The 144,179-nt window shown below is 42.0% G+C and overlaps 8 protein-coding genes across 9 annotated transcripts in view; 6 read left to right on the top strand and 2 right to left on the bottom strand.

Annotated features, from left to right (window-relative positions):
* The window catches only part of LOC307242879 (leukemia inhibitory factor receptor-like), a 14,007-nt gene extending 10,402 nt beyond the window's left edge, over positions 1-3,605 (top strand). For both annotated transcript variants that reach the window (XM_080017493.1, XM_080017492.1), the window contains 7 exons: positions 230-400; positions 498-599; positions 691-870; positions 1,030-1,155; positions 2,568-2,658; positions 2,769-2,832; positions 3,042-3,605. In XM_080017493.1, the coding sequence (XP_079873619.1) occupies positions 230-400; positions 498-599; positions 691-870; positions 1,030-1,155; positions 2,568-2,658; positions 2,769-2,832; positions 3,042-3,500 (1,193 nt within the window). In that variant the 3' untranslated portion in view covers positions 3,501-3,605. The remainder of the gene's footprint in view (positions 1-229; positions 401-497; positions 600-690; positions 871-1,029; positions 1,156-2,567; positions 2,659-2,768; positions 2,833-3,041) is intronic.
* Positions 3,606-5,332: 1,727 nt separating this feature from the next.
* Positions 5,333-41,659, top strand: myo5b (myosin VB). Its single transcript, XM_080017450.1, has 39 exons — positions 5,333-5,461; positions 17,240-17,350; positions 19,238-19,409; positions 22,155-22,299; positions 23,043-23,199; positions 23,336-23,479; positions 23,586-23,667; positions 24,107-24,214; positions 24,385-24,494; positions 24,617-24,882; positions 25,250-25,331; positions 25,430-25,570; positions 26,093-26,215; positions 26,370-26,453; positions 27,251-27,388; positions 27,485-27,582; positions 28,185-28,271; positions 28,942-29,053; positions 30,425-30,636; positions 30,875-31,031; positions 31,164-31,403; positions 31,954-32,190; positions 32,494-32,587; positions 32,779-32,924; positions 33,082-33,201; positions 33,320-33,454; positions 33,590-33,655; positions 33,767-34,006; positions 35,105-35,199; positions 36,514-36,712; positions 36,801-36,894; positions 37,034-37,177; positions 37,270-37,421; positions 37,513-37,599; positions 37,730-37,880; positions 39,190-39,484; positions 39,603-39,777; positions 39,859-39,939; positions 40,032-41,659. Exons 1-39 carry the CDS (start codon positions 5,432-5,434, stop codon positions 40,182-40,184), a joined length of 5,463 nt encoding a protein of 1,820 aa, XP_079873576.1. The 5' UTR covers positions 5,333-5,431; the 3' UTR covers positions 40,185-41,659.
* An 18,229-nt stretch (positions 41,660-59,888) lies between these two features.
* On the bottom strand, positions 59,889-64,814 carry capslb (calcyphosine-like b; the record flags this gene model as incomplete). Its single annotated transcript, XM_080018400.1, has 4 exons — positions 59,889-59,990; positions 60,183-60,392; positions 63,256-63,433; positions 64,678-64,814. 4 exons carry the CDS (start codon positions 64,812-64,814, stop codon positions 59,889-59,891), a joined length of 627 nt encoding a protein of 208 aa, XP_079874526.1.
* Positions 64,815-70,031: 5,217 nt separating this feature from the next.
* Positions 70,032-89,379, bottom strand: lmbrd2b (LMBR1 domain containing 2b). The gene is made up of 18 exons (XM_080017320.1): positions 89,241-89,379; positions 86,295-86,497; positions 86,065-86,177; positions 84,569-84,667; positions 84,299-84,466; positions 83,926-84,136; positions 83,726-83,800; positions 83,487-83,600; positions 82,553-82,736; positions 76,881-77,062; positions 75,601-75,734; positions 75,381-75,486; positions 75,162-75,259; positions 72,450-72,553; positions 72,282-72,328; positions 71,785-71,902; positions 70,914-71,040; positions 70,032-70,819 (listed from the first exon to the last, which is right to left on the bottom strand). Exons 2-18 carry the CDS (start codon positions 86,466-86,468, stop codon positions 70,753-70,755), a joined length of 2,121 nt encoding a protein of 706 aa, XP_079873446.1. The 5' UTR covers positions 86,469-86,497; positions 89,241-89,379; the 3' UTR covers positions 70,032-70,752.
* A 3,148-nt stretch (positions 89,380-92,527) lies between these two features.
* On the top strand, positions 92,528-95,210 carry ppp1r3b (protein phosphatase 1, regulatory subunit 3B). The gene is made up of 2 exons (XM_080017844.1): positions 92,528-92,594; positions 94,323-95,210. Exons 1-2 carry the CDS (start codon positions 92,572-92,574, stop codon positions 95,179-95,181), a joined length of 882 nt encoding a protein of 293 aa, XP_079873970.1. The 5' UTR covers positions 92,528-92,571; the 3' UTR covers positions 95,182-95,210.
* A 3,185-nt stretch (positions 95,211-98,395) lies between these two features.
* Positions 98,396-117,057, top strand: mfhas1 (multifunctional ROCO family signaling regulator 1). The gene is made up of 2 exons (XM_080018271.1): positions 98,396-101,658; positions 115,612-117,057. The coding sequence occupies exons 1-2, from the start codon at positions 98,766-98,768 to the stop codon at positions 115,740-115,742; spliced, it is 3,024 nt and encodes a 1,007-aa protein (XP_079874397.1). The 5' UTR covers positions 98,396-98,765; the 3' UTR covers positions 115,743-117,057.
* A 571-nt stretch (positions 117,058-117,628) lies between these two features.
* Positions 117,629-120,885, top strand: rpl17 (ribosomal protein L17). Its single transcript, XM_080017363.1, has 7 exons — positions 117,629-117,788; positions 118,265-118,314; positions 118,527-118,567; positions 118,659-118,793; positions 119,036-119,134; positions 119,724-119,915; positions 120,212-120,885. The coding sequence occupies exons 2-7, from the start codon at positions 118,275-118,277 to the stop codon at positions 120,257-120,259; spliced, it is 555 nt and encodes a 184-aa protein (XP_079873489.1). The 5' UTR covers positions 117,629-117,788; positions 118,265-118,274; the 3' UTR covers positions 120,260-120,885.
* Positions 120,886-126,003: 5,118 nt separating this feature from the next.
* Positions 126,004-128,648, top strand: nkx6.1 (NK6 homeobox 1; the record flags this gene model as incomplete). Its single annotated transcript, XM_080018133.1, has 3 exons — positions 126,004-126,556; positions 126,992-127,164; positions 128,400-128,648. The coding sequence occupies 3 exons, from the start codon at positions 126,004-126,006 to the stop codon at positions 128,646-128,648; spliced, it is 975 nt and encodes a 324-aa protein (XP_079874259.1).
* Between the last annotated feature and the right edge of the window lie 15,531 nt (positions 128,649-144,179).

The following is a 144,179-nucleotide window of genomic DNA, read 5'->3' as shown; positions in this document are numbered from 1 at the left end:
AACTCAGACGCAGTTCATCTGATGGCCACTAGCGGGAGTATCCCTCTGTCAGATGCATTGTAGGATTCAGTGTGAAGCAAGCTCTCTGACTTTATATACCGTCCATGCATTCATTCATAAAGCCATTCATAAAAATGGAGAGGAGTTTGTGCACACTTAGAAATCAAACTGTCGGATGCGATTCCGGACTCTGGAGGTTAACACTACTTCTATCTTTTTTCGGATAAAGCCGTCAACTCCTCGAGGATCACCGGAAACCACGGTTGCTTTGACCTCTCCTGGTGCCCCCACCCCGAGGCCATCTGCGGCTACGTGTTGGACTGGCGTCCCGCTTTCGACCGGGGGAGTCTGGAGTGGGTGAAAGTGCCCCCAGGTGTAACGAGTGCCAGGATTTCCTCAGGTACATCTTTCGCGTAAAGCCCGCAAAAAAACAACAGTGACAACAACCTTATATCTGTCAGGTTTTGTTTGATAATTTGTACCCATCTGTGTCCCAGAAAACTTTCAAGACGGGAGAAGATACTCCCTCTCTATACACGCCTGCACCCAAGGAGCCCCCGTGCTGCTGGAGAAAAGAGAGGGCTACGTCAGAGAGACAAGTAAACGTCGAAGGGTTTGACTTTTGTATTTCGACGGCTCTGCCGACGCAGACGGGCTTTACCCACTGTCCTGTGTGTTTGACGTTACCAGGAATTCCCGTTAAACAGTTCAAAGTGTTGAACAAGGAACCGACGGGGTCAGATGTGCGCGTATCCTGGGCTCCTATTCCAGCGAGAAACCAGAGTGCTTTTATCCAAGGCTACATACTGTATTATACCAACGATGCACGTCAAAAGGATCCAAACAACCAAGTGTTCAATGTCAGCACCGGTATGTCAACAACACCCCCTTGTTTTTTGAGATTTATACGTTTTTAACTGTTTGAGATCATTTCCAGGCACTATTTTTTTTTTTTTATCTTTTTGGACAAACTTGATGGTGTTTGCCGCGGATTATAACGGATTCTCAATTGATCCCTTTTTCTCTAAGGCAACCCTGAAGCCAGCAGCCTGACAGCAAAAAACCTTCAAATCGGTTCCTACACTTTTACAGTGAAGGCGCTGACGTCCGTTGGAGAGGGGGGTGATACAACCTTTACCATAACCATAAATCCAAGTATGAACTCTGATAAAAACATAATAACTATATTATTATATACCTGCATCTTAAGCATATTTGCTTAGTTCCCTCTGACAAAATTAAAAATATGAAGGTTTTTTTTTTTTTTTAATCTTAGCAATTATCATTATTTAGTGTTAATATTATCATTAAAAAATCGTAAAAGATTGTATATCAATCAAAGAAAATATAAATATATAAATTAATTTCATGAGCCAGAAAATGCATCTGGATTGCTCAGTTACTACGTTCGGTCACGTTCTGCTTGGGACTGAAACTGAGTTACCGTTCAGTCAGTACAGCGCCCCCTAGTGACCAGGGGCCATTAGCTAGCTGGCTATGGCTGCAAGAAGCTTCAGAGGAAAACCGTGAATTAAATGATACTGGAAACACAATCATTTGTGTTCATTGCCATTGTTGCCATTATTATTCTTGGACGCTCTTTATTGTCCGTTTTCTATGCACTTGATATTGATGAAGTAGCCGACAAGTCATTAACAGTGACCAGCAGCGATATGAAGGGAAAACAGCCAGACAATGGACAAAGTGAAATTTAATGTTAAATTTGAAAAAATGCAAAGTTTTCATTCATTTCATATACTTTCATTAATGGAAGTTTTGCCCCTTAAAATTAATCTCTCACTTGTAAATCAGAAAGGAAAAAAAGGAAAAACATACGAAATACAATACTGGTGAAGCTGAAATAAATTCCTATATGTGTGTGTGTGTGTGTGTGTGTGTGTGTGTGTATATATATATATATATATATATAGGATATGATATCTATATATGTGTGTGTGTGTGTGTATATGTATTTAATGGCATTTTACAATAACCACATATGGTTTTATCACCATAAACAAGCCAATAGCTAAGAAAAACAAGCAGGTTTACATCAAATGCTATATTAAAACATCAACAATAACAAACATAAATGGATAAAATAAATAAGTAATAATAACTTTGGTGCGGATCTAGGAAACGTGTTATTGGCATAAAAAAATGTATTGCGTTAACTTTGACAGCTATATATATATATATATATACACATGCATACATACAAACAACTTTATGCACTACATTTTAAATACCTTTTCACCAACCTTTCTTTAAGGTCATATTTGAGTAAATAAATGCAATTAATCGCAAGAATATCAAGTAATTAAAAATTATTTATTTTTTGTCGTGTGTGTGTGTGTGTATATATATATATATATATATATATATATATATATATATATATATATATATATATATATATATATATGGCTGTCAAAGTTATGCAATATATATAAGTTAAAGTATATATACTGTATATATGTATGTATGTATCTGTGTGTGTGTGTGTGTGTGTGTGTGTATATGTGTGTGTGTGTGTCTAAGAGTTGCTTTGTTTTTATTTTCCATAGGTGACAAGTTGTACTTGGTCGTCACAATTGCCGTTGTCTATGTTTTCCTTCTAATTTTCCTCTTCATCCTTGGATACAAATACTGGACACGGTAACCAAATCTTTGCATTATTTCAGATCTATTACCAGTGACTATTTGAGTACAAATGAGTCTTTACTATTGTCCTGTTGTTTTCTCTCGATGTGTCTGTCCTTTGACAGTATTAAAGAGAAGGTCTACCCTCCAATCCCAAAGCCTGTTTTGCCAGGGGACTGGTTGACACTGGTAGGTCTCCTATGTCCCTGCAATGCATTATGTCCATTGTTGAAGAACAACCAATATGATTTTGCATTTGTGTGAAGGAAGCCTTAGAGAGCAAATAAGACATTGAAACCACATTTATTCTTGGGGGGGGTTTAGCCACAGTAACTTATATTGATGTCAGTTTCATTCATCTGTTTCTGTTTTTTTTTTTTTATATATATATATATCAGGGGGACCAGAGCCTGCCAATCCTCAGTGAAAAAGAAGAAGTGGTCATTCCGAGCCTGCATCGGATTCTAATACCAGTGCATACTGATACCCAGCCGAGGGAAGGCCCCTTCACCATGGCACCAGCTTGTCCTGCTTACGAAAACCACCCAGAGATAAACGACACAGCGACCACCCTCAATGCGTGTCGATCGGAGGTGCCACCTCATCCACCCAGAAGCTTATTTGTGAACCCTCTGTACATCCTGCCCATGCCGAGTGAAGGGGAGAGCATGCAATACCAGCCCCTTTCGGAACTTGAATTGGAGTCTGACTTGCGTTTATTGTCTTTCCAAAACGCTGCGACCCCGACTGTTGGGTCTCCGCCCTCAGAGAGGATCTCTCGTGACTATCAGCCTCAGCCTTTTTCTGAACCCCACGTCACATCCAGAGATCATCATCCAGAGCCGATTCTCCACTGACTTTCCCTCCCAGATTGATTTTTTTACTGCAACAAGTATATGTCACTGTCTTTACAGGAGGTCTCCCTGAATTTTATACACACTCACACATACACAAACACCAATTTAAACAGTCTTTTATATGAATTAAATAAGATGAACATCATCTTTAAATCAGTGACTGCGAGTTTTTCATGAGTCTTTTGTTACTCTTTTTATGATATAGGTCAGAACAAACTCTCATTATGTTGTAGTTCAATTGACAATACATAATCATTTCAAATAGAGATTTAACATCGGAAATAGATATTATATTATTATACATCTTCATTAATTAGGATGACGATGATTATGACTAAATGATGGACTGATAGGCTGCGCTCTGATTGGCAGGAAGTTGGTTTGATTGCGTTCAGGCTCAATTGCTTCTGTATGGCTTCCTTGGCAACCCCATAATTCCAGCAGACGTTATTTTCTTTGCAATGGTCTGCTATGTCTGCAATGTACTCTTGGATAAAATCACTCAGGAACCTGGTCCATTGGCATCACAAGTGGATGTATAAATAGGTAAATAAGGCATTATAAATATGTTATTATAGGCCAGGCTTAAAATGCAGCACAAAACCACCAGGGGGTCCTTTGGCTGAAAAATGATGAAAACCACTCCGGTCAAGTCAGAGTCTCAATTAAAATCCAAAACATTAACATACACTCTATTCTCACAATTTCCGATGATCTTTTTGGTACTTAATCCGATTAAAAATAATATTTAGAGAGGTCCCAACACGCACACAGCAAAGGCAGATTGGGCCGTCTATTTGGAATAACGTGGTGTTCAGGTTGTGTCACCAAGGGTGGAGACAGGAATTCACATTTGGCAAATTTAGTGGTTGAACTTTGCCCAATGTGAATCCCTGTCAATCTCGTCTCATTGTGTAAGAAAGAAAATCATCACGCCGGATCAGTTTGTCACAGAGGAATATGCTCGGAATTCGTTGTCGATGGAACACAGCTGATATCACGTTTATCGTGTTTACCGCTTAAGTTCCTCGGGTTAATACCGCTTAATCTTTTCTTTTTTTTGTATTTTATTGTGTAACAGTTACTCTTTCAGGTCTATACCACTTCACATTTTCAGGGTTTACGTCCCATTATCCTGCCATTTTTTATATTTTATGGTGTAACAGTAAATCTTTCCATGTTTACCGTATATTGTTGACAATTCAAGATGTTCAGGTTTATTTTCCATTATCCTGCCATATTTTATGCTCTACAGTTAACTGTGAGGTTTACCCACACTTTTCTTTCTATTTATTCAATTGTTTGTAAGTATTATTGCTTTTCTATCTCTCTCTATCTTTAGCTTCTTATACATTGAAGCCACTGATGAAATACTTGTTTTAATAACTTTCAAAACCTCTCTACAGCTCTATATTCGACTGCATGTGCACTCTGCACTCTGATCGTCTAAAAAATATTGATAGCCTCTATTGCATCAGCAATGTTGCAGCAATGAAGTTCTATCTATGTGTTTCTGTTGTTTTTATTTTTATTTTTTAATCATTCACCAACTCAACGCTGTGATTTTTCCTTAATATTTTGCAGTACTTGTAGGGATACGGTAGTAACTTGAAAAATCATTTGCAGGGTGTTGGCAATGACCCACTGTTTCTCCTTCATCTTTCCAGGGCATTGGCTTCCAACCAGGTGAAGCCAGTCAACGCCCAATACCAGCGGAGGGAGTGGTTTGGGTGTGGAGGTATTAACAGTATGCAAGGTTATTGTTTTGACAGGTTTGAGATGTTGCTCAAGACAAGTCTCGGGCTCCCAAACGCAGCCAGGAAGAAGGAAAATTCAATCCTAAATGGTTGAACAGCCAAGAGTTTTCGAGTGACTCAACCTTTGAAACCCGGCTATACCCAAAGGATCTACTACTGAAAAAGCCTCAGAGGATGACCACGGACTACAACCCTTATTGTAAGGTAACTACTGCATTCGAAGAACCCGAATGAATGGGATGTGTGAAAAAGCTGTATTCATTTTTTAAATATAAATTCTGCTCATGAAATCAGTACAAATTTTTGTATTCTTTTTTTTTGTATTATTATTATTTACCATTATCCTACAATATTTTCAGGCTAAATATATATATATATATAAATGTTTACAGTAGGTTGTTCAATTTGTCATGAAATGATTTAAAGATGATGTCATATTACTAGATAGGCAGTGGGGGGGAGTACCAAAAGTACAAGTGTGTCTTCACTGTACTTCAGTACATCTTTTCAAGTATCTGTAAGTATATTATAAGTAAGTACATGTTTCAAAGACTTTCAACTTTTAGTCCGCCGCATTTCAATCCGGATTTATATTTATATAAATAAACTATATCATATACTATTCTTTACTATTGTTTTTGGTTTTTTTTGTCATAAGGATGAGCAAAATGAACAGTAGGTATTTGGTAAAAGCATTATCTGTTATGTCAGTGTGTAACAAATACTATTCCATTAAGTGCATTCGAGATGGCCTTAAGTAAGAAAATAAAATAACATTTAAAAAAAAGGCTTAGGTTGCTGAGGTTTGGCCATACTTTGGGTGCAGTTCCTCATCCCGGTGGCTCGCCCGACACCTAGTGATGGCGATTCGGGCTCCTTTTAAGTGAGCCCGAATCAGCAATAAGCTCAGCAATAAGAGTCGCCTCTTGCGGCTCCCCGGGCGGCTCTGGATTCGGCGCCACTCCTGGCTTTTCCCAATTCAGGCCGATTTTAGCAGCGTTTCGACCCCCGGGGGGGACTGCACACGCGTCACTTAAACGATTCGATAATTATACTAAACCTTATCATCTCCGGAACGCCATCATTTTACATTGTGTAGGGTATGAAAACCGTCGATAATGCAAAACATCATTTTTACTTTTTCTTTGTCGCGTTGATGGTTCACGAATAACTACCCTGGTGTGGTTGTTTAACAAAAATAGCACAGTACTCATGAAATAGCACGGTTAATACATAAATACGCAGTTCCGTACTGTGTTCTCTGTATTTCTCTATATTTCTGCTCCATTCTAAATTGTTATTTGTCATTCGCCATGAATTTATTATTCCGCATTTATTGTTATACGTAAGTCCGGGGGGAGTGGGGCGCAACACACAAAAGTCTCACCGTGCTTGGCTCTTCGTGTTATTAAATAGGAGTGAGGCGTTTCTGGGTCGTATTCAACAAATACGTGAGAGGATTTGTATTAATTTACCAAAAAACAAAACAAAACAAAACAAAAGAAAACAAGACAAAACAAAACAGAGAAAGAAATCGTCTCTCCGACGGGGGCCGAGTCGTTCGCGACCGACACGTCACCACCCAACACAGTGAACGAACACCGCGGACAGGAAGTAGACGGAACCTTTTCTCTTTTTTTTTTTTTTTTTTTTTTTTTACTTTAAATTGAGCGCTCTACGTTGCAACGACGCGACGGAGGGCCGATCGTGTCTCGTTATTATTATTATTTTTTTTTACTTTTAATTTTTTTTTTTTTCCATTTTAAAACTAAACGTTTTCGGTTCGGCACGTGAGCGCCGGGTTACCTGCCAGGGCGACGCCACCGACGTCATCAGACCACCGCGCACCTTAAGCGGGAACACCTGTGGATGGGGAGGAGAAAACAAAAAGTGGAAGCATCGAAACTTCTGGGCGGCGGCGGCGGGGGGGGAAACAACAACAACAACAACAACCCAAAAAACACCTTTTTCAACTTATTAGAATTTTTTTTGGGGGGGGGGGGATTGAAACTTATTGAGAAGCCACAAACTGTTCAGTCCCCCCCCCCCCCCGCCCCCATGGCACGGCGCTAGTGCGTGTCACAGCGGACCAGCTGGATCATGTCCGTGGACGAGCTGTACACGGAGGTGAGTTGGTTCGGTGGCGGATGTGTCGTTCGGGTTAAAACTACACCTGGTTCAATTTCTGTTCGTGCTCGTGTTGGTGTTGGTGCTTCGAGTTGTTTTTCCGTGTCCGTGCCTATGGGAAACTCGCCGGGACGGAGCGGCGCTCGCCGGGGCGCGATGTGTCGCGGGCAACAGGTGCGACATCCGGGAGCTTCGCCTCCATTGTCTGGTGGCGTGTGAGCGGGGATATGGTGTCGATTAACCGCGATTGATCGCGTACTAAGTCTCCATCGGCTGTAAGTGGTTCGGTTCTCCTGGACCTTCATCGGCTGTTCTACGGTTGTATCCGCATTACTAATGATTGTTTCTCGATTATTGAACGTGTCTGCGGATAGTTGTGCGAGCACTGCCACTCGTCCCTAAATGTCGTCTAAAAGGGTTAGGATGGATAAATGGAAGGTATTCAGCAAAGAAATTATATTTATACAGTATTTATTTCATATTTGCCCTCAAAATATAACCTGTCTATATGCCATTGCTTTATGGCTGTGTTGTAGTAGTGGTAGTAATAATTATTATTGTTATTATTATTATAATATTGTGTATAATATATAATTTTATTCAATAATAATAATTGGAGGTTCTTCAATGTAGGTGCCAGACATTCTAAAAGGAGCCAAACAAACAAAGGGAAAATCAAAAGACCAAGGGTTCATGTTTCGAGGGGAACCGTTCGCCAGCCTTAGCTTCAGTCGATTGGCGCTTTTGTGAGAGGCCCAATTCATCCATTGATTTGTGTTCATATGGTTCAAGCCACATCGATCGCAAATCACAATGAGGATTTTGGCCACAGAGCTCTGGTCTCATTCGGGCTCTCCAGTCAACATGACATGGCCGCCCAGATCTTGGGCACACGAGTCAGTTTGCAAAACGAAACGATTGTAAACAGCTTTATTTCTTTTATAGTCAGTACTATAGATAGTAGTTGCGTTTTTTTTCTTGAAAGAAGTACATTTTTCTTGAATAGTTTTCCAAATATATCATAGTCTATGACCAGCTATCATATATGTAATTACTTATCTGACCCCAAATAGGACAGAGCTTCCCAGTCTCTGGGTTAGGCATAAGAAGGTTTGCATTCAAAAATTTGCATTACCGTACATATCAAACCTTCAATTGTAGTCCTTGATTTTCATTTCGAAAACCTTTTTATCTGGTACCAAAAATAGGTTGCTGAGATGCAGTGGCTTAATTGGGTAATGATTAATTAACTGTTTATAACTACTAAGGGTTACTCAGAGTAGGAATCGATTTACTTGTTATTTTCACCTGATTGTGATTCTGAATCTTTTGCCCCTTAGTTGATCAGTACTTTTTCGTTTTGTACGTTGGTTCTGGAGGTATTACTAATTTTTGTAGTATATTTTAAGCTTTGGATTGCATTTTGAAAGCAATTATTTGCTTATTTTCTGTTTAAATAGCCGTGCGCATTTGAACGGAATTGTAAGACCAGCCCCCCTACCAAAAGCTACGGATAAATAATCCGGCATTTGATTGGTAGCTAGCTTTTCATCCCTGTCATGTCTCAGTACAAAGGGGGAGCCGGGACATAAATGTAGCTTATAAGCTTAGCTTTTAAGTTGACTATCTGCCCGGTAGATTTTCAACATCCAACCTATTCTCTTGAAGCTGAACTGTTCAGCGATTTAGTAACCAATGTCCCAACAACTAATTGTGTTCAGGATTTTTCTTCTATTTTGATTGAGACATCGTCTGGTGGGAGGAACATGACATCATGGCAAAAGACTGAGAGGCACACCTTATTCAGAAAGCAACCTTTGGATTTGTTAGTTTATTGTGTGTCAAGTTCACATTGGTCAATTGTCAAGTCAAGTTTATTTATATAAACCTTAATCAAAGTACAGTCTCAAAGGGCTTCAAAATCCTCATTCTTGTTATTAAATGCCTTGTTGAAATGGACTGTTTCAGTCGTTCATGCTGCCCATGCCTTCCAAGGTTCCAAGGGCCTACTTGATATCCTTCCCTTACCCCCTATGAAGCCAAGTAATCTATAAAGGGGAAGCCAAATCCTCAACATCCATCTGCTTTGTGTTGCACAAGTGAAGTCATCCAATGAATTATCCTTACGTGATTAAATCCTGGATCTACACTATAAGGCACATTTTGAGCAGACGGCTGTTTCTACACATTCACATTATTTACCATGAACCAGCGTAAGCCTGAGATGTACTTCTTTCAACTAGTATATCATGCAGTTGCTACTACTATTCACGCATCCCCATTTTAATAAATCAATGTGACATGAATGCCAGATTTAATTAGTATTGGCGTTGTGGACAACATCTTTTTTTTTTTTTTTTTTTTTTTTTTTTAATCCTGTTAGTCTTTGTTCAGCAGTTGGAATGCCATTGTTGGGAACGGGCTGCAGTTCTTGTGGAGCAGGATTATCCTGAGTCGCCACTAACCTCCTTTGTTGTGGCTGAGGAGGACGGTGGGGTGGTGATCTATTGTCCTACTCAAAGTAACAGTGTCACAGACTGTTTTAATGGTGTGGACCTTGATTAATAAAAACAAAATTAAGAATACCATAGAAATTCCCAGGATTGTAAGAAAGAGAGGCAAATAAACAGCAGTGTTTAGGAAACTTGCTCTGACATATTATTAAGCATTAAGTAGTATTTTTACTAGTTTGCGATTATATAGAAAACCAAATGGTTACATGATCACAAATCCTAAAACTTTTATTATATTTACTTTTCATTCTGCTGGTGTGAAACACTGCTTCATCAGCCACCCACAATTATTATTATTTTAAGATTAGGGAATTTATGTTAAGTTCAGTGTTCAAATTCATGTAATCCAAATTTTGTCCATTGTTGTCCAATTTTTCCCCCCGGGTGGATTTTCTGGGAGCTTCCTTGTTGGGGTGGCAGTTAAGACTAGGGGATGCTGCTGACTTCTATGTGAAATGTGGGTGTGTGAAGCCCTTTGAGACTGTACTGTGATTAAAGGATATAGACTTAAAGGCATTGATCAATTTTGGGCTGTAATGTTATTGAATGCCCCACATAACTCAGCTTATTTTACCCATGCTGTGTTGTGCCATTATGACCAGACATTAGATGTTAAAATTCAGTTCATGTTAAATAAGCCTCTCCCTGCCCACAAATGTTTGTGGGCAAGTATTTGGAAAAAGAAAATACATGTTGACTGTTTAAACAATCTAATGTAGTAGGGTTTCAAGGTTAGACAAAGTAGTTGTCCCAGGTGTAAGTTAAAGTTGCTTATAATTGGTCCTTGATTTTACCGTCAATCATACCAAGAGAAATTGTGCAAATCATACTTATTTTGTAATGTGGATAAACTAAACCAATAAAGTAATCATAGCCTATAGGGTTACATACCCTTTATAACAGAGAGGCTATGTATTGTCCAATTATATTAACATTTCATCCAAAAATACGGTGGTCCATTACAGAACAATTTCTCCTGTTGGCTTATGGGTCTTGATCCTGGACACTGAGATGGAGCGGAAGTGCCAATGTGGTTTTAACACGGGACTCTCCCAGTGAGGCAGTCACACATTTCATGAGAGATGTGCAGAGCAAAGTTTTGAGATATTCACTGAGTTCTGCCGGACACACCTAGTCTTACCTCGGGCTGATGTCATTGTGCTGACACATTGGAGAACAGAACTATGCTTACTGATGTGAAAGGCTGCATTACATGAAGGTCTCTTCACACAGATTTAATACAGCTTTGACTAAACGGGCATTAAGGAGAATTAGAGATGTATAGTTCTCGACGGCCCTTACCCAATAAACTGCTCTCATGTCCAAGACTGAAGAAAAAAATCTTTCCAATATTTGGTAAACCTATCACAGGAAGCTTAGAGAAATTGTCTATTTGTTCTATAATGGGACTTTTAACCTGTGTGTGTGTGTGTGTGTGTGTGTGTGTGTGTGTACGTGCGCGCGCAGTGCTGCTTGAAAGTATGCGAACCCCTTGAGCAGTTTAGATGTTTCTGTTGTTTTACCATGATTTCCTTATTTTATCATCACCATTTTTTATGTATGAAATGTCAGATATGTTTATCAATTGCATGTACTTGTTTAGTGTGACTTGTTTAAGTAGCCCAAAAACTACATGAAACGTGGCATTAGTGTATGTGCAAAAGTAAGTGAACCCCTAGCTGCATTGGTTAAGTCAAGCAGGTAACAGACTCAGGTCAAACACATTTGGGTGCTAAATTAATAATTTAAGCAGACCAATGAAATAAGACATCCATGGGAAAGGATTTGGCCTGCACTTATTAAAAGGGAGAGGAAACCAACCAAACCACTGTGGTCCCATACAAATCAACAATGCCGAGAGGAAAGGAGATATCCAAGGACATAAAGAAGAGGGTAGTGACAGCCCATCAGTCTGGGCTATAAGGAGGGCTATAAGACCATCTCCAAAAGTAAGATGTAAGACAATTAATTTACAAATGGAGGGCCTTCAACATGACAGCAACTCTGCCTAGAAGTGGACGCCCATCAAAACTATCACCCAGAAGCACCAGAAGAATAATAAATCAGGTAGAGGCCAACCCACACATCCTCTAGAGTGTTTCAGACCTCTCAGGTAGCATCTGGGACAAATGTGCATGCGTCTACGATCATACGAAAATTGAATAGCCATGACATTCATGGGCGGGTTGCTAGAAGGCAGCCTCTGCTCTCAAAAAAGAACAAAGCTGCCCGTTTCAACTTTGCCAGAGAGCACTTGGACAAAGCGGAGGCCTTCTGGAAGTCCATTCCCTGGACAGACGAGTCCAAAATGGAATTATTTGGTCACAATCAAAACCACCGTGTTTGGAGAAAAGCCAGCACTGCATATGAAGAAAATAACCTCCTCCCATCAGTGAAGCATGGTGGTGGAAATGTGAAGGTCTGGGGCTGCTTTTCTGCTTCTGGACCTGGACGACTCCATATTATCCAAGGAACCATGTATTCTCAGGCGTGTCAACAAATTCTTGACCAGAATCTCCTGCCATCAGTCAGGGAGTTGAAGCTGGGATGAAAATGGATTATGCAACAAGACAACGACCCAAAGATTTCCAGCAAAACTACAAAGGAATGTCTTCAGAGAAAGAGGATTCGTACTCTGGATTGGCCCAGTCCAAGTCCGGACCTTAATCCAATTGAAATGTTGTGGCAAGACCTGAAGATGTTGGTACATACCAGAAGTCCCTCCAACCTCTCTCAACTGGCTGGGTTCTGCAAGGAGGAGTGGGAGAAAATCCCCATAAGCAGAAGCGAGAGACTGGTTAGCGGTTACAGAAGACGTTTGGTTGAAGTAATGGCTGCGAAAGGAGGAGCCACAAGCTTTTTTACATTACATTACATTTAGCAGACGCTTTTATCCAAAGCGACTTACAATTATTCAAACACCGACGGACGCAGCCATCAGGAGCAATTAGGGGTTAAGTGTCTTGCTCAAGGACACTACAGCATGCGAGCAGGAGGAGCCTGGGATCAAATCAGCAACCTTTAGATCACTAGACGACCAGCTCTACCTCCTGAGGTACCGTCCCCCCACAAGCTACTAATAAAAGGGTTCACATACTTTTGCACATGTCAAATTTTCAGTTTTTGTGAAATAAACCACCTTTTGTTGAATGAAATAATGAAAATATATCTCTTTGTGTGTGTCCATTGTTTGGAAGGTGTGCTTTACAAATTGGGACTTGGATGTATGTTTAATAAGGTTATTTCAATGTTTTTCACAAAAACTGTGACCATGTCTGGGGGGGTTCACAAACTTGTGTGTGTAGTGATTGTTTATTTATTTATTTATTATCTTCACAAATCACATACGGTGTTGTTGTTATGGCGTTGTTATGGCGTTGTACAATCATGCCAGAAAATATTTGGAACCCTTGCCTTTGGTGCATTTTTTAAAATAATTGCACCATTCCTTCTTAGAAATTGTTGAGACCTTAATGTGATCCTGGTGTTGCTTTTGCTGCCTCGGGCACTCTGGCACCCGGCTTGAATCTGTGCGCAGCGCCATGAAATCAGGAGATCGCCATGGCATTTTGGAGTTCAATATTGAACCCATTGTCAGAAAGCAGAGTCTCTGTCCATTCGGAGGACCCAGGAGCTTGGACAATGACCCAAGCCCCCAGGAATGGATTATAACATAACACTGGACTGTTCTGAAGTGGCCAGCCATGAGTCCAGGTCTAAATCCCACTGCGCGCCTGTGAAGAGATCCCAAAACAAGTTTGAGGAAGGCACCCTTCAAATTTGAGAGAACTGGGGCAGTTTTCAGAAGAAGAGTGGGACACATTGCAAAGTGTAGTAATCTAATTTATGGCTAGAGGAACTGTTTGGTTGCTGTTATTTTCTACAAACTCTGCTACCAATTATATAAATAAAGAATAAAATCAAGGGAGTTAATAATTTTGGCAATGTACTTTCGGTTTATTTTATGATTTTAAATTACATTTTTAGTTCTAAGTTTCTATTCTAATTACAATGAAATAAATAGATGATGAGACTAAATACTTATTTCAGAGCACACTGTTTTTTTCTTTCTTTTATGCAAGGGTGCTAATATATTTGGTCATAAGTTCACCAATAAATGTTTGGTCATACAGGTCACGTTTGCTTTGTGTGGTAATGTGTACTGAATGGAATTCCTTTAGTTGACATGGAAGTAAGGGAAGTTGACTTCCCTTCCCCTGCTGGGTGTTACAGTATGTAGCACCGTGACCCCATCTGCGATGAAAACCTGTTAAGCAACTTTCCTTTTACCTGACTCTCTAGCTGTTCAATTCTCTCTTCCCTATTTTTATTTCCCCTTGAACCTCACAGAGTACTGCTTGTCTTGCAGAGTTATTTTAGAATTTATTGGAAGTGTCATCAACATATATATTTTCTTTACTGGTTTTCAGTTCTATGTCATTTTGGTGAGGTTATTCGGTGTTGGAAACTTGTCAAATTTAAAAGTTTATTATAATGTTTGGCAAATCACTCCAGAGGATGTCAAAAACAAAGGAAAGCAGATTAATTCCAAGCTATAAACAAGTGACACTGGCATCGCTCCTTTTAGCCCAGTTTTCATGTAGGCTATTAATAAACAATGGTATGCCTCTGTACTTACAGGAATGTGTCCCCTTTGTGCAAAGCATGTCGCACTGCACAAACACGCAATACATTTGAGGAATATTTTGTGAATAAAGTAAATAAATTGTGGGAACCTGAGAATAGCTATCGAAATAATTATTATTATTATGTTTTTCTTCAAGCAAGCACATGATTAGATGTGTGTAAACAGCCTGATTAACCTTGATGACTCTCGTGAGAACATTTGACTGTCCAGAAAAGGTGGTTTTAGAATAATTACTTTTGTGTGTTTGCTAACCCTTTGATAAAATGGAACGGAGCTATGGCTAAAATGTTAAAGGGTTTTATCCTTACCAAGCATGTCATTGCCCTGTTTATCAACTGATGTCTTGCGTATCTCAAAGTGAACTTTATAGTTTGAACCTTGCGCTGCCATAAACTGCTCAACCAAACGCAATATACAAGTAATCTGTTGCGATTGTAATTGCTTGCGACAGGAGTAGAGCAATGCTATGTAGTGCATGTTGAGTTGCTATTACAATTATAATTATGATTTGTGCAGCAACACTCAAAGGCTTTAACCATTCTTGGTGTGTTGTGTTGCATTGCATATTGGAAGTTAAGCACATAAACATTTTCAAATCACCATGTGCTGTCTTGGCTTATAGAGACTGCAGCTCTCTGTCTGTACTCTGCTGATATATATAACATTAGATTGCCTTTCTGAAGAGTTGCAGCAGAAAAATTAGTTGGCATGATGATGAGGTACTTTTTGTATTTGTATTTTGTATTTTATTATTTTTTGTAAGTGAGCATATGTGCTTTAAGCTACCGATGCCTGTGCACAGCTTTTAAGAATGTGTTTCAACTATTTCAAGTCCCACAAAATAATCCATTAGAGTCAGTGTTTGGAGATTTACTATAGTTGAACATTGTGCTGTTTTTGTATTTACATTAGCAAGGGACCATTGAAGAGTGTAAAGGGAATGTGCTCGTTTGGCAAATGTGATGGAAATTTTGGTTTTGGGTTTGTTTATTTTCAACTCTTAGTAGTTTAATAACCCTAACCTTAAGAGATAATGCTGTGTTTTGTTATACAAATGACTTCCTGCTTTATACCAAACAGATATGCATTGGAGCAACACACTGACAGCATTCTCGCTTTCACTAATTAAATATGAAATATTTTTGGGATGGATGGATGTATCTTTTTTTTTTTTTACCAAGATAAAATTATGAGTTCTGTGTGTCAAATAACCTGTGTGTGCTGGATATTTTGAAACAGACCTGGCGATGTACTCTTCATGCCCCCCCCCCCCCCCCCAACAACGACGATAATTTCATGACGATATTTGAGCGGTACATCGCCCAAGCCTAACCAGCGGAGCCAGTTTGTAAATTAAACATTTATCAAATCCTGTCGCATGTGAGGCAATCTGGTTCCCAGGTTATACGTTTTGTATATGGCCTCAAAATAAATAGACCATATCTTGGACTTAATTTTCATTGTCATTTCTTTTTATGCTCCACCATAATTGTAAGTCCAATAGATTGGTTCTTTGAAAAGGGAAACCACACTTTGTGGCTCACACAGTTAATCAAGCTGTTGTCTTTTTATCTACAAGGATTGCAAATTGGTGGTGTCAGCTCATCTACCTTGGAGTTTAAACTGTGGCGCGTAGGGGCCAAAACACTGCTCAGACTTTACTGTACTGGTCTGAGCCGTAACAGCACAACCTATCTATAGCACACTTCTACATGGGTGTTGGCTAAGCACATGGATAACTATGACACAACACACGTTATCCCTGTAGCCTTTCAAAAAATGAATACACACTCTCTGGCTCACAAGGGGGAGCTTTATGTGGTGGTGCTCGGACATCCTGTCTCTTCAGTCCGTTGTTCTCTACGTCATAGAGGTGTAGAAAGTGATTGTGACAATTGAAATCCCTTGGACCGTAGTTTTACGAAGGTGACTTAAGGTTCTAGACAGAGGTTGATCCACTGCTGTACTGAGGCTTTGAAAGCTATATGCTCAGGCCGATAGCATTGCGTGGCTTTGCCGCTTTGAAAGAGAGTTAATTTATTCTTTCAACCAGTCAGCATCATTTTGACTGTCAAAACAAGTCCAACAACAATGCAAATAAAGAGTCTAAAAGTAAATTTGTGTCTGATTTGTTTTCTCAGCTGTCAATTTCTGTCGAGTAGAGTATAGCTTCACAGGCAATTTAGATTATGAACCTTTTAACTCCTCTGTGCTGAGTCTGCAGCCTAATTCAATCCAGCCCAGATTTCTTTTGTGCATACAATGCTGCTTAAGATGCGTTGAGATATATATATATATATATATATATATATATATATATATATATATATATATATATATATATATATATATATATATATATATATATATATATATTATCTACTTGGCGCGTTATTTGCCAACAGCTCCGAATTGAATGTTAAATATGTTAATTGATTGTTTATAGTGTATATTGGGACTGATCGCTTGAGTAAATTACAATTATGCTTTAATTCAGTCATATCAATTAGATGTGAATGCAACCATTGTTTTAGGCTCTTGTTAAACTTCAGTATAAATATATCCATTCCTTATCATTTCTAATAATTTTGTTCATTGGTGGCAAAGCAATAGTTTTCTGTTTAGTTTTAGACTGTGCAGAGACTGCAAAATAAGACATTGAGAATGAAGTTTTGTGTTATTTTCTTGTTGCAGCGGACCCGGGTGTGGATCCCAGACCCAGATGATGTGTGGAAGGCCGCAGAAATCACCAGAGATTACACAGAGGGACAATCGGTTCTGCACCTCAAACTAGAGGATGAATCGGTAATTTGCCATCCACCGTTATTCTACTAAAAGTCGCCCTTCAGATGCCTCATTATGTACAGAGCCTTGAGTTTTCTTCAGATTGCTTTTTATTCATAGAACTTGGTTTGGTAAACCTGTACGTCAATCATTTATTCATTTCATCCTGTATTCTGCACCTTTTGAAAAGTGTATACACTTATTAAAGCAAATATTATGAACAGGGCGGCACAATGGGAGGATAGATGGCGCTGTAGCCCCACCAAAAGCAAGAAACTACCAGATGTTTGCATACAAAATCCTTTCTGCTTTCTTTTATTTGGCTTCTGTTTCTCCATTTGATCCGGTACAAAAGCGTCCCTAATTGCCATAGCAACATTGGGGCACATGCAATTTTGTGTAAGAAATAGGAAGTGCATGAAAACAGGGTTTTTGATAGTAATGAAAGCTTTAAACTTTTTTTTTTCTTTTTTTTTGATTCGGTTGGTTAAATGCACATTGAGATAGTCAGAAGAGTGAGTCGGCTCTGAGTAGTGAAAGGAATTCTAACGGGGATCATTTAATTCTGTCAAAACGATTTGTTATTGAACTCATTCAGTTAGTTAAATTATAGATTAAATGCCTTGGCCTGTTGTGCCTTGGCCTTTAATTTAATCCTCAGGTAATATTTGTTTGAGCCTTGCATCAGTCGTTTTCAAGCCTGCTGTTTAAATGGGTAAACATGGAACCATTGTCTCATTGGTCACAAAACAAAGCTCTGTCAAAGCAGCTGCATTGCCACCATGAACAGCTTTAGATCCACACTATCCACTAGACAGCAAACTCCCTTTGCGGCGCTTCCATGTTCCTGTGACAGCGTTACCACAACATCACCAATCTGCTGGAATATTGTGAAAGCCAAGAAGGTGCTGCAGAAGGAGACTTTCTCAAAATCAAATGTATGGTTAAATGGTTAATGGTTAATGAAGCCCCCACCTAGCCCTAGATATGTCCCTGAATGTGAAATATCTGCTTATTACGTCCTCTTATATCTTTATAATGATATTGTTCCCTTTGTATTCACAGAACAAACCCAAAGTATATTGAAGAGCTTTTAAATACAGTATCACCCTGACTGGTATACACAGAAGGTTTACAGTAATCTTGCTTTACTCTTTACATGGAATTCTGGCATAGTCAGTATGTGATATTACCATTTGACTTTATTTAAATGTGTGAAGCATTTGAAAACACAAATTTAAGAGTCTTTCTATTACTGTAGAGGCGTTACGATTTGATTAAATTTGTTCTCGATTCAAACATATCTATTTTTTTTTTTTTCAGCACTGACTGCTATGCCATTGTTGTGTCACTTTCACACATAGTTCCCAGTAAATTACAGGAATAACCTGTACCACTAGTGAGTTTCACTATTAACACATGCAGCTACTTTCAGGAAAATTTATGTCTTGCACTTTTTTACACATGCTGTCATATATGCCCCCCCCCCCCAGAGATCCGCTGGTGGGCGGGTGCAGTTTGCATTGAGGGATGCAGCGCAGCGGGCCCCTCCATGGAGCCGACCGCAGCTCGCCCAACGCGAACATAGACCAAATGTCATGAAATTCAGAGCCGCGCGAGTTGCGGTCAACTCCGCGGAGGGGCCCTCTACCCCCAGCGCACACTGCATTTGTTTACCAGTGGATCTTGACCGCCCCAATATGACGACCATGTTGGACAATATTACTCACACAAATACGGGGAGAATCATGAACCTGCTTGTGATTTCGAAGTTGGAAATCAAACGCTCATTTCAATCAATTTTCGATTTCGAATCAGAGTCGTGAGACCCCTACTTTCTATTGAAAAATTACTTTCAGCTGTTTTGACTTATGGTGAATTTGTGTCGCTTCCGTCATACTGTCCTAGCTTCTGGAGTATCCGGTTGGCTTAAAAGACAATCCTCTACCTTTCCTGCGAAACCCGGATATCCTTGTGGGAGAAAATGACCTCACTGCTCTCAGTTACCTGCATGAACCTGCTGTTCTGCACAACCTCAAAGTACGCTTCCTCGAGCCCAACCACATCTACACGTACTGTGGTGAGTTTCTTCAGGTCTTAGTAAAACATATATGTGTTACTACAGCACTTTTGTTGTTGCAAAAGTGAAATTAAATTGTGACGCTGATGAAGATGCTAGATTTTTTTTTTTTTGCAAAAGGGTTAAACAAGAATTGAGTCTCAAGTGAAACAGAAATAAAGTATCTTCAACTATTTTTGGAATTTTTAAGTCTGTGTATTTAAAAATGTGTTCTAAAGAAGTAATGCTCACCAAGGCTCTGAAGATAACTAGAAATGAGGTGTATCAAAGATATAAAATTTATGCTTTTTGGCTGAATTTGTAGTACATTAAGCTTTTTAAGGAGAGATCTTTTATTTGGCCCGATAGCCAAATTTACTTGTCTAAAATGGAAAATGTAGACCTATGAAAAAATAAGAAGAATCTTTATTCGTCACATGACACACCACACTACAACAACACATGCATATATATATACACACACATGCTTTTTGGGTGGTGGCCAGTGAAATGTGGCCTCTGCATTTCTCCCATCCTGGCTTGTCCTTCAGGACCTTCTTGCTGTGAGGCAGCAGTGCCATGCACTGCGCCACCGTGCCACTATAATAAAAAAATAAAACCAACAGGCGATTTGGACAATTATTATAGTTGTACATACAAGCAATGCAGTTAAACTTACATGAATTGACATTTATAAATGTGTGAACATTTTATTAAAAATATTTAAACATTAAAATGATGAAAAAACAAACAAAAATCACACACATTAAGGGGGGTGTCTGGTGGTCCTCCCCTAAGAAATTGAATGTGTCAAACACTTTATTTCCTGCATTCTGGTAAATTTCTATGCACCAATTTGTGCCTTTCTGCATCGGTTTATGGTGGAAATATGTCTATTCATGTAGAGGGAAACACAAAGCTGTTTTTATTGGGGGGGACAAATGCAAATGTTCTAAATTAAGGGGGATGTATCACTTGCATCCCCCCAAAATCTACCTTGCTAAAAGCAATGTTGGCTAATAAACAATAACTATTCAGACGTAGATCTTTCCAGGGTACAAAGATGAATGAGAATTCTTACTGAACCATTCAAATGCTCTTCACTCCGTTAGGAGACAATGGAGCAAGAAAAGTATTGGGAATGTAACATTTCATTCAAAACAATAGGATAGTTTTTTTTCATTAAATGCCTTTCTTTCATTATAATTGTGTAATTTGTTTTAGAGGATGTTAATTGAGTCCAGTCACATGAAATCATTATAAATGTTATTTTTTTGTAGTGGAATAAATGTAAACAAAATATTTCATACAGTTTCATAGATAAAAGGAATGCTTGGGAGCTGAAAGAGCCAAACTTTTCAACTTTGCTACTGCAAATGCATCTCTCACCTCCGCCCACTGCGTCCCTGTCCACTCCGTACGTTCTTCTCTAATCTGACATTTTTCCTAATGCTACTCATCATGTTCCATATAACATTATCTTATTTTTGATATCATTATCCAAATCGTATCCAAAACGTTAACTACTCCTGTGGAACGCGTACCCGTGCCTACCAGCACTTCTCACAAGCTGCTGGTCTCTGTTCTACTCTCACAAGTAGACAAGTCAAGTGGACATATCGTAGAAGATATCATATTTTATTGAATCGGAGCACACTTTTTCCTTAAAATCAGAACGCACAAGCGTTGGAGCTCAGTCAGACTCGACAGTTAATGTGCCGGCCCTGAGTGATCGGATCACAAAATGCAAATTGAAACGACAAGTGTAACCGAGCCCTTGGTCCGACGAGAACAAAGCAGAACTTTTTGGCTTGAACACTAAGCTGTGGTAACACCATCCCCGCTGTATAGTATGGTGGTGGTAGGATCCTGGATCAAAACTGCTCCCCCAGAAAGCTTCAAAGGGAGCGAGGAAGTTTGTCTTTCAGCAGGACAATACCCCAAATAACACTGCCAGAACAATGCTGGAGGGGCCTAAATTATAGGAGACTAGATATCATCTGGGAGCTTGGTTATTGTAATAACAAGATATAGTTAAATGTTGTCTTTAAAGCTGCATTAGAGTCAAGTGTTTTCTGAACTTCATGGACTACTCTAGCTGTTCTAATATGTTGTTCTAAAATTCTCAAATCAATACCAATGGTTGTTTCTCAATTCTTTATTCTGTGTAAATATCTTATGAAAGCACCCATAGTTGTCAAAAAAGTATTGTCAATAGTAGTGTTATATAATAGTATATTTTGTCAATGTCACCCAGCCCACACTGAGGCCCTCAGCTGTCCTGACCTTAGCCCATCCAACATCTGTGGCAAGACCTCAAAACCACTGTCCACCGATGCTCACCAAAAAACCTGGCTCAATTTGAGCAATTTTACAAGGAGTGGTGGACAAACCTTGATCCATCAGGCTAAGGAAAATGAATAGAGAATTATCCAAAAAAAACACTGGCTGCAAGATGCACAAAACAGGCACAATTGTAGCCTCGGCACAAGTCTTTCATCTAGTAGAAGAATTTTACATTTTTCTCTCATCTGTTTGAGTGATCAATTCCCTTCCTCACCGTCTCATCTAATTGCATAGTCAATTGTTTATTTTTATTTTTATTTTTTATTTATTGTTGATGTCGCCCACAAACTTGATATTGTTTTTGGTTGTATGAACACCCTAGATAAAACTATTGATTTGGCTGGATAGCCCAATAAACTGAGAATGTAATATCTTGCAGAGGATGAATTATGTCAAATGAATTACCTTCTCTTCCTTTAGGGATTGTGCTGGTGGCTATCAACCCATATGAGCAGCTGCCAATCTATGGCGAGGAAGTCATCAATGCCTACAGTGGCCAAAACATGGGGGACATGGATCCTCATATATTTGCTGTGGCTGAGGAAGCGTACAAGCAAATGGCGAGGTGTGGTGATATGCCCAACAATGTATTTTTTGTTTCATAAACAGAACAATTGTATGTGAACCTGGGCCTATGGCAATGCAGTGCAAATTAGTCCATCCACATACTCGTGTAACAATTTGTAAAGCAACGAAATGTAAAAATAGGGTTAACAAATAAAAGATGAGGTCCGATAAATGAAGAATAACACGCAATTTAAATCCCATTGCCTTGTTTTATTATTTCTGATTCCTTTTTTTAAATGTAAATATTTAATCATGAATATTTAAAGGTAATTTCAAACTTATTTACCAAATTAAAAACGTATCTATTTATTTGTTTCTTTGTTTATTTTAAATTACCTCTCACGGCCCACCTACAGTACCTTCATAGCCCATCAGGGGGCCACAGCCCACACTTTGGGCAACACTGGCATATAGAATCGCACAAGAATTTGACTTTGTGTTATACTTTATCTTAGTAGTATTTGTTTGGGAAGTAACATGTTATATCTTTTATAAAAAGAATAGTGTTGTACTGTTTTAATTCTTGGACAGTGAAAGTGTGTGGGACCAGTGTCTCCCGTCAGCATGTTGAGTCAATTCTCATGAAATCCAGTGGAATGCTCAACAATTCCACAATGTGGCACATTAGGACAGAGCCCTGCTTTCAATGGGAAGGAGATGGGGTTTTTAAAACTCGTAGTTTGGTCTTTTAAATGCCTGGACATATATCAAAATACTCTTCTGCCCGTGTCTGCTATATAGAGATGAGAGAAACCAATCCATCATAGTGAGTGGTGAGTCGGGAGCCGGGAAGACAGTCTCGGCCAAGTATGCCATGCGCTTCTTTGCGACTGTCGGGGGCTCGGCAAGTAACACGAATGTTGAGGAGAAAGTGCTGGCCTCGAGTCCCGTCATGGAGGTGAGTGGAAACAAAAGTCTCTGATCCTGTAGACACTGGCTTTAGTGGGTTTTTTTCAGCACAAACAAATCCTCCGTTTTATAGCTGTATGCTTGCTTGCTGCATGACATTTTCCACTGTCCTCGTTGCTAAAAAGGCGATTGGAAATGCAAAAACAACTCGTAATGACAACAGCAGCCGTTTCGGGAAGTACATCCAGATTGGATTTGACAGGCGTTACCACATCATAGGTGCCAACATGCGCACATATCTGCTGGAGAAGTCCCGGGTTGTCTTCCAGGTATGTCTTGCGTTACCGCGCTTGTGGATTCTTCATAATTGAATAATTGTAAGTCACAAGGATTGGATTTACTCCACAGTATTTATGGTAACTATTTATTTCTCAGGCCGAGGATGAGAGGAATTACCACATATTCTACCAGCTCTGTGCCTGTGCAAGTTTACCAGAGTTCAAAGACCTGGCCCTAAGTAAGTATCTCTCCTGCTGGAATGTGTGTCCTGGTCACAAGGAGAGATGCTTGCTTTTGTTTAAAGATTTTCACAATGATTCCAAAAAGTTTGTTAACATCGGGAGGACAAGGCCGATGAAGCACTTTTCACGCTAATCACACTAACACAAGGAATCTTAAAACATAACATTTTTTTTCTACTCCTCTTTATAATACTAAATCATAGAATTCATTTAATTTTGAGGTTAATTTCACAAAATGCATTTTTAATATAGACCTCTGACAGAATGCTTGTTATCGTGCAATGTGAAAAGAGATCATCAAGCAGATCATCATGCTAAAAGTGGGTGTGTGTGTTGTGCAGAGTTTTCAGACTTAGATGTAATAATCTCACCAATTTATTATCTTCTAAGTTTTTCCAAGATATACATTACGTGGCCCTTTTTTATACATCCTAGACAGTGCAGAGGATTTCATCTATACATCCTTTGGGGAAAACATCTTTATTCCTGGAGTCAACGATGCAGAGGACCTTAAAAAGACATTAGAGGCCTTAACGCTGCTGGGTAAGATAATAACATTTTTAAAGGCCATATCTGTACATTCACGGTTGCATGAGAGGTTTATTTTAACATTGGTTTATTTTATGGAGATTCCCATTTTATTATACAGACGTATGTTTTGTTGTAAATGCGTCAATCTCGTTTGATACTTGATGCTTTGTTTGCGACGACAGGCGTAAAAGAGAGCAGCCAGAACAGCATTATCAAAGTCATCGCGTCCATCCTGCATCTCGGCAACGTGGAAATCTGCACCGAAAGAGATGGAGACTCCTGTCACATCTCCGTACGTCACAGTCGCCGATTCAACCCTGCTGTCGTGGGCTTACGGTTCAGATTGAACTCTGAGCATTTGTCCACCGTGCTTTCCAAATATTGTGACAGGAGATAATTCTGTTGTGCTTTTAGCCGGAAGACGCCCACCTAAATCACTTCTGCCGATTGCTCGGTGTGGAACTGGAGCAGATGGAGCACTGGTTGTGTCACAGGAAGCTGGTCACCACGTCGGAGACCTACATCAAGAACATGTCCTGTAAACAGGCGAACAACGCCCGCGACGCTCTTGCCAAACACATTTACGCCCGCATGTTCGACTGGATCGTCCAGCACGTGAACAAGGCCCTGCAGGTCTCCTCCAAGCAGCACTCCTTTATTGGGGTTTTGGACATCTACGGGTGAGTTTACCATGTATGCGATTCAGATATTGTGCGTCCAGATGTGGCACAGATTTAAGGGTTCATAAGAGAGTTGCAGACGATGCTGTTTGAAAACAAGCTTGTATTAAACAAGGAGCAAAAATGTTTTACGATTCTACATATCATCTCATTGATTGGCACATTCCTGCATATGTTTACCTGCTTTCACTGAATGACTGTGTGAATTATGTAGTTAGCACAATGAAACAAAATATGTCCATTTTAAAGTGCTGAAATAAATATGCAAATAGCATTTTAGCTTACAAGAAGTATTGAAGAAAAATAAAAACAATCAATACTTTCAATGTGAGTCGTGATTATTTATGCCATGTTCTTGTCACCAAAGCTTTGAGACCTTTGAGATGAACAGCTTTGAGCAGTTCTGCATCAATTACGCCAACGAGAAACTTCAACAACAGTTCAACTCGGTGAGCCCTAACATTTTGACAAACAAACCCAAGAGCTGTCGAGTATTTCAAGCGTTCCTCAAGCGATTCGCACGTCTGAACCCGTGTCGTCTCCACAGCATGTCTTCAAACTTGAACAGGAGGAATATGTGAAGGAGCAGATTCCCTGGACTTTGATCGACTTCTATGACAACCAGCCCTGCATAGACCTGATAGAGGCCAAGCTCGGCATCCTCGACCTGCTAGATGAAGAGTGCAAAGTAGGAATTCATGGATGATGGCTATGTAGTAAGCCACAAAATGCTTCATTTACAAAATAAAAAAAATACACTGCACAGATCCAGCACAGTTGTATTTCAGCTATTTTAAAATATAATTTTTTCATAATTCGTGTTGTTAAATGTCCATCCATTACCTTTTCAATTTGTATTAACAAAATGTATTGATGTTTACAGTACTATTATTTTTTTGTTTTAAATGCAAAAGGTCTCAAAATTACTTTATCGTGTCATCATATTTAAAAATGTCATTAATTCAGTGTAAAACTTTCAGATATCTGTGGAAAGCAGACTGCTGAGTTGAAGGTTTTGGTTTTTTTTTGGTCTTTTTTTATTTTTTACCTCCCTTTATATGATCATTTTGATCATTACCAGCCAATTAAACAAAACAGACAATTTGGTTTCATCGCCTGCTCTTATCTGCGCTCCTTTTGAAGTTACTGATGTCAATGAACTTGTTTTTCTGAGTATCCTAAATAACTGAGTAATTTCCTCCGTCTCCAGGTGCCGAAGGGAATGGACCAGAAATGGGCCCAAAAGCTTTATGCACAACATTCTAGCAATGGCCACTTCCAGAAACCGCGCATGTCCAACACGTCCTTCATCATTCTACACTTTGCAGACAAGGTCAGAATTCACATTTCAAGGTGGATGTAAATAGGTTAAAATCCTTAATGTATTTCCTTAGGGTTGTCTTGTTTTTAAGCAAGTTTAAAAGTTTAAGAACTATTTGAATACATGTCAGCAGTTTTCATCGTTTTTCATCGAGTTTTCTCGTCAGGTTGAATACCAATGTGAAGGGTTCCTGGAGAAGAACAGAGACACGGTCTATGAGGAGCAGATTAATATCCTGAAAGCTAGTAAGGTAATTTCAATCAAAACTGAAAATGTCGGAATGTTTCAAAAGTATAAACCGCCATCATATTGAATGTAAACGCAACGATTAAAGGTTCCCACGTAGGGCACTCTTCTCTTAGGAAAACTCATTGGGCCTCATTCACCAACATGTGCAGAAAACTGTTGCTGCCCTATGACCAGGAAAGCTGGATTCCAGATAAGGAGTGTACCAGCCAGTTTGTTCCTACGAGGGTGTGCATGTTGATGAATTGTAACCTAAATTGACGGACAAGTGCCTGCAACTTATAATTTGTATAAACCATGCCCCGATTCCTCCATAATATGCAGAAATATATTCCTATTTATTCCTTATATTATAAGGAAGTTCCTTCTACAGGCTTAGCGATTGAAACAACTTGTACAGTGCACTGGCTATAACATAAAAAAAGTAATGTGTGTCAAGTCATTATAAGTTAATATTACTTATTTTTATATTGTGTTGTATACTATTCAAAATGTATCAATTTTCACAAATTGTGGTTCTAATATACCAATTTAGTTACAGTTTGGCAATACAATTTTCTTGGACTTTTGCGTCTTTATGATTTGTAGCAGTTCTATATTTTTTCCTAAAGTAAATAAAACAAAATTCCAGTTAGGGTATATTGATGAATTCTGCATACTCTAAGCACAGGTGTGTGTGTGTGTGTGTGTGTGTGTGTGTGTGTGTGTGTGTGTGTGTGTGTGTGTGTGTGTGTGTGTGTGTGTGTGTGTGTGTGTGTGTGTGTGTGTGTGTGTGTGTGTGTGTAAAACATTTATATTCAGTTTCAGCTTGTGGCAGATCTGTTTCTGGAGAAGCAGGAAGGGAGTTCAGCGGCTCGGTCTTCCAGGGTCAACGTCCGAGCTGCCAAGCCGGCACTCAAAGCTCCAAACAAAGAGCACAGAAAGAGCGTAGGACACCAGGTTAGCTCTGTCTCCATGGAGGTCAATCTGTCTCTAAATTAGGACTTAATCGCTTAACTCTTAAGCAATGCTCACTTCAGTTCTTTGTTTACCTAGTTCCGTAATTCCCTTCAACTTCTCATGGAGACACTGAATGCCACCACGCCTCATTATGTGCGCTGCATCAAGCCCAACGACGAGAAGGAGGCGTTCATGTGAGTCATTTGTCTTGATACCATTTGACAAGCCTGGCCCACACTACAACATTTTTTTAAATCTTAACAGATTTTGAAAATGTGAGAGATCCCACACATAACATATGATAAATTTACCAAAAAAAAACAAACAAAAAAACACTCGTAACTCGTAAATCTGGCATGATAATCTTTAGAAACATCAAAAAATCTGGACTTTGCCCACGATTATCAAAAGTTGTTTTACATTATTAGTACATTAAGATACACACAGTGAAACTGGAATCGACATTTGTCCCGTATCAGTTCTAGTTACGAGCAGGATCACAAAACTCCCTTTTGCGTGTCTTCTTAATGCATTCTTCCCCACAAGGGCTCTTTCAGGTCTCCTAAATTAAATAAGGTGTCTGAGTCACATGTTGTTTTCAAACTGAGCTAGCAGCTTGCGCCCATAGCAATCCACCAGACACACACTACTGCATTACGGCCACAATGCCAAAGTCAAAACTAAGGTAAAAACTCACTTTCAAAATCGTGAAGTCTCGTTGGGAGTCTGACCACCACCATCCAGGGCAAGGAAATCTTCTTTTTGAAACATTTATTTATTTATCCTGACCCTGCAGGTTCGACTCAAGGCGAGCCGTGCAGCAGTTGAGGGCTTGTGGGGTTCTCGAGACGATTCGCATCAGCGCCGCAGGGTTTCCGTCCAGGTACGTGCATTTAAAATATGTGATTGTGTCCCTCACCGCATATTTTATTATTTTTGATCAATTCAGTGTTTAATGTAATCGATTTGGTACTTAACTATCACCACTCACTAAAGATCACCTCAGTTGTGTATTATCATGTATGTTTCTTTAAGGCACCATAGAAACACAAACACCAGCTTACCTCATTTCACCCTTAACAGTAAACAAATGGAACCCTCAGATAACACTGAGGTCATTTAGTCGTTATGGGCTCGGGTATTTTCTTTATCGAATATTTCTTCAGCTATGTCTAAATATTGTGCCTACTAAAACCCCATTAAAACTTGTCTTGGTCTTAATAAAGGAGAAATTAAATTCTCTTTTTCTTTTTAGAAGATTTATTTATAAAAAAAAAAAAAAAAAATTATAATTAAATATTAAAAATAAAATATATATAAAATAATTTTCTTTCATTTTACTTTTTTATATATCCTGAGGCATCAAAGCAATAAACACAGACAGTTCCTTAAAAATAAAAAAAATAAAATAAAAAAAATAAAGTGTAAATAAATGTGTGATTAAATAAAGGAGAGCTTTAGTTTTATTGTTCATGATGATGAATTGGACGACGAGCCAACATCAGACACTGCGTGTTTATTGGATGAAGGTTAACATCAACCTCCATTTCCAGGTGGACATACCAGGACTTCTTCAACAGATATAGAGTGCTTCTGAAAAAGTCTGACATGGTCACTGGAGACAAGAAGCTTGTGTGCAAGAATCTACTGGAGACCTTGATAAAGGTACGGTATGGATCTTTACCTGGCAGTAGGATACATTTTATTTGAGGGAATAATATGCAGAAAACAATCGGAAACGCTTTTTACACTAAACATTAACAGTCATTCAGGACTTAAGGGAACTAGGAGTAGTTTTCTCAGTGACCATTTCTGGGAATATAGGCTTTCCTTTGAGCTCCATTACCTCTTATTGCAAAGAGTGAAATGTATGGAAGAGAAACGTGGGAGATGTAGCAGTAGTTTGCAAGATATACAGCAAAGAGGTCATAATTTACTATAAATTGTATGTATTTTGGGGTTATACACCTCTGTAACAAGCTTTCGGAACATTTTGATTGATAAAGATTTGGGGTGTTCATCTCTACCTTATACTGTAAGACAATCTGATACGTACTGTATCTAGATACATGGGCTGCGATACATTTTAATATGGAATGATTTTGTGAGATATGATGCAATCTGATACAGTTCTTAACATTTGTTTAATGTAGACTTTCATTTTCCATTAAATTTAAAGAAACCAATTCTATTAAAGTGGCATTGCTTACCTTCAAATAGCAAAAATACTCGGGATTCCCTGGTCTTCCCAAGTATTTTTGTTACTTTATGGAATTAAGATGTAAAAATATCGAATATATTGTGATTCTGATATAGTACTATATAATATTGAAATAACCCTGGATGCATTGGAGTATTTTTAATTGTCGGTTAGAATGTCTTTCACTGCGGTTGGTTAACAAGTTCAACTCTTTTTTTTTTTTTAAGACTGTTCTTAGAGAGTCACTCAGTAAAACGAGTCGTTCCATTTGATTCAGTTGGTTTAATGCATGGTGAGATCTATTCATTTTTGTTGGTTTCTACTTCTATGAAACAAACATTTTAAACCTAAGGAAGGGACTGTCCCGCTCCGCCTTTAGATCAGGACAGTGGATTGCGTAATGGAGAGGGAGCAATCTCCAGTCCACTGTGCGTTCAGTTTCCCGTGTCTCCAAACAAATAATTATTCTTTTTAAAGTAACATGACTTGTAACGTCAGATCAGTGAGTCTTCCGCAGCAGCTTAGTTTATACTAAAGTAGAATTAGCAGCAAAGCTTCAGTCAACAGATTCATAACTTCAGAATCGGGCAATCGACCGGTTCATGGTACATTTAGAATGATCCAGGGGTCCGCGAATCAATGTTGTGGCATCTTTAACATTAAAAGCGGTTTCCGATTCGTATCAGTGAATCGTTACACCGTTAATAAAGAAGCATCAAAAACATGGACACCACTTATGTGATGTGAGCTGTGTACTTCAACGCGTTGAAGTACACTGTTATTCCTGACTGAGCAATATTGACGCATTTTTTTTGTTTTTGGCTCTTCAACCCAAGGACCCAGACAAGTTCCAGTTTGGCAAGACCAAGATTTTTTTCCGGGCGGGCCAGGTAGCTTACCTGGAGAAGCTGAGAGCCGACAAGTTTCGCTCGGCCTGCATTAAAATCCAAAAGACGGTGCGAGGCTGGCTGCAGCGCGTGCGCTACCGAAAGATTTGCAAGTCTGCCATCACTTTGCAGCGTTATGGCCGCGGATACCTGGCCCGCAGGTTAGGATATATGTACTCATATAGACTATGGGCTGGTAGTGGCTACTTTCTAGTATGTTACATAAGAATTTTGTAAATACTGCCTAGGAATAACACAATAGTACTAGTGCTATAATGTGATGGTAAAAAATATATCTGAACACTAAACGATTTATTATTTAGTTTTAATTTCGTATCTTGCGGTGTCTTGTTCCCTCTCTTCTCCATTCTCACCCGTGTTCACTCTTTTTTGCTTCAGGTATGCGGAGCAGCTACGGCTAACCCGCGCCGCCATCATATGTCAGAAGTGGTATCGGATGGTGCGGGTTAGACGGGCCTATCTCAAAGTGAGACTAGCTGTCATCATCATTCAGGCTTACACCAGAGGCATGTACACGCGCAGGATTTTCCAAGAGGTACCACATTTTTTTTATATTCTTTTTCTTTTGATTTGCTCTTTCCCTCCTGCCCCGGCTCCAGTTCCATCAGGTTTTCTCTCCTCGTCTCATCTCTCATCTGGCCTCAACTCTAAAATCTTGCCTTTGTAGTTCCTGCTGCACCATAAGGCCATGGTCATCCAGAGGGCCGTCCGCGGGTGGCTGGCGAGGAGGAGGTTCAAACAAGCGCGCGACGCGGCCATAACCATCCAGTGTGCCTACAGACGCACGCGGGCCAAACGGCAGCTCAAGCAGCTCAAGATCGAGGCGCGCTCCGCCGAACATCTGAAAAAGCTCAACAGCGGCATGGAGAACAAGATTGTTCAGCTCCAGAGGAAGATGGATGACCAGGTAATCGTGGACGTCTCTTGTATTGAATCCACACACTCTAGGGGTACTGTAAAAATACATAAACCATGGAGACGGTAATTAAAATAGCATAATATTTCACATTTCACGTGAAATAGGCGTAGCTTGCAGAGCTAGTTCTGTCAGACATCCCGAGGGCGCTACACGCTCCACACCCTTATGGGCTGGCCTATTTAAGCAGCCATCTCTCTTGCCTACACGCCTTGTGTCCTGCTGTGCGGCCTGCTTGCTTGCTGTGTTGCTGCATTCCCTCCACCTCTCCTGCATCCACCTGTTGGGCTCTACTCTTCTATCCAATAGGGGGATTCAAGCCCATCATTCATATATTTCTAGCTCATTAAGCATGCCTATGTTTTCTGTACGCCTTACTGAGCGGCTGTGCAGACGCCCAAACTCAAACGATGACAAATAAATATCATTTTCAATTAAATATAAGAGTTGTCGTTCAGAAATACAATGAATCTGGACTGCGGTTGCCAGCATCTTAGTAGATGTGATATTAGTGATTTATTTTCTGTCCATCCCACTCTAGTCTAAAGGCTTGAAATCCCAGAATGAGCAGCTGATGAATACCAATGCTGCCCTGGGTATGGAGTTGAGCAAGATGCAGAAGGAGCTGGAGCAGGTCCGCGGTCCCCACGGCGACGGCAATCAGCTGATCAGCCTCCAAGAAGAGCTGGAGCGGTTGAGGGCCGAGCTCCGTGAAACGGGCGAAGCCAAGCAGAGATTGGAGGAGGAGCACTGCGACGAAAGGCTTGGATGGAAGCGGGTGAGCGGAATTCTGTGATGAGAGACGGCGATGAACCTGTTAAGGAGCCCCAGAATCTTATCGGGGAGTCTGTGAGAATGTTGGAAGAGATTGAATTGTTCTGTTTTCGACACCTGCGTTCCCGAATTCCACATAAAGAACACACACACACACACACACACACACACACACACACACACACACACACACACACACACACACACACAGGTTCAAACCGTTTCCTTACTTACATGTGTCACAACATAAATCGGAGCAATTCAGCCCGCGATCACTGGTTGAATACCCCTTTTGTTTTTGTTTCAGAGGGTGGAAGAGCTAGAGACGGAAAACTCCTTGTTGAAAAGTGAAAAAGAGGAGATGAATCGGAGGATCCTTCAACACTCCAAGAGCACTGAAGGTGAGCAGTGGTGGTCTCATCACACGCCGACTACTGGGGGCCTGTTATTCTCCCTCCCGGTGGGGAATCAATCTCTCTCTCTGTGTGTGTGTGTGTGTGTGTGTGTGTGTGTGTGTGTGTGTGTGTGTGTGTGTGTGTGTGTGTGTGTGTGTGTGTGTGTGTGTGTGTGTGTGTGTGTGTGTGTGTGTCAGACCAGGAGAACAGCGCTTCCCAGAGAGAAATGCATCTTCAGGCCGAGCTGGATAAGGACAGGCAGAGCTACCAGAACCTCCTCAAGGAGTTCTCCAGGCTAGAGCAGAGATATGACAACCTGCAGGAAGAGGTTTCCCTTACCAAGGTGAAATTCATGTCACCAGTTTGTTTGTTTAAAAGTGTCTATCAACGCTACGTCTGCTCGAGCGTCAAATTAATGACCTAAATTAGCCAATTGTCGTGATGAGCTAGCCAGCAGGAATCGGGGATAACGCTGTTTGCTGGATTTCCTGATCCTCCAGTTCCAGAAAGGTCATCGAAGGAATCCTTCCAACCAGAGCAGCCTGGAGTCTGACTCCAACTACCCTTCCATTTCCACCTCAGAGGTTGGAGACACTGAAGACAGCATTCAGCTGGTCGAGGTAAAATACCCGCCACGCTGATATATTGTGCGCGTCTTTTGATTGATTACTGAGTCATGAGGCGAGGGCTGTCATGACGATTTGTGGATATACAGTTGAACGTCTGTCCCATCTCCAGGAAATGGGAGTAGAAAATGCAGCGATGGACATCAGCCTGTTCATGAAGCTGCAGAAACGGGTCCGAGAGCTTGAGCAGGAGCGGAAGAGGCTGCAAATTGAGCTGGAAAGGATCGAGGACTCGGCCAAGAGCACGGTGAAAATCTCTATGGAAAATATCCGCTTGGACAGTCTCCTTGAGTGAATAAATAGTTTTCACTTGACCAGACGACTATTATAATGTAACATTTGCAACACTATATCTTCAAGTGTAATCTTTACAAACCTTCAGGGCACTGAGTCGAGGAGCCCGATGTCGGAGCAGGATATTGCTGATCTGGCGTACAACAGTCTCAAGGTCTCGAATGTGGATCAATGCAGAAACACCCGGTCCCGTTGTGGGGCTTTTCTCAGATGTACGCGTGATGATGCGGCCGTCGCACATGACATGAAACCGTTTCCTTTTCAGAGGGAGGAGCTCGAGTCGGAGAACAAGAAACTCAAGAATGACCTGAATGAACTGAGGAGGACCATTGCTGACCGTGCCTCGCAAAACGGCACTTCCCATGAGCTGCAGGAGAGCTATAATTTGCTTCTCCACCAACTGAAGGGAGCAAATGAGGAGCTGGAGGCGCGCAGAGAGGAGGTCCTCATTCTCAGGACCCAAATAGTCAGTGTCGCCCAGCAGCAAGAGAAGAACGACCATATTGTAAGTCAACCAGCGTTTCCGTTATCCAGTAATTGCCGTCTTTTGACCAGGAAAATCTGTTGAAGTCCGACGTATTTAAATCTCCCCAGTCCTAATGTCCTGCGAAAGTAATTCCCTCCAAGCGCCATTTGAATTAGTGCTGGGTGGATCATTTCGATAAAGTCTACAGATCTGTCCATTTTTGCGCTCTGCAAGTTGCAACGGGAAGCTGATCGGTTTGGAAGATCTAAAGCTGATGTGAAAGCTTCAGCCCTGACCAATCATGTTTGTCGATATAGAACTAAGCCCCGCCCCCTCCTTGTGGACAGGTTGCGCTTGTAAACACACACACACAGCGAGCGTCTAGAACTCTGAGGAGAAGCAGAAAGATGATGCATTGTTGGGACATATACATCCATAGTTTGGCGTTTTTTTGGAGGATATTTCAATTCAGATCCAAAGCAGACGGTGAATATTCATTGTGTAAAATATGTCAAATAGACATCCCAAACGAAGACGGACAAACCAAAAACGTTATATATTATTTAGATCTACCCGCCATATTTATTTATCTTTTTGATTTGATCAAAATTTAATTTAGTGAAATGTTAATAAAAGCAGCTGCACTTGTTAATTATTGTTCACCTGTGGAAATTATTTGATTTCAAGTAGTAATATTCATACTATTTATTTATTTATTTTTAAAATGGCAGTTTCTGACGGGACTTGTTTTTAATATTCAACAAAAAATATTATACATCTACATCCCTTGATGATGTCATTCTCTATATAGTCTGCTTAATTGTTTTTAAGCTCAATAAACTCAGATAATATTTGACCGGAATCTCTCCCGTTTGCCCGGGAAATTTAAGTCTTTCAGGACATGTTGACCGGCACCAGTTTCTTCTAACGGAAACTCTACTAAGTTAACGGCTTATTACTAAAATGACTTTGTTGTACCACACTTTTGCCAATTAGCAGCTGCAGATCTTAATCCTTTGTGACTTTAGGTTGTCTGGGTATTTGGTAGGTGTGCAGATGATTTAAATGATAAACATATGGTTTTTTTTTAATTTGAGAACACAACTTTTTGTTACTCCCGACTTTTATTTTCCACAGGGAAGTAAAGCTGGAGCTGAGCTGAACAACAGCAAACAGCCTGTTGACAAAGAAAAGGCTCTGAAGGCCAACCCCGGAGCGTGCGAGTCCGACAAGTAAGCGTCCGTTTACCGTATAAGAGTAAAATGATCAGGATACAGCAGCAGCGAGCTTCTTCACTCTTCCGATATTTCTCTTCCGATATTAAATATTCTTAAGGTTTAAAAGCCATAATAATAATAATACTAATATGATGATACTTATATAGAAATTAACGTTGCCTTATTTGAGATACAATACTTTCTCAATGACTGACTTATGATAGATGATCACTAAGCCCTCACTTTTACAAATACATTTTTTTACAAATACTGTACGACGGGGCCTAATATAAGGCATTTTTTAATTATGTAAACGATAACATTAAACCGCACCATACCCTACTTATGAGAATCAGTGCTGTTGAGGGTGTGATCCCAAAAAAAAAGATGACTTCATAACATGACAATCATGACATTAGTATGAGTAATCATTATGATAATAAAAAATAATGAAATGATTGCATGACAAGATCAGGTTAAAACATTTATGTCAGCAAGTTATGATGTGAACATAGGATTGATATTGTCAGATTTTTTGGTTTATACATGGTCATCGTTTTCCTCTCTTTGTTACTAGGGAATAACTTCATTATCAGTGATTAATAAGGTTATGTACGTTATAACTTAAAAATGTTGTTATTTTGTTTTAGAAGAAAGTCGTGGTATACATCGTTTGATATATATTATCACTTTCCTCTAATATGAAATAATGTGGTCTTTTCGTGTAATGACATATGAATTTTACCAAACTTGTATTAATATAACGGTTATTATATTATTACACTAATCTCTGTCACAATGTAGCTGAATGTTATTCTCCCTTGTAAGTCGCTTTGGATAAAAGCGTCTGCTAAATGACTAAATGTAATGTAATGGTTATTACATCATAACGTAATCGTATTATACTTTTCCTTTTTTTTTTGTTTTATGCCACCAAAACATACACACCATATGAACTTCTGTTGTGTTTCCTCCTTTCTTTTTCTCTTTTCCCTCTTTTTTTTTTTTCCAAATTTCTTTTCCCCTCTGGCTCGCGGACGCCAGTGGAACTCAGGACTGGGGCGATTTGAACGAAGACGGCGAGCTGGCCTTGGCCTACCAGGGTTTAAAACAAGTAGCCAGGTCTATCTCTCTCTCCATCTGTGCTCCGCTTCTTTGCTTTCCACTTCTCCCTACTCCTCGTCTCGATTGTGTCTTTGGTAGTTTAAAGGAGGACTACTGAGGCCCCCTTTTTTTAGATATATGATTTAAGTGCGAACAACCTCTCCAGGGTTAGATTTTAGCGATGGATCTCACCTCACCCCCCCCCCCCCCCCCCCCTCCTACCAGGCTGTTGGAGGCCCAGCTCCAGTCTCAGTCTCGGCAGCATAAAGACGAGCTGGAAGCCCTCCACACGCAGATCGAGCTCCTGAAAGACGATTCGGAGAAGAAGCAGGAGAGGTTAAATAACATCATGGCGCTGTCCCCGGAGGCCCAGGTTGAGTACAGCGTCCAACAAGAGCTGACCCGCCTCACCAACGAAAACCTGGTGAGGGCGCCGCTCCGGCATGGATCTGTCGCACCCACGGGACGGGACAACCCGGGAACGCCGCTAACGTCGTCTGTTTTTTTTTTAGGACTTTAAAGAATTAGTGGAGAAGCTGGAAAAGAATGAGAGGAAGCTGAAGAAACAGCTGAAGATCTATATGAAGAAAGTGCAAGAGCTCGAAGGTACGCTCAACTCGGTGGGGTGGATGGTGAAAGCGGCTTTGGGCGGCCGTAGCACGTGGAAACGTGCTGTGAAAATGCCATCTGTTTACCTGTTTGAGTATTGATTTTGGTCTTGACCGCGGTCACCTGTGCTCCGCAGCGCCCCAGGGTGCGGCTCAGCCCAGCAAGGCTAGGCCTCAGCTGAGTCGCCAGGTCACAGTGCAGCGCAAAGAGAAGGACTTTGAAGGCATGCTGGAGTACTACAAGGAAGACGAGGCACTTCTCGTCAAATCTCTGATAACCGGTCAGACATGGCTCTCTCCCTTCCGTCCCTCTCTTGCTTTGCCACTTGCTTGTCAGGATGTGTCACAATGGATTTTATGCTTTCTTTCTCAGACATAAGGCCAAGTGTGGTGTCTGCCACGGTCCCCTGTCTTCCGGCCTACATACTGTTTATGTGCATCCGTCACGCCGACTACGTCAATGACGACGAGAAAGTGGGGGCTCTGCTTACCTCCACTATCAATGCCATCAAGAAGGTCCTCAAGGTAGTGTATATACCTCCCAGTCGGCCTTTTTACAATTCTAGATGTGATGGAGAGGTTGTTTTTATTTTAACGTGTCCCGATTCTCTCGCAGAAAAACAACGATTTTGAGATGACCTCCTTCTGGCTGGCCAACACCAGTCGTCTCCTGCACTGTTTGAAGCAGTATAGCGGAGATGAGGTGAGGAGATGTGTACATAAAAAAATAGCAGGAGATTTGCAGGACAATGCATGAGACTTACAATTTGATATGTTTTCCCATCATTCCCCATGCCTACACATTGAAGTAACTCTAAAATATCTTTGTCTAGGTGTTCATGACCCAGAACACGGCCAAACAGAATGAGCATTGCTTGAAGAACTTTGACCTGGCCGAGTATCGACAGGTGCTGAGTGACCTCTCCATCCAGATCTACCAGCAGCTCATCAAAGTGGCAGAAGCCATCATGCAGCCCATGATCGGTTAGTTCCCGGTTAAGCAACTTGACACACAAGCGTGATAAAGAATAATTTTTATAATTTATCGACAAATCCCCTGACTCAAGTACCTTTTTTATGTGAAACCTTATTACATTACTGAAAGACAATAATAAAAATATATAAAATAAGAAAACTACACCTTTAACATCTGCAACTAGACTATTTTGTGTACTTGCTTAGTCTCATTGAAAAACCTGTGTCAAATTCTAACTTATTATTTGTTATATTAAAAGTTAAAACCAAGCTCAATAAAATTAACACCCCAAATATAAATAAAACTTTTGGCAACAACAAACCTAAACAATTAACAACAAACAACAACAAAAATAACTGTCTATAAATAGTAAACCACAAAATTATAAGAAATGATGAACAATAACCTATATATACAATTAAAATAAATAATTGTATAGAAGCAATATACAATAAACCTGATGATAGACAATACAAATATAAACTAAAAATGTATAATCAGCAACCGTTAACAATAAATTATAAAAATTAACCTCAGAAATAAATAAGTACAATTTTGCAATATACTATCAACTTAAAAAATAAAAATGAAAAAAACCTAATGATAAACAATAAAAATAAATAATTTAATAAATAAAATTAATTAAAATTTTGCTATATACAACATCAAAAAACAATTTCCATTCTGACAGTTTATGCAGTAATCTGACAGTGATGTATTGTAGATCAGTGTTTGTCAACCACTGTGCTTGGAGTTCACCAGGTATGCCCTGACCGTCTCAAATTCATAAATAACGACAAGTAACTACTATTCTTAGTGGTGAAAGCTTAGACTATTTGATTATTATTTATTTATTATTATTTTTAATTCTGTGACAAGTCACTCTGTGAAAAGTTGTTCAGTTTTCAGACTCTTGGTTTGATTCAGACGCTTTAATGCACGGTGAGCGAGGGAGGACTTCCGGTGAGCGACGAACAAGAGTTAATTATTTAAGCTACAAGATTCGTTCGCTCTCCCAACTATTTTGCCGAGTGACTCCCAAGTCATTTCCAAGATTTGTTCTCTACAAATACATCGTTGGCAAGTCGTGCATCACTGTTAGAAGTGAGGCTTATTGTGATGCACCACTCGTGGGATTATTTCATTGTAAAAAGTGTGGCGTGCCAGAAAAAAGATAGGGAAACACAGATATAGAAAATATAATATAAGTAATACTGCTGATGTGACCAGATAACATCAACTTATCTCTGTGAGGGGAAATTCAGGTGTCACGGCGGCAAAACACAATGGTTGAGCAAAACTCTCTTTCCTGGTTAGTGTCGGCGATGTTGGAGAGCGAGAGCATTCCCAGCCTGGCCGGGGTGAAGCCGATGGGCTACCGGAAGCGGTCGTCCAGCATGGACGACGACGGCAGGAGCCCCAGCAGCTACACCCTGGAGGCCCTGATCCGGCAGCTGGGCCAGTTCAACGGCATCATGGGCGAGCACGGCATGGACCCGGAGATCATCAGCCAGGTGGTCCGGCAGCTCTTCCACTGCATCAACGCCATCACCCTCAACAACCTGCTGCTCCGAAAAGACGTCTGCTCGTGGAGCACCGGCATGCAGCTCAGGTACGCTCCAAGGAATCCAGGCTCTCCCTGCTCTGTTTCTCCCCGTTTCAGAGCCGGAACAGAACTCCCCTTTCAGGAGGAACAGAACGATGCGTGAAGCCTCCGTCTCTCTTTCCAGGTACAATATCAGTCAAATGGAGGAGTGGCTGAGAGGAAATAATCTGCACCAGAGCAAGGCCGCGGCTACCTTAGAGCCCATCATCCAGGCGGCTCAGCTGCTGCAGGTGAAGAAGAAGACGTCGCAGGACGCCGAAGCCATCTGCTCCCTGTGCGCCGCTCTCAACGTGCAGCAGGTACGGGCGGGCAAACTCTGCGTTGGTAAGAAGCTCTCGATGAGCGCGACGAGCCCGCGACTAATCTCCTCTGTGTCGTAGATCGTCAAAATCCTCAACCTCTACACGCCGCTGAACGAGTTTGAGGAGAGGGTCACGGTGTCCTTCATCCGAAATATTCAGGTGACAACGTCTTTACGCGCTTTGAGAGAAAAGAAAAGTGTCTTTTCTTTTTGCGCCACACTGACGCAACTTTCATCCCTGGTTTTCTGCAGAGTCGTCTCCAGGAGCGAAACGACCTGCCCCAGCTCCTCATGGACACCAAGCACACCTTCCCCGTGTTGTTTCCCTACACTCCGTCTGCGCTCCACCTGGAGAGCCTCCATATCCCAGCCTCCCTCAGCCTGGACTTCCTCATCAGAGTTTGAGACGTTACATTTTCTCTCTTTTTTTTTTTTTTTACTTAATAGAGTGCACCAGACGTCTATTAGAACTCCTTGGGATTGGCTGAGGGGTTGACAAACGGACAGGGGGTACGTGGTGTAGGATCATTTGAACTGCTGTGTAAATGGTTGTTTTTATTTATACACGTCTTCCAATTTCAAACCTCCAACAACAACAGATACTGATCAGCTCTGTAAAGTTTTCCTTAACGTACGTGTGTGTGTGTGTGTGTGTGTGTGTGTGTGTGTGTGTGTGCGTGTGCGTGTGCGTGCGCGCGCGCATATATACACACGTATTTATGTATGTACAGTATATGTATTTATATATACACACACGTATATATGTTTGTGTGTATATATATATACACTGTATGTATGTTTGTGTGTGTGTCTTTCTATATATAAATGCCTTTAGTCCAATGGTTACTCTTACCATCTCATGCATCATGGAAGTAAACAAACATAAACCAGACAAAAAAATATAGTGTTAATGGCCGATTGATTTGAAGAAAAAAGGGGAATTTTATTTATAATGTCGATTCATAATGACATTATAAAGGGAATTTATAATGTTGAGAGTGATTCTTTTGAATTGAAGCGGTCACGCTCGCTTTGTAGGAAAAACAAAGTAACTCTGTCCCACTACTGGTTGCTCCAGCAGGACTGTTGCCTTCCGAGTGTCTTCAGGGTTCACTAATAATATATACAGATACATATACATGTACATTATGTACGCAGTGCCTCATTTAGAATATTTCACTGACGGTCTCCTTTTGGATCGATGCACTCTGCTGTCTCGCAGTGAAAATGGAACTGACATTGCCTGTCAAGTGTGCCACTAGGATTGATGAGTACAATATTTTGTATGACTTGGATTACATATATGGATATATACCTGAGTTTATAGGGTTGGGTATTATCAATGAAGCCTCCGGTCTATGCCTGCAGTATGTCTCGTGAAGGGATGATTGGAACTTTTTTTTCTTAATCTGATGAAGTTTATTATAGATTATAAAAAAAAAAAGTGCTTTAAAAGATCATTTTGCAGGAGTCCATTTGAAATTTGTCTAATATACTTTTGTAAAATATTTCATTAGCTCAGTATTTTGGAACATCTTTATTTTCCATTTTATGAGTGTTATAGTAAATAATGATTTGTTTACTTGAGTTGATTTCCTGTTTTGTCTTCTAAACTGTAGAAGGAAGCTCTTCGTGTGGAACAAATTTTCCTTGTAGTTTGGAGGGTTAAGATTATGCAAAATCTCACTGAAATAATAATAAAAGTGCTAAATTTATTTCAATGAATATGCTCTGAAAATGAAATAACTTAAACATATGTGTATTGTGAAGTATAAATACCTTTTCTTCTGTTCTATTGATGTGTTTTGATCGAGATATATTTGTAATTGGTCAATGAATAAAACAAACATTTTGTATTTTGAGAGAAATTGAATCTCACAACTCCCTTCAAGGGTACTTTTGAAAATAAAAAGAAGTTATTATATTTCGTTTTTTGTTCTTGGCTCCGTATTAGAAACAAGATTGCAACTGTTTTTGCTGATTTGTTGACCCCTGCCATTGTCAAAAGTATAGGTTAGCCCTTCCGTAAATTTTCCGTATGTTATTTTGGCTACACTCTAAAAGAGCTGATTTGTTAACTTAAGAGAATAGCAAGAGGAAGTTGTGTCGCCTCCTCCAACTGCCGTCACCAACGGGTCACGACGCTTCGGATGTTCAAGTTCAAAGGGTTATTTTACACATACATACATATACATACGGTCAAACATATATGCAGTGAAATGTCATGACACCTGGTGATTACGCACTATATGCTCTAGAAATACAAAATTGCAAAAAATGGAATAATTTGAATAAGATGTGATATTACAGTTACTCAAAACATGGCCAAAGAAATGTCATAATGTGAGAAAAGGAGATTTAACTTTTTTTTTTAACGCCTTTCTTAACCCTTTAAAACCGGTTGGATTGCATTTAAGCACAGTGAGAATCTGCAGCAGAGTGGTCAGTTGTCACAGTAAAAAAAAAAATAAAAATAAGAATTTGCTCCAAGTGACTTTAAGTCAAAGAGATGGCAGTCAGCCCCCGCTCGTCTAAAGAGGACCCCACCAATTTTACCCACCGCACGTGCTGCTTGCGTGGTTTGTGTGAACACGCTTCTGCAGACTTTCCCATCGCAGAATGACTTTTTTCTTTTTTCAAATGTAGCGTCTCAATGGTGAGCATCTGTTTGTGAGGCTTGTTCTGGGGGTGTCCGTGGTTACGCTGCTTCTCAGGTGCGACCCAGAGCTCAACAGAATGGAATCGAGAGTTTCCTGGATTGTGTACGACTGTAAACATAATACGGACGACGTGTTCTCAGTCTCTCCCACGCAAGCTCTCTATGTGATTAAATAATAAATCTCAAACAGAATGATGCCTTTATTTATTTTTTATTTTTTTAATTTTTTTTACCTTAGGTCACAAAAGCGGTGCAGGGTTGTAACTTAAAACATTTCATTTAATTTTTTTAATAGCCTGTGCTGTCAGCAGGGTGGACATGCAGCACAGGGTAGTTGTATGCCGCTGCATCCAAATAGTGAATCTGCAAGTGGAGTTCAAATTCTCAACCTGCAATGCCGCTCTCCGAGAACCGCCGTGGATGACCTGCGCTGTGGGACGACAAGAGCGCAGCGTTTCTGTTTTATACGGGACCAATCCGCGACCGCGATTTTCTACTGATTTTATGTCTGTTCCCATAATGGGCCTGCTTTGAATTCATGTGTGTGTGTATATAAATGAATAAATAGATAAATAAATAAATATATGTATATATATATATATATATATATATATATATATATGTATATATATATATATATGTATATATATATATCGGCATTATTACAGTGTTAAAGTGTTTTTACACTGTTGTTACATAATTATTTGAGTCCCTGTAAAGTGAATTGTTATTATTAATGTTATGTGTTATTAAAGTGTTATTACAGTGCTTTTACTTTGTTATTGCAGCGTAGTTAAAGTATTACAGTGCTTTTACTTTGTTATTACAGTGTATTTAAAGTATTATTTACAATGCTTTTACTTTATTACAGCATATTTAAAGTATTATCACAATGCTTTTACTTTGTTATTACGGCATAGTTAAAGTGTTATTACAATGTGATTACTTTGTTATTAAAGTGTTATTTACGTGTTATTACAGTGTCATTATTGATCCATGGTATGCAACTAGTTGGTTGGATTAGTGATGGATAACAGGTGGTATACATGGTGGTGTGTGTGTGTGTGTGTGTGTGTGTGTGTGTCTGTGTGTGTGTGTGTGTATAAATTAATAAATAGATAAATAAAAGATAAATCAATAAATATATGTATATACTGTATATATCGGCATTATTACAGTGTTAAAGTGTTTTTACACTGTTATTACATCTGCGTGTGTGTGTGTGTGTATGTAACCAATTCCTACGCCAAATTCCTTCACTTAACTTCTAGAATGTAACTGAGCTCTGCGCCCTCTCCGCATTGTGCCGGAGCCATGAAAAGAAGAACCAAACCACTCGTCTTCCCACGTCTTCCCCCTCTTTGGAGAAGCATCTCACCATGTTTTTTCCTCGATAAACAACTAATCATCATTACCTCTCCTTCAGGGGGGAGAATCACCACGAGTGAGGCAAATAAATAAACAACAGACGACGCGTTCTTGAAGATGTACTTGACAAAACTTAATTTGCCTGTTACGCTCTGAGCCCCTTTCTTGGGTGTGGGTCAGCAGTTGGTGCCACATATTAGTGCCTTACACCATCAGAAAGCTGAGAGCCTAAGGAAACATTGGAGATGCAGCTTGACACTGAATGTCAATCTTTCCTGTCAATTAAAAGGTAATAAACATCATTTTCATGGCGCCTGACAAAATGATTAATATTTTGTAAAGGGGCTTTGAACATTATGCTCATGCCTCGTGATGGCCATTCCCATGCTCCATTATGTGTGATTAGTTGCTGCACCAAGTTGTGGGTTGATACCATTTATTGGGAGTGGGGGGAAAAGGGTCAAAAATCCCCCTTAAAGACCACCTCAAGACCTCGTGACCTTGAGAAATACTCAAGGTTATTGATACTGATGCAGTATCAATAACGTTGGGAAAATTTCAGATTTGTGAGATTTTGATGATTGGACGACCAGCACTTTTTTTTCCCCGAAAATATCTCAGAAAAAAACACTTCTCTTCAATTTCCCTGGACATCCCATACATTTTCTAAATGGTCTCAGTGTCTAGATTCTGTCTCGGTGTCTTGAGTTTCATGAGGCTGTGCTAATCCTAGAGGTCACAATAGTTCATCTGATTCAGTAAAGTCACGTTTAATCAGATCGAACTGGTGACTAGCCCATATTTCATCACACATGAAAGCACTTGGGCTCTTTGGGTTCACAAGTTCCTTCACAAGACTGTTTGGGCATCGCAGTGCGCAGAAATAGGGAAAAGAAAAAAAGTATGTAATATAAATAACATTTTCACCGCCTGCAGAAAACAGTGTATTTAGGACCATGAAGCCAACATACCCTGTGTAGCTGACATACTGTATGTCAGGCATGGCTGTAAAGGTGAGACTCTTGCAGGTTCTAATGAGCCAATTTCATTCAGATATCTTGATGTAAGAGGTTGTGACCCCTTTGAAAATGGTCATGCCCATTTACTTTTGTCAAAAAAGTATTTTGTCACATACAACCCACCCGCATGCACAGGTATAAGATGCACATGCAAGTGCAGCAGGCCACTGGCACCAGACACAGATGACGGGCCCCAAGCCGGGCCCCGTGGCCGACGGACCGACACCCCGCCAGAACTGTCCGCCCACGGGGCGAGCCGGCAGGACCTCCCTGCGAGGCCCACCATACCGCGACCGGCAAGAAGCTCCACACTGCCCCGAGCACGCATTGAAAATGGTCATATATTTAGTCACATATGTTTTATAAAAACAAATACATTTCTGCAGAAACACCGCACAAAAATTGCACAGACAGTCATTTTGTTGTCCACCGCCTCGGAATGGCGTCCACACCCTCACAATCCCCCCGAGTGACGCCGCCGCCGGGGGCACCCGTGCAGCCGCGCAGCGGGAGCCAGGCCGACAGCCGCCCCTTGCCCCGGGAGCCACACCAACGTCAGCGAGCTGCCACTGGAAATGGGGCCCTGGAAAGCACCGGGTAGCGTTCTCCGCAGCCCCGTTACGTTTCTAAAAATGAAAACATATATATGTGTTTGAAGGAAAAGGATGTGGTGACAAGTCATTTCTGAACATGTCTTTGCTGCCTGGGTTTACATTTACAACACCTCTCTGGCTTTACCAGCTCTAGTCCTAGTCAAGCCTGACGCGTGCGTACGACTTGCCGCTGATTCTCGCGCCAATGCGTCGCTCGAGCCTGTTAATCCGTAGGCAACCGAGCAAACGTCATTCACTCTATTGACCGCTCGAAAACGTCTCCTCGAAGTCATATCATATACAAAAACAATAGATTTAATCTCTTGACAGGAAGCAGTATGGGCTGCAGTGCTACCATCTGCAGGTCACGATTTTCTACTGATTTTATGTCTGTTCCCATAATGGGCCTGCTTTGAATTCATGTGTGTGTGTATGTGTGTGTGTGTGTGTGTGTGTATATAAATGAATAAATAGATAAATAAATAAATATATGTATATATATATATATATATATATATATATATATGTATATATATATATCGGCATTATTACAGTGTTAAAGTGTTTTTACACTGTTGTTACATAATTATTGGAGTCCCTGTAAAGTGAATTGTTATTATTAATGTTATGTGTTATTAAAGTGTTATTACAGTGCTTTTACTTTGTTATCTCTCTCGAGAACAGAGAGACTGAGACGGAGTTTCTTCCCTCAAGCCATCAGAACTGTCAACGCTGACCTCACCAGGGGTCCTAACTGAGCCATGCACTAGGCTCCACTACCTACTGTACTGTATGTAGCATACTGTACCGCATACTGTATCACTGTTCAGGGTTGTTCGTGATGCCGTATTGCTGCGCCGTACTGTTGTATACTGTGCTGTATTATCCCAAACACTACCTCACTCTATTCACATTCACATGCCACTTTAATTCACATGCCACTTTAAATGCACATATCTGTATATACATAGGCATATTCCTTCAACCTATTCCATTTTATTTCAATTTATTTTTTATTGTATTTTATTCTATATATTTTTTATCTTATTCTATAAGTATTCCACTTACTGTATTACGTTTTAGGAGTCAGTTAGTCGGTCTATTAGAAAGGAATTTTCTACTTTTTATTTTATTTTATTTTTGTACTTTTTCCTAGGACATATTGTGTGCTATCACCGGGTGCGTTGCATTACATTTCACTGCATATATGTATGAAAGTATGTATATGTATGTGACAAATAAAAATCTTGAATCTTGAATCTTGAATCTTATTGCAGCGTAGTTAAAGTATTACAGTGCTTTTACTTTGTTATTACAGTGTATTTAAAGTATTATTTACAATGCTTTTACTTTATTACAGCATATTTAAAGTATTATCACAATGCTTTTACTTTGTTATTACGGCATAGTTAAAGTGTTATTACAATGTGATTACTTTGTTATTAAAGTGTTATTTACGTGTTATTACAGTGTCATTATTGATCCATGGTATGCAACTAGTTGGTTGGATAAGTGATGGATAACAGGTGGTATACATGGTGGTGTGTGTGTGTGTGTGTGTGTGTGTGTGTGTGTGTGTCTGTGTGTGTGTGTGTGTGTATAAATTAATAAATAGATAAATAAAAGATAAATCAATAAATATATGTATATACTGTATATATCGGCATTATTACAGTGTTAAAGTGTTTTTACACTGTTATTACATCTGCGTGTGTGTGTGTGTGTGTGTGTGTGTGTGTATGTAACCAATTCCTACGCCAAATTCCTTCACTTAACTTCTAGAATGTAACTGAGCTCTGCGCCCTCTCCGCATTGTGTCGGAGCCATGAAAAGAAGAACCAAACCACTCGTCTTCCCACGTCTCACGGAGCAGGGAGTGGATGAGAATGTAGACCACAGCATCAAGTGTGAAGAGGAAGAGGAGGGAGCCGGTGACGACGCACAAACCACAGGAGATGATTTTTTTGGTGATGAGTGCAGAGATATGCAATGGTGCGGTTTGACGGGGCGGGCTGTACGAGCTCCTTACACAGACTTTTATTCTTTTACAAACCCCATCTCGCACACTTCGAGTAAAAAAAAAAAAAAGAAAAAGAGGCTGAACTGATTAAACTGAATTAATTCCTTAAATGAAACCCTTTTTTTTTTTGGTCTAGAAAGGGCATCATTTGACTTTCTTCTCTTAGTTGTTCCTTTTTTTTAATTAAAAAAAAACAACCCAAATTCTTATGTAAACACGAGAAGCAAACCGCAACCTCCATCCAAACAAGTACGTGTGCTCACCCCTGTCTGCAACCCTTCCACCCACCAGTGATGAGAAGATAAAAAAAAAACACTTCTCCCAAACACAGCACTTAGTTAAATCTTAATAGAGGCTGCTCAAAATGAAAGGCTTGAAATTTTGTTTTATCAAACGGTGTGTTAGTGAACCACGTTTTTTCTTTTTACTATTGTTCTCGCCACCTTGTAAAACAGTGAATATCAAGATATATAGTATATACACTATATACATACTTTTCCTCTTATAAACGCCAACGTACACACAGTAGCTATATATAATATATACAGTATATAAACTGAACAAACACATTTTGGACACACCTGTATGTATCTATATATATACATGTGTGTATATAAAAAATACACACACACACAGACACACACACTATATATACAGTACACACACACATATATATATATATCTGATATATATTGTTTTTATATATAACTATATATTTTTTAGATATTTCTCTATGTATTTTATATATTTCTATATATTTAGTCTCTGTATTTTGGTGTTTTTCAACTATTAAAAAAAGTAGACCTTTTTTTTCGTTATGTATTTCATTGTATTCCATTCTTTGACATAACATTGGATGTAAACAGATGGGTGGCCTTGTTTATGGCAAAAATGCCATTAAATACCTTTTGATAACGATTATGTTGTGCCTTTCAGTAATCCAATCATAGCATGGCTATAACTCAATGCACTCACCGCCGTTTAAAGAGAAAAAATCTATCTTGAGGGTTAACTTTGAGTAAATAAAAAAAATGTGATTTGTTGCACACAGTCACAATAACTTATTTTCATCGTTTGACAGCTCGAATATATATATATATATATATATATATATATATATATACCGTGTTCCCTCAAGTCTAATCGGCAGGCAAATGAAAACTGGGCCTGGAATAAATGCAGAGGGCATGGTCTACACAAACAAATAACAACCTGCCCCAAATACAGAGCAGAGGAAAAGTGATGGGAGCGGCAGAGCCTGTAGCGCTGCAAAATATCTGAACAAAAATGCAATTTTAGATGCAGAAGTACGGCTCAATTCCTCCAAATGGGAATTAAAGTAAAAAGGGAAAAGCTCAATGGCCGAGCAATGACAGAACGAGGTGGTTTTTCGCAGGACTAGGTCAACACACACACACACACACACACACACACACACACACACACACACACACACACACACACACACACACACACAGCCACACAGCCACACACACACACACACACACACACACACAGCTACACAGCCACAAAGCAAAATGTGTTGATCAGAGAGCAAAGGAGTAGCAGAAAATACAAAAAAAACAAAACTAAAAAACACACAGAAAAACAACTTTAACCTCAGCCGACATCAACCCCCAACTAAGAAATGTGAGGCGTTCTTCCTCCTGTTCGGTTGATGTTTGAGGCGCTCCGTTTTGTCTGAATTGTAGCAGAAAAAAAACAAAACACCAATAATATTTTGATTTCAGAACATTTGTGCAGGTGTCGGAATAGCCGCACGTAAACGGTGAATGTCATGGTTATGTCATGGTTAATAAATACTCTGAACACACCGGCCTCATTTTCAAACAAACATCCAGTAGAGAGGAAGTGGTTTGCAAGTTACTGGTTACATCTTTTGTTTTTTTTTTTGCTTTGCTTGGTGGTTGCTGTTTTACGGGGGTGGAGCACTCCTTGCAAAAAACAACTCCATTCCAAGCCTCTGGCCAAATATAAGGTCCCGGATGAAGTGTTGGTTACCTAAATTGAGGGTTAAAGTGCAGAAAGGTTCACTTACTAACAACAAGCTCTATAATTGCAGACCTGGCCCATGAAAGGGTAGTAACCGTTTAAGATTTTGCGAGAGAACATCCTGTGATCTATATCGGCTGATGAACTCTCTCATTTGCTTTCACGTTTGCCACTCCTCCTCCTCCCTCCTCCTCCCTCCTCCTCTTGTGTTCTCCAGCTGACTGTCGAGCAGTCAGACCTGGGTATCGAACAGGTGAGTTCTTCCGCATGACCGCGAGCCCAGGCTATGCCGTTCAGCCGGTGGATCGCCCTGCTGCTCATCCCAGGTCTGGTCGAGGCTCAAAGTGGGGACATGGAGAGCGATATGGGTGAGTCATTGCCTTGTTGGTTGATTTATATATATATAGCAGTACATATATATATATATACATATATACTATACATAATAATATAATATAATAATTATAATAATATAATATAAATAATATAAATATATGATAATACAACATTGATTTATAAATTATTAAGAAAAAAAATAATATACATACAATAATTAATTTTTTCAAGTTCTGGCTGTGATAAGGATGTGTAAACTAAACGTATGAGAATTTTCTTTATTGTCACTGAATACTGTTTTTATTTATTTATTTACATGGTAGCGGTGACGGTTAAAAACCACCCAGTGGCTGTTAATTAGCTCACAATTTTACATTTTATTAATTTATTTATTGATGAACACACGTGAGTTATATATCTACAGTATATCTAACAAATAAATAACAATTTAATTACCCGCCACCTCTTACAGAAACCCGAATCGTCTGCACCTCTCATTTAAGCCGGAAACTCGGGAACAGTTTAACCTGCAACATTGACATGGACGCCGATGAAGATGGCGACAGCGAGGAAGAGGAGGATGAAATAGAGAAAATGTCTGTTTGGTAAAGTCACATCCTCTGAAAATCCCAACTTGACGCGTATGTTTAAACGGCATTTCCAAAGTGTATTACGTGCGACAGAGAGAGAGAGAGAGAGAGAGAGAGAAAGGAAAACAAAAAAAGTGAAACAAAAACCTGCACTTGCTCTGTTCACAGCTTCTGTTACATAAGAAACAACACAAACGTGTGTTTGGAAGAGGCTGGGAATAACATCACGTCTCTGATCCTCAATGCTTTGGTTGCGTTGAACGTAACACTTCGACTGAAGAGAGGTGGCGTTGTAAACCAACAAATCGACCTGACCAAAATAGGTAAACACAAAGGTTAAGTCATTTTGATGCCTTTGAATATGCCTATGAAATACCAGATATCACCACTAGCAGCAAAAAAAAAAAAAAAAAGCGCAATTGGACAAGCAAAGAGTGGGAAGTTTGACTTCAAACTAAAGACCCCAAAATGTCAACATTTAAACCTTTCTATCTATTGACAAACACCGCAAAGTTACCACACTTACAAACGTTTCAAATTCCACTTGAATTTCCGGAAAAAAAGGAATAACGGAAACCGCTCTTGTGTGGCAAGATCAAAATTAGAAGGCTGTAGCATAAATTCATCAGCTCTGGCCAGGACAGCAGCTCTGTGTCCATCAGAACCAGCACGCCTCACACTGCACGTGAGAGCTGTCCGTAGGCTACGATAATAAGCATATACGTTATACGTGTTGGTGACTAATTACTCCTAAATTGCTCCAAGTCATTCATTTTGGTGGAATGCAAAGTTTGAATCGGTCACATTCAATATGAATTTTCCAAATGCCTTTCATTTATTTTTATTTTTTATTTGACCTGTAGTTATTTTCCGTTTTGCGAGTGGAACATTCACAAGCTCACCTGCCCGGATCACCCAGATTGTCTCCAAACTCCCGAGGCATCCAAAAGATTGCCGTCGGCGAGTCTTCCATCACTAACTATAAGTCGGCCGCGATGATAAGACCGGTTCGACGTGTTCTCAGTGGCGAACAGGACAGTGCTGTTGTGTCTGGGGATTATTTCATTGTAAAAAGTTGGCCGGGGAAACACTGCTCTATTGAACGCAATGCATCTCGCAACTGCACGACTACGCTAGATACAGCACTTTCTTCGTCCGGCTTTTGCACAGCGCGCTGTCGTCTGCAAACAGTGACGATCCTTTGAGTTGGTTGAGGTTGAGTTGAAAGAAAAGCGATGGTAGGCAGAATATGGCTCAGCACTTAGATTGCTCTGTCTTTTAAGAAGTCTTTAATCCACTTCCGCGGACGCCCGCCATGCGTCATCTATGTGAAAACGGCTACCCGGGCTCATCTCCTCTAAAACCCAATCCTTTAAACGTTTGAGCACCTCATAATGCATAAGATCACAAGTATTAGCTCCAGAGTCAATAGCATCCCTCAATTCAAGAAGTTATTTTAGAATTTATTATTAATAGTATGATTATTGTTATACATCGCTTAAATTCTTCCTTTCGAACCTCCCGTTTCCTCCTATTATTAGTTGTCGCTTGTCCTGTGTCGCGAGACAGGAAATGTATTCACCTTGATGATTGTTTGATTTTCACGTTGGAGACCTATCAACATTCGATAGATCGAAGATTTAGTAGTTAAATGAGGCAGTTGTTTTGTTTCATTTTTTTTTTTTTTTTTTTTTTCATTTCAGTTAATAACAACACATACATAACTGTTTGAGGCTCCACGTCATTCTCATTCGTAAATGCACAATAAGTAAGTGAGAAGACTTTGCACACAGGTATTAAAGCACAAGTTGGTCTGTTAAATCAGCAGCACTCTAGTCGATGCAAATTAGTGATGAAAAGTTGGATTATTTTTTAAGGTTCCGTTTCTGACGAGCCACGCCGTAAAAAGAGATGTTCGGTGTTCCAACTCATTGCTCGTTCGGTTGATGTGGTTAAATGCTTGAAATTGTCGATTAAAAAAAAACATCGCATCTTGACCGGGCATACTCAACATGAATCATGCCCGCTGCCTTTTGCCACATCAACTTAGCCCTCAGTAATTATTTTCAGTTCTATGTATTGAAGAATCTGTCGCTCGCCCACTCGCTGAATGGAAACTCAAGGAGCTCATTTGGGCAGATAACCTTTCTCCGAGCTGTGAGTCTCAGTAAGATTCCTGGTTGCCTGGCTGCGTTCACCGAGTTACTCGCAGGTCATTTTAAAGATTTATTCCATATGAACGAATCATTGGCCAGTCTCGCATTGCTAATGGCCATTTCTCTGAATTCATGTTTGGAGCACGATTTTTTTGTGCGGTCACTATTCATGTATTTTCTGTGTGTGTTCTTGATGATCACTATGTATTATGGCTCAACAGTTAAACCGCACAGTCCTCGAGTGCGGGAGGCTGCTTTCGACCCTCTGTACAACAAGGCAGTGATACATATTCAGAGTCCATACCAAGAAGATTACCTGAAACCAGGAAATCAAGTCTTTCAATTTCAAATCTGGAGTACAGGCCACTCACTGGTAGAGTAATTTCCTTTGAATTAATTCATCGATGTTGCGATGGCAATGTCATCAAGTTATTTCCCGAGCAAGAATAACAAGTTATTTTCCTTCTTCCAGGCCCCGATAAAAACAGAATCTGAGACTTTGGTTGTCACGGGCGAGCATCTTAAAAAGAACGTGGAATATCACGTCAAGGTGCGAGCGCTTCCGGACGGGTACTTGCAGGGCACCTGGAGCGAGTGGAGCAAAATTTCCAGTTTCTCTACTCGGGTCGGTAAGTCTGATCCCGCACGGAGGAGAAAAGCCCAGGATCGTGATCACTTACTCGCTCCCTGCTGTTTTCCAGCTCTCCCTCCCACGAATGTCGTGTTTCATCCTTCCAAAGCCCAGAGGGAAGGCAAGCTGGTAGTTTGGATCGGAGGTTTCGTCATGTCGTTGCTGCTGGCTTTGGCCGCTGTTTTCTTCAGGAGAAAAAAGTAGGCCATCTCTCCTTTTATCCCCCCCTGCCCATCACAGGGCAATTTGGAGGCGGTTCATATTTTGAAACTCTGTGTCATTTGACTTTTGACAGGATACACACTTGTATGTGGCCAACTATCCCGGATCCCAAAGATACTCTGGTTCATAAATGCAAACCGATGATGGTAAGACATTTGAATGTACCTACAACACCGAGTGGTAGCTTTACAACTAGTAAAAATGAAATTATGAATGAATTTTTCAACCACTACGCCTCTTGGTTCGGACCTTAATTTAGTCCTTAGTCATTATTTTCAGTTTGTGAGATGAGGATTCACTCGCTCGCCTACCCCTTTATTAGAATGCTTTATTAGAGTGGAGAGTGGTGGAGGGTAGTGGAGGGTAGTGGAGGGTAGTGGTAGATAGTGGTGGATAGTGGAGAGTAGTGGAGAGTAGTGGAGGGTAGAGGAGGATAGTGGTTGATAGTGGAGGATAGTGAAGGGTAGTGGAGGGTAGTGGAGGATACTGGTGGATAGTGGTGGATACTGGTGGATACTGGTGGATAGTGGAAGGTAGTGGAAGGTAGTGGTGGGTAGTGGAGGATAGTGGAGGATAGTGGGAGATAGTGGAGGGTAGTGGAAGGTATCTTACTGATGGTAGATGGAGGAAACCCCATGTGAGCACAGGGAGAACATGCAAACTCCACACAGAAAGGCTCCAATTTGGCAGATAACCCGCCAGAGCACGGTGCCAACAGCGGCCCAGGCGGGAATTGAACCCCGGACCTTCTTGCACTTTGCCACCGTGCCACCAAGTGGCGTGTAGTGGTGGGTAGTGGAGGATAGTGGAGGATAGTAGAGGATAGTAGAAGATAGTGGGAGGTAGTGGAGGGTAGTGGAGGGTGGTGGTGGGTAGTGGAGGGTAGTGGTGGGTAGTGGTGGGTAGTGGAGGGTAGTGGAGAACAGTGGGAGGTAGTGGTGGATAGTTGAGGATAGTTGAGGATAGTGGTGGGTAGTGGAGGATAGTGGTGGGTAGTGGTGGGTAGTGGAGGGTAGTGGAGGGTAGTGGAGGGTAGTGGAGGGTAGTGGTGGGTAGTGGTGGGTAGTGGAGGGTAGTGGAGGGTAGTGGAGAAAAGTGGGAGGTAGTGGTGGATAGTTGAGGATAGTGGAGGGTAGTGGTGGGTAGTGGTGGGTAGTGTTGGGTAGTGGAGGATAGTGGAGGGTAGTGGTGGGTAGTGGTGGGTAGTGGTGGGTAGTGGTGGGTAGTGGTGGGTAGTGGAGGATAGTGGTTGATAGTGGAGGATAGTTGAAGATAGTGGAGGGTAGTGGAGGGTAGTGGTGGGAAGTGGAGGGTAGTGGAGGGTAGTGGAGAAAAGTGGGAGGTAGTGGTGGATAGTTGAGGATAGTGGAGGGTAGTGGAGGGTAGTGGTGGGTAGTGGTGGGTAGTGTTGGGTAGTGGAGGATAGTGGAGGGTAGTGGTGGGTAGTGGTGGGTAGTGGTGGGTAGTGGTGGGTAGTGGAGGATAGTGGTTGATAGTGGAGGATAGTTGAAGATAGTGGAGGGTAGTGGAGGGTAGTGGTGGGAAGTGGAGGGTAGTGGAGGGTAGTGGTGGAGTGTGGAGAACACTTGAGGGTAGTGGTGGAAAGTGGTGGATAGTGGAGGGTAGTGGAGGGTAGTGGTGGGTAGTGGAGGATAGGGGAGGGTATTGGAGAATAGTGGGAGGTAGTGGTGGATAGTTGAGGATAGCAGAGGGTAGTGGTGGGTAGTGGTGGGTAGTGGAGGATAGTGGAGGGTAGTGGAGGGTAGTGGTGGGTAGTGGAGGATAGTGGAGGGTAGTGGTGGGTAGTGGTGGGTAGTGGTGGGTAGTGGAGGATAGTGGAGGGTAGTGGAGAAAGGTGGGAGGTAGTGGTGGATAGTTGAGGATAGTGGAGGGTAGTGGTGGGTAGTGGTGGGTAGTGGAGGATAGTGGTTGATAGTGGAGGATAGTGGAAGATAGTGGAGGGTAGTGGAGGGTAGTGGTGGGAAGTGGAGGGTAGTGGTGGATAGTGGTGGATAGTGGAAGGTAGTGGAAGGTAGTGGAGGGTAGTGGGGGGTAGTGGTGGAGTGTGGAGAATACTTGAGGGTAGTGGTGGAAAGTGGTGGATAGTGGAGGGTAGTGGAGGGTAGTGGTGAGTAGTGGAGGATAGGGGAGGGTATTGGAGAATAGTGGGAGGTAGTGGTGGATAGTTGAGGATAGCAGAGGGTAGTGGTGGGTAGTGGTGGGTAGTGGAGGAGAGTGGAGGGTAGTGGTGGGTAGTGGTGGGTAGTGGTGGGTAGTGGAGGATAGTGGAGGGTAGTGGAGAAAAGTGGGAGGTAGTGGTGGATAGTTGAGGATAGTGGAGGGTAGTGGAGGGTAGTGGTGGGTAGTGGTGGGTAGTGGAGGATAGTGGAGGGTAATGGTGGGTAATGGTGGGTAGTGGTGGGTAGTGGAGGATAGTGGTTGATAGTGGAGGATAGCGGAGGGTAGTGGTGGGAAGTGGAGGGTAGTGGTGGATAGTGGTGGATAGTGGAAGGTAGTGGAAGGTAGTGGAGGGTAGTGGAGGGTAGTGGTGGAGTGTGGAGAATACTTGAGGGTAGTGGTGGAAAGTGGTGGATAGTGGAGGGTAGTGGAGGGTAGTGGTGGGTAGTGGAGGATACGGGAGGGTATTGGAGAATAGTGGGAGGTAGTGCTGGATAGTTGAGGATAGCAGAGGGTAGTGGTGGGTAGTGGTGGGTAGTGGAGGGTTCTGGAGGATACTGGAGGGTAGTGGTCGATAGTGGTGGATAGTGGCGGATAGTGTAAGGCAGTGGAAGGTAGTGGAGGGTAGTGGTGGATAGTGGAGGGTAGTGATGGGTAGTGGAGGATAATGGAGGGTAGTGGAGGGTAGTGGTGGAGAGTGGAGAATACTTGAGGGTAGTGGTGGAAAGTGGTGGATAGTGGAGGATAGTGGAGGGTAGTGGAGGGTAGTGGTGGGTAGTGGTGGGTAGTGGTGGGTAGTGGAGGGTAGTGGTGGATAGTGGTGGATAGTGGAAGGTAGTGGAGGATAGTGGTGGATAGTGGTGGATGGTGGTGGATAGTGGAGGATATTGGAGGGTAGTGGTGGATAGTGGTAGACAGTGGTGGATAATGATGGATACTGGACGGTAGTGGAAGGTAGTGGAGGGTAATGGTGGATAGTGGAGAGTAGTGGAAGGTAGTGGAGGGTAATGGTGGATAGTGGAGAGTAGTGGAGGGTAGTGGAGGGTACTGGTGGATAGTGGTGGAGAGTGGAGAACACTTGAGGGTAGTGGTGATAGTGGTGGGTAGTGAAGGGTAGTGGAGGGTAGTGGAAGGTAGTGGAGGATAGTGGAGAATACTTGAGGGTAGTGGTGGAAAGTGGTGGATAGTGGAGGGTAGTGGAGGATAGTGGGAGGTAGTGGTGGATAGTGGAGGATAGTGGAGGGTAGTGGAGGGGAGTGGTGGGTAGTGGTGGGTAGTGGAGGATAGTGGAGGGTAATGGTGGGTAGTAGTGGGTTGTGGAGGGATGTGGTGGATAGTGGTGGATAGCGGTGGATAGTGGTGGATAGTGGTGGATAGTGGAAAGTAGTGGAAGGTAGTGGAGGATAGTGGTGGATGCTGGTGGTTAGTGGTGGGTAGTGGAGGATAGTTGTGGGCAGTGGTGGATAGTGGGGGGTAGTGGAAAGTAGTGGAGGAAAGTGGTGGATAGTGGAGGATAGTGGAGGGTAGTGGTGGATATTGGAGGGTAGTGGAGGGTAGTGGGAGGTAGTGGAGGATAGTGGAGGATAGTGGAGGATAGTGGTGGATAGTGGAAGGTAGTGGAAGGTAGTGGAGGATAGTGGTGGATAGTGGTGGATAGTGGAGGGTAGTGGAGGGCCGTGGAGGGTAGTGGAGGGTACTGGTGAAGTGCAGGATAGTGGAGGGTATTGGAGGATAGTGGGAGGTAGTGGTGGATAGTGGAGGATAGTGGGAGGTAGTGGTGGATAGTGGAGGATAGTGGTGCGTAGTGATTAGTAGTGGTTGGTAATGGTGGGTAGTGGTAGTGGTAGGGGTGGGTAGTGGTGGATAGTGGTGGATAGTAAAGGGTAGTGGAAGGTAGTGGAGGATAGTGGTGGATGGTAATTGTTAGTAGAGGGTAGTGGTGGGTAGTGGAGGGTAGTGGAAAGTAGTGGAGGGTAGTGGTGGGTAGTGGATGGTAGTGGAGTGGTAGATAATCTCACCATGGAGGCGGAATGGCTGTGCTTTGGCGACGGAATCCTGACTATACGTTTTGCTACTTTGACACCGCAAGGTTCTTTCTGTGAGGTTCGACCCTGAGGTATTCAGGGACCTTAACATCTACCCAGTGGAGTACATCGAGGAGTCCTGGGGCGCGGACGCGACACCCTTGAAGGGCGGCTGCCCCACTGAGGTCTCGGCAGAGGGGGAGGCGACGGACACCAACGGGAGCAACGGCACCAGCACTTGTACGCAGGTGACCGCACTGATGAGTGTGAGCTCCACAGAAGAAGAGGAGGAGGAGGAGGAGGAGGAGGAGGAGGAAGAAGAGGAGGAGGAGGAGGAGGAGGAGGAGGAGGAGGAGGAGGAAGAAGAGGAGGAGGAGGAGGAAGAGGAGGAGGAGGTGGAAGTAGGAGGAGGAGAGCGGAGGAGATGTCCGTCTGTTTCAGACGGGCTGCAACCTGGCGGCGGACTGAATACACCTCGGCTGGAAGACAGCTGCGGGAATAATGGGAATAATGAGCCTGAGATGTACAGATCCACACAGCCGGATGAGGCCTACGTCACCATGTCCCGCTTCTATCACATCAAGTGAGAAAAGATGAAGAGAAAGACTGGCAGGGAGATAGAACATGTAGACACGTCTCTTCATTTGACTAGATTGTCAAGCATAGCTTAAAATGTGAGGTACTCACAGTCATTCTCTACTTTTATGTTACTACACCTCTTTTGTTAATATCATTGAGTTAGGCCGGCTGGAAGGATCTTTCTACGTATACTGAAAGAATGCTTTTCTCTTTCTCTAAATAGTATTCAATGCTGGGTACATGACAATTTCAGGTTATTGTTTAAATGTCTATGTTTATTTATTAACTTTTTTCATTCAAAACAAGTGGAACTAACACACTGCATACTAACAACATGCTGACCACGGTCTATTCGCACGGTAACAACATGCTAAAGGAATGCAATTCGCACGCTAACGACACGATAACAGCTCATCAACAACACGCTACGCACATGCCTCTGTATATACTACTATTCTAGTAATCGCCTGCAGTTGTCACATGTTTTTTTTACGTTATGTTTTTTTGTGTACTCCTTTAGATAGCATTATTCCTATATTTCTGTAATCTTTGCAAAAATCATTCCTGTAACGAGAGTCACAACATCACAACTATCCCACAATGACGATATAAGGACGACAAATGACATATATATTAAAAGAAAATACATTCTTAACATTCATTTCCAGACACTCACACTCACACACACACACACACACACACGCACACACACACACACACACACACACACACACACAATCTACCACATAAAAAACAAATTTACTTAGTAAAAGATAATCCGTGCAGCAGTGAAGCAGAATCGAAATTGTCGTTTAAAAAAAAAAGTCGAAATAAATTTTTTTACCAGCACGAGTCTGCACATTCCGCGGCTGAGCTACTGTCTCGTTTAAAGTCATAACTTCCAGGCATTTCTCATCATCAGAATAAAGTAGACGTCGCTGTCAATGGAGGCGCTGACTCCAAAGTAATAGTTGAGAAACTCCTCTTTGGTGACCTGCGAATGAGAGGAAAGAGAAACGAGGAACGACGACGGCACAAGAGACGAAGGCCTCGGTTAGAAAAGTGGAAGAAAAGTAATAAAAAAAAAAAAAAACTTTTTTTAGATTTAAAATTATTTAATTCCATTTCATCATTTGATAAAATGTGATCAATTTCATAAAAAAATTATCAAGTGTAATAAAATGTAATCCAATTTGATCAAATGTAATCAAATTTGATAAAATAAAAAAAATGTTGATATTATGTTGTGAGGTCATTTTTTTTTCTCCAATAAACAACATAGTGGACTATTTATTATAATATATGAATACATTTGAGAAATGCATAATTAGAAATTGAATAGATAGGAAAACCTTTTGATTTTCTCTTGAGCTCCACCACCAAACCTTTTTGATTGCCTCCATTTTTTTTTTGTATTTTGTATGGTTCTATGTAGATTCAAGATTCTACAGTTTCAAATCAGTACATCAGTATATAATGTCATGGTTTCTTCATGTTTAATAAAATAAACGAAAATAAAAAATCTTTATATTTAATACATTTAATAAGTAAACAACCTGTTTACAAACCATACAATATACAGTACATTGTAGTTTTCCGAGTGAGGAATTTGTAGAAAAACCAAGGAAACACCAGGAAAAGTATTTTCTGATTCGGACAAGATCGTAGTCAAAGGTCTCCAGGGAGAATTTCTTTACCAGAACGAGACCGGGAGACGTGAGTCAAAGTTTCCAGGCATTTCTCATCATGACAATAAAGTAGACATCGCTATCAATGGAGGCGCTCACGCCCGCATAATAATTTTGAAATTCCTCCTGGGTCACCTATTGCATTCGGAAAATAAAATAGTGAACAAATAAAATACAAAACCACATAACGTCACATTTTAATGCTGTTTTTTCAGGAACTCCAGAAAAGACAAAAGATTGGAATTTAGTCTCGATGGGACGTTCCACAACACAAATTGATGGCATCATTATCATACAGGCATGATGTAATATAGACAATAATATTACCTTTCCATCTTTGTCGTAAGGCGAGTCGAAGCTGTCCAAGAATTTGCGAAATACTTGATCCTCTGTCCACTCTCCGTTCTGATATTTGGGGTGGTGCTTGGCACTGTAAACGCCCCTCAGGTCGTCGATCGTGATCATCCCATCGGAGTTCTTATCCAGTTTGCGGTACGCTTGCATGATGACCTCTTTCCGTGCATTGGACATCGGTGGCTGTGGTTATATATGATTAATCAGAGGACTTTTTCAACAGAATGTTGTTTATAACATTACCTTATTAAAAGGAAATAACTATATATATATATATATATTTTTTTTTAATATATATTAGGGCTTTGACAATTAAAAACAATGAATCATGATTAATCTCATGTGATTTGTGCAATTTTGAAATGCACGACAAATTTGAGTGCATTTTAAGCAGAGCATTAAGTTACAGTATATGGTCGCACTATAATTTGAATATGGAGAGCAGAAACACCAAATAATCTTCATCAAAATGTATTTATTGGCATTTGCACCATAAACAAGCCCCATCGTTCCTTGCAAACAAACAAGCCTGCTTCCACAAAATACTTGATTAAAGTCCCTGTAAAGCAAAACAAAATTGTGTTCTGAGTTTGTCGCACCACAGAAAAATGTGTTATTAACCACCCAGCCAAATTTGAATGATTAAAAAAATCGGCAAGTGTATAAAATGAGGTTTAAAAATTATGAAGAAAAAAAAAAGCCAGTTCCCTCTGCTCCGAGATCCTGGGGGTGTGTCCGCTGAAAATGCTGAAACCACGCCCAATCGCGTAAATCCAGTTAAACATTTACACTGGAGAAACTTCCATGTTTAAATGTTCTGCTGAACCCAGACCTGTGTCTCTAGCTTCTCACCTCAAAGCGCCGCTGTCTGGCTGCGGGACTCCCCGCTCTCTAGTGCCCTCTGCTAGCTCCTCTACAGGCCAGGTCAAGGTGCTGCGGCCTGCTAGCATGCAGCTAATGCTAACGTAACCAAACCCTGTGCGGTCAAACCAACAGGACGGTTATTTTTTGTTACAGGCGTGAGTTCAGGGTCTCCCTGAAGACGCCTTTTACTCCAGTTGGTTATTTCCAAAACAGTTTTATCTGAAACTCCGGGATATGAGCTGAGCTTATTTTACCGCTGACTCTTGTTACATAGTGTTGGGGGGAGAGGCCATGCCGGGAATGACCACTCTATGTCAGCGAGTCATGATTATGATTTAAAAAATCCGGACCACAAAAATGGTGAGAAACAGGTTAACGGTATAACTTACGGTGACCAGACTTCCCGGTTTGACTTTCCTGGAATTGAGCTGTGTCCCTACAGATATCTGTCAAACACTAAAATGTCCCGGTTGAAAACATTCACAACCTAATTGTCTCGGTTTTCAGTACAATTAAAATCATAATTATACTATACTTGTTTTCAGCGCTAACATATACTTATGTGGCAGTTTCGCCACCACACGCCACCCAGGTGGTATGTTCAGGGCCCTCCGGCACAGAGACTCAGAAGACAGGGGTTGTTAATACCAGTTTATTGTAGAGAGTGGGCCAGCTGGAATGAGCCCACGAGCAGATAGAACATGTCATGACACATGCTCCTATCCTGAGTGTGTGTGAGGATGGGGGTTTTAACCTGTTGCTCATTTGACCAACCAATGAGCAACAGGTATGCAGCCACCCTGATCCCAATCACCTAGAACCCGGGTCAGGTGTGGCTGCTCACCACACCATCCCCTCACCACAATATATTATACAGTATACTGTATAAAGGTAAGCAGAAAGGAACGTGCGCGAAGATCCCACCGGAGAAGTGGGCCTCGTCATCAACACGCCCACTCGCCCGCTGTGAATTGTGTGCTCTCAGGGTGTGTGTGTGTGTGTGTGTGTGTGTGTGTGTGTGTGTGTGTGTGTGTGTGTGTGTGTGTGTGTGTGCGTGTGCAGGTTCGGCGCGATCCCCTGTGCGTCCCCGTGCCGGTTCCTCTCTGTTTCTTTATTGAACGACACAAAATAAGCACCGTGCATAACAGGGATGCTCTCTCAGACCCCGCCCCCGCCCCCCCCCCCCACCACCACCACCACCACCAACAGAGTGCAGAACGTGGGGGATTCAAAAGGTGGTCAACCTAGTTTAACTGCTCATCGCTCACAGTCTCTCCCCATGTTTTCAGCAATTACTTTCTAACATGTATAATGTATTTAGAAACAAATCACTGGATTCACTTTACAGGGACTTTAAAGTATGGAAAACAACAAAATAGAAAGCGGAGCCCCTTGCAATTCCTAGGGGGACCCCTAGGGGCGCCGCTGACCCAGCTTGGGAACCACTGAGATATTAAACGAAGCCTTTCACATTGTAACGTTTGTGATTGTATTGATCGATTGTGTTGATTGATTGAAGACGCGATAAGTTTGAAATCCCTAATACCGCCTAATATATGTATATATACACTCCCCGGCCACTTTATTAGGTACACCTGTTCAATTGCTTGTTAACACAAATAGCTAATCAGCCAATCACATGGCAGCAACTCATTGCATTTAGGCATGTAGACATGGTGAGGATGACTTGCTGAAGTTCATACCGAGCATCAGAATGAGGAAGAAAGGGGATTGAAGTGACTTTGAACGTGGCATGGTTGTTGGTGCCAGACGGGCTGGTCTGAGTATTTCAGAAACCGCTGACCTACTGAGATTTTCACGCACAACCGTCTCTAGGGTTTACAGAGGATGGTCCGAAAAAGAAAAAATATCCAGTGAGCGACACAAAATAAAGTTGTGTGGACGAAAACGCCTTGTTGATGTCAGAGGTCAGAGGAGAATGGGCAGACTGGTTCGAGAGGATGGAAAGGCAACAGTAACTCAAACAACCAAGGTATGCAGAATGCCATCTCTGAATGCACAACATGTGGAAAGAAGAGAATTAAGGCAGTTCTGAAGGCAAAAGGGGGTCCAACCCGGTACTAGCAAGGAGTACCTAATAAAGTGGCCGGTGAGTGTATATCTAAATATATATATATATATACACACAGTGTAAAATCTACACACATGCACAGATATTTACCCTGAGGGTGATGAGAAATTCATCAAAATCAATCATTCCGCTGCCGTCACGGTCAAAGTGCTGAAAGAGAGCAGTGGCCTCGTCCTTCTCCATCAGGACCCCGTAGTCGTTCAAGCCCTTCAGAAACTCCCTCATATCCAGGCTGCGATTTTGGTTATCGTCCATTATTTTGAAGGTTCTGATGAGCATTGGTAAATTTTTGGTTATCTCTTTCTGACAACTCAATCCAAATAACTGTGCAGAAAAAAAAAAAAAAAAAGCTGAACAGTGCAAAATGGAGAACAGCAATAATAATAGAAGAAAGTAGACAAAAAAGTGAAGTAAACATATACATACATATATATATACATACATACATACACATATATATATATACATACATACATACACATATATATATATATATATGAACTGCATGGTATGAATAATGAACATAATAATAATAATAATAATTATTATTATTATTATTATTATTATTATTATTATTATTAGTAGTAGTAGTAGTAGTAGTAGTAGTAGTAGTAGTAGTAGTAGTATTATTATTATTATTATTATTATTATTATTGTTATCATTAAAAATTATTAAATAACCAGTTACATAAGATTTGTGAAATTATTTATACATCTAAAAACATACAAATATTTGCCTTCCATTGGCTGACAACAGGTTAATATTGGCAGATTTATTTTTCCGATAAACTTAGAACAAACGCATGTGAAGGTGATCATTTCAGGTCGTTAGACTGGAGAGTTGACCGCATTTTTCATTATTTATAAATGTAAAAAAATAAAGAATGGAAATTAGCTCTTGTGTTCAGATCAAAATTGCAAGTCTGTAACAATTCCTCTTATTCATCGGTTCCAGACCGAACAGCAGCTCCGGCAGAACACGTTTCACGCGGAGGGAGGACTATTCGCGGCGTAGAAAGGTTTGACTCTTCTTTTGAGATTCGGTTCTTGACGAGTCCCTCAGTAAAAAAAAGAGTCGTTTCGATTTTGTACCCTCGACTTTTCGGCTATTTGTTCGTCTGAGTTCAGTTGGTGTAACGCAGGGTGAACAGGGGTGGTGGTTCTGAGTGGTGAATGGCATTGTCACAAGAACAACTCAACTCTGTCAAAAGGATTCATTTTTTGATTTCTTCATTTAATATAAACAATGCCGGAAGCTTTGAACGTGGACTACTTTTCCGTTTGTGAGTCGACCCGTTCGCCCATTTTTTTTGCTGGAGTGACTCCCGACTCCCGAGTTACTTAAAACAAATTGTTTGCGAAGTCTAAGAATATAGTACGCTGTAGAATAGTGGGGCGCCCGCGGGATTATTTCATTGTGGAAGGTGTGCCGTGGCAGAGAAGAAGGGTGGGGAAACGCTGCCCTAAACTGATGGAGGTGAGGATAAAGGACAAACGTCCGGAGGCGCTCACCTGCTCAGGCCTTTGATGCCGGAGGAGCCTCGCGTCAGGCACTGCAGCCTCAGCCGCTGCACCGGGTCCGTGCAGACACCCAGTTGCCGCTTGGCGTGCGTGGCCATCTCTCGATCGTGCCTGGATGTCCCCGCCATCGCTGAAAGAACGTGCCACTTCTTTTTTGGGTCGTTTGTCAACAACCGCAATACGCTGCGCGCATCCGCCTTGGTATCAGTGCCGGTGCGATTTCCGAGACATTCGATCTTGAACCTACTCGCCGCGAACGAACCAAACACCTACAGCAGAGACAGTCGCGTGTAGAGACAGACAGCTCGACAGATAGATCATTCAATGGGAATACAAATAGAAAAGAAAAAAAAATTTGGCAACAAACCCAAGGATTGCCTGAAAAATTGGCAATATATATGATAAAATTAGGGATCAAGTCGAAGATTGAAAAATGGGGAATGTACAATAAACAATTAAAATAAACCGGAAAATAACACTGACACCCACTGCTGAGCGCTGATGAGCACCTACCGATAATAAGTGTAAGCCTAAGGGTTAAGAAAAAGCAATAAAAGCAACTAAAAATCAATTTCTGAAAATAATTAAAAACGAAAATGCAGCTTATGGCAATTCAGAAAAAGTATATATATATATATATATATATATATATATATATATATATATATATATATATATATATACATACATATATATATATATATATATATATATATATATATATATATATATACATACATACATACATACATACATACATACATACATACATACATACATACATACATACATACATACATATATATATATATATATATATATATATATATATATATATATATATAATGTGTTTGTTCAGTTAAGTTAATATTTTGAAGAACTGCAGTTGTACACTTATTTTCCATCATTTTAGAAGTATAGGTACACTGTTCCATTGCACCTAGATATATTACATTACATATAGTATATATATATATATAAATATACATATATAGTAGACTGCATTCATATTATGGCGATCAAACGGGGTTTTTGAAAACACCAGTCTGCTTGTGCAGTCCCGCCATCTGAACTGCAGTGTGTTGACCAGCGATTGATTGGTCGAGGGGACAGATGCGCGTTTAACGGCAAAAAAACGGAACAGCGCTCCCGCTCCCACGCGCGCTACGTTACCGGCCTCGGAGCTGTTCTGGGAGCACGCTGCGCCCCCCGAGCGGCAGCACACGCGACCCGCCACTTCCAAACAACTGGGCGCCCCCACCCACCGACGGAAGGGAATCTCGCGACGTAAGCGGTTGCGGGTGGAGGCGTTTACATCCAACGGGTCGGCATGTGACGCAGCCCGACCAACAAATGGGGGGAAAAAAAACAAAAAACGATCACGTAAAGAAAATCGCAAGATCCACTCACCGATAAGAGCTCCGCGTACTCGAGTTCACGCACCGACAGCGCACGGGGAAGGCTGACGACACGGACGCTCTCGTTGCTGCGGGGTTTCCGTGGAGACGGGACGTCCCTGCCCTGCGATTGGTGGCTGGCGCCGCTCACGTGCCACCCGAGCGACGGAGGCACGACGCAGGTGAGAAGACAGGTGAAGGCGGGGTCCGGGGCGGGGTCCGGGGCGGGTCGACACGTTGTTCGAGCTCGACGGGCGGGCGCGCTTCGGCTCTCCGCAAAGCTGCCGGTTGAGTCGCTCTGCACAACACGACCCCTGCTCATTAACTGCACATGGTTTGCTCGCACCTGATGAATGAATGATGAATGCTGCCTTAACAATAAGCATGCGTCATCATTTACCTGTGACCTCTGAATGGCTTTACCAAGAGGCATGATTATATTCCATCACAAGTCATTGCAGAAGGTATGTTGCCTTGGTTATTCTGATATTGCAACAAAACCTCCTCCCAGGACATTGTCTTTTATTCTGACAGATGTTTTCATGGCCCCCGTAAAGGCGAGTTCCTTCCATCAAAACACCACCCAGGTCCCTTGCTGTCCATGTCAAGACATTTTGGGTCTTGCCCTTGAGTGCAGCTGCAAAACCAACGGCCGCACGCTGCTTGTTGCTGGAGTCCCCACGCCGTGCGTCACCCCGATGAAATGAGCCTCTTAACGCTGAGATGTGTGGAGTACCAACGGGTATGTTTTACGGAACTCTCATCTCTATGAAATGTTGTCAGAGATTTTGCAGCAACTTCTGTATTCGTCTTTCTGAGATTTTTGCAGTCCTTGCTTTGGAGTTTTGTCCAGAGGTTTCAGAAAAGTATGTCCTTTTTTTTTTTTTTTTGTTTGTAAAGAGCGGCTGACCTCTGAAGCAGCACATTCTGCCCATGGTTTCTTCGCTGCCTTTGAATGGAACCCCGAAAACTCAAAAGGAATGCACATACACAATATATACAGCGTATGTAATGTAATTGTTTATGGTTATTTTTTACCAGTAATTATAATTCAGAAAGATTGTATACATTAATAGCTCTGGAATGTCTATAAATTCTGACAATTGTCATTGGGTTTTTATGTTGTAGAGCTTACTCTGGTTCGTGTCAATTGCCCTTAGAAGCATATTTATTTATGTTTAATATGCTGTTCTTTGTTTAATCCAATTTTCTTTTGGTATTACTTTAACTTATTTTTTCTTAAAACATAAAGGTTAGTAATAATAATAACATAATACCCGTCACATAGTAATTTGGTATGGTTAAGAGTTCGTATCTTATATTTCTGTAGTGAAAGTCCAATCGCAACCATCGCGATATCTGTGCGTGGCATTACCTTGGTGAAGTTTCGATTGTTGACTCATCACTAGACTGCAGTGCTTGGTGGGGTTGCGATTGCTGATCACAAACTTCTTCCAGAATAATGAACTGAACTGGATCAAACATGGACAACGTCATGTTGGAAGTGCCCCGAGGTCTGCCCCATGGCATCCATGAAGTTCTGAGGTCAATTACATCCGCACGTGCCGCCATCTTGGTGAAGTCCCGATCGTTGACCAATCCCTAGACTGCAGTGCTATCATGTGACCGGTGCACGCCCTCAGTTGCGCATATGTGCACGTTGTGGCGATGATAACATTTTTATTTTATTTTCTTTACTAAGTTATTCTACAATAATGGACTGATCCGGATCAAACTGGGACGACGGCATGTCGGATGTGCCCTGAATCCAAATTGTATTCATTATGTCTGTGTGTGTGTGTACGTCGGTTCAATGATTTCCATAGACTGACATCAATTTTAAATTAACAAAAAGAAAAAGGGTCTCCTCCCCTAATTAAATATAATTGTAAGCGGCAAGCAGGGCCGTTCAGTATTTTGTCTGTACACCCTATAATTAAACATATTTACGGTAGATTAATTAAAAACACAGAATATAGATTTAATTGGTTTTTATTGAATTACACAAGACCGGTTTGATTAATTATACATTTTGGATTACATTAACGACCACACATAAAATCCAGGACCTACGGGGATCAAGATATATTTTGTGATTCATGAAAAAAGTGCTGAATTGATGAGATACAATATTAATATGCCATATTCAGTATTTACAATCATAATCAAACACTTCATGACCCAAATCACCAGTATGATCAGATGGCCTAATTTCAGGTACAGTATTAAATGGTGTTTTTTTGTTATTGTTTTTTTTTTAAACATACCTTTTTTGTTGTTGAATTAATAATAATTTAAAAAACAAACAGGAAGAAAAAAAATTCTAAAAAGAATAATAATTTAACATTTGGTACCCAACAGCGTGGAACAACAGATATTCCTTAGGTACAAACAGGCAAAGTGAAATATAATAAATAGAACGTCACATTCAGTATTTTCTATTATTTTTTTTTTCTTTCAGTTTCATAATAATAAAATACAAAAAATATATATCAGACAATATATACAGAATGTCACTGACAAAAACATGGACTGGGAAATCCGTTGTGTGTAAAATATGTTTTATAAACATATTTTGACTTATTCAGTGTACAGTTAATCAGAGTGTGGTCATCATGATCTCGGTCGGAACTAATTACAGCTATGGTTTCAGCCATATTTTTAGTCTCTAAGGAAGTTCACGAGTGAAAAATTTCTAGAGCAATCCGGCTGGAATTTGCGATATTTCTAGTTCATTTCTTTCCATTTTCTTTACATGTCAGGCAAGCTTTTACAACACAAATCAAATCATGTCTGGGAAAAGCAAACATCCGCCACTTAAGGTGCGCGACGCATTGCTGATAATGGCACTTGTAACCAAATAGACGTAAATATAAACTGTACCATTTGCACAAATGGTTTTAATAAGGTTAATAACAGTTAACGTAAAAGAAAAACTAAGCATGTAAGAAAAAAAGGGGGCTGTGCGATTCTATGGAACACCATCCGAGTCAATATTAAATAAATAAATATGCCTATGAAATAACTCCTGAAACGAATAAATAAGGCAATACATCTATACATATATAAATGTAAACATAAATATATAAATGAGTAAATGTAGTTAAATAAATAAATAAATCTTTTTTATTTTTTATTTTAAAAAGGACATTTTTAAAAAGACAATTTTTATTTGTTTAAGGGGACTTATTTCATAATGCCACATTTATATATTTCATGGCACTTTTATTTCATAAATCCACATTTTAATTTCTTATATGCAAATGAATGGGGCGTGGTCATCTCACGGATTCAGATCCGGGAAACACCGGGCGCCGCCCTTGGTGCTCTCCTACGCAACAGCGGTGGTTGCTTGGAGCTGGTCCTCAGCTCCCGATACGTCCTCTGTTGGAGCCAGCGGCCGGTAGGGAGCGACGGTCAGGGTGGAGGGCCACCACCCTGTGCACCATGTCTGACAGCTGTTCCACCACAGTGCACAGACAAAACCCAGAACCCATAAAAGGGCCATGAAATAAATAAATGTGGCATTACGAAATAAAAGTCCCCTGAAATGAAACAGTCTTTTGGCAAATGTCCTTTTTAAAATAAAAAAACTATTTATTGAATTATATTTACTCATTTATGTATTTTACATTTATTTATATTTTTATTGGATTATTTATTTCAGGATATCTTTCAAAGATATATTTAAGTACTTATTTAATATTGACTGAAATGGCGTTCCATACGCTTCGAGACGACGAGCCCTAAAAATGATACTCGATCCTAAATTGTTAACATTTGCGCTGTTTATAAAAAGATAATCTCCTCACTTTAAATTTGATTTCGCCCAGAATAAGCTTCATTCGCAATAGGCGAAAACACTGTCCTACAAGGGCTACATGAGCATCGCAACATTAGCATTTACACCTGAAGCTTATTCATCAAACCCAAACAAGTTGTTGTCATTACATTGTCCTTCATTAACTGGATGAGAGAAAGAGAGAGCGCGCGCGCACACACACACACACACACACACACACACACACACACACACACACACACACACACACACACACACACACACACACACACACACACACACACACGGTAAAATGTGAGGCGACGCGCCATGTTACTCGAGCGTTTGCCACCATGCAGATACATATCACTTGATCGGTAAAGTGAACGAGCGATACTTCCAAATATCTACTGTTTATCCTTCCATAATTTATGAATTGGCCCTCGCGACGGGCAAAACTTCCTGAAAACATAATCGACAGCTACAGCATAGTGACAGAGCTGACCTCACTGGAATTTGGCTTCCATAGGTCAAGGTCGGAGTTCAGATACTTAAAGGCTGCTTGACGCTGAGGGCTGTTGTATAACATATAAAGTGACCTTTCTGGGAATTGACGAGTTGTGCCACACTGGCCAGTTCAATAGAAAACGTGCGTAGCTTATGCCAAGCAGCCGACAGTGAGTGTAATAAAGATACGAGACGGTGTGACCTGAAAAAAAAAGTGTCGTTGCACTTGAAGGATATTCAACGATAGAGTGGCGTAGAAATGGCTTGAATGACGTCACAATCGGGATTTGAATGGGAAAAGTGCACATTTTGTGTGTTTGATGGTGGATGTGTTGGGTAGGTTACATGTGCGTTCCTTTCCTTCGGCCGTTCATCCCGCCATCAGACGTCGTCGAAGATCCTACTGCGAGACGAGGACATGGACAGGTACCTCCCTCCGGCGTGCCGGCTGGAGAAAAAAACGAAACAACAAATGTTTTTCTAAATACTGTGTGATGTCGTCACATTGGCCCAGGAATATACCTGCTGGAATTAGCACTCACCTGCTGGAATTAGCATCAACGGTGTCGTCTGTGAGAGCGTCAGCATTGAAGTCCAGTGGTTCTGCATCCTGCAGCAACTCAACGCAGTCCCTTTCCGCTCGGCCGCCGGCCCGAGAATACTTTGCCTCTATTCAACACCCGATAGCATCAGTTCGATAGCAGGAGTCGAAATGCTGTTAATGCTTCAAAATGTGAATTAAAATTAAAATTATTTGTTTCTCAAAGAAACTGAATCGTGAGCTGAGAATTAGGCTGGCAAAAGCAGTTGTGGGTAATGTAGAAAATAGACATTTGCTTAGATAGATAGATGGATAGATAGAGATCTTTGCTTAGATGGATGGATAGATCTTTGCTTAGATGGATGGATAGATGGATGGATGGATGGATGGATGGATGGATAGATGGATAGATGGATAGATGGATGGATTGATAGATGGATAGATGGATGGATGGATTGATAGATTGATAGATGGATGGATGGATGGATGGATGGATGGATGGATGGATGGATGGATGGATAGATGGATAGATGGATGGATGGATGGATGGATGGATTGATGGATTGATGGATTGATGGATGGATGGATTGATAGATGGATAGATGGATGGATGGATGGATGGATGGATGGATGGATGGATGGATGGATAGATGGATAGGCCCATCCCACCCTGGGGTGAATCGTATATCGTTGCCACACGTTCACAAACAATGTGGTTCCTTGATCAGATAAGTGCAAATACTCTTTCACTGCAAAGGTTTGGACAATTAGTAAATATAGATATATTAACCTGTATCATAATATTCCTGGAATCGGCTATGGGTTCCACGATTGCAAGTGTGGCTTTGATTTGCTTGGGATTGTTTACTCACGTCCGTTGGCGTTGGGGTTGACCGTATCGGAGTAGCTGCTCTCCTTTATCTCGGCGTGGGTGTTTCTGTTCCTGGTGGCGTGGTCCTCCCTCTGGTTTCCATAACGTTCCTTCCACTCCTGGGCGAACACAGTGGAGCGACCGCGCTAGTCCATTACTTCTGAAGGAGTTGCGTCGCAATTTAACTCAAAGAAAGAGCGTAGCCGCGGTACATGGCCGTGCAGGTTTCGATGAAAATGTTGAATATTTCGAAAAAACAAATACAATTAACAGAAAATTTTACCTTTTTTTTTTTTTTTTTTAAACCCTTTTTGAACCACCTTGAACTCATGGCCTTCTTTAGACTCATTTGGACATTCCCTACATGTATGTCTTCTGAAGTGACAAGAAACCCTAAAGCATAGAAAACCCTAACCTTCCCTAACCGTAAAGATCTCTGCGTGACATTCATTCTGCATGTAGGACTGCAACATTTAGAATGCATCACTTGATACTCACTCTTCGTCTGTTCTCTCCGTCTTCGATCCGCTGTCGTTTTCTTTTCTCTGGTTAAAAAAAAGAAAGGATTTTCAAGTTTTGTAAATTTACACTCTACATTCCGATGTAGAGTTTCTGTAACTGTTGTCACGGACGGACAGACGGACGGACAGACAGACAGAGACTTGCCCCGTCGGATAAGTTCCTTGCCCTCGTCGATCAGGTCGGAGGTCATTTCGCTGTCGCCCATAAACTGCTGGAAGCCTAAAAGGTTCAGGCAGCGGGTGCCCAGGCTGAGAAGAGTTCAGCATGTCAGTACATTCACTTTGTATAACCACTGGAATACATTTCTGACAGACAACTCTTACTGTATCATATTCTTTTTTTTCCTTTATTTATTTAAAGTAAAAATCATTGTTTGAGTTTGGGCGTCTGGGTTCTACTGCTCGTCGCTCGCGGCGAGTTGTACGGAAAACTTAGGCATGCTTAATAGGGCCATCAAATGATGCTTCAATATTAGAACGGTATGCGAATTGTAAAAAAATAAATAAAACAGATGTTTGAATCTGAAAATGAAGGTTCGAAAAAAATGCAGTGCATCAGCAGGAATGTATTATTTTTTCAAAAAATGCGGTGCGCATACGTCCACATACATCCTCTTTATGCGCGTAAGGGAATGAGCTTTGTCGGCGCGCCACTCCATGTGCTCTGCTCCGTCTCAGCGTCTGTGTCTCCGCTTACAGATAAATAGACTCCTTTTATTACGCCGTTATATAATGTGCCTCCTTCCTGAGCGAGCAATGGGAGATTTTTTTTTGGACGTGCAATACTCATATGCCCTCTCACAAACTCTTGCTTGGTGTGCTCAGATTTCTCTCTCGCTCAAGCCTCCAGTCTACGCTCACTCAACCGATGGCAGGAGACGGCAACTTAAACAAACAACACAACATAAAAAATGTAAAACTTAAAAAAAGGGAACGGCTCATCAACAGGTTCCTTTCATTCATACAAAAGAGGCGTTCAAAAGAATTGGATCGTTCGTGAACAATCCAACACTATAAAAGATTAGGGTTAGGGTTAAAAGTAGAGAAATGCTGCGCGGCTCCACGCGAACCCCCGCACGAACCCCGCACGACTGACGTGGCCGGTGGAGCTGCAACAGTGGATTCAACAGGAGGCAGCACCTGCGCCACACTGCGCTACGCCCATACCCTGCGCTAAAGCGTCTAGTGGACTTTCACCGTGATACCGTAATACAGCGGTTCCGCTTACTGAACGGTTCGATAACATACCGTGTACCGTTGCATCCCTAGTATACAGATACATGCGCTACGATACTGGGACGATTCTGTGCGATTCGATGCGATGCAATCTGATACAGTTCTTAACATTTGTTTAATGTAGACTTTCATTTTCCATTATAAATTAAAATAAGCAAATTCTATAAAAGTATATCTTAAATATCTGATGCTTTTTTTTAAATCCTATTTTATTATAATCGACTGATTCATGGTACATTTAGATCGATCAAGGGGTCCGCATTTTGATGTATTCGCATCCTTAACGTTAGTGAGAGCGAGAGAGCGAGAGCGAGAGAGAGAGAGGGAGAGAGAGAGAGAGAGCGACCTCTTTCACCCCCCACCACCACCACCACCATCCCCAAACCCCTGTTCTTGCACTGTGTAACTTCTGTGTTCTGGTACGTAACCGCGGGAAAGTGCATTACGGTTTACGGCACTATGTCACTTGTTTGGCTGTGGTAACTACCGTTTTTTTGCGTAGTAAAGTTTATAAAAAATTTAAAAAATGATAAATTAGAATGATGCTGGTCAAAATGGCCAGTAATAATGCTCATACAAAAAAACATAGCCGCTCCACCCCCCCCCAACGATATGGACGAGATCAAAATAGTCAGCAAATGCTTTACCTCTGTAAATTAATATGGTTTATTGTAGAGACTACTTGAAACAAAGTAAGTAAGGTTGCTGAGAGACTGAGGTAGGGCCTTGTTTGCTGATTGTCTGACGCTACAAAAAAAAAAAAAAAAAGATTTGCAGAGATCAAAATATACCTTTTTGTAACTTTTAATAATTAAATAAATAAACCTAGTACAACATGCAGATAATATACTCAAATAATTAAATAATCATAGACAAAAACAGCGGTCAACAAAAAATACGGTGAGCCACTCCACTCTCCCTCTCACCCTCTCTGCTCAGAGCTGTCGAGTAACCACTTTTGATCGGATCTCGCTTCCCCGCTCTATCTGCTCTATAGCAATATATAATATAATCTGATAGAGAAGGATTTTGATGTATTTTGTTTCCTTAGTTTATTACTTGTATGGAAAGTGAAAAACAGAAACCGAACTAAGAATTGGAGCGCACTTTTATTTATTTTTATTTTTTTAAATTCTCCTCCAGACAGAGGTGCACTGTGTTTTTATTTAAGATCTATTTATTTTAGTTTGTTTCCTACATGTATGAAATTAAATTTTAACACAACTGAGTAAAGGGACCGCCGCGCTCCAATAAATATAAACCCTGCGCGACGCATGTCTCCCCCGTTGGTTTCCATGCCTAGGGGAAATAATAAATCCTGCACTTCTGTAACGGGGAGACTGCATTTACCACATTACGTTCTATGGATTATAGGTCATTCGCTGCCCCACAGCAATGCACCAAAGCAGGAAGCAAAGCAGGTAGAACAGGAAGGGACTGGCTGCTTAAACAGGCTAGACCATTGAGTTTTCAGACAGAACGAGCTCTGAAAGATATGCCTCATTTGTTTATAAAAAAAAATAATAATAATAAAAAAAAAAAACAGCATTTATTAACATTAGCATTGTTAAACCAATTCGATAAGAATGCATTGAGAACAATTGTCTGATATTTCACTTACCTAAAGTAGGTGGCGATGCAAAGGATCACTATCAGCATGGGGTAGTAGATGTAGAAGCCGTTGGCGATGAATGAAAGGACGCGCATCGATCCCATGATCTGTTAGGGACACAAAAATATACATTAACAGCGGTGAGTTTGGGGGATGTGGGTGGAAGGGTGCTAAACAAAGAACCTAGAAACCAAAACTAAATGTTGCGTTCTCTTTGGGATCGTTTACAGAGTTGTAGGCCGTCTGCTCCTTTTGCTCCTGGGAGATGGCGGAGTCCATGTGGATCAGGCCGAGGAAGTTCAAGCACAGAGGAGGGGTCAGTCGACAGAACAACCTGGATGGTTAAAAGAGAAAGAAGAGATATAGATTCTCTCACACTCACACACACACACACACACACACACACACACACACACACACACACACTAACTGGTTCTCTCTAACTTACATGCCGCTGAACTGAAGGCTGTAAGCGTCCGTTTGGTGGTGCGAGGCAAAGTAGTAGTAGTTGAAAACTCGGATGCGGAACACGGTGGAGTACACGCAGGTGCAGAGGTAGAAGATGGTGATGAAGCACGCCATCTAATGGACAGAGCATCAACACCAGCCAATGAGTAGGACGCGACATTGGCGCCAGACTTTGGAAAAGATTTGAATCCATCAAACTTTACAGTGGCAAGTGAATATCAAAACAAAAAATCGAAATGTACCATATTTTCATTAAACACAGACAAGCCACCGAGATTGACATCATCAACAACAGCGGTGGAAAGTGCAAAAGCCTTTTACACCACCACAGTTTTAAGCAAATATCGGTTCTTTTTACTCTACTACTGTTAAATGGTTCATCTCCATCGCTGTATTTAACAAGCTCGTTGTTAGTAATTGAAAAAGATCGTAGCGCATTATCCTTCATGGTCTCAATTGGGGACCCCCAATCTGAAAACGAGTATAATATTTAGCCTTTTTATTATATGCATTTTGCTCATTCGATTTTTTTTTTTCTTTTAATCCAATTTTGTCTATCACAATCTGTTCCATTTCGCCAGGTATGTTTGCATATACAAGGAACCTCTTCTGGTGAGGTTTGGTGCACTCCAGTACGGGCCGTAGCATTCAAAATTAAAAACCATAACAGCCCCAAAATTGAAAAGGATAAAAAATTTAAATGTAATTAAAATTAAATGTCAGATATATACAAATAGCCAAAGATACAAAACAGAGAAGTCAGATATTTAAGATATATCCATATATCTACGTTCAGTAGCTTATTCTTACCCTGTTTTTAATTTATTTTATTATTCTACTTTGTAAATGCATTTAATTTGTTTGCTTTGCTTTTATTGTGACTATTTGACGGCCTTATTTTAGTGTACAGTACTTTGAGTTACATGTATGAAAGGTGCTATATAAATAAAGGTTATTATTACTAGATTTCTAAAACAGTGATGTTACATTATACTTTAATCAGGCATTGGCTCTCCCAAACTGCCAATTTAGAATCAGTGATTGATTAGTTCCATATGTTTTAAAATGACTATGACACAGTCTATAATATTTATTTTGTTAATTAAAAAAAAATATCAGCATCTTAGCGACAGTCGGTACTTTCTGGAGTATTCTAGTCTCTGCTATATCAGGAAACCAGATATGACAGCCACTTTTACCTTTCATACTTTTTAGCACATTTAAGAGCAAGTAATTAAAGGCAAACCCCACCCGCCTTACCTCGATGTACAGGTAGTTGTAGTCTCGTTCGGCGAGCTGGATGAAGACGGCGAACAGCGAGAGGACGGGCTGGGTGCTGAAGAAGGTGCACTCCGACCAAACCACGGCGACGGAGAACAGAGTGAGGATGACGGAGAGGAGGCGGTGGAACCACTGCTTCAGGAGGCACTGCCAGTACCACTCTGCACGACAGGACGGGGGCAGAGTGAAATTGAGGCCCGAATGTGATGTTTGACATTTTGATTCTGCTTTTTCTTAAAAAAAAACAAAAAACCCCAATATTTATTTTACTTTGAATCATTCCCTGTGGCACAGAGTACTCTCTCGCTGCACACTCCTATCTCTAATGTCTTATAGGTCTATGATAATGTCTAACGTGATACTGATTCAGGATCGGTTCCGATTACACTCCGATTATATATGAAATTCAAACCAAAAAGCAAAATTGGTTTGGACTACAACTCTGGATTATGTTATATTATACTATCCTATACTATTATAATCTATTATTACCATATCATGATATACTAAACTTTACAACAATATATAATATACTTTGGTCATTGTAATATCACCCTGAATTAGAAATAGTTTGTAATTTACTACTATAATGACTTCTGTTGTAATGCCACTGCACATTATTGCTACACTGCTGCAACTACCAGTACTACTTACTTAAGCCTATTTCTCCACGTTGCACTCAAAAGTTCAAACTATTGAACTCCTCCATCAAAAAAAAACAAACAAAAAAAACAAAAACATGTTTGCACAACCACAATAATGTAAAAAAAATGTATTAATTATTTTTAGGTCATATCTGTTGTTCATCATTAGGTTTTGTGTATACTGTCATACTATTTATTTATTGGGTATAGTTAAATTCTTAGGTTTATTGTACATTTCCAAATTTACCATATACAGTGGTACTTTGACTTACGAGTTTAATTCGTTCCGTGACAGAGCTCGTAATTCAATCTGCTCGCATAGCAAATCAATTTTCCCCATTGAAATGAATTGAAATGCCATTAATCTCTTCCAGCCCCCAAAAAACCACCCCAATTTTTTTTTGTTACGTGTTTTTAAATAAGAAAAATGTATTTATAATTAACAAATACTTTCTATGATTTCATGCTTTAATCAATCGACATCATCTGCTTCTTCTTCTCAGCACTTACTTTCTTAGGACCCAGGGTTAGAAAAAAAATATGGGCAAAATAACTGCACAAAAACCACAAATCGCGAGCACAAAACACAAAAGAGATGCTTCCACGGTCAGGTAACCACGTGAGGTGAAGGAGTGAGACGCGGGATGCTGGCCGGATTCGCTCGCCACGCCAACTAGTGGCGGCACCTGAAGCTCGCTCCTCGTAACTCACATTTTTGCTCGCAAATCAATAGAAAAAAAACGACGGAACAACGGCTCGTAACTCGGAAAACTTGTATATTAGTGCACTCGTAAATCAAGGTATCACTGTATTGCTTTTTTCTATTTAATACTACTAGTTAGCATAGTGCTAATCCATGTTAACTTTGTGGATAGACGTGTACTTATGGAATTTTTTACCCTATATTTACTGTATTTATTTCTTTAATCTCCATTTTACTTCTTGACTCGACAAGTAAGACTCTTGATTTTGCCATGCAGATTGATACATTCCGATTTTACTCTATACTATAATACTACTCTAATGAACACATTTTCTTAATATTAAAGTTCTTTAAAAAGGCATAGAAGTCCGACTGAGGCATTTGTTTTGTTTTCCAAACACTATGCACAGTGTTTGCCCAGGGGCTGGATCAATTCAATCCATTTCAAGATTCTACCCGTTGCGTACGAAGCACTCAAAGCACTGTTCCTAAATGGCCTGGCTCCGAGCTAGCATTGTAGACCTGCTCAATATTTATGAGCCTACAACATGGTCCCTCTCTGCTCTTTGCCACTAGCCGGCTTGCTTTCGCCAGGATGAAAACAACATCTTGTGAAGGAGTCTTTTGTCATTATGCCCCCCAGTCTGTGAAATGACCTTAAGTTACTGCATTTTCTTACTGCATTTTTTATTAATAGTTGTTTTTTTATCATATTGTTTTTATTCTTCTTGTCTAATATTGTTATTGAATGTTTTTGTTTTTTGTTTTTTTGTAAAGCATTGTATTTTCCATTTGAATGGAGGAACCCCCACCCAGATAATAAACGTGCCCTGGGGCTAAATTATTAAAGACTGCAGTATCGATAAGCTCCGGCGTAACCAGTACTGTTTTTTTTTTTTGACAGACGAGTCGTCTTTATTTTGGTTCAAGTAAGGAAAAAAGTGGTTTTACGTCAGAACGAGAGTCTGGTTCTCTGGTGAGGTTACACGTTATAGAGGTATGTGGTCTGAGTGGTTGAAAAATAGCCTTTAAATAGAGATTCTGCTGATTAAACACTGATCCTGAATATGACACGTTGACATTTATTTAACCTTAAGAATAGAATGTACACAGAGGCATGTTACAAAAAAAGCTGACTTTTAAAACGGATGGAGGCATGGAAACTATGGTATCTGGAAGTCCCCGGTAGATTTTCCATGCATACATTTCCATTTTGGGGGGGTAATCACACTATATCACAAATACGGTGTTGGTCTAGAACAGGGGTGCCCTCTCTTTTTCGGCTTGCGAGCTACTTTTAAAATGACCAGGTCAAAATGATCTACCTTCATTAAAAAATGCTAAATATATTTATTTATATGTATATACTGAGTATACTTCATATATACAATATATGTTGGCGTACCTTGCATCCCTGCATGAACCCTTACGGCACAATAGCATTAAATACATTTATGGTCACTACCTTACTCTGATGACTTGCACTGAATGGAGCTGGCCAGGGTTGCATAGTCCGGACAGTAGCTGCTGATAGCCAGCCTCAAGCAGCTTCCAAATAATCATCCGTCACGGTGGAACGCTATTTCGACTCAATAATCTTCATGTGGGAAAAGGCTGACTCACATAAATAAGTAGAGCCAAATAATGCAGTCAAGGAGGTAGCACATTTCCTCATGTTTGGGTAACTTTCCTCCGTGAGTAAGTTCCAAAACAGTCCATGAGCCCTGGACTTGAGCTGAATGTCAGCCTGTGGTGTCAACATCTCATCCTCCACTACAGATGAGTTCAGGTGAAACAGTGTTGCAATTTTTGATGCGAGTGAATCAACCTCAATATCTTCCATAAATGGTAAGCACATAAATGCAGCGATTGGCTCGAGGTAAAGCACCTTGAAACCGTTTGTTAAAGTCTGACAGGCAGTTTTCGATCTGCTCTGTGTAGCGCGCACTGTCGGGGCGCACCTCGCACCCCTCCCGTCCCTGCCCTCCCTTGGGGTCTCCAGCGTTGATGCAAGGTTTTGAAAGTCCCCCAAATCATGGCGCTGCAGCTTTGAGGACAGAAGTTGCACTACTGAACTGAAATGATCATGTTGACCACGGTTTTGTCTTTTTCTTGCAGATTTGTATTTTTTATTTTTTTTTTGGAATGTGATCTACCCGCACTACCTTCGTGATCTACCGGTCAGTCGCGATCGACGTATTGGGCACCACTGGTCTAGAAGGACTTCTGAAGTGTTGCGGGTGAATCTGTCGTTAAAGACAATCCAAATAACACCACAGCCCTGTGTGGGGGGGTCCAGAAGACACATTAAAATAACAAAACAAAACTCTTTAAAAAGACATCCGAGCTCGACACTTTTCTCCAAAAGACTATTTGTTTTACTGAAAATCATGTATTAAGTTATGTCTAAGGAGTTAAAAACAGATGGCAAGGTCCTCAACGCTACGCTGAAACCGGCAAAGGTGTGGAGTCGCGTATTTGTTGTTTTTTTTACAGATTCATCTACCCTATTTTGAAAACTGGCATCCTGAGGTTGGCTCACTTAAAAAAAAAAAAAAAAAAAAAAAAAAGTGCATTTGTGAGGCACCAAAAAAAAATCGTTTGAAATTGCCATCAACATTAGAACCACCTGCATAATATTGTTTAGGTCCCCCTTGTGTGGCCAAAAAAGCTCTAACCCATATTGACTCCACAAGACTTCTGAAGGTGTCCTGTGGTATCTGGCACCAAGACGTTAGCAGCAGATCCTTTAAGTCCTGTTAGTTGCAAGGTGGGGCCCCCATGGATTGGGCTTGTTGTTCCGGCACATCCCACAGATGCTCGATCGGATCGAGATCTGGGGAATTTGGAGGCCAAGTCAACACCTTGAACTCATTGTTATGCCCTGGTAAACAGGGATATAACCGTATCACATTTTAAGGTATACCGCGGTATCACGCAACCACAGTTCTGAACAGTAAGCCTTTCCCTGTAATACTGTGCCCACGGTATAAGTTTATGTTGCAAAATTGAAGATGAAAACTTTAATTCACCCTCATCTTATGTTGCCCCTGTGCAGTAGCAGACGGCTGAATGTTGTAATAATCCATCCAATGAGTAATTTCCCTCAAGCGCTGTGTTCCACCATTTTTGTTTACACTTGCTCCCATGCGCGTGCAAGTAACTTAAGGCAATGTGTCGTAAAATATTGCTGTAAAGCTGTTCTGCTGCTGAATTATTTATTCTTATTTTGCCTTCCTGTGAATTTGAGAGCCCAGACAAGTGCCTTCCTGTGCTGCACCACATCAGAAGCTTCACCATGTGTTTTTCCTTTTTGAAATAAACTATTTATTGAAGGTAAAACTATGGGGGAAAATTAATACCGCAAAATAACCGTATAGCGTGGTATTTTTGTAGATGCCATACCGTACTGTGAAGTTTTACACCATTACATCCCTACTGCTGAAAGAGACCACTGCTATCAGGGAAGACTGTTGCCATGGAGTTTACTTGGTCTGCAACAATGTTTACGTAGGTGATACATGTCAAAGTAACTTCTACATGAATGCCTGGACCCAAGGTTTCCCAGTAGAACATTGCCCACAGCATCACATTGCCTCCACCGGCTTGCCCTCCTCCTATCGTACATCCTGGTGCCATCTCTTCCCCAGGTAAACTGAAGCCCACGCACCCGCTATCCTCATGATGTAAAAGGAAATGTCATTCATCAGACCAGGTCACCTTCTTCCATTGCTCCATGGTCCAGTTCTGACACTCACATGCCCATTGTAGGCGCTTTCGGCAGTGGACAGGAGTCAGCATGGACACTCTGACTGGTCTGTGACTACACAGCATGCGATGCACTCTGTGTTCTGACACCTTTCTATCATAGCAGCATTAACTTTTTCAGCAAATTGTGCTACAGTAGCTCTTCTGTAGGATTGGACCAGAGAGCCTAGACTCCGCATGAGTCCTGGGTGCACAAGACCCTGTCGCCGGTTGACATGTTGTCCTTCCTTGGACCACTTTTGGTAGGTACTGACCAGTGCATACTGGGAGCCCACAAGACCTGTCGTTTTGGAGATGCTCTGACCCAGTCGTCTAGTCATCACAATTTGTCCCTTGTCCAAGTTGCTCAGATCATTATGCTTGCCCGTTTTTCCTGCTTATAATACATCAACTTCAAGAAGTGACTGATCACTTGTTGCCTAATATATCCCACCCCTTGACAGGTGCCATTGGAACAAGATGATCAACGTTATTCACGTCAACTGTCAGTGGTTTTAATGTTGTGGCTGATCAGTAGAAATGTATCAATGACCTACCTATGGTTGGTGTGTACAGATATCGGCTGAACCAGCCCGGAGGTTCAGAGTAGGGGAAGCTGTGGACAAACTGGTGGGTCGAACTGGTTTCATTCTTTGCCACATCTTCCAGGTGGATGGCCTGCTGCAGGAGAATCTGCCACTGGACACGCGTCCTGTTGTGTCTCTGGACGGCATATATCACCTGGATACATGATGGACACAATCACAACCGCTCTAGACCCTCTATCATGGGCATGGGGCACATTGTGATTTGTATGTTTCTGCACCAAATTTGATGGAAAATGTATTGCAAGTGTTCTCCAGTTTGCTGTTTAAAAGCTAGTTTCCTGCAAGTGGGTGAGTGTGGACTTCTGGACTGTAGGAGCGACTTGGGGAATAGTGGTAGACTCATGAGTGACTAGTGTATAATGTCAGTGCTGCAAGCTTGCTGCACAGGAAAACCACACTAGCGAGCGGTATGGCATACATGTTTGTTTTGGTGTCAAAAATATTGCGGGATAGTTTGCCTCTCGCGGGAAGATACATTCTCCATCCTCGCGATGGAGTACCGCAAAACTCCCTCTGTCTGTTCTCCGTCTTCTGTCGTGTGTGTGCAGAAGAGACAGAAAATCTGCAAATTTCAGTCACTAAATGTGCGCTGCTCAATCTTTTCATTGAATAAAAACAAACAAAAAAAACCTAAAAACAGTAATGTGGCCCCAGCTCAAGGGATGCACAGCACTGAACTGGCATTCCATCATATAGGTTTTAGTAAGAGGTTATATTCTGTTTGTTTTGTCACTTTTTGTTCATGTCAGTTGATTATTAAACAACAGCAGGCTTACTTTGACTGCATTTAGCTAACAGTTACAGCTAAAACTACTAAATGGGACTGTTTCAACGGGAAATTTTCATGACGTTATTAGGGTATAATGTTCTTACATCATCTTACCTGTTTGTGAAGCTTCACCAAGCTCTTCTCACTGGGGTAAGTATTCTGTTTGTCGTCAAAGTCCTCATAGTCATCCATATTTCTACCCATCTTCTCTTGGTAATCTGTAGGGCACTGTGGAGGAAAGTGGATGCAATCAGATAAATCGAATCCATAAAGTTCAAAAAAGGCATTTGCATTGTGGACACAATTCCGTGCATTCCAATGTCACCAACATGCCCCGCACCGAGAACACTCACTTTTCGGAGAATTGTATCGATGTACTTCCTCAGTGGGTGATTATACTTGATAGATTCGCTGACTTTTCTCACCTCCTGTCACAAAAACATACACGTTCAAAAGGAGAAAAATAATGATAATCAGCCAAACTTAGAAATACAAATCAATACAATTAATTCCCTGAATAGTATTAACAGCTTGGCATTTGTTCGCCCCCCACCTCCATTACGTCTTCCAGATTTTCCTCTGCGTCTGCCTTTTCCGTCATCAGCTTGGCCGCCTTGAAGTACGTCTTGATGAGCAGGTGTCCGCGCCGCGACGCGTTCCAGTACGAGCGTGGGATTTCCACCAATCCGTAACCGAGTAGCAGCACCAGGAGGAACAGGCCCCAGGTGTTGGCTGCGGTGATGCCGATCGTCTGGAGCTCGTACCTGAAAGAGCCGTTGGAGAAAGACCCCAACATATGCCATTCCATTTTCTTTTGTCCCAAACCGGTTGTGTGTGTATTATAATAATAATAATAAAAATAATAATAATAATAATATGTACAGTACTGTATGTAGCCAGAGTCAAAGAGTGGGTCAGCCACTCACCAAGAGAGGTGCCACTCGGGGTGGATAGCCACATAGATGAGCAGTGAGCCAAAGATCAGCAAGTAAGTTCCATAATAGATAGCATTCTCTATGAGGGCGGTCTTGATTTTTCCAGTGATGGAGAAGCCGCCGGAGCGAGCGTATGACTGCATGAAAGGCAGCAGCAGCCTGGAAGGAGTAATACGTCAATGACAGTTATTGAAACGGACAAGTTGGAATTTCTAAACATTTTCTTATGACATCTGTACAGAGAGGGTTAATATATCTCACCAGGTCAGACACTGGGACGTCCAATACACCACTCTCCAGAACACCGGCATAATCCCATCAGGAATGTAGCTCCATGGCTTGTAGCATGGCTTTGGAACACTGTTCATTCGGAGTGTGGTAAACGTGGCACAACGGCATAAACAATATTAATAATTTTCAGAGTTAACATTGAACACTGCATCTGCTCCCCCCTCTCCGTCATCCCCTGGTTGCTCGTCTCGCAGAGCAACAACTATGAGGTCTATACAGCGCAACCTTTCTGTCTTAATAATAGTAACAATAGAACTTCTCATTGTTATAACTTACCGTGTTGTTGGGGATATAGAGCTGCACTCTCAGTGACTGACTGGTGTCAGTTTGGTGCCGTGTAGGGCAACAATGACGGAGTGATGTAATGACACGGTGACGACTTTCTGTGATTTATACTTTTCCGGGTCCTAGTATTACGATGCATTTTGAGTCCATGAAACGAATCATGGACTCCTTAAGTTTGTAACTTACGACTTCCTCGAATCCCGCAAAGTAAGAAGGGACACAACGCCGCATCTAACATGGGGTTTGATGCGAACAGAAGGCCTTCATTTACAAAGAGGGCAAAGGAGATAAAATATCAATCGAAAAGCCCCGTAGACGACAAGCAGGTAACACGTTACACAGACACCTACAATCGCACAGTTTGTTACCACTACAGAGCGATGGAGTCCACACTACTCTGCTCGCACAATGCGAATGGACGTTCAGAGCCACAACCTACGCATATATAACAAATTGGATGATGGTGTCACAAAGCATCTTCCTCCACACACATGTCTTTCCACCACCTGACCATACTTTCATCCATCTTTCACTTATTCCTGCTCCGAATGTAGATTGATATGGATTAAACTTGTCTGAGGCATCCCGGTTCTAATGAGACCTTAACTGTGTCCGTGGGTCCAGTGACTGTCATGTTCCAGACACTTTTAGCCCAAAAAATGGAGAAGGAGAATAGTTATAATAAAAATCGGAACAATAACAATATTATTACGACCAGTGTTTTTGCCCCGTGAGTCCCTTGAGTAATTATTTTCAAGTTTGTAAGTCGAAAGACTCGCTCGCATACTCTTCAGTCAGAGTGACCCCCAACTCCAGACTCATTTGAAAGATTTGTTTGAAACTAATCATTCTTGAGTCTTGCATCGCTAACTATATTTAGGCCGTCATGATAAGCACAATTCTATGCGTTTCTTATGTTTTATGAGGTTTTTAGCGGTTAATAGGATAGTGGTTTGGCACGGTGAATATTCCATTATAAAAAAAAAAGTGTGTCGTGGTAGAAAAAAGTAATAGAATAACTTGGATAATTTTCCAGTTTTGTCATAGAAAGAAGCTCCACTAGCTGCTGTGTATATATTTCTGCTAATCTTCTCATGTGGCAAAATGAAGATGTCAGAGAGTTCTTCTCCACAATTGAGTTAAATAATTGGGCTCAACTCCATTACAGGTCACATGCTAACCTTTCAGTAGGCGTGATGGACGAGTTTCCTGTTGTTTGGTTGGGTGATGCCGGGTTGACTGTGGGTACCGACATATGCTTCTCGTGATCTATCTTGCATTGCCTGTAAATAGTCTGTAATGAAGGAATACAGATAGCACACACAAACAGACAATTAGAATTTGGGAAAAAAAATTGATCATAGGACTAAGTGTTTTTTAATGGACTAAATCCCCCCCAGTCTGTACTGACCGTGCTGACGTCCAGGGGCAGGATGAAGACGATGAGGAAGCACAGGTACCAGGCCAGCAGTGTGCCAAACAGCACCATGCGCTGCTGCTTGCGAAAGTCTCCATAGCGATGCAGAAGAAATAGTGCCAGGAAGAAGACCACCACTATTTCGATACCCAGCGCAGCCCCGCTCATACCGCCGCTCTTTGCCGGACAGCAGCACCCTGTAATTAATGCAGCACAAGTTCGGCCGTTAGCCATGTTTAACATAACACAATGGACATCTTGTACTACCTTTAAAAAAAATAAAAACAACACAAAAAAACTGCAGTGAGATATATATATATATATATATGAAACATTCCTTTGAGTTTCTGGTCCATGTTGACATGATTGCATCATGCAATTCCTGCAGATTTGTCAGCTGCACATTTATGCAGCGAATCTCCCGTTCTATCACATCCCAAAGGTGTTCCATTGGATTCAGATCCGGTGACTGAGAAGTCCACTGAAGATCACTGAACTCACTTTCATGTTCATGAAACCACTTTGAGACAACTTTTGCTTTGTAACAAGGGGCATTATCATGCTGGAAGTAGCCATTAGAAGACTGGTAAATTGTGGCCATGAAGGGATGCACATGGTCAGTGACAATACTCAAAAAGGCTGCTGCATTCAAGCAATGATTGATTGGAACCAACAGCCCAAAGTGTGCTAAGAAACAATTCCCCGCTACATTACACCACCGCTACCAGCCTGGATTGTTGACACAGGGCAGGTTGGGTCCATGGATTTATGCTGTTGGCGCCAAATTCTGACCCTACCATCTGTGTGCCTCAGCAGAAATCGAGATTCAGCAGACCAGGCTATGTTTTTCCAGTCTTAAATTGTCCAATTTTGGTGAGCCAAATGTTGTAATAATGCATCCAATGAGTAATATCTCCAAGTGTCGCGTTCCACCATCAGAACTACGCCAGGCAGAACTACTTTACGACAACAGTTTACGACACAGTGCTTAACGTTACTTGCGCGCATGGGGTGCAAGTGCAAACAAACATGGTGGAAATGGTGGGGAAAATACAACATTTGGCCGTCTGCTAACATGCAGCAGCAACATAAGGTGAGGGTTAATTAATGTTTACATCTCCAATTTTGCAACATATATTTATACCGTGGGCTCGGTATTACAGGGAAAGGCTTATAGTCCAGAAGCATGGTTGCTTGATACCGCGGTATATCGTTAAATCCCTAGTGGCCATTGCAGCCTCAGCTTTCTGTTCTTGGCTGACAGAAGTAGAACGCAAAGTGGTCTTCTGCTCTTGTAGCCCATCCGCCTCGAGGTTTGACGGGTTGTGCATTTTAAGATGTTTTTCTGCTCACCTCAATTGTGCAGAGTGGTTATCGGAGTTACCGTTAACATCAGACATGTATTGACAAAACAGAGTTAATTAGGTCCAGGGAAATTGGAACAGCAATTGGGCATCTGGCCTCCTGTCATAGTTATGGCAGTAAATGAGGAAGGAAAGGAGAAGGATGTAATCAGGAGGGTGTTCAGTGGTGAGTTCAAAGCAGGTGCTGCGGTTTGTGTGTGACTGTGATGGGTCTGCCTATATTTTATTTTTAATTTATTTTATTTATAAACCCTTATCAGTCCCACAACGGGGAAATTTGCAATTTCTCTGCATTTACCCATCCTAGTATCTGACGTATCTAGGAGCAGTGGGCTGCCATGTAGAGGTGCCCGGGGAGCATTTAGGGGGTTAAGTGTCTTGCTCAAGGACACATCAGCACGCTACCATACCGGTAGCGTCCCTTCCGCTACTATATGTATGTATGTATGTATGTATGTGTGCGTGCGTCCGTGCGTGTGATGTGTCCACCAGTGAATGCACGGGAGCCTTCCCATTTAATTCAGGTGTATGAGGTCAGAATTATATTGTAGCACCTCCAAGCAGCGGAAAAGGCCCTGAAGCCATCCCTGAGTCCCTACAGACACCCCACAGACGCAGGAAAGCCCGGACAACCCTGCCCTGCAGCCCCAGAAGACCCCCCTAGCCCCCAGAGAAGTCTGGAGCTTGCGGGACAACACCCACGCACAGCCCTGAGGAACATAAACCATTCCAAGAGAGCGCAAGGAGACCCTACACCCCTGAAGCACACACATACAACCCACCCCCAAGTGCAGGCGTAAGATGCAGCAGCAGAACCCGGGCCAGTCTGGCCATTCTCTGTTGACCTCTCTCATCAACAAGCCATCTCCGTCCGCAGAAATGCCTCTCGCCGGATTTTTTACACACCATTTTTAGTAAACTATATATATATATATATCCTAGTCCTAGTTCTCAACCAGTTATGTGTTGGGTGATGACTACTTTGATTTACTTACATAATTAGGGAATAAATGGCTCTCAAGCGTAAAATAAATAAATAAATAAATAAATAAATAAATGAATAAATGAATAAATAGACCAATTCAGCATTGCCAGGCTCAGGCTGAGTGGGCATATCTTCGTGTTATTCATTTGGAGCACAACGGCATGATAATATTATGCTCTCTACGTGGAATGGGGACAAATAACAGGGGCGTTGTGGCAACTTAATTTGGGAATCAAAATAACAAGTATTTCGCATGAACACACTGCCAGGAAAGAGGCGAGACAGAGGGCAGTAACAAACAAACAAACAAACAAACCAGAAGAACCCAGGAACCCAGCGACGCGTTTTCGAGAACAGTTCGAAATGTTAAGACGCTGCGACACGCCATTTAACCGCGTTGAATCGTCGGGTTGACTAAAATACGTGTCTGGAATATAGGGGAGAACGCGGCGGTAACGCAGCGACTCGTTGCGGTTCCCGTACGGTCCACGAACTGGTCCCAGTCTGCACCGCTGACCTGTCAAGCAGCTCGTACGCGTGTACAGGACAAACAACACGTCGAAAAAAACCCACCGACGCGCTGCGTCTTACCGCCGTTGGTGGTGACCGCACCGTCCTGGGTAAAACAGCAGTCCGGTAACCGTGCACGGATCGTGAACTACCGCAGTTTTGTTTTTTTTCGGTTTTGAGGCGCATCAATTTCCTGCTTCCCCGGTACCGTCGGTCACATCCTGGCTCTCTCCGTTAAAAGAAAGCCGTCATATCCTTCAGACGTGAGATACACCCGCGCATGCGCACTGCTCCGGGTCCCGTGGCCCAACGCGCTAAACCGGGCGCGTAAATACCGCCGCCATCTTGGCACGGTTTTCATCTTGCTCCTCGGGGGGGGGGTCTACCGCAGGTTTAATCCATACGACTTGATTTCCACGTGAATGACTTGAAAAAGTTGTTGTGTACGTTATTCGCTATGAAATTGCGAAATGCGCAACTTCATCACAGAGCAGAGCCTCGTAGCGCTCGCAGTCAGACACTGTGGAAAGATGGCGGCGCTATTGACGTATCGCGACAGGCGGCTTCAGGGGAGAAAGACTGAACGAGAGGCGTCAGCGCTGTATTTTTTTTGTATATATATATATTTTTTTTTTTATCAGTTTGTGTGATAACAATAACAATAACGATTCCCTTCCAACAATTTGTAATCAAAGAGATAAGAATAATATTACACTTTATTATTACACTTATTAAAGTATTTGCACAATGATACCTCGTGTTTATACCCCCTTGTTTCTTTCATTAGTACTATTTTAGTCTTGTGTTTTTTTTTACAATATTTCTACAATGCGCTACATGAACGTAGCCCAATATATCGTGCAGTACTGACACGGTCCTCATGGGGTCACCGTCATCCCAATGCACTAAGCGCTGGAATCATGGGAACCCTCCAATTGAACCTTAGGTAACGCTTGTTCCCCAAAATGCTCTCACAATTATCAGGCAAGAGGTGAAGGATTTCAGTATTTATGAAATCTCATTATTTGGAGTTGTTAATGCAACTAGTCAAAGGGAATCATCTTGATTGAAACACCCATATGCATATACATCTATACCGTATCCGTCTATATAGATGAAATGCACTGTGGTAATGTGGATAATTGCTCTCAGTGCATGCATTTCTCGGAAGAGTTTTAATACAATTCAAATGAAGAGTCATTCTCATATTCTGCTCTTGAACCTCATTAGGTTGCAGTTTCGTCCCCAGAACCAATATTTACATAATCAGCCTGTCAAAAAGCGCCAGGTCATTTCTTAACTTTTTTTCTTTGCCCCATTACAAAATATCAGCAGCCAAACAAATTATGTCTTTTTTGTGGAGATGGTACTTTGACTATGATAAATTGCATTGTATTTCCTATAGCAAAATTAAAAACTCTGTCAATCAATCCTTTGAGAATGCACTTTGCAAATTCTGCACATATCACACACATTTAACTTTAAAACACTTGACTCACCACAAATAAATGTCACTATATCCTATCTCACATGGCAGAAAAGACAAACCCCAAATTAAGATATTAGCAATAGATCAAATGTAAGAATTGGAAGTTCTGCTATGCCTATGTTGAACTTTAGACCCAAAACCCTTGATCATTGTCTATTTATTTTAGATGTCGGTTTGGACTTTGGTCTTAAATAATATTTCTGGATTCCCTATATGTGGAGCAGAGAAAAAAAAAAAAGATTTACACAACTGACTGATGATGCAAACCCCCTTTCCAGTGGTTGCAACAAATTGAAAGTGTAGCCTCTCTTTGCGGTGATAATTATATAACGTCAGTACTGCTGCTGATTCTTATTCCGAATTTTATAGTACGTCATATTTGAGTGTTTTTTTATCATGGAAATTGGAGTCCCTGCATTTTCACTATCTAATCATAAAGCCACAAACAAGTTGGATATAAAAACAATGCACAATGTTGTGTTTCAACCTATATCTGCAATTATGTCAATTACATTTTATTTATAGCTCTGATCTTCTGAACCGTTGGCCTATGTTCACTGTTGCCAGATGATAGATCTGTCCAGTTGGAACTATTTGACAATTTAGGGGAAAAAGGTAAATTTTGCCCTTAAACGTTCTCCAATACATTATATTAAGGGAAAAAACTTGACACTATACAGTATATATTGTATGTGTATGTAAAATATTATATTATGTTATAAATTGTAGGTATCTATATTCAAGACTGTTTTCCAAATCTGAATAACTAAAACGGGGTGAAAGTGTGGTTTATTTAAACCACGATAGTAAATTACATACGTACATGAGGTATTCAATTATTAATGTGTACTATCTTTTTCTATAGGCATATGCCTATAGAAAAAGATAATTCATATGCCAGGTTCAGGTTGCCATTCACGGTTCAACCTGGCATCAGAGGCAATAAAGCTTGGCACACCTAACCAAGCCAAGGGGTCGAGACTCATGGTTGAGCACTTTTTGTAAACTATAAGAATTTTTGTTCATTTGGTTCATTTTGTTCACTTGCAGACGTGCTCCTTTACCACAAATCTAATAATTAAACATGGTTACATGTATATTCAGAATCAGTGGTGGAAAGTACTTAAATCCATTTTTCACATATCTCTTTTTCATTCACTTCATTCATTCATTCATTCTCATATATATATAAATATACACCGATCAGCCGCAATATTAAAACCACAGACAGGTGAAGTGAATAACATTGCTCATCTTGTTCCAATGGCACCTGTCAAGGGGCGGGATAAATTAGGCAGCAAGAGAACAGTCAGTACTTGAAGTTATGCAGTGGTGAGCACCTACTGAAAGTGGTTCAATGAAAGGACAACCGGTGAACCGGCGACAGGGTCACGGGCGCCCAAGGCTCATTGCTGCAGGTGGGGAGTGCGTTTTGTCCGCTTTTACAGAAGAGCTACTGCAGCACAAAAACCTTACAAAGTTGACGCCGCTAGGATGGAAATGTGTCAGAACACACAGCGCGTCGCAGCCCGCTGCGTACGGGGCTTTGTAGCCGCAGACCGGTCACAGGGCCCATGCCGACCCCTGTCCACCACCCAATAGCGCCTACAATGAGCACTTCCGCATCACAAGTGGAGAATGGCGCACTGGAAGGAGGTGTGAGACATTGTGTGTCATTTGTGCTTTGAGTGAACGGGCGCAGTGCTTCTTCCACCGCTCCTTAATTCAAAATTCGCCTGGGGATGAAAAGGGTTAAATCGACCGTTCCCACGGGCTTCGCCGTGATTGGCCACGGGGCCGCCGTTCACGTGAACCAGGGGTGAGCTTCGAACGAGCGGCTCTCCTTCTCCTCAGGTTGGGGAAGTGGGGAAACCTGGTTTTCAAACTTCATCTCAATCGAAAACGTCCCAAAAGATCGCTGAAATGTTTCAAACCAATTGTTCAAGGTAAGTGCGAGATGAATTAGTTGTAATTGTTGTTTTAAATGCTGATCTTGTCTTTTAAAACCAGGGACATCATTTCAGCAGTGGCTGAAGAAGTACTCAGACGTGGTAGTGACATGTTGTAGTACTCTTGCTCTGAAATATACTTATTACAATTTCTTGCATATATAGTGTCCTGGTGACAGCGCCTATACTACTTCATAAAGTGCCTATTCAACCTTTTTTTTAATGTAGATGAGTGCTCCTGCATTCCTTTACAAAGTCCCCATTCAAATAAAAATAAAAAAAGGTTTATTTTATATAAATACAAATCCAGTTTTTAATTGTAATTTTTTCAAACGCAAATATTTGATACCTCAAACAGCCCCATAGGATTCAATGACAGAATTGTCCAAATTGTTACGAGTAACATTGCAATTGTTAATAGTAATAATTGGAATAGTTACTGGTATCTAATAAATAAGTACTAGTACTACTTTTTGTCTAGTGAAAAAATAATAGATACTAGTAACGGTAAGCGGTTACACATGGTGGTTGCTGCAGCTGCTTCTCCCCCAGTCCTCCGCTGGACATCCTGGGTGCTGTTGCTGCCAGTTGGGAGAAGGCTGGTGCTGTAGCCGCCCACTGACTGACACGGACCGCCCTTCTGTGTCCATTCCCTGGGCCGGAGAGTCCCTGCCCAGGTGCCACTGTGGCACCTCCACCTGCCACACGCCTCCAGAGTGGCATTTTGTAATAACAAGCCGGGAGCATACACACCAGTTTATTGTAGGGAGGAGCAAGCCGGGAGCAGATCGAAACTTGTCATGACAGAGGCTCCTTCTGCGCGTGTGTGGGGATGGGTGATTTTCCTGTTTATCGTGGTTGGTCTATCCACCAACAGGTATAACGCCACCCTGATCCTGGGCCCAGTTACCTCGACGCAAGACAGGTGTGGCTGCTCAAACTACACCAACCCCACACCACATACCCCCAACACCAAACAACCCCCCCACCCACCAAGCAGAACTCTATCGGGTTACCAACCCTAACAAAATAAAAAACACTAAAATGACCAGACTCTGACACAGGGTTCCCATACATTGTCCAACAAAAACAGTCCCCTTTCCAGGAGACCTGGAACCCCGGAATAGCACGGTCCATGGGCAACGTAATAGACTACCCTCTCCTCCCTTCCGGAGCGTTGAGCCTTGGGCTGCTGTGCTGTCAGCTAGCTGCAGGCATTTACCAGTGGTGGCTGCTGCGGCTGCTTCTCCCCTGGTTCTCCGCTGGACATCCTGGTAGCGGCTGCTGCCAGTCGGGAGTGGGCTGGTGCTGTGGCCGCCCGTTGACTTGCTGGTGGCTCCAGAGCGTCTTCGAACGGCTCTTCTGTGCCCCTTCCCCGTGCCGGAGAGTCCCCATTCAGGTGCCACTGTTGCAGTTTCACCTGCCACACACCACCCGAGTGGCATTTTCAGGGCCTTCCAACCCAGAGCCACAGGACGAGATGTTGCAAACACACCTAATTTATTGTAGAGAGTGGCAAGATGTAACAAGCCGGGAGCAGATACAAACCTGTGATGACAGAGGCTCTTCCCGTACGTGTGTGGGGATGGGTTATTTACCTGTTGCTCGTGATTCCTCTGACAACACCACAGGGTTATTTATTTTTATGAATGACGCTTTGATCCGGAGTTGACCTATGTTGCTGTATATCTTTTAACCGCTCTGTTTATTTTTTAATCTTCGCAGTGTGCTCAAGATGCCCATCGATCTGGCTTTACCCCTCTTCCTGTCCCAAGAGGAACTTGGGTACAGGAAGGCCTCCGAGCCACGACTAAACCCTTGCCTCAGATTCGAACGTATGAACAGCCTCGATCAGACCACCTCGGCGGACAGAGCGTCGCCGAATCACCGCACCCGAAAGGCCCCAAAGCAGGTGTCTTTCGCCGACCACAAGGGCCTGTCACTGACCAAGGTGAAGATCTTCTCTGAGGCCAACGATCCCATTGAGATCCCACTCAACGTCCGAGAAATGCTTGACTCCGCCCTCAAGTTGACGGCGGCGGAGGACAAGCTGGTGCTGGACTTCACCCAGCCGTCCGCTGACTATCTGCGGTTTTGTCAGCGGTTAGAGGATGACCGTGTCTGCCTGGAGCATTGCATGCTGAAGGACAATGTACTAGCGGGCATTGTGAAAGTAAAGAACCTGTCATACGAAAAATCTGTGACAGTGCGTGTCACCTTTGACGCGTGGAAAAGCCACGTAGATGTGAACTGCTCGTACGTGAAGAAGACCTACCCGGACTCGGAACATGACGCCTTCTCTTTTGACGTTCTACTGCCAGGTCAAATAAAGCCGCACGAGCACGTCGAATTTGCTGTCCGTTACCAAGTTGCCGACTGTTTATATTGGGACAGCAACCAGGGTAAGAACTATAAGATTACCTGGTCTTCGTTGAGAAGTGAGCGGGACCTCTATAACCAGGGCGGAATTTCCTCTGGTTTGGGAATTCATTTTGACCGCTACGGAAGCCCAACATGTTCTCATGGAATCTTCCCCGATTGGCCAAGTTACACAGCGTACGGAAATGTCGGCCCCTACTACTGAGTGTGTAAACAAACCTAAGATACAATGAAAGCATGACAGGAAAGTTGAACAAAACCTCAATCTCTACTTGAAAGACTGTTGTGGTGTGGGGATGGTCTGGTTTGAGCAGCCACATCTGACCTGGTTCTAGGTGATTGGGATCAGGGTGGCTGCATACCCGTTGCACGTTGGTTGGTCTAACGAGCAACAGGTCAAAACCCCCAGCTCCACACACACTCAGGATAGGAGCCCTGTCATGACACATGTCTATCTGCACCTGACCTAATTCCACCTAGCCTTCTCTCTACAATAAACTGGTGTTTACAACCCCCCCGTCTTCTGTGTTTCTGTGCTGGAGGTCCCTGAAACGCTACTTGGGGTGGTGTGTGGAAGGATATACTGCCACAACAGTATTGCCACAAGACTGAAGTCTATCAATGTTTTTTGTTTTTTTTCCAATTATCATCATTATTAGAAGATGCCACATCAAGTATGGGGCTACCACAAGAGGAAATGTGACATTTCTAGTTTATTCTACATTTATTTTAGAATTTAGTTTTTAGAATTTTGTATTGCATGTGACTGATTTGCGGTTTGTATTCCACCAAAATAATTTTCTTTTACAGAATGAATTGATTCCTGTAAGAATTCCATTCACAACGACTCTTCTGACTCTCATTCACTGCGCATGAACTGAATCAAATAAGGAAAAAAGTCAAATCTAACAACTTTTTAAACGGTGACTCATAAATTGCAGAATCTCAAAAAATCCGTCAAACCTTTCAGGACGAAATTTGCTCTGTCTAGCACCAAGCTGGTATTCTGTCTGAAACTGATAAATTGGACAAGTTAGCACAGCCTTGCAATTTTGATTTTGCAACACAAGAGTTAATTTATGTTATTAACACCAGTTACACCATGCACGTTCACAAGTGTCACTTATTGACATATTGAAAGTATTCAATATTGACATTGAAAGTATTGAACATTTTAAGGAGTCAGATATTTGTGACTAATATAATCAATTAAGGAGAATATTGATTATGTATGTATTGTATTTTCAGGCCATTATTACACTTGGCCACTATTTTGATGCAAGATGACATTTTTTCCTTATGACAGTTTTGTTTAGTCTGGTTCATATTTGATCCAAAACAAATTGGGTTGAGTTGTTCATGTTCAATATTTGCCCATTTTCACACTGTCATGTATTATATTATGTAATTTAGCTGACACTTTTGTTAAAAACAATATACAACTTTTCATAAAAGGAAAACTTAAATCTAGATAAAAAATGTTTAGGAAAATAAACATGTTGGATTTGTGGTGGGGTTTTTTTTTCTTCGAATTAACAGTTGTGACTTTCCGCAGGATCGAATTGGGGCTGCTGAAGCAATAGCCTCAGCCGTCCTTAAATTCATATGGTTTCTGTTTCTGGAGTATCCCAAAAGTTAACAGCTCGTTGTCTCAATTGAGAAAGGATATGCAAATGGTATGAAATGAATAGAAAAAGCAATATCCTGTCACCTGTTATTGATTACAATTGTTACTTCACCCTACAAATGAACAGAACTAATATAAGAACATATGAAATGAAAAATACTAAGAGGGTTGCCAGAATAGAGTTGATGTTTGGAAGATAATTTCTCTATCCATTTTGAAATCCAAGGATTTTCTGGTAGTCATCTGGCTGACTTGATCATATCTTTACTAATCTATAGAGACTGCACCAAGTGTCAGAATAATACTCCATTTGCTCTCTGGCAAACGAGGGCGATATGAGGACAAGTTAATATACTGTCCCCATGAGAAAAAAAAGGTTTTTGGCCTAGGCCTATTTTTATGGACAACCCACTAAATATTGACGAAGGGAACTATAGAGCTGTATGAAGCTCAAGGAGGTGACGAGGTGTCTTGTCTTCTAATTTATTTATTTTTTTTAATCAAAAAGTGGACCATTTCATTCAGCAACCACTGTCCTTTTATTTAATCATGACCGTTTGCAGATCTCGAATGTCACCTCGCTTTGCTGACATCATTACTGAGACCCATCTGGTTGGCGATTACATGTATTCAAGATACTGTCCTTTTTAGAGAGACTCTTTAAATTCTAGTGTCGCAGCTCACATAGTAAAATAGGCAATCATTTGAATAATAAAAATAACAAAAGGCAATATTCAACAAGCAGAAGAATTAGAAATAAACAATACATCTTAATATTTACCATAAGATAGAAGAATAAACTTAAAAATGAACAATACACAATAAAAAATAAACAATTAACGGTAATTTGGAAATACACAATAACCTTAGGATATCCAACAAATATAGAAAAAAAATACAATACACCTAAAAAAATAAACAATAAACACACACACGATTTATTTCGGTAAATAAGGTACGATAGTATTTTATTGATCCCCCGAAATTCCGGGAAAATGTATTTTCATTTCGAATATACAATTAACCCATTGATGACCAATTTTAGTTTCTACATATAACTGTCCAACCATTGAACTCCACCAAAATACAAAATAAATAAAAAAAATCTATTTATTGATGTGGACTACTTTCGTGTCATTTATTCACACGCTATATCCTTTTTTTATTTAACAAAATTATACAATCAGCAGCGAAAAGATAGTCCATTGTAAAAAAAAAAACATAACCATAAAAACAGTAATCGAATCAACCAAAAAGCAATGTAAAAATAACTAAATAACTCACTAAATAAATAAAAGTAAAAAGTTCATCAAATAGAGACGCTCACGACGACGGTGACACCAATGCTGCATTCCATCGGCATCGGAACTTGGAAAACTCCGTCCTCCTACTGGGACAAGCGCAAAGGATCGGCCTTTTTACATCAGGATTTCACGTTTTTACGTCATCCTAACGTGCGTTTTCTCCCGCGGGCACAACATTTGTTGAACGAAGCACGTAGCGACTGCGGGCTGACCGATTCACCCCCCCCCCCCCCCCCTCGAACAGAGGCAATGCAACACATTGTCGTGGCGCGTGGGGAAATGACGACCCTAAAGGACCGAGTTTCACCTGAACGCAGCGTACGCAGTTACGCTGAGCCACTTTCACTTCCGCCATGTGTCTCCCCGCACCAGGAAGGGAGGACGGGAGGGAGGGAGGTGGGTCCTGCGCCGTGACGCAGTGTGCTATTCCACAGTCCTGCCGTGGGAGACAGCGGCCGCACTCCCCGACGGCGTCAACAACACGCGCTTCCGCGGAGCAAGGGGGGTGGGGTGGGGGGGGGAGAGAGCTCGGTATTTACCAAACGGATACGTCCCGCCCCCGCCCTGGGAACCGTGAAATGTCGAGCTGTTCGCCCCCCCCTCGTTTTTAGACCTATATCAACGGCGGCGAGCATGTTTCGGCTGCGCGGCGTGGCGGAAGGATGCGCGGGGTGCCGCCGCTCTGGGGTTTGCGCCGCTCACCGTCTTTTTTTCCTCCCCCTCTTTGTGTGAAGCAACGGCTTTGCTGAATGCGCGCGCATCGACGTGGGACGCCCGCCCGCGACGCTCCCCGCCCGGCGCGACCTGTGAGAACTCCCGATGAAAACGGGGAGGCGGATGGGGTAGGGCTGCGACACCATGGAGGGCCGGGAGAACAACCTCAAGACGGCCAGGCTGTGGAGGGACGCCGCCCTCCGCTCGAGGAAGCTGCGGAGCAACCTGCGGCAGCTCACCCTCTGCTCGAAAAACAACCAAAAGATCATCCTGCCCGAAGACATCGACGAGGTAGAGGTTCTCAATCTGGGCAACAACTCCCTCCAGGAGCTCCCGGAGGGCGTGGGGTCCGCGCTCAACAACCTCCGCATCCTCGTCCTCCGCAGGAACAAGTTCACGGCGATTCCTTGCGTGGTTTTTGAGCTCGTGCAGCTCGTGGAACTCGACATGAGCCACAATTGCCTGAGAAGCTGGTCCGAGGACATCGATCGGCTGAGACAATTAAAAAAGATCTGCGTCAGTCACAACAAAATCCAATACCTGCCGTCGCAAATCGGAGTGCTTCAGTGCTTGGAGGAGCTTGACATCAGCTTCAACGACGTCCGTGATTTCCCCAGGTCCTTCACACAGCTCAGGCAACTGCGCACGTTGGATGCTGATCACAACAAGCTGAACCAATTTCCCTCTGAAATCCTGAGCCTGGGTGACCTGGAGGAGCTGGACTGTTCCGGGAACAAGTTTGAGGCGCTGCCAGCAGACATCATGAAGCTGCAGTCCGTTAAGATATTTTGGCTGAGCAGTCTTCACATCTCCAGATTGCCGGACGCGTTCTGTCACCTGCACAATCTCGAGAGCTTAATGGTGGACGGTAACAACCTGACGGTGCTGCCGCTGTCTTTTGGTAATCTCCAGAGACTGAAGATGGTCAATTTATCCTCAAATGATTTTGAGAACTTCCCTGATGTTATTTTAAACATTACAGGATTGGAAGAACTTTACCTGAGCAGGAATAAACTGACTTTTGTTCCGGAGGAAATCGGGCAGCTAGTCAGGTTGGCAAACCTTTGGCTGGATAATAACAACATTACATATCTGCCCGATTCTATTGTGGAGCTCGAGAAACTGGAGGAGCTCGTGTTACAGGGTAATCAAATAGCCATTCTTCCAGATAATTTTGGAAAGCTCTCAAAAGTCAACATTTGGAAGGTGAAAGATAACCCGCTCATTCAACCTCCCTATGAGGTCTGTATGAAGGGGATACCCTACATTGCGGCCTATCAAAAGGAACTTGCACATTCACAGCTCGCGGTTAAGCCAAGGCTCAAACTAGTCTTGATGGGGATGACAAATGCTGGGAAAACGCTGCTCAGGCAAAGTGTCATCACCAAACCGAAGGATTCTAAAAGTGTCCCGGGGAAAAAAGGTATCGAAGTGACTGACTGGGTTGCCGACGCTGAGCGCAGTCTGACATTTCTGGTGTATGATTTGTCAGGGAAGCAAAACTATGACCTCATCAAACCCTTTTTCCTCTCCCCTGGTGCTCTCTACATTATTGTTGTGAATCTTAAAACATATTCGCCCAGGAACTTTTATGCTCATGTTGGATACTTTCTCCACCTTCTCAGTGCCAAAGTACCCCATGCCGTGGTGTGTATGGTGGGCACACATACGGACCTTTGTGGAGAAATGGAGGTGGAGGAAAAAAGTCTAGATATACACAGGCAGATTGCACTACAGGAGAAGAGAGACACTCAGTGCCTGGGAAGCCTTGCCCAGCAGGTGGACCAGGCCTTGGAGCAGGGCTACATCCTCCGCTCCTCCAGTCCCCACATCTGTTTCTATGGAGTCTCTAACAAGAACCTCAGGCGAAAGAAAGCCCAGCTCCAGTATATGCTCAACCATCGGCTGCAGATCCTCTCTCCCGTCCTTTGTGTTAGCTGCACTGAAAGCCAGCAGAACATCCAAAGGCTCAGGGAGAAGCTTATGTCCGTTGCAGACCACAGGGACATCTTTCCCAACCTCCACCGCGTGCTTCCCAAGTCCTGGCAGATGCTTGAGGAGTTGCACTTCAAGCCCAAAGATCTTTGGCTCTCATGGTGGGACTCTGCCCGTTTAGGCCTTCAGGCAGGGCTTACGGAGGACCGTTTGCAGAGCGCCTTATCCTACCTACACGAGAGCGGAAAACTGCTCTACTTTGAGGACAGTCTCACACTGAAAGAGTATGTTTTCCATAATCTCCCACGGTTTATTGCAATTCTGAATGTCTTCTTCCAGAGGGACAAATCCACACTTTTGGACAGGCTTCTGTCTGAAGGAGAGAGGGGGGACAAAGGCAGGGTCAGTCTGGTCACGGAAGGGGAGAAGGGGGAGAAACTCAGAGTTACTCATCTGCAGCACCATGTGGAAGGTTTTATCCAACATGGCCTGTTGCCCTCCAATGTCATCCGCCTGATCCTCAGGCCCCTCATACAGACTCAGCAGGACCTTCATCTGATCATGGAGCTGCTGGAGAAGATGGGGATCTGCTACTGCATCAACAAACCTCGTAGCAAGCCTCTGAACGGAGCCACGGTGTGGTACAAGTTCCCCAGTTATGTCATCAACGAGGAACCCCATGCAGAGGCCTGGGTGAGCGGGAGAAGAGAAGACCTGGCACAGATCTTCTCCGTCGAGCAGCTGCAAATTCAGTACAGTTTCCCTTTCATTTTTCCGCCGGGTTTATTTGCGCGTTTCAGTGTGCAGATAAACAGCCACGTAGTTCAGAGGTCAGATGGAAGGCATCAGATCTTTGCCTATCGCGGTAAAGTCCCTGTGGTGATCAGCTACAGGCCGTCAAGGGCAAAAGTGCAGTCAGAGACCCTGTCCATTGCTAGCCATGCTTCCCTGCCAAATATATGGACTGCATGGCAAGCCATCACTCCGCTTGTCGAAGAGTTGAATGTGCTGCTACAGGAGTGGCCTGGGCTCCACTACTCTGTGCATATTCTGTGTTCCAAGTGCCTCAAAAGAGGGTCATCCAACCCGCACACCTTCCCAGGTAGGTTATGCACTGTCTAACTCTTATTTTTTCTTCCTCTCTTGTTCATACCCTTTCACGTTATCTTTTTTTTTTTGTGACTTTCCCATGAGAGAACATAGTGACAAATTCTTAGAATAGTGTGTTTAAATTGAAGATTTAGATGTTTTCTCAAGCCTAAACAGATTTTACATTTCAGAAACATTAGATGGAAGGCCATATGCATTCTAAGTGAATCCATTTGCAAAACATACACTTTTATTACTCTTTATAGATTAGTATTGTCATTATTACTGTTTTTCATTATCGTAACACTATTTGTCAGGACTACCGTGTGTGTGTGTGTGTGTGTGTGTGTGTGTGTGTGTGTGTGTGTGTGTGTGTGTTTGTGTGTGTGTGTTGCAAAAATTAACTTTTTGATTTGCATATGCCTTTACACACTACACTGAGAAATGTGATTGACAGGTGTGCCGTATTATACCCCTTTCCCACTGCGCAAAAAAAACCTGCCAACATCCGGCATTTGTCATTAGTGGGAAAGGTAACACCAGGATTTCAGTCCCAGGTCAAATGACCCTGTAATAGACACAGGTTTTTATCAGCTCCAGCTCCGATCGGCTCTGATATAAACCGACACCCAGGTCGACCCGCTAAATTTGGCCCCTTGACCGGCGCGAGGCGACGCACATTGAAGTTCTGCACGTTGCCATATATATAGACGGGAATATCTGTGTATCATTCGATTATTTCATATCCCATTTAGAATCCAAAATCGGAAGTTAATGACTTTTTTTCCCACATGGGGGCCCGGTCCTCGCTGCTGAAGGCCGGTGTGCGGTCCAGTGTGGATATACAGATTGGATCAGATTCTTTTGAACGGTTCTTTGTAGGAACGGAGGGAACCGAGTCTCGCTGGGTGATGAGCTGTTTTTTTTTGCAAAGTTTTACAGTTTCATGCGGGTGGTTGTTTGAGTTGCTGGCTCCTCTACTGTTTTCTTCACCAATTACACTGGAATTATGACACACACCTATTCCGTTGAGTTTGTGATGTCAAATGTGACACACCATAAAAAAGAACACAAATTTTGACGTAAGAATTGTTGTTGTTTTTTTATTTTTAATTTGTTTGTTTTTGTTTTACCACTGAAACGAAACGGGTAAGCTGTGAAAGGCTAGCCCAAGTCACATGGACAACACATGTGAGTTGACTGGTCTATGTGGCATCAGGTTGTTTTGCCAGTTCGAATGTCAGTACTGTTACTTTTATCAATGATTATACGTATTAGAACATTTAGCCAAAATTCCTCAGTCTACATTTTTTATTTTTTTTAGGATGATTTGTTTTATCCGCATTGTTTTTTGTCGGTCCGCTCTGACTGTTCAGTCAAATCTTGTTTTGTTGCATTTTTACCTCACTACCCCTTCCCAACACACTCTGTCCCGTGGCCCTGGCCCTGGAAAATACTTTGGCAGTCTCTGTGGATTAGTTCATGTCTGCAGCCTTGCAACTTCGAGTCATTAGGCATGAAGAAGTGGTTTCGGAGCATTTCTTTGGCACTTAGAGGTTTCAGTGCAGCTGCCAGTCGCTAGTTCACGATTTGGATCAATGATCATGCTAAGACGCTAGCGTTTTGACAGACAGCAGGGGATCTTGAAGAGGATAGTTTGAGGCCGATAATGCAAAGAGTTACAGAGTACACATTTATTTATACAAATATTTTTCTTTTAATTCAATACAGTAGTGTCTGTTGTTGTGTCATGTATTTGATGGCAGTTACTTGCTTTTATAACTTGGTAGCTACTTAATATTTCTTTTTATTACTGTTTAGACCTGGAAGATTGAAGATAATATTCATAGAATAGGGGCTTTGTTCCCTCAAAATGTGAAGAGAAACACCCCCTTGACCTTGCCAAGACAGTTATCCAACACAGTAACCAGTACTGGAATGTCAGGCTGGAACTAACTTTTAGTATAACGGTATAAAAACATTGTATTGTTGTAAGACTGGCCCGATGACAGGTCTATAAGCAGCAACCCAACAGAGTCTGACACACTTTGTGCCCCACCCCAAACATATTTTATTGTCCTAAGATCGCCCATAAAAAAACCCACGAAAAACCTTGAGGAATGTCCCCTAGGTATTTGTTCAGGCTTGAAATAACTCAATGTCCCATAATGGTGCCAAACTATTACTCCATCTAAATCATTATATTAGACTATCAGGACACTGCTTTTCATCTAGCCTTTTATGGAAATGATATTTTTGGCTGCCGCGTGTTTAAGTCGGGTTGGAGCTGCAGAGTCTTGAGCAGACTAAACATAACGGACTCTGCAACACAATTTTTCTTTTGCTCGGTCTAGGTGACAGAGAGAAAACCCCCAGGACTTTAAAAGAGTTGCGTTTCCTCTATTGTCAGGAAACGCAGATTCAATTGCTGTCTGAGGTAATATTGCAGAACCTTTTACACGGGTAATTATTTTTCTGAGATAAGATTTTGGTGAAATTTGACTTTATGCGTTACGGGAACTCTTCAGAATGTTTAAAGCTCAGTACTGAGCTTTAAACATAGTGACAAGCAAAGTGAAGGCCACAAACTCCAGCCCTGCACATTCCCACACAATTATTTTTCATTACCTATTGGCATGGTAGGCTATCATTGGCCAGCTGTCATAAGACTTGAATATTGGGGGGCATGTACATTTCAGACAATTGGTCAGCAATGCATAAGGTTGTTCTAAGATTGTTATGTATATCAAATGAGACATTTATATTTTCCCAAATTACATGCATCTCTGCACCTTAATTGCACCAGTATCATGCAGATTGCTTTGAGTAGATATCTTAAGCCGTCTGGGGCCCACACCTATTGAAGAATTAAATCCAGAACCATAGACTTGTCCGATAATAACCCGTCTGCTCTTTATGAAAAGACCCGGTAGCTCATTCATAACTCCAGAAGTTCAAAATGTCTTATTTTGACACTAACCTTAGCCTTTTCTAAAGGTTTGTTTGTTTGACAGTATCATCCCGTCAAGTTATTTTGTAATTCTAGAAACCCGTTACTGCCTCTTCTGAGAATGATTGGTCCGGGTGTTGCCGTTCATTGATCAGCTGTGGTGCGCCAAGCTCAAGCGGTGCACTTTCCCATTGATAGATCGTCTTACCTTGTCAGACTCACTGCCGCTAGGCAAGCCCCTGGTAATCCCTTTAGAGGATATGTTAGGATTAGGCAGAGTTGAAGATCCCTTCAGATGACCAGCCAGGCAGCGCAATGCAGCATAGGTGATTTCGTAATGAACACATGGTTTATCGGCCTATCCTTGTATTCATTAGTGTCTTTCTGTCCGCCAAAATACATCAATGTAAATATTGAATGTAGGTTCATATATATCAGTATATATCAGCCACATCATTAACCACCTGCCTAATATTGTGTAGGTTTCCCCTCGTGCCGCCAAAAAAGCTCTGACCCATCGAGGCATGGACTCCACAAGACCTCTGAAGGTGTCCTGTGGTATCTGGCACCAAGACGTTAGCAGCCGCAGATCCTTCAAGTCCTGTTAATTGCAAGGTGGGGCCCCCTTGGATCGGGCTTGTTGTTCCAGCCCATCCCACAGATGCGCGATCGGATCAAGATCTTGAGAATTTGGAGGCCAAGTCAACACCTTGAACTCTTTGTCATATTCCTCAAACCACTCCTGAACAATTTTTGTCATGTGGCAGGGCGCATTATCCTACTGAAAGACGCCACCGCCATCAGGGAATACCGTTGCCATGAAGGTGTGTACTTGGTCTGCAACAATGTTTAGGTAGGTGGTACGTGTCAAAGTAACATCTACATGAATGCCAGGACCCAAGGTTTCACAGTAGAACATTGCCAAGAGCATCTCACTGCCTCCACCAGTTTGCCTTCTTCCCATAGCAATCTTGGTGCCATCTCTTCCCCAGGTAAACGGCACACATGCACCCGGCCATCAACATGGTGTAAAAGAAAACGTGATTCATCAGACCAGGCCACCTTCTTCCATTGCTCAATTGTCCGCTTCTGATGCTCACATGCCCATTGTAGGTGCTTTCAGCGGTGGACAGGGGTCAGCATGGGCGCTCTAACTGGTCTGCAGCTACACCGCTCCATGCACAGCAAGCTGTGATGCACTGTGCGTTCTGACACCTTTCTGTCATAGTAGTAATTTGTGCTACAGTAGCTCTTCTGTGGGATCTAACCAGACGGGCTAGACGTCGCTCCCCACGCGCATATATACATGACCCTGTTGCCAGTTCACCGATTGTCCTTCCTTGGACCACTTTAGGTAGGTACTAACCAGTGCATACCGGGAACAGCCCACAAGACCTGCTGTTTTGGAGATGCTCTGATCCAGTCGTCTAGCATCACAATTTGGCCCTTGTCCAAGTTGCTCAGGTCCTTACTCTTGCCTGTTTTCCCTGCTTCCAACACATCAACTTCTAGAACTGACTTTTCACCTGCTGCCTAATGTATTCCAACCCTTGACAAGTGCAATTGTGACAAGATGATCAATGTTATTCACTTCACTTGTCAGAGGTTTTAATTTTGTGGCTGATAGGGGTATATTCAATTCAACAATTATCTTTGGTGTAATATAATCAGAAGCACTTGGTTTCAATTGATGCTGTAAGATAAGGTAGTTATACAAACACGGCTTCAAGCCTTGGAATTGCCTCGTAATTTGCTGGCTTTGTAAATTTTATAGAGTTAACGGTGGAATAGTTGGAAATTGTGCAACATAAGTTTGTAGCACAAGACTGCAGATCGGGTGGAAATTTGGAGCCCTGTCAGTCTAACTTCAACTGTCCAAGTTTTTTTTCTCCTCTATATTTTGAGCAACAGAACAAGTTGGAGTTTGAAATATTTTGTCTTATTTAAAACCAGAATTTTCATTTGATATCAATACTTGATATTAGTTAAACACCCCCCCCCCCTTCAAGTCGGCTGGGAAGTGATATTTATTTATATTAATTCCAACGTACAGTATACTGGAAACTGGTATAAATGTACTCCTTACTTAACGACGAGTTCCGTTCCTTCGACCAGTTGTTAGGTGACTTGGTGGATAAGCGAGGACCCGTGTTATTTCACGGTAAGGGGGCGTGGCCATTGCAAACGTTAGTGTAGTGAATACTGACAGACTGCGGGAACGAGACTGAAACTGAGAACAGTGATGAGATAAGATGTATATAGTGTGTGTGTGTGTGGGTGTATATATATATATGTATATATATATATAGTATATAAAGGGTGATGCGTGATAAGATGCTTGATGCTGAGACGCTGTGGTATTGTACACAGTATACAATACAGACTGGTCAGAGAGCTGGTCCTAAGTCCGAACAGTCATCAAACAGGTAGGTCGTTAATAGAGGAGTACCTGCGTATCTACATTAGGGGTGTCATGATTCTGATAAGAAATCTAAAATCGATCCAAATTAGCGTTTGCTTTCATTGGTTTTTTTTTGGGGGGGTTTTTCATTCCCCTCTGGCAAAAATAGCATTTGTTTTTCTGTGTTTATTTTGGTGAGTAACATAAAAGTAGTGTAGTAAGTAATTTATTGTTTATTATTCTAAAGTCTATTTTCCCTAAAGCGCTTAACTGTTTAGGCGTGTTGTTTAAATATTGTCATATTTTTGTTATTATTTATAGTTTTTAATATTAACATAAAAGTTACTTATTGAGAAACAAGTGCTTTTCTTTGCAAATCAAGACTCGATAGTCTAACAATGGCATAGCCATGAGTGCTGAAAAAATGTGTTTAAATCTAATCAAATCGTGACCTTACAATCGAAAGTCAAATTGAATTGTACATTTGGAGCATCGTGACACCCCTAATCCCCCTAATCGAATATGTGTGTATACATGTATATAACGACACTGAATAAAATAGATATTATTTTTGTTTTGCAGTGCATAATCTCACTGGCGCTGGTGAGCAATCACTTAGAAGATGACAATCCTGTTACATCATGTGGAATAAACCTGTATTATCGCAGACATGTGACGTACACTAGTGTAGTCGGCTTTTTGCTGAAACAGTGATGTCACCCTTTCCTGTTGTGGATGAATGTGACTTCATATTTTGATTATAGTGTGTGATTAACAACTGAGACGACCTGTCGATTGGACTATTTTGTCGTGAGAGGTTCAACCGGACATTAAGTCAGGCATATTTGTGTTTTATATATGAATGTATTTTCATGTCATCATGTTTATATGACAAAAGGATAGATGTCCTTTTTAAATGAAGGGACATTTTGCATCTTAAATGGACTATAATGAAATGGTCAACTGGTATCTACCATCTATACTAAATTATACATTTGGTTGTTAAACTATTAACTTTGGATTAGAAAGGGGAATGGTGGATATTGCTTATTGGGGTATTGTAAAATGTGATCTAAATGCACATATAACAAAGCTATTAATGTATATACATCATGGCATATAGTCATTTGGCACCGAATGCATCTAAGTCTATTGTGCTCTAAATTTCACCCCTCCAAGTTTGTGCCGGAAACCAGAGATTCATCAGACCAGGCCACCTTCTTCCATTGCTCAGTTGTCCGGTTCTGATGCTCACATGCCCATTGTAGGCGCTTTCAGCGGTGGACAGGAGTCAGCATGGGCGCTCTAACTGGTCTTCAGCTCCACAGCTCCATGCACAGCAAGCTGTGATGCACTGTGCGTTCTGACACCTTTCTATCATAGTAGTCATTTGTGCTGCAGTAGCTCCTCTGTGGGATCTAACCAGACGGGCTGGACTTTTCTCCCCAGGCGCAGGGGGCCGGCTTAAGTGTTAAGCCCGCCCCGTTTCCGGAGTGTTGCGAGGATATCCTACTAGGGTTGGGTGATATGTCAAAATCTTTCTCCCAGCCACCGTCAGCCCAACAACCGGCCACAGAAGCCAGCCCCGCTTCCAGCAACATGATTGGTCTAACCATATAGGAGGCGAAAGAAAGTGAAACGCCCCGTTTATACACATTTTAGTGCCACTCCCATCAGACTTTTTGAGAAGTCTGATTTCTGAAACGAATAGTGATCTAACCATAGGGAAGAGTGGTAGAAAAGTTATTGTTGTGTTACAACTGTAGATGAAACAGATTTTGTTATTCTTGAAAAACAAAACATGAATTAGTGTGTAAAAAATCTTCACACCATCATTCATGCATCTTCATCCATCATGACTACAACCATTTTTCACTATAGTGATTTAAGTGGGGTTTTTTTTTCAGCTGCGTAGCTGGGCCAGACAGGAATTGTAAATATGAATTTAATATTTGATAGCTACAAATTAAATGTTTTAAATGTTATTATTGTAATTTTTTTTTTTAAGTACACAATATAATTTCAGTTTTAATCTTTTTCTGTCTAGTTTTAACTAAAATGTTTTTTCACACCCAGTATTCATTTTTAATTCAGTATTAGTTACCTGTACAGGGATGCAAACACATGTTTGGTGAAACAAGGTCTGACATATACTTATGGTGGTAGCCAGGCTTGGGCTTGGGCAAAATTCCAATCGGCAATCGCTGGGGAAAGCTGAAAGCTGTTTACGCGAGCGTGTTGTAGACGGAATGAAGACAGACCCGGATGAAGTTGACGGAACGTCAAATGACGCAATGCTTTTGTGAAGCTGACAATGTCGCTCCTGGTGTGGCCCGGGGGGTTAGTGAACGAGTCCACTAGTTAATCGAACTGGGGTGGCGTTGTTCTCTCGGACGGATAAAAAAAGAAAATCAATAAGAATAAATAAACAAGATCAATAAGAAAATAAAAGCTAAAATGGGTTGCTGCACCCCCCCCCCCCCCCCCCCCCCCCCAAAAGAAAAAAACTCTTCAGATCGGTTTTGGACAATTCACACAATTTAGTCACACAAATTCACGTAATAACCTCTTCTGCCGTCCACTGTGATTGACTCTTTGGCTAACAGCGCTGTCAGCAGCCTGGGTACAGTAACACAAAGATTGGCCGTTAATCTCCAAAGCATTACCGTAAAATTAGCCTATAATAAGTTAATAGAGCAAACGTTGCCTCCTGTATGCCAGATCCATCCTGTGGCTTGTCAGTCGCACCAAGTCAGATTGGCGCCAAGACTTCCCAATCAATTTGCACATAAGCTTGTGATGTTGACGGGTTAGTCAAATTTTTCACCCACCCCACAGTCAGTCAACTTAATTTGCTTCGCCATGGTCTATTAAACAGGTGCCTGCGCATACCGGTGTGCACGTCTGGTTCCGACTGTAACAGCAATACTTAAATATCACTAATGCAAGAAATGTATTTATTTTGGAGTGCACGTTTTGCTGTTCGCTGTCCCTGTTTTTGATGTAAAAGTGTTGACAAAGGGGGCACCCAGAAGCCTCGAAATGGTTGCCAATTGACCGGGTCTGGTTACCGAGGGAAACCGTTACTGTTGAGCCCTGGACTACTTTACTGAGTATCTAAGGGCCTGCGAATCACAGCGGAGAAGTCTTTGTCCATGCTTTATGAGACTGGTGAGAATATCTTGGCCATTAATTGTAATTGTTTTTGTGCCGGGTGTCCTTCTCTGTTAAACTCCCAAGCATCATCACACTGTCATATTGTGCTTCATTTCTCTATTTTGCAGACAGAATAGAATATGAAAGAAACAAATGAACCATATGGCGTCTTTGTTCCCAATTTCCATTGCATGTCAGCTACTGGCAGGAGCAGAGCAGCATTCCATTTTTTGGTATTCTCGGCACTGCATCAATCTCGTACGGGGTTGTCGAATGAGATCAGATTTGCGACTTTGTAAAATGACTGGTGTCGGGTTAAGTCTGAACCACGCTATAGGCTACTTGGCCCGCCAGACCCAGACCTGCATTACACATCGCAGCGCCAGCTCTGCAGCCAGAACAAATAGCACAGGCCAGCTGTGTACAAATCTAATCGGCAGACACATCACACACACACACACACACACACACACACACACACACACACACACACACACACACAACAGCCCAAGCTCCCACGCACTGGATCACCAGAAGGCTGCTAAGCCTCTCATCCCTCCAGCGTACGAGTGAGGGCATGCACGCTCCAGCCGTAGCTCACAATCCAGTCTTCTACAGATTAGGCAGCTTTGGAGAAAGAAAAGGCAAATTCAATAAATCACAAAATAAATCAATTACAAAACAAATTTATAAGACATTGGAAGTCTTGTTCGAGTGTCATTCATCTCTTGTAATTTTCCTTATGACCCCACTGCTCCCTGATCGGTCCTGTTGCTGTTACAACACTCCAGCGCTAATCCTCTGAGCCGGCGGCCTTTATCTCGTTCATTCTCGCTGCTCGCTTCCTGCCAGAGCACACTAAGGCTTCATATAGAGGCATCGCAAATGGCCGCTGCTCTTTACTGTGTCTAAGTACTCAGGCATTTCTAACCTCATTACTTGGCAGCATTAGGCAGCGAATGTGTCTCCGTCCCTGCAACCTGAGCTGCGGTGACTATTTCCAGACAATGTTGGGTGTCAGCTCAGCTCTTTTTTTTTCTCCGACCCGGTTTGAAAAGGTCAAGCTCCATATCGTCCCGCACGTCGGCTTCTGAGACACTTCCCGGTCAGATTCACACTCAACACTAAATTGTATGATCGGTGTGATTACTAGTGGGTGGGACCTAGGTTGCTGTATAGCGGTGGTTACCAGACCTCTTACAGTCCGGTACCTCTTCCACATTCAACCTCCAGCCATTCAGTTCATCTGAGCGAGGATCACCCAAAAGTACCAGCCAGTTTGAAAACTGAAATGGACTGGAAGAGACTGGCTCAGACTTAGTGGAAGTCTGGTGAACGACTCTTTTTACTGAGTGAATCATCAGGAACCAAAAAAAAAAAAACGAAAAAGAGTCAGAACTTTCATTCGTCTCGAGCCCTGGAGAGTTTGAAAATGTGAATCACAATTATTATTATTTTTTTTTTTTTAACGCATTCCTCGGTTTGGGAATAGTTGTTGTATACAATCAAACACGTTGAGTAATTTCCTTTTCTTAAATAATGGGTTGAACTGCTTTCAATGTGCTGCTTCCTGTTTTGCAATCCATCACTAGATTTGGTAGTTATCACGAGATGTGAGCAGACTTTGAAAGTAAAATGTTTGCACACATCGCTCTCCAAGTCTCATCCCTGCGTCGAGTCATAAAATTGATATTACGAGTAAATGTGTTGGAACCTGTCGTAATGTGGTACTAGCATTTTTGGAACCTTGTTGGAAGGGCAAATACATATAACCCTTTAACGCTCTCAATATGATATGAAATAGGTAACGTCAGTCCCCATTTGGACAAGAATCGTACTTTAAACTACCGTTGTGGTTTTCTGCTGGTCCTTAAGCTAATTGTTGTCCGGGTTCAGGACCTCATTTGTCCAATGGTGTTGAAAGGGGGGGGCGGGGGACGGTTATTCCCGGAAACTCTGGCTGATTTCTGCTGCGCCCCATGACTAAACTCTGACTCAGATTTCAAAAAGATGCCCCGGCAAAACTATAGCTTCACTTTTGATGAAGGGATGATTCATAATTTAGAAGGCTTTTCCCCATCAGTCTCCATTGTCTTTCATGTGTGAAGTACTGGCTGAGCTTGGAACGTTGCACTTAGAAATGCAAATCATTGTTACTTTGTGTAAATATCATCGAAAAAGCATTTCTGTGCGTACATGTGTGTAGTTCTTCAAGGAGTGACCGTGCCGTTCTGTCGAAAACGACGCCGCAGACAATCATGAATGGAAGTGCTTGACCTAGATATACTTTTTCGGTATACATGTTGGAGATGAGTACAGACTTGCATGGTTGTTTGTTGAAACTGTGGAATGTCAACACTGGATGCAGTAGTTTGCCATGGCTTTTGTCGGCAATAAGTGAGTTATTTTTGATCATTATAATGTTTCGTTTACATTTAAAGAAAATTCTGAAAAATGCTGTGTGCTTACATCAAGGATGCCACATGACATTTTAGTTGATTGTCATAAATGTGATTTACAATTAAAATTTGTAATTTATTTTGTCACTATCATAGTATGAGCTTGTAGTTGTGTAACAAGGGTAACACTTTCTTTTTTTTAGGTGATAAAACTGAGAGCTGCTGTAATAGGCGTAAAAAAAAAATTGACCAGACTTATGAAGAGTATCCATTTATTGACATTGAAATTTCAGGAAGATAGTTAATTTGCCACAACTCAAACATTTTTGCCAAAATAGCTAGTTTGCACAAGTGACAATAAGAAACGTCGGAAATCCTGATAAAATGCATAGTTTGCGCCATTTTTTTCTGCATAACATGAAATGAATGTCTCAAGGCCAAATTATACTTCCGTCATCCGACTTCTATGCACCAGTGATGAAAAGTTACTCTTTTTGAAGATTTGGCTCTCGCAAGTGGCTCAGTGAACAGATTTGTTCAGTTTTTTCCGACTCTTGGTCCGTTTGATTCCGTTGCTGTAACTTGCACCTGCGTGACCCAGACTCGCGGATCTTGGTCTGCGATTCGGAGTCATGGGCGACTCCTGAACCGGATCGCGAACGAGATCCCAGAGCCGCGAGTAGCTCTCCACTTCCGAGCGAAGTGAATTCTACTGCCACTGTTTGGCAAAACATGGAAGCCTGCGGTGATTGGGTGTTACCCGTTTTGATTTCCTGTGTGGAGCGCGTGATGTATGCGGACACCCAAATGAAGTATGTGCAGAACCCCGTGCGCGTCCGCTGTCCGCATCTGTGTCCCTTTTGGACTATAATCAAGCCTCCACGTTATTGTCAGGTTCTCATTTTTGAAAAGGAGATTTCTTTTAAGACAAACGCTTCCTCCGTTAGACGTCATTTAGCCACAGTGAGAAGCTGCAGTATAATGTTAAGTTTCACAATCGTAATGCCATCAGAGAGGTTTTGCTACTAACAGTTATAAATATGGCTTGGTAATGTTTAAATGTTTTATGATACCAGTTCCAGTACGAGTACCCTTAAAGTGATACTGATACTGATACCAATAAAGTACTTCATTGGATACCTTTTTTTCCCTACAACACCCATCATGTGAATGGAAGCATTCCGTTGCCTAAAATGCCACCACTCCTCCCCAACCAAATTATTTTTACACTTATACATTTTGAAAGTGTTCAAATTATTGAAATATTTATTAAATTACTGTAGAAAAGTGTACAATGAAGTACTTGGGCTGTGTAATCGTAAACAAATAGCCAGTGCAGGAGGAATGATTAGGGCGAGGGAAAACCCTGTTCACTCTTCATATGGACACCTGACTGTTGTTTTAAGGTAGACTTAAAAATAATTGTGAACCTATGCTTTAACAGACTGTTGTAGCCGCTGCTGCGGTAGTGAGCCAATCACACGTCGCATTACGTTGATAAACGCTTGCGGTGATTGGCTGGCTTGTAGCTGCTGCGGTAGTGGGTCAATCACAGTTGCATTTAATCGAGGAACACTTGCAGTGATTTGCTACGAGCAAAACCATACAAATAGTCTCTTTTTTTTTCCCTCTGGATACAAAAATAATCGAATGCAGGTATTGTTTGGATGGAGAAGTTTAGATACTACTTGGTATTGGTTTATTTGAATAGATACCTTAAATGTATTGAGTACCAATACCCAGCCCTAGTTCTAAATGACAGGAACAGACATTTTAATAAGACCTGGGTTGAACAAACGCTGAAATCCTTTAAGGAAATGATGGTGATCGCAAAATAGTGAACCTATTGATCATAATTCTAATAATACAATTTGGGTCAGCATACCAGCCAGCAAGCAACAGCAAGTGACCCCCGCTCTCACCATTTCTAAGGCCCATATTGCTTACATTAAGACTCACAATGGAAAAGGAAGAGGAATTGCCGGGCCAAGGCCTTTTGGAAACTATTTCTGAATGGATTCCTTCGCTGTTATTGAAAGCCAACATCCCATTGAGAGTTTCCTGGAGACAGGAAACTCAAAATAGTCTAGAGAAGTGGGTTTTTCTTTTCATGGTAGGGTGACAGGCTTTCTGCTGGATTAGAGAATAGAAACGTTGCGAGGGGGAGGAAAGCCCAGCAGTAAGCACTCGATTTGGTATTGTTGCATTTCAAGTATTCTCACAGTGGTTGTCAGTCTGGTTACGTGGCTGGCGGTATCTTGTTGAGATAGACACAAGGACAGATTCAGCTGATGATTCTGTAGCCATAATAGCTGGAACACCCTTTTTGTGTCTGGCTAACTTATGACTAATTTCATGCCGCATAAAAAAAAGAAAACCAAACCTAATCCTGTGAGCCCATAAGCACATGCAGAAGCACCAAGCTCAGGCATGTTCTCTTCTGTCCAGGAGATTTGGGTGCTTGGGAATGGGCTATGAGCCTACTCTGTTTTTGCATTGGGTCTGGAAACGCGGGTCTTTCCCCCCCCTTTGTTCGGTATATGTGTAAGACTTCTAATACCACCAGGAAAAATTTGGTTGGGTTCAGTGAGTTCAACTCCTACTAGGGCTTCAGAGGCTATTTCAGTTTTCTCATCGCCCTCAGTGAAGAAATCAGGACAGTCGTGCTGTCACGAGACAAGAGATCCATCGTTGATCCCGACGACTATTTAGTGAGCTTATAATTATTTAAACAAATACATTTTTTATTTATTTTTTGCCATGAAGAAAAAAGCATTTGCACTTCTCTCTCATTCACTCACGCACCTAAAACATTCAAACAAAGTGATGTAGAGCCCCCTTCTGGAATATGCCTGATATTACCTGCTACTTCTAGTGTGTGTGTGTGTGTGTGTGTGTGTGTGTGTGTGTGTGTGTGTGTGTGTGTGTGTGTGTGTGTGTGTGTGTGTGTGTGTGTGTGTGTGTGTGTGTGTGTGTGCGTGTGTGTGTGTGTCACAGGGGGGGGCTACACAATGTAAGGCAGGTGGTTTTAACCTGTGTGTGGGTGTGTTTCTTTCCCAGGTGAGCTGCTCAGCCAGCCGCGCCCGGAGGGCCTGACTGAAATCATCTGTCCAAAGAACGGCACAGAACGGGTCAATGTGGCACTCGTGTACCCCCCTACCCCCTCAGTGGTCAGCCCCTGTCTCAAATGACCCGTGGGCCCTGTCTCTGATCAACGCTGGTGTGCCCTGTCGCCGTGCATTCTGCGAGCCAGTTCTCCTGCCCGACCTTCTTCCAAAGCCACGTCTCCCTCGGGGGGGCCGCAACACAGTGGACTTATCCGTCTGTGTGCCGTGTAGAGACACTCTCCGTGTTGTTATTGCATTGTCATCACTTTCCGCGGGATTTGCCATCGCGTCGTTCATTCAAACTCACTTTTTCTTAAGAATCGTCATCGGCAGTATTAGTGGTCCATGGATGAGCACAAACCTCAACCAAGGGTTAATTTTAGGCACCGTTGATCTTTGTACCACTGAGGCGTGTGTACATCGAGTTTCTCAGAGTTGTCGTTAAGTTGTACATCTGATGCCACCACAACGTTGAATAAATGGCGTTTGTTTTTTAAAATTTACATTTACATATCCAGTTAATGATAATAAGCAATGTTATAGGGGGAGGGGGGGCAACATTTTTAACTAGTATGCCTTTTACTGTACTCTCACTGCCCAGTAGAACTGTACCACATGCATAGTCAGGACACTTTTGTTTCAACATACTTGGGAAATGAACACCATTTTTATATTTTTTAAAAACTTACTCTTGATAACTTCAGAGACACATTTCGGAGAAATCTTTTTTATTTCACAAATTAGGTAGAATCTCGCACCAGTTTTAGACAATAGGTTAAGTTTGGCTGAACATAAATGCTGCAAAGGTCCTATCTATGTCCAGAGGTTTTGACTTGCTTTAGCAGATGATCCAGGATTCATTGAAAACCATGGAAATCACCACAATCTACCACTTTCACTGCTCAACCGTACAGTTATTTATTCCCTGGATCACTGACACAAGCCATGGCCAATCTTTTATACCTCTTTTCATGCTGTTCCATCAAGATGTTTTTTTCTTTTTATTACTATATTTAAAATAGAAATAGACCTAGTTGTTAAAAAAAAAATTGAAAAGGAAGAAGAGAGAATCAACTTCTCAGTGGGTCTTGTTTCGTGTTATTCATCACACTGCTTTGGTTTATTTGAAGGTGTTTTTCAGTTGTATGAAAATACTGCAAAATGTTAAATATTGAGATAAAACCGTTTTGTTCCTTTTGTACATAATATCTTTATTTTTGTATGTTGACATGAGATGTCACTTGTATAGCTTTGATATTATTTACAGTGCAATGCTGTGCATGACATACTTGGCCGACGTGAGAGTGCACAAACAGTTTTTTATATGTAGCTTGACTGAAAGATCTCACAATGCAACATTAAATACCAAAAACAAATAAACCCATGGATGGTTTCGGTACCAGTGCTTTGTCGTGTGTTATTCATTCTACGAGATAAAAATATATACACATGAGCATTAACAGGAGGGGGCATGGAGGGGTAATACACTCACTATTACATAGTATTGCTTCTTGACAGAGTCCAGTGGTTAAATGGTAACGCTCCACTGGGTTTTGGAGAAATCCAATTTCCAAAACAGGAATAAGTCATTCTTTTGCAAAAAAAAATAAAGTATACACAAAAAAAATTATAAAAAAAAAGAAACAAGTTTTATTACAGTTTTATTGAGATCTCCACACACAGATATATAATAAGTTATTTCACCGGTCATTGTTACTGCCCGGAAATAATTCACCCTGGTGACGTCAGCGTCAGGTCCGCTCCGCTCACGTCATCTAACCCGTTTCCGCCAGCGGGGTTCGCCGGGGGGCTCGGTTCCCTCCCGCTCTTCCGGTGGCGCTCGTCGGCTGGGGTGACCGCGCGAGGAGACGGGGAGCGCCTGTCTCGAGGCAACCGACCGACCGACCGACCGACCCACCGACCGACCCACCGACCGACCCACCGACCGACCCCCGGTGCAGACGCCGGATCCCCGCGTCGTCCCGCCGGAACCAGGCCGCGCGGCGCCGCGTCTCACGGAATCCCGTTGCCCCGGCTCCCGCGCCGTGGCTGAAAGCTCGCGAGACTTCGCGCCCCGATATCCTCCCCCGGAACTCCCAGTACTTCCTTTTCCAACCCGCGGCCCTCCAGGTACGGGCGTGATGAAGCGACGCGCTATCGAACTCGAATCTTCGGCATCCCGTATCTAGAACGTGTCGGTGTAGTAAATTGGGGTAGTAAATGCGGGGGACTGCTTCGGTCGGTCATATGAATGCGCAGATCCTATATTAATCGCGTCGGAATTGATTTGTTGGCTGTAGAACGGAGGCTACCGGTTTGCGGCCATGTTTTGCCTTCGATACGAACAACTACGTGTCTTCGGGGCTGTGGGGGGGCGTCTGCAGAAGTGTTAAAAACATTCAGAGTGTTTCGGTTCCAGTGTCGGTGGAGCCGTTTCGGCGCTTCTTTATTTTTTGGGGGGCTCGTCTCGTCTCGTCTGGACTAACGCCGAGACGCGTCGCTAGGGGCGTTCGACGCTAAGATGCTATGCTATGCTAGCAAAGATGCTACAAATTAGTCGGAACTCAATGCCACAGTATTTATGTTTTTTTCCTCTGTCCCTCCAGAGTTGTTAAAATGGTCCGCTACTCCCTCGACCCGGAAAACCCCACCAAGTGTGAGTTGCAGTCTTGCGTGTGTGTGTGTGTGTGTGTGTGTGTGTGTGTGTGAGCGAAGTGCATACGGTCGCCATGATGACTTCTTAGGACACCTTTGGATTAGCCATGAAAATAAAGCAAGATTGAACTGAGCCGCCCGCCCGGCCCGCGTCGCGGCGGGGGCGGCAGCGTTCGTGGGGGGGACTCACGTGTGTGTCTCCTTTTCTCACAGCGTGCAAGTCCAGAGGGTCCAACCTCCGGGTCCACTTCAAGGTGAGGCGCCGCTGTGGCTCCGCGTTGATCACTAGTTGTCATTGTCAATCTAGTCGTGGGAACTGACGTTTGCCTCCGTGTGAAATGCCAGAACACCCGCGAGACAGCTCAGGCCATCAAGGGGATGCACATCCGCAAGGCCAACAAGTACCTGCGCGACGTGATCGTCAAGCACCAGTGCGTTCCCTTCCGCCGCTACAACGGCGGTGTTGGGAGGTGTGCCCAGGTGAGTTCTCGAGACAACGTGCGGGTGTGTGTATAGTTTGGGTCACACATGCGACCTCAGTACTTTTGACAGAGTACGCCGTCGGCGGTTGCTGTGACGACAATCTTAGGACACCTTTGGATTTGAACATGAAAATAAAAATCATTGATCTGAGCGGCCCTGGTGACTGGTTCGCGCGTGGCTTCCACTTCCGTGTTTTTGCGCCGTGTAACCCCCTCCTGAACATGTCGTCGCTCCTGTAGGCCAAGAAGTTTGACTGGACACAGGGACGCTGGCCCAAGAAAAGTGCAGAGTTTCTCCTGCACATGCTCAAGAACGCGGAGAGCAACGCTGAGCTCAAGGTACATTTGTTGATTCGAAATCTCAATGAGCAGCTCCTCCTCTCCCATAATCAAGCAACTTGAGAACGGATTTATTTGAAGTGAACTTCACCTGCACGCAGCTCTATAATGTAGCTGTGTGCTGCTGTTTAATTACAGGCCATCGCTTTTGTAAAATGCACGGAGAAAGTGGTGATGTGCACAGTTTGGTCTGTTAGAATTATTAACAACTTTAATGTTGTGTACTGGTGGAACAGAGCTAAGTTGCAATTTGCTCTAAAGGGGCTGGTGAAATTTGTTTTCTACGGATCCTAGTGGCTGATCCCATGTTAAGTGCTTATATGCCGACCATAGCATTGGCACATCGTGGTTTTTCTGGGGGTTATTTTGCTCTGGACACAGTTACTTTTTAAGGGGTTGCACACATGAGTTGGATTGCAGTGATGATTTCTTAGGACACCTTTGCATTAACCATGAAAAGAATCTGGATAAAAGACCTGAGCAATCTCTCGACATGTGCCTTTGTGACTACCTTGAAGTAAGAGTCTTGGCATTTGAGCGCTAAATTACTGGAAGCCGCTGACTCACATGAGTTCCCTCTGGGTTGCAGGGTCTGGATGTGGACTCTCTGGTCATCGAGCACATCCAGGTGAACAAGGCTCCCAAGATGCGCCGACGCACGTACCGCGCCCACGGTCGTATCAACCCCTACATGAGTTCTCCGTGCCACATCGAGATGATCCTCACCGAGAAGGAGCAGATTGTTCCCAAACCAGAGGAAGAAGTGACCCAGAAGAAAAAGGTACGCGGGCTTCCAAGTAACCTCAGCAACCTGTGCATTAGCGCTTGTCAATGACAACACCGTCCTTCACTGTTTGCTTGGGCTTGTTTATCACCAAGTCCCAAAAGCTTTAATCGTTGTGGGAGAACAGTTGACTCCTTGTTGACTGCCCAGATTTACAGTTGGTTGCTATGATGACAACTTAGGACACCTTTGATGACCCATGAAAACACAATACTAAACTGAGCAACTTAACTTTAAAACGATTGACGTTCTTTGTGTCGCGGATGTGTTTTAACTGCGTTTGTCCTGTGCAGGTCTCTCAGAAGAAGCTGAAGAAGCAGAAGCTCATGGCACGGGAGTAAAAGTTAATAAAGCAGTTCTTCTCAACAACGTCTCAGTATCTTTTATTTAATTTTATTTTTGGGGGGAACTTAATTATGAGTTTCAACAAATCACTGAGCTGTAGTCGTGAAAGCTTGCAGGTCTTGTTCCAATGTATGATTTGACGCAAATACCATATGTTTGGGGACACTCATTGCCCTACAGATGTCTGTACATTTATTATTTGGACGAATATATTGGAGTACTTCATTCCTTGTGATATGTCACCCAAAATTTTCCTTTAAAGTGGTGCTAGTTTGAGGTCGTAAGTGCAGCGTCAATTTTTCGGAGCATTTGTTTTTGGATTGTATTCCCCGAGTATGCACACGGAGCACTTGATGCTGATCTAAAACTTTCCGACCTCCTCGATGCCCTGGCAACTAAAGTGCCAGTGCAACAGTACGGACGTGGATGATTAGACAGGCAAAGTACAAACTTTGAAATACATTTTTGATGTTGAAATAAAGACGCAAATCTGTTTGAGGGTGCTGCATTATTTAATATGCATGTTCAGCAAAAACAAGTCTTACTTTTTTCTGAAATGTGACCATCTGTGTGGTTGTGAGAAAGCGGTTATAAAGTGCGAATAAAATTGTGATTGTCGCTGCATGTGCTGCCAAGTATTTATTTGACTGTACCAATACAGTCCAGCGTTTACATTTTATGCTGGCTGTTTACCTCAACTTTTAATGTTGGTGGCCATGTGTTCCTTTGGTTTGTAGATGACCAGCAATTGGATGATTACTCAACAAAATAGACCAAATAATTTCAAATGCCAAAGTTCATAAATTCATTCATAAAATGGCAAACCGTACTTTTTTTATTTGTTTTTAACACATCACTATCTGGTTAACTCTTAGCTTCATCAATTACAATGCATGTGCCGTCTGGCATTGTTTAGATATTCAATGATTCCAAATCAATGTCCAATGACTCAACAATTGTGATATTCCATAGCTCTGAGGAGGTCCACTGTGATTAAACATCTTATAAAAAAGGCTGCTATAGTGGATGGAATCATCTCAGCATTCTGAAATACTTCCAAGTTGAGTCTAGTTATTAAGATACAATTTAGATTTTTTTTTTTTTTTTACACTTGTCAAGATATATATATATATATATATTTTTTTTTTTTTTTCTATATTTGCAAAATATTTCAGACACCCTGTGGGTCACCATGGGCCATTAGGGGTTCACAAACTATCGAGAGACTGCCTCTTCTGTTCCCAGGGCTGCATACACTATAGGCTCCAGGGGCCCAAATGAGCTCTATTGTAAAGTGACTGTAATATGTTGTGAGGGGCAATCTAGATTATAGCCCTTTCTATTAGCCAACATTATATCTGAACTTTACATTGCCAACATATGTTGTCTACATTTCAACATCCTTACTAATAAAAAAAATAAATACAGGTACATCTCATAAAATTAGAATATTTTTTGTCACTCATTTCAGAAAGTGAAACCTATATATAGATTCATTTCACAGAGTGAAATATTTCAAGCCTTTATTTCTTGAATTTTTGATGGTTGTAGCTATAGATGATCAAAACCCAAAATTCAGTGTCTCAGAAAATTAGAATATTACATAAGATCAATTTAAAAAAAGGATGTTTTAAACAGAAATGTCAGGCTTCTGAAAAGTATGTTCATTTCTATGCACTCCATACTTGGGCCTCCTTTTGCATGAATTACTGCATCAGTGCGGCGTGGCATGGAGGCGATCAGCCTGTGGCACTGCTCAGGTGTAATGGAAGCCCAGGTGGCTTTGATAGCAGCCTTCAGGTCATCTGCATTGTTGGGTCTGGTGTCTCTCATCTTCCTCTTGACAATACCCCATAGATTCTCTATGGGGTTCAGATCATGCAAGTTCGCTGGCCAATCAAGCACAGTAACACCGTGGTCATCGAACCAGCTTTTGGTCCCTTTGGCAGTGTGGGCAGGTGCCGAGTCCTGCTGGAAAGTGAAATCAGCATCTCCATAAAGCTTGTCAGCAGAAGGAAGCATGAAGTGCTCTAAAATGTCCTGGTAAATGGCTGTGTTGACTGTGGACTTCAGAAAACACAGTGGCCCAACACCAGCAGATGACACGGCAGCCCAAATCATCACTGACTGTGGAAACTTCACACTGGACTTCAAGCAACGTGGATTCTGTGCCTCTCCACTTTTCCTCCAGACTCTGGGACCTTGATTTCCAAATGACATGCAAAATTTACTTTCATCTGAAAAGAGGACTTTGGACCACTGAGCAACAGTCCAGTTCTTTTTCTCCACAGCCCAGGTAAGACGCTTCTGACGTTGTCTCTGGTTCGGGAGTGGCTTGACACGAGGAATACAACATTTGTAGCCCGTGCCTAGGATTGGTCTGTGCGTAGCGGCTCTTGATGCGCTGACTCCAGCCTCAGTCCACTCCTTGTGAAGCTCCCCCAATGTCTTGAATGGATTTTGCTGGTGCACCTTTTCCTACCACACTTTTTCCTTCCACTCAACTTTCTATGAATATGCTTGGATACAGCTCTCTGTGAACAACCAGCGTCTTTAGCGATGACCTTTTGTGGCCTACCCTCCTTGTGGAGAGTGTCAATGACTCTGTCAAGTCAGCAGTCTTCCCCAAGATTGTGTAGCCTACTCCCCCAGACTGAGAGACCATTTCAAGGCTCAGGAAACCTTCGCAGGCATTTTGAGCTCATTAGCTGATTAGGGTGTGACACCATGACTTTCCAAGATTGTACTTTTTCCCAATATTCTAATTTTCTGAGACGGTGAATTTTGTGTTTTCATTATCTCTAGCCACAATCATCAACATTTCAAGAAATAAAGGCTTGAAATATTTCACTCTGTGTAAGGAATCGATATAATATATGGGTTTCACTTTCTGAAATGAGTGACAAAAATATTGAACTTTTTCATGATATTCTAATTTTATGAGATGTACCTGTATATATATTAAGCATATGAACAGTGTGAAGTTGTTGGGCGAGATGTGTACCTGTTATCAGCACATGGTGTTTAACATTGTGTGTGTAGAATTGTAAGTCACGAAGAACATGGCGAATGTGTAAAAAAAAACAAAAACGGAAAATGAACATTAAAGTATGAAAAATAAAAACGAAAATAATACAATTCAAATGTAAATTAAAAAATCAAGATAGTGAATATACACATATTGCCTCCCCAAAAATAAATACATAACAGTCCCTGTCCATGAAGGTTGAAGGGCCATGACAGGGGAAGTGATTGTAAATGAAAAGCATAATCATTTGGAACCCTACAAATGAACTGCACTTCATAAATAAGAGTAAATAAATAAATACTACACAGTTGAGCCAATTTGGTTTGGTAAAATAAATAAAAGCACGAAACCAGAAGAAGGCCTAATCCGATTGAGCGCTGCTCCAGGGCAGCCTGTGTGGGCTGCGCTCAACTTGGCCACGAGGTGGCGCTAGTGGATCAATTCCTCAGTGGATTCATTCTAGTGGAAGGTTTATTTCACTTGCTGCACCTTGACAGGATCTAAAACTAATACCAGTCACTGAAAGAAAAATGGGTAAAGGACAAACCTCTTACTTTACCATTTAGGACTCACCATAACTCACCACCGCGGTCTGTTGTAGCCTTAAATATGATCCATATAATTGAATCACCTTGAATACAAATGAGATGCTACCAAAACGTTTTTCTCTCACTGATAGTTGAGTTGGCCATATGGCAATGACATCCATATAAACCACAAAAACAGGTTGGAAGTCTTACAGACTTTTCATGGTTTCGGGCAGCTTTAAAAAAAAGCAAGGAAAATCAAATATCATGCGAAATAAACGCCCAAAGTCAGACTATTAACGTTCAAAAGTCATTGGGTTCATTCATATTGTCACCTGAAGACTAAAAAAAAAATCGATAAAAAAAAGAAAAGGTAATTATCAATCAGCAATCATTTTCATGGTAAACTCAGATTGTATATATATTTGCTTTAATACAATGAAGAAAAATGTACCATATATATATGATCTATTCATGCAGTTCTATTTGACATCTTGTACTTCAATATTTTTTTAATGTTATCTTTTTATTCAACTCTTAATTGATGCACATACGTTACATATCAGTGCCCTATGGCCTCTGATTCCTACAGCGGGATTTGGAATTTGAGCAGCCTCACGTTCCGCTAAAGTGGCTTTTTATTATTGTATTATATTCGGGGCCTATTTGTTCGGTTAGATGTGCAATTCTATTCCTATAACGACAGACACGGGCTTGCACGCGTCTATGCGTCGACCTGGCTGTATTTACGCAACACAGCAGCCACAGCAAGTCCAAATATGTATTATTCGTTTTGACTTGTGTTTTTTAGTTGCTTGAGTTTTGGTGCTAAATAGAATCAACTAACCAGGTGTGCGATTGTTGCTACAATCATTGCTATTATTCATAATCATGTTGTTATTGTTTTTATTGTTATTATTATTGTTGTTATTAGGGTTTTTATTGTTATTATTACTGTCATTGTTTTATAATAACACAGGCATAACATCTCATTCGACACACGGAATGAACACCCCAGCAAAGAAGACTTGACGAAGAACTCCGACTTTGCATACGTCCCATTTCACTTAAGAAATAATTCTAAATGTCACATTCATTGAATTTCGTTTGAAACAGTCGAGGATCAGATCAAATCAACCATCATATAAAACCAAAAAAAAAAACAACACAAGATACAAAGCTTCCTGGACACCTGTGGCCCCATGGTCACGCTCCAGATGAAGAATGGTGCTCATCATCATCGTCGTCATCATCATCGTCATCATCATCATCATCATCATCATCATCATCATCACTTCCCCTATCTCTCTCTCTCTCTCTCTTTGGGGAAAAAACCCCCAAAACAAAAACGACAAATCTTTCCCAATTAGACCAGTTTACTGTTGCGTCTGTTGTGGATCATATAGCAAACTGGTTGTGCGGATCAGAGCTCAGGCTGCCGCGCCGGTGGGCGGGTCTCTCCCCGCGCCGCAGACGTCACGCTGCGGCCACCCAATCCCGCCGCCGACACCCCCACCCTCCACCTCCACCCGCCGCTTCTCCCCGCAAAGTTTTTCTTTTTTCCTTTCCTTTTTTTTTTTTCGTCGGTACTTTTAGGAGGCAATAGACACGGGAAACGGGCGACAATGTTTCGTCACATCAAAGCTCTTATCGAACGCAACAAAGCGGGCGTCCGTGCGTTTTCCGGCGTCTGAGACGACGACGACCCCCCCCCTCCCTCCCTCCCTCCCTCCCTTCCCGTCTCCCTCCCCGCCCCCCCGGCGCCGCCGTCTCCGCTCCGCAGCCCGAGTGACCGGGAGGACCGGGAGGACCTCCGGCAGAGATCTCCGCGTCGTTGCCCGCGCTCGGTCGCGTTTTTTTTTTTAAGACGGGGGATTTTTTTTTTTTTTTTTTTGTTGTTTTTTGCGGGGGGGGGGAAATCGTCGCTAAGTTGGGTCCGCGATGGGGCTCCGAAACTAACACCCCCCCGCCCCCGCCCCGCGGAGGGAGGACTTGGAGGTCCGTGCGCGCCCGGACTGGAGACTCCGCGTCGGGTCGGCGTCGGGTGCGTTGGTGTGGCGGCTGATCCGAGGCCAAAGTTCAGAGAAAACACGTTCTACCACAAATAAGTGGAAGCTGTCAAACACCCCCACCCCCCCCGCGCACCACACCCTCCAAAACAACCAGCTCCTGCCCGGTGCTGGTTATGTTAGCGGTGGGACCGATGGACGGGTCTCGACAGAGCGCGTTCCTCCTCAGCACTCCTCCCCTGGCCGCGCTGCACAGCATGACCGAGATGAAGACGCCTCTCTACCCGGCCTACCCGCTCTGCTCCGCCGGACCGCTGTCCTCGTCCACCTCGCCCACCGCCACCTCCCCGAACCCCGGCGGCGTCGCGGTGTCCTCCCCGGGACTCAAGGCGTCCACGGGACTCTCGTCGCCGGGTCTCGGGTCCCCGCAGCAGTGCGCGGCCGCCACCCCTCACGGAATAAACGACATCCTCAACCGGCCCGCGGCCCTCTCCGCCGCGGCCGCGGCCGCCGTCGCCTCGTCGTCCGCCGGGATGCTGCCGGGGCTGCCGCGCTTCGGCAGCCTCAGCCCCCCGCCGCCTCCCGGACTTTACTTCAGCCCCGCCGCCGCGGTGGCCGTGGCCCGCTACCCCAAGCCCCTGGCGGACCTCCCCGGCAGAACACCCATCTTCTGGCCAGGAGTCATGCAGAGTCCGCACTGGAGAGACACCAGATTTGCTTGTTCTCCTCGTAAGTTTTTATTTATTTATTATAATTATTACAATAATTATTGTTATTATAATAATAATAACAACAACGATAATAATTTATTTATCTTATTTTAAATTGAAACATGTTTGAGTATGTGTATCTATGTATTTATGTGTGAACAGGTCTCCCTTGCAAAGCAGATCCTGATCTCAAATTGACTTAATGATATGATGATAAATAAAGGAAATACTTGTACTACTACTTCTACTACTACTACTAATAATAATAATTCAAAAAATATTTTTGTGCTTAAACTTTACTATGGTCTATCAGAACAAAACCGAAATCACTGTGGGTTTCTCAGTTCTAAACGTAAACCAACACATTCAACTGGTCAAATAAATACTAGTTTTCTCAGACAGAAAATAACTTGCACGATCGGCCGGTGAATCTCATCACTCATGCCCTTTTCAGATCAAAACTCGGTGTTGTTGGACAAAGACGGGAAAAGGAAACACACCCGTCCAACGTTTTCTGGACAGCAAATTTTCGCCCTGGAAAAGACTTTTGAACAAACGAAATATCTCGCTGGACCCGAGAGAGCACGCCTGGCCTACTCTTTGGGGATGACGGAGAGCCAAGTAAAGGTAACTGACAAAAAAAATAAATAAAAAAAAATCAAAAATCAAAATGCATGCTCATTTCTTTTTAACTGCAAAATGATTTTTGCACCTAATTTCATTCAGTTATCAATTGAAATAGAATAAAATCAAATTTTATTAGAATACAAGCAATACCACCTGCTAATCTGCCTCAATATTGATCATTGTTAAAAACTGTAAACACAGGCCTAACTTGTATTCCTTTCACCTTTAGGTTTATGCCAGATCTGTTGTCTGAAATAAAATGGTAGAAATGAGTGATTGAAATTCACTAGATTAAACAAAATGTCAATTATTTTGGATTTGAATTTTGACAGCTATTGTTAATTTTGCACAATATGTACAGAAATACAAATAATAATGGCCTTATTAATTCTTCGCCTGGAAAAATGGGTGTGAATTTGTTATCTTCTGAGACTACAATTATAATATAAACTGCAAATCAAAGCCAGGCTAATTATTCTATTTTATTGTATATTTATATTATTCTTATTTTTTTTAATTTTTTTATATTTATTTATTTTTCATGCATTTCGTTTTCGTAGACTACCCATTGGTAAACCGTTGGCAGGCAGCAGGTGCTATATTTTCCAAGTGGGAATAATCGAGTCCTAAAATAAAGAAAAGTAAATGCGGGTGGAAAGCAAAGTTGGGTTTATTTCATTTTGTGCATTTTGGGTGTCACGATAGTAAAATACAATACTCAACTGAAACGAGAAAAAATTCGCCGAGGAACGCTTATTCTTACCCTGATTTTGATTCATTGAAGTATTTTAGCTTTTGTTTTTTTTATTCTACTTTGTAAATGCACTTTGCCTTGCTTTTATTGTCCCTATCTGACGGCCTTTTTATGTAAAGCACTACTACACAAATGAAGGTTATTATTATTATTATTATTATTATTATTTTTATTATTAATAATAATAATGCAATTCTTTATAATAATATTAATAATGTGATATCATTATTTATAATGCAATAATATTATTAGAGATTGAACCCTGTTATATAATAATGGTATATTATTAAAAAATAACAACAATAACAATAATTATAATAGTAATAACAACAATAATAATAATAATAATAATATAATATACATATTTTTTGGTCGTTTTTTTTTTTAAATTGTTCTCCATATCAAATAAAAGTAAAGAAAAACAGCCATAAAAACCCCGACGCGCTAACGCGGTCTTCCCCTCCCGCCCCCCGCGCTCCAGGTGTGGTTCCAAAACAGACGGACCAAGTGGAGGAAGCGCCACGCGGCGGAGATGGCCTCCGCCAAGAAGAAGCAGGACTCGGAGACCGAGCGGCTGAAGGGCGCGTCGGAAAACGAGGAGGACGACGACGACGACTACAACAAACCGCTGGACCCCAACTCCGACGACGAGAAAATCACACAGCTGCTGAAAAAGCACAAACCCGGCTCGTCCTTGCTCGTTCACACGTCGGAAAACGACAGCTCCTAAAAGACACCCACCCCTGTGTGTGTGTGCGTGCGTGCGTCTGTCTGTCTGTCTGTCTGTCTGTCTGTCTGTCTGTCTGTCTGTGTGTGTGTGTGTGTGTGTGTGTCCGTGTGTCCGTGCGTGCGTGCGTGGACTGTGAGGCTGTCGCGGCTCCAAAGGAAAGTTGAATCCAAGTTTCAACGAGAACATGGTACTTACCTGTAAATATGAAAACCGTGAGTTGTATCCCCATAGAAATGATACTGCTGTTAATAATTTATGTGTAAACAAGCCCCCCACCCCTTTTTTTTTTTTTATTATTCTTTTTATTTTATTTTATTTTATTTTTATTTTAAGAATGCTGAGTGTTTCAGTCGAACTGAAGTTGAGTGAGTGGACATTTTTATTTTATTTTATTTATTTTATACCCCCCCCTACTCGAGATTTAACCCTATGTTTCATTATTTAAAAAAAAAAAAAGAATAATATACCCGGCGGTATGTTTGTATGACGGGACTCGGCATTTCCGTAAATAGGAAGGACGCGCATTACAAAAGAAATGGGCCATGTAACCCTGACGCGCAAATTTTATTTTGACATTAATAACCCCGCCCCCACCCACCCCCCCAAAAAAAGAAACGCATCCCCCGTACATGCGTTCGTCAGGCCGGTAGAAATACACGCGATGGTTTCTCGCCAGTGGATAAATATTTTCTCACACGTTTATTTAAATGTTTTTATTTTTATTTTTATTTTTTCAACAGTGACTGAACCCTGTGTATGGCAGGTTAATGTAATGCACTTTTATTTAATAAAAACTCAAATGCATGATTTCTGGTGCAGGTCTTTAGATCTCATCTCATTCTAGTTATTGGTTTATTCGACAGTAAAACCTGAGTAATAAAAATAATTGATATTTAAAAATCATTGACGAAATTACGATTGTTACCTTGATTCTCGACAGTATTTAATTATTCAATTAAATAGTTTTCCACCTGTAGCAAATTCCTGTCCGCATGCTATAAATTAGACGTGATTACAATAATAATCACGATAACAATAATAATAGCAGTAAAATAATAATAATGGTAATAATATTGTATCATCATCATCGTCGTCATCATCTTCATAACATTATTATTATTATTATAATTATAATTATTATTATTATTATTAATAATGTTATTACTATGATAAATAGGATAGCCAAATGATGCTGTTGCAATTTGTTTAGAAATGAGTGCTATAGTTATTTCTCATTTGCCCTCATTTTAGGGGGCTTTTTTGTGCAAACATCTAGAGAGTCAAGAGTTCAGCAAAGTACACTTTCTATTATTAAACATTTGTAGGAAAATAATAAATCGGTATATTCGTTATCTGTGTCTCTGGACTGGCGAGTGGAAAGTGGAATAGATAAAGATTTGGTGCTACAAAACGATTTTTTTTTTTTTTTTATCGCATTTGTAATATTCATATAATAACGAAAATCACTTTTTCTGTTTCAATGGCGTCCGAGATTCACATGGTTACAGCGGCATGATGTTTGGAAATGAAAAAAGCACTCAACCACTTTGCAGTTCTAATAATATTTGATGCATCTATATGATGCGATGCTTATGGTGCATTATATATATATATATATATATATATATATATATATATATATATATATATATATATATATATATATATATATATATATATATATATATATATATATATATATATATATATATATAAAGAGAAAAGGAATAAGAGGCAGACTACCCTCTAGTAACATCCCACCGTGTGGCTCAGTGGTGTGCTCAGTGTCGGGGCAGGTGATTAAAGTCTACGGCGCAAAACACTGACGCCGCGCGTCACAACGTGCGGCGCAGTGACAGGCCTCGGGTGTTGACGTCAACCGATCATCCATCACCGATATCGATACCGATACCGATACCGGCACTATTTGGTTCAACAATTAACCCCGACTAATTTTACATTTTCTTCCTTACAGTAGATGTGACGTAGACATTTTACAGGCTTCTGTGTCACAGGTTGTGACACACACACACAACACTCAAGGTTGTGTGTGTGTGCGTGCGTGATAATTAGCATTTTGCATGCATTGCGTCATGCAAAAACCGGAATACATGGCTATAATAGCAAATCCCAGTTCCCATGCAACCTTCCAAATGAAAATCAACATTAAATGCAAAGCCTTTAAAGTTACAAGTCAGCTGAAGCGCCATCTACACTATAATTATTTCAAGAAACGAAGGGACTGGAATCGTGTTTGCCATTTTCAAAACCGCATATTTTTCCCCAAAACGCTCCACAAAGACACCAAAACCCAACCGGACACGGGCTCAAGAAGCCAAAAACCCCGTGACCACCGGAACAAATCAAGAGGAAAGCAACGAACGCGCCAGAGCTTCATGGGCGCGGAGACGACTTCGTGAGCTCATACCGTGCGTTCCACACGCGCCGGCCTGTTATTATAGGATACAAAAGTGGTGTAAAGCCGGGACACCCCTCGCGGTACTGAGAAGTTTTGCTGTTAACATTTTCCCTGCAAGGATTTCAAATGTATCCAAATGAGAAAATTGAGAAGTGAGTTTATTATTATTATTATTATCATTATTATTATCATTATTATTATTATTATTATTATTATTATTATTATTTTGAGGCCCTATGATATCAGGAAACGATTCGCTTTCACCCTCCATCGCCCTCGAGAAGCGCCGCCACCTGTGAGCCCCGGGTCGAGTTAACAAGGGTTGCGTTTAATTCAGGTGTGGAGAACATTATGTGTCGTGTGTTCTAGGTGCGGCGAACACGGCCTCCGGGGACCGGCTACCGCATCTGTTCACTTGACGGCTGTGCCAGGCAACCTGTCTGTCTGCACCCTGTCTGTCTGCACAGCGCGTCCAGCGCCGTGCCACTCCGCCCGCCGCCGGCACGTCGCGGAAACCAAGCGGACCCCCCCCCCCCCCGGGCGGAACATGTTCCCGTAACGAGAACCAAGCGGCGTTTGGCGCTTGTCACCTTTCCCATCGAAGTAAAGCGCAAAAGGGAACGACCGAAAAAAAAAACCCAAACCAATGGCCGCCTTTGTTCGGCCGCACTATCTGTCGACCCTCCACCCCGCTCCTCCACCCTCCACCCGCCCCGATCGTCGTCTTGTTTACCCGCGTGACTAATATGTTCGCGTTTGCCGATCCTCATAAAGAGCCCATTGACGGGCCCCTCGGTTGATTGTGTACTACAAGAGATTACACGCAGGGATACGTGTCACGGGTGGGGTGGTGGTGGTGGTGGATCCCCAAACAGCATGAAGCGCGGCTCTCACCCACCCCGGCCCCACCCCCACCCCCCAGCCTTATCTCCCTCCTCCGTGCGCAATTTGGAGCCCTCCGATAAGCAGCGCCTTGGGATCCTATATTATTATGAAAAGCTAACAGGCTGCTCAGGATCACCCCCCCCCCCCCTCCCTCCCTCTGTCTCCCTCTTTCTTTTACTTACATATTCACGGTTGAGCAACGGAACACCGCGCGGCCCACCTACGTTTCAAAGAAAGAACCTAATTGAGGAACGAGCGAACGAGTTCCACCGGCGCTAAGCCGGGCGCAGTGATGGCTGCCCCCCCCCCCCCCCCCGTAGGGGCGCGGGCAATAAAGTCGGCGCTAATTGCTCTGTCTGCTCGAGCAGCTGAACGACAGCCCACGTGCGTCAGTCACGGACCCGGGTTCCGCGGGGTGCACGGTATCCACGGTATCCACGGTATCCACGGTATCCACGGTATCCGGGAGGAGGCGAGATCTCCACCGGGCGAGCGCGTATTTACGAGCGGAACGAGATAGCGTCTCCCCGCGCCCCGCCCCCCCCCCCCCCCCCCTCCGCCCCGTTTAGCGCGGTGTTTGCGGCAGCCTCCTTCCTTCCAAGTATTTATTCGGAGATAATCTCCTTTAATAATGTTCACCCCGCTCCCTTCTGTCAAAGGAACTTATCCCGCAGTGGCTTACGAACAGGTGTCATCGCGTGAACGCGTCGGCTCCCGGGTGAACACGACAACGACATATTAGGCCTAATCTCTACGCGGCTGTCTGCGCGAAACGGGTAGATTATGCACGAGTCACTTTTCTTTCTTTCTTTTATTTGTTTATTTATTTATTTGTTAAAACTTCTCAAGGCGATGTCCTTGTTAGTGATATGGTGAATAATCAGCAGGCTTTCCTTTTTTTTTTTGTGTGTGTGTTTGTCTTTGTGCAAAGGTAGCGACGGGGTGGGGACGCGCCGTCGTTCCTCCCCGTGGCAGCGACCGGGGAGCGCTCGGTGACGTCGAAACGAGACTCTGGCCGCGCGAAGGAAACGACAGACCCCGCCCTCGTCGCCCAAGTCTTTTGTTCTGAATTTTATTAGCACCGGCCCCCGCTAGAATAACCTGTTAGCGCATATCATAGCGGGGGCAATAATAACCTCCTCAATCATATTTTAAAAGTCACGTCAAGTCGGCCTCGTGTAATTCATCTCTATGCAAATATCTTGGCGTCACCCCCATTAGTGTGTTTCCAGCAGGAGGGAGATTTTTTATTTTTTTTATTTTTTTTTATTTTATTATTTATTATTATTAAAATGCATCCCTCCTCTCTCTTTTAACTCCGATCTAATAAAACACAGAGCCCTGTTGCCGGAGAGTTATTGCAACTATTAGAGTAACATATGGACAGTGTGCGCCCGTGAAAATAAAAACCAACAGATAGAAGTGACAGGGTCAGGGTGGGGGCCAAACACTTAGAAAATGGTCCCCAAGTGATAGATGCCGCCCCGGCTGCCTCGGGAAGGAGCGGCGGGTCTGATTATACATTCATTTGGGTTTAAAAATGTGTTGCCTTCTCCCGCAGAGAGTGCTCCGCTGTAATGAATTAGGATGACGGTAAAAAGGTGATAAACGTCACCGTGCCTTTAATCAAATTAAAACAGGGAGAGACGCTCGTTCCATGACGGGGAAGATATACTGTGACGTTGTACCGGCGGGACTGCAATGTCCAGGTAAACTGTGCCTGCTGCCGTTTTGGTGTTTGTGTTGCAAGGATATTAGCAAAATAACGACGATAATAATAATACTATTATTATTTATACTGTATATGTATGTATGTATAATAATAATAATAATAATAATAATAATAATAATAATAATAATAATAATTAGTAATAAAAATGACATTTATCATAGTAATAATAATAATGGTTATAGTACAATTCTTCTACTACTACTACTACTACTACTACTAATAATAATAATAGCAACAATAATAATAATTATTATTATTATAACAGCACTGCTGCTCCTACCTTAACTTACTAAGTGTAACTGCCATTTGCACACATTGGGCTCACTAGTTAGCACAGAGCAACATAGTGTTAACTTTATAGGTGTGTAAATGTTATTTTATTTTCTATTTAATTTCTTATCCCTTTCTCGACTTGCACTGTTTCCTTTTTTTTTCTTTTTGCTGCTGTAACATCCGAATTTCCCCACGGAGATTAATAAAATGTTATCTCATCTTAATATACATATACAGTATAACACAAGCAAAGCAGTGGGGACATACAACACCCCGGTGCTGTTTCATTGTCAAGATACTGGATCTACTCGCAATTATCGTAATTTATCATAGGAAGGTGGCCCCCTCACAACGACTCCATTATCGTCCAGCTCTAGTGAATTGCTTTTCAATAGGTAGAATATAGAACATGTAGTAAATTCAACCATAACCAGAGGGTGAAAACTCTCTGAGTCTACGTGCAAAGCCCATTCGGTGACAGCGGAGACGTTTGACGTTCCGAGTTCCAGCATTTCAGACATGCAGTACATCTTTTCAGTTCACTAGATTTTGAAGCTTGTGGTCGAGATCTGTGGCTTTGCGAGGCCCGATGAGTCCCACCCGCCCCCTCAACCCAACCCTCCCGCCTGATTATCTGTCATTTAACGGTTTATCAAAGTCAGAGGATCCCGTCACGCTCGTATGAACGGTGGATTTTTCTATTTGATGGATTCATTAATTTCATGTGGATCATTAGCCTCTACATGGCAATCACTGTTTTGACAAATGCGGCCGGTGAATTATGCGCACAATGTGCTTCCTTGGACCGAATGCATCAGATGGAAAACGGGGAGCGCCCCCCTTCATGTGACCTAAATGTGTTTGAGGGTGGTGTCTCCCACTCCATTACTGAGACGGTTCACTCTACGCCAACCGTGTGACACGTGTGACCGTCGGCAACTTTTCATTGTGACTATCGGTGCATTTTGGGGCGACAGCATTAAATACAGGGCAGCGGTGAAAAACAGTCCGAGGGAAACTGTGATATGTCGTTTTGGTCATGACAATCCCTTGTGCTTAAGTTGAACATCTCTCTCTCATAAGGCATTTAAGTATTTGTCGATAGAATTGTGGATCTTCTTTAGTTTATAAATACGTTTGCTTTGTTTGTGATTGTTGTTAAAGTATGATGAAAACAAACAATCATCCGGCTTTCGTTATTTGCTAAATCATTGTTTTTCTCTGAGGACGAGCCAGATGTCGGCTCTACCAAGTAAGATCGGGGCTGGGGGCAGTGGGTTATTTTTCTTTGTTCTTTTATTTTATTATCCTTACCAGCCAACCTATACGATTAACCCTAGCCGGCCTGAGTAGAGCCATTGTACATTAAAGCCTAATCAAATAATTCATGTGAATAACAGGTTTTAAATCACACTTGCTGTTTTGTAGCAACCCTGCTGATTAACTAAATGGTTTCGACCAGGGTATATGTAGAGCCGATTTTTCAATTGCTGTGGGGAACCTCTTTTGACTCTTTGTTCTCTGTAGCCGGTATTTTATTTTATTTAGTTGTAATATATATATATTTTTCCCCCTGTTGTATAAAGTCACTTTGCAAAACTCGGTAAACTCAGCATTCGCAGTTTTGAATATACAGTAGAAAGTATTTTATATGCTCTTTTGAGAGGTTTTCAAACCTGTCATTGTAATTGATTTATGACACCTATGATGGGGGTCATTGTTGTTGGTATTGTCCGTTTAAGCAGCCCTCATCGAGATGTTGAAGTACTTAGTTACTTACTTACTAACTAACGTACAGAGACCTCTGTGTGGAGGGGTCACGTGGTGTGTGTGAATACATTTGTCTCTGTGTGTGCGTACGTGTGTGTGTGTGTGTGTGTGTGTGTGTGTGTGTTGGAGACGTCTGTGTGGTGGGGTGTCATTTGGTGATGTGACGTTTCACAGATAAAAAGCAGCACAGAAAGTGTTGGGTGTTTCATTCTTCCTGTTTCATTTTTGCCCTGTGCTGAAGGCTCTACCGTCCCATTCGGCACTTTTACTTTTCAACATGAACTGCGACCGATCCTATTCAGGTACATTGATCTATGAATGTTGGAAAAAATGCTCTTTGGTTGGAGGGTTAGTGGAGTGCTGTTATTAAATGCCATCGCAGTTTGAAGAAATGGTTTCGAAAATATATATGTCGGCCATTACAATTGGTCTTAGGTCTAATAATAATGTGTTCTGTCTAACTAATGTTTCAACCCTCCTATCATATAGATGTGGTCAAGGGATCTCTGCTCGTTCCTGCTGATGATGAAGCTACACAATATGGATATGATGATGAAGACTTGTCATTGGACAGGGATGTGTCTCTATTCACCCCTGCTAATGCTGAAGCTATACAATATGGTCATGATAAAGAGTTGTCGTTGGACAACGAATGGCTCCAGGTCTTTGGGAAAACGTTGGGATGCACGAATCCCACCTTCCTGACTCATGGTGATGAGGGGCGACTGCAGCTGAAGAAGAACACTGGACTGTTAAAGACGTATCCGCACGAGAAGGAAGAGAAGGACGACATCGACAGCTGTAAGGCTCAGCCGGAGGGATCCCTACTGTTGGGCCATTTATCTGGAGAACTCTCGAGATTATAAGGGGCTACTATCAGGGGTTGTATTAATGGTGTAGTTAACAAAAAAAATACACACGCTTGTTTTGGTTGTCAGGTAAATCATCCTAGTCAGAAGCGCCACCAATGTTTATTTGCCGATATCGTATTTCCCTATAGGAGAGATTATGACGATATATGTGAAGGGGTTTTCACTAATCCATTCATACGTATGCTAGAAGTGGTTCTGCGTAAAACAATTGATGTATCTATATCTTGTGAAAAGCTACTCAGGGTAGTTGAGGCAAACATGAGTAATTTATATGCAGAACCGGGTGTCTGATAAAATATTAGAAGAACAGTATGGATATGTGGATGATGTGGATGATGCCACACAGGACTGTTGTGCTGTTCAAATGTTAGAATCGTATACTGTGAATAGGGTAGATGAGAGTTACATTGGGAGAAGGACGCTGAGGATGGAGCTGCCAGGCAAGAGGAAAAGAGGAAGGCCAAAGAGAAGCTTTATGGATGTGGTGAGGGAGGACATGCAGGCGGTTGGTGTAAGAGAGGAAGATGCGATGAACAGAAGGTATTGGAGGCAGATGATCCGCTGTGGCGACCCCTAATGGGAGCAGCCAAAAGAAGAAGAAGAGGATACTGTGAATAGGGTAGAGTAAGAAGAAGAAGAAGAAGAACCTTTATTTGTCACATGACACCACACTACAACACATGCATACAGTATATACACACACACATGCTTTTTGGGTGGCGGCCAGTTGAAATGTGGCCTCCACATTTCACCTATCCTGGCTTGTCCTTCCTCTGGGGGGGCAGCCAGAAGCAGTGGGCAGCGTTCGACGACGCGCCCGGGGACCTGGTACCAAATGTCCATTGCTGTTCAGACGATGGTGATGTGTGCATGTTTTTGGTGGGGGTCCTTACTGATGTTAGATGGAGGAAATCCCATGTGCGCATGTGGAGAACATGCAAACTCCACACAGAAAGGCTTCTATTTTGGGAGATAACCCGCGGGAGCACGGTGCCAACAGCGCCCCAGGCGGGAATCGAATAGCGTTAATTTAATGGCAGCCAGTGTTTACGTTAAGAAGGGGTCTGTAGCACCTGGTGTTAAGCTGGCCTATGCAAAGGCTCTGACACAAACTAATGCAAAATATCCAATTGATCATGTGTGTCTCAAAAGTTTTTTGATCCCTGCCTGTACAAGAGTCTGTAACCTGTCTGGCCACAATATCTAGCCCTTAGGTGTTGCTCGATCATTAATAGGAATAGAATATCCAGCCATGAATAAAATAGAGCTAACCATGGTTATTAAAAAAATTATTACCATGACCAATTTTCTGGGGGTATTTGCTAGTGATCATTTGCCCTCTAAGGTGTTGATGATTGATGATGGTGGTCAATACAGATCCATCATATCAAAGTGGAACTCATTGGCTGTCCCTTGACATAACAGAGCACAGAGACGTGTACTTTTTGGTTGGAAACTCCCCCCATAGCATTGATTTCTCTGACCATATATCTAGATATCTGTATCAAAACTGTGTTAATGTGTATTATTATATTATTATTATTAAGAGAGTGATGAAGGAAGTGTCCCCATTATGCACAGTGCTTGTTTCGTTCTGTAAGGAAACAAAGGAAAATAAAATAACCTACATCTAAATTAGAATTTTATTATTATTATTTATTTATTATTTATTATTATTTTCATTTATTTTATTTAACCTTTATTTAGCGAGGTAAGTCAAATTTAGATTACATGTTTGGGAGCCCTGGCCAAGATAGCAGCAATACAGTGTTTCAAACACCATACAAGCAAACATTAAAAACACATAAAACAAAAAATACAGTAGCAACTCACAGTATCATATGCCCAAGAAGTCAGATAGGGGGAAACAGATCTTGCCAAGGAAGCAATTACAAATTCCAATTGAATTTGCCTCCAAACCCTTCACTACATTTGTAAATGCCCTAATTGGGATCAGCTCATCTTGCTACAAATCTGTCTGCAGGTGGTTCCAGGCCGAAGGGGGAGAGAACATAAAGCGCTGTTTGCCAAATTTCAGTGCGAACCTTGAGGACAGACAGAAAAGGGTTTCATTTAAGCGCAAACAATAGTTACTAATTTTGAGTGGGATATACCCACAAAGGTAAGAGGTGAGCAAACCAAGATGGACTTATAAATAAATATGTACCAGTGAGTGAGCCTGCACAAGGCCAATAAAGGCCACTGAACTCTGGCATATAGGGTGCAGTGGTGAGTGAGAGCTTGCAGCCTGTGACAAACATCAGAGCGCTGTGGTACACAGTATCCAGTCAATGCAAGCATAGGGCAGAGGCATGCATGTACAACAGATCACTACAGTCAAGGAATGGAAGCAACGTAGCCTCCAGTTTTTTCCTGGCAACCTAAGAAAAGCAGATTTTTTTTCTGATTTGATAAAACCTAGCCTGAACTTCAAGTTCATTACAAAGTTTTCGATGTGAATTTTAAAAGTTAAAAGATCATCAATTAAAATACCTAGATACTTGTGCCATGACACTTATTCTATCTGATTGCCCTAGGCAGACTGAAAATACACAAGTGATTGAGCAAGGCTGGCACCACAGGAGTAAATGACAGTATCATCAACATAAAAATGAAACTGAATTAGGAACATTTGGACCCAGGCTGTTAACTTAGCTATTAAACAAGAGTGGACCCAAAACAGAACTATGGGGAACCCCTGACGTAACATGTCTGAGGATCCACTGGAGGAAGTGCCATCAAATTGTGTCCTTTCAACAATGTCATTTTCAAACCAGCCAACAGCCTGCTCAGACAACCCAACACTGAGCAGCCGTTGCTTCAGGATAAGGTGGTCAACTGTATCGAAGGCCTTTGAAAGATCAATAAAAAGAGTGGCACAGGTTTTTTGTGATCTAGTGACTCAATTATATCGTTCAACCTTTAGGGATGCTGTGATGGTATTATTTTGTTTCCTGAAGCCAGACTGGTACAATGAAAGAATATTATTAGCTCTCAGGAACTCCTTCAGTTGATCATTTACCAATCTTTCAAGGATCTTCGATAAGACGGTTAAGTTGGAAATAGGCCTATAATTGTAGTATTATCGTATATAGTATTAATAATCAAGTATTTAGACTTGGTTGGTCTTGTAAATGAAGTGAAATTATTGAGTAGTTGCCTAAATTGGAGCCAATCAGCCTCAGTCCCTGTTTCCTAGCCGTGGCCCAAGCGAAATTTCTCTCATGGAGTAACTTAGCCCGGTCAGGGGAGAATCAACTTACCCCTGACCAGTCCAGGATACTTGAACGACCGATCATTGCAGAGGAATTTCTTCCACACTTTGTAATCAACCCAAGTCCCAACCCATTGGTGGTAGATGAGCACTAGCCATCACACATCCATCCTTACAAACTTAAATCATTCTATGGGCGATTTCCCCAACCCAACTTCCAAGTCAACTATGACACATGGCGCAACAGTGTAGAATTCTGCTTGAATGACCAATCGATTCCTGAGTCCCAAATGGTGAGGAAAAAATGTTTAAAGCCTTTCATTCCCAGCTGCAAACATAGTCAATGGACCTCAAGTCTAACCAAAAGAATACTTGACCTTGCTTGACTCTGCTTATGCCACTGATGAGGATGGAGATGAGCATTTCACACGGTTCTTGAACAACAATCAAAATGCTGGGGAGAAAGCCTCTGAGTATCTGCAAACAGACAAACAACTTCTCAAGCAATTCTGCTGTGGTTGCTGGAAAGGCAATCTGATCACCAGTCTCCAGCTTGAGCAGCGCAAGAGTGAGCCATCATCATTTGCACAGCTTCTTCTTTTACTGCAAACTGAAGAAGATACAGTAAACAGGCTAACAAAGCCAGCAGAATGAAACAACAGTTTGGGTTTTTTAATTTTGATTAGATTCAACTTTATTGTCACTAGCAGAGTACAGGTACAGAACCAATGAAATGCAGTTGACGTCTTTACAAGACAAAGGCCATGCCAAGCATGCAAGCTGCACAAATGTCCTGCACTGAGGATATTGCCGTGCTAAGGGAACCTGAAGGAGCCTTTTTAGAGACATCAAAAAGCAGATTGCCGAACTTCAAGCTCAAATGCCAAAACTCAATGCATGCAGTTCAGAGAAGCCTGTGAAGAGGAAACCAACAGAGACCACAAGACACAAACATAAGACCAAAAATACTGAATCAGAAAAACAACTTCAGCAAATTAGTGCAACAGTGAGACTGAAGCCATGGTATAGCTTTAGATGTGATGAGGATGGCCTCATCATGGCCTTTCATTCCCGACCGCCAGTCAAACAGTGGTGTCCCATTGTTAATCGACACCAACACTTTAGACAATGATCAGTGCTGTGATGAATCTTCACTTCCCCAAAACTCATCTTGCTACTGCTACAGAAAGGTCCTTCGCACACTCCAACTGAGGAGAAAACAAACAAGTGGAGATTTTGGCTTTGTCTAGCTCGGAGGGAGGAAACAAGAAGTCCTTCTAGCGAAACAAGTGTTGCTTGAAGTCTATGTAAGTGTCAACTCAGCACACACAGAGAAGTGTGTGCTGCTAGACCAACCACCCAGATCAACCTTGCCAGGTGACGTGACGAAGGAGCTTAGATTTGGGGATTTCTCTTCCCGAGGAGTGGAGGGAAAGAGTCACTCAGAAGATGAGTACCTTTTGTGATATCTTTTCCCCGCATCACCTTGACTTTGGCCATGCAATGAAAATGCAACACTACATCAAGATCAAGGATGAGACACTATTCAATCAGAGAACCCGTCCAACAAACCTTTTTCCGCTCTTGCTGGATCCAAATGGTTTTTACGTGGTGGATTTAGAGGTTGGATCCTACCAAATTGAGATGAATGAAAGTGACAAGCCAAAATCAGCCTCCAACACAAGCCCCTTTGGATTTTGGGAATTCAACCGGATGCCCCAGGGGGTCACCAATGCACCAAGCACATTCCAACAGCTCATGGAGAAGTGCATGATTGATATCCATCGAATGGAGGTCCTGGTTTTGCTTGATGACTTAATAGTATTTTCAGACACTCTGGAAGAGCGTGAGACTAGGCTCAATCACATACTCAACCGTCTCAGGGAATATGGATTAAAGCTTTTACCCGATAAATGTAAGTTCTTCCAGGGCTTCAGTCAGTTACTTGGGGCATATTGTGTCCAGTGATTTTCCAGCTTCTACCGGAGGTTTGTGATAGATTATTCAAGGATAGTCAAACCCTTGACCAACCTCACTGCCGAATACCCACCTCCGTGGAGGGGAGTCAAAGCCAACCCCGGGTAATGGTAAATACCGCAGCCTAAAAGAACCCTTTCATTGAACACTGGAGTGTCGAGTGTCAGCAAGCCTTTGAGGAGATAATACACAAACTGACATCGCACCCGTCCTTGGTTATGCAGATCCAAAACTTCCTTATGTGTTCCATACTGATGCCAGCACAACAGGATTAGGAGCCACTTTGTACCAAGGACAGAACAGGGAAACGTGTGATTTCTTATGCTAATAGAGAACTCTCCCGCAGTGAAACAAGATACCCAGCGCACATGCTAGAGATTTTGGCCCTTAAATGGGCAATCACAGAAAAGTTTCACGACTATTTGTTTGGAAACTCCTTCACGGCTGTCACAGAGGACAATCCCTTGACATACCTACTGACCACTGCCAAACTTTATGCTGAAAGCTACTGTTGGTTAGCTGGTCTATCAATATTCACTTTTGACATTAAGTATCGAGTTGGTATGCAGAATATGGATGTGGATGGGCTGTCAAGAAGACACCATGGAAGACTGGAAAATGATGCAATATCGCAGGAGGAGAGCCAAAGGATTGACCTGTTCACTTCTCTGTTGGCATCCACAAAAGAGTTTGAACTGGTCACTGCAGACATTGTCAAAGCTGCCTGTCTAAGACACTATGAGACAGGTTTAAGAGCTAACACCTTTCCATAGCTATGTTGAATCACTTGCCATTCATACAGATGCAATCGCTGCTGCCTTGGAGGAGGATGAGTCACAGGATGGGGTCCTAACTGTGCCCAAATACAGTGAATCTGACCTCATCAAATTGTAAAGAGAAGACCATATCATCAGCAAGGTTATCAGCTTGATGGAATGCGATAACTGTTTACCTGCCGGTCACACAGCGGATTCTCCAGAAGTATGAGCGATCCTGAGGGATAGGAAACGTCTTCAATTAAGTCAGGCCTTGTGTATCCGACATGGGAATGCGAGGGAGAAACCTTGTTTCAACTGGTACTCCCAGATGTCCTATGGCCTATCGTACTCAGGAATCTCCATGATGACATGGGACACTTAGGGATCGAATGAACCCTTCAACTGACCCAATCACGATTTTATTGGCCAAAGATGGCGGCAGATGTAGAGAGAAAAGTGAGAACATAGGAGCAATGTGTTCGAAGGAAGACTCAGTCCGACAAGGCTGCCCCACTAGCCCAGACCATTGGAGTTGGTCTGTATGGATTTCCTCCCGCTAGAGCTAGACAGCAGGAACACCAAGGATATTCTTGTCATTATGGATCATTTCACTAAATATGCCGAAGTTATTCTTACCAGAGACCAGAAAGCCAGCACTGTTGCTAAAAGCTTATGGGATCACTTCCTGGTCCATCATGGTTTTCATGAACGCCTTCATAGCGACCTAGGTAAAGACTTTGACTCTAATACCATCAAAGAGCTATGTGCATTGGCAGGCATCCGCAAAGGAAGAACAAGCCCTTACCATCTCCGGGGAAATCCAGTTGAACGGTACAATCGAACACTCCTCAGAATGTTAGGCACTCTAAAGGACAAAGAGAAGACACAGTGGCAAGACCATGTCAAACCTCTCATTCATATTTACAATGGCACAAGGAATGATGATACCGGTTTCTCCCAATACAAGTTAACGTTTGGAAGACAACCAAGATTACCCATAGACATAGCCTAAGGATTGCCAGTCAAAGGAAAATAATCCTGTCCACATTCTTAGTATGTGAGGAACCTGAAATCTCACCTGGAAAAAAACTAAGGGGTTGCCATAGAAGGCTTTTGCAAGGTTGCAGAGAAAAACAAGAAGTGATTTGATAGAGTTTTCAGAGGATCTACACTGGATATCGGAGATCGAGTCTTGGTACGTAGCCTCCGTCTCCGGATCAAACATAAACTGGCAGATCGTTGGGAGTCCACAATCTATGTGGTTATAAAGAGGATGGGAGATTTACCTGTTTACCCTGTGAAACTGGAAGGATCACCTTGGACGTAACACAGGGACCTTTTACATCCTTGTGGATTTCTTCCCGGATCTGAGAGAGAGGAACAACAGGTGAAACGTAGTCCAAAGAGACCTAGATCGAGACAGCAAAGTACAATCCAACAAGATGAAGAACCCTTTGCTTCAGACGATGACAATAATAAAAGCTGGAATACAACTGCTGCCTTACCAGATGTCACAGACAGGAAGTTTGTCAAAGTGTATCATATGCCGAAATGCAATTCAGCTCGTCCCGTGCAAGCGTAAAAACCCTGCAAAATCTCACCCATATCCTGTCAATGTGGGGTCAGTTCCA

This window comes from Zeus faber (assembly GCF_960531495.2).
Source record: "Zeus faber genome assembly, chromosome: 17".
NCBI lineage: Eukaryota > Metazoa > Chordata > Actinopteri > Zeiformes > Zeidae > Zeus > Zeus faber.
The sequence above is the reverse complement of the archived record's forward strand: the minus strand, read 5'-3'. Positions and strand labels throughout refer to the sequence as shown.

Excerpts from the sequence above, each read along its gene's own strand:
- lmbrd2b (XM_080017320.1), bottom strand. The coding sequence starts at position 86,468 with ATGAGCGGGGCTGCGCTGGGTATCGAAATAGTGGTGGTCTTCTTCCTG. Across the intron at positions 77,063-82,552 it reads TCTGTACACACCAACCATAG|AGTGGTACTGGCAGTGCCTC; the intron begins GTAGGTCATTGA and ends CCTGTCGTGCAG. Across the intron at positions 72,329-72,449 it reads CAAGGAACTTATCCGACGGG|AGAAAAGAAAACGACAGCGG; the intron begins GCAAGTCTCTGT and ends TTTTTTAACCAG.
- rpl17 (XM_080017363.1), top strand. The coding sequence starts at position 118,275 with ATGGTCCGCTACTCCCTCGACCCGGAAAACCCCACCAAGT. Across the intron at positions 118,315-118,526 it reads CCCGGAAAACCCCACCAAGT|CGTGCAAGTCCAGAGGGTCC; the intron begins GTGAGTTGCAGT and ends CTTTTCTCACAG. Across the intron at positions 119,916-120,211 it reads AAGTGACCCAGAAGAAAAAG|GTCTCTCAGAAGAAGCTGAA; the intron begins GTACGCGGGCTT and ends TGTCCTGTGCAG.
- ppp1r3b (XM_080017844.1), top strand. The coding sequence starts at position 92,572 with ATGTTTCAAACCAATTGTTCAAG. Across the intron at positions 92,595-94,322 it reads TTTCAAACCAATTGTTCAAG|TGTGCTCAAGATGCCCATCG; the intron begins GTAAGTGCGAGA and ends TAATCTTCGCAG.
- myo5b (XM_080017450.1), top strand. The coding sequence starts at position 5,432 with ATGACCACGGACTACAACCCTTATTGTAAG. Across the intron at positions 26,454-27,250 it reads ATATCCTGAAAGCTAGTAAG|TTTCAGCTTGTGGCAGATCT; the intron begins GTAATTTCAATC and ends ATTTATATTCAG. Across the intron at positions 34,007-35,104 it reads AAGAGAAGAACGACCATATT|GGAAGTAAAGCTGGAGCTGA; the intron begins GTAAGTCAACCA and ends TATTTTCCACAG.
- mfhas1 (XM_080018271.1), top strand. The coding sequence starts at position 98,766 with ATGGAGGGCCGGGAGAACAACCTCAAGACGGCCAGGCTGTGGAGGGAC. Across the intron at positions 101,659-115,611 it reads CAACCCGCACACCTTCCCAG|GTGAGCTGCTCAGCCAGCCG; the intron begins GTAGGTTATGCA and ends TTTCTTTCCCAG.